The sequence below is a fragment of the Caloenas nicobarica genome, chromosome 6, assembly GCF_036013445.1.
Source record: "Caloenas nicobarica isolate bCalNic1 chromosome 6, bCalNic1.hap1, whole genome shotgun sequence".
Lineage (NCBI taxonomy): Eukaryota > Metazoa > Chordata > Aves > Columbiformes > Columbidae > Caloenas > Caloenas nicobarica.
Genome location: NC_088250.1, coordinates 26,986,229 through 27,130,407, shown reverse-complemented (window position 1 = coordinate 27,130,407; position 144,179 = coordinate 26,986,229). Strand labels below are relative to the sequence as shown.

General features: G+C 44.8%; 1 protein-coding gene across 6 annotated transcripts; it reads right to left on the bottom strand.

The window, feature by feature from the left end:
* Positions 1 to 43,707: 43,707 nt before the first annotated feature.
* BIN1 (bridging integrator 1) lies at positions 43,708 to 141,842 on the bottom strand. Of its 6 annotated transcripts, XM_065637567.1 has the most exons (19): positions 141,656 to 141,842; positions 97,361 to 97,441; positions 90,422 to 90,476; positions 89,872 to 89,966; positions 87,899 to 87,994; positions 83,484 to 83,591; positions 80,667 to 80,759; positions 75,424 to 75,509; positions 73,498 to 73,573; positions 71,376 to 71,458; positions 68,588 to 68,638; positions 64,037 to 64,187; positions 59,836 to 59,964; positions 56,966 to 57,073; positions 55,146 to 55,169; positions 51,471 to 51,563; positions 50,585 to 50,695; positions 49,129 to 49,230; positions 43,708 to 45,697 (listed from the first exon to the last, which is right to left on the bottom strand). In XM_065637567.1, the coding sequence occupies exons 1-19, from the start codon at positions 141,737 to 141,739 to the stop codon at positions 45,590 to 45,592; spliced, it is 1,734 nt and encodes a 577-aa protein (XP_065493639.1). In that variant the 5' UTR covers positions 141,740 to 141,842; the 3' UTR covers positions 43,708 to 45,589. The 6 variants fall into 6 exon arrangements, with proteins under 6 accessions (XP_065493639.1, XP_065493635.1, XP_065493640.1 ...); XM_065637563.1 differs by lacking the exons at positions 55,146 to 55,169; positions 56,966 to 57,073; positions 59,836 to 59,964; positions 80,667 to 80,759 and adding an exon at positions 47,874 to 47,924; XM_065637568.1 differs by lacking the exons at positions 55,146 to 55,169; positions 56,966 to 57,073; positions 80,667 to 80,759 and having other exon boundaries at positions 68,594 to 68,638.
* Positions 141,843 to 144,179: the final 2,337 nt, after the last annotated feature.

Below are 144,179 nucleotides of genomic sequence, written 5' to 3'. Positions count from 1 at the left end.
ATTAGTTGATCCAGGATCTTTCCTCCAGTGCTGCTCAACACCAGCTATTTTAGGAAACTTATTAGAACAGGACAAGGATCCAATTATGCTTCTCCAAGTATTTTTCCGGCCTCCAGGCAATCCTGTTAAAGGTTTCCCCAAGCCGAAGAGGACAGCCATCAAAGGGTTTTTTTTTTTCCTATGAATTTATCCACTTATGTTTTACATCCGTGTAGATTTCTAGCATCTACAGCATCTGCGGCAAGGAACTCCACAGCCTAAGGGTATGTATTGTGAAGACAACTTGCTTTTGTTTCCTCTAAGAATGCATCATGACAGTTTCATGCCCCCATGCTGGAAAAAGATATGGGGCTGTATTTCGTAAGACAAAAAATCTCACCACACCACACCACACGCCCCAGTCAGTACAAGAAAGCATCTGGCCTGCAGGATGCTCCAGAGGCCAACATCAGAGCCTCATTAGGCATGCTAGATGTTCAAATACACATAAATCTGAAGGTTGCTGCTGCTTGGTTTACCCATGCCCCATGTCAAGAGCTCTGAAAAAATTCTGAGATCCAAACAAGGAAAAGTAAGGGAATGGAAGTTTTCAGTCTGAACTCCTTTTCTTTCTACAAGTTATCCATCACATTTTGAAACATCATATAGTTGATTCTGGCTTTGGAGGCTTTCGTAAGCTCTTTTACTACATAAATAGCTGGGCCATCTTCTCTATGTATGATATATTAATTATCATCCAGTGACTACTGGAATCAATGAAAGCCCTCCAGGTCAGCTAAAAATAGTTAATCAGTCTCCAAAAACTGATCTTTACTAATCTGCTTCAAAAATCTAAAAATCAAGAGGGTTTTTTTTTCTGTTGAGGCTTCTCTACATCTTGAACTACTCAATCAGACCCTCACAGTAGATTATTTATTAAACTGCTCTGAAAACCTAAAATAGAGAAAAAAATAAGATTATCAATGTCTTGAAGATTGATGAAGGTGATTTTCACTGACTCTATGGAGGAAAACTTAGAGTTGCTAATACTGAATATGAGTCAATAAATCATTCTAGTAAGAGTGACCTAATTAACACTCAAGCCCTAATTTGAATGCATGAAGCTCATTATCTTGACACAAGGTTCACTCTTACAGAAAAAAAAAAATCTTGGAAAACTTTGAGGGAGGAAAGTTTCTGGACAAGATGGAAAGCAGCTATCTCCTGTGCAAATGTTGCTGCTGGTTTCCCAGTCCTAGATTCTTCCTGAACAAGAGGGGACATAGTAAGAAACACTTTCAAATAGTCTGATACAGCAGAGAGGTGGAAAGAGTCATCATTAAATGCACAGGTGGTTGTTATACTCCAGCACCAGAGACATGTTGGTGTTATCCAGGAGGAACTACAACCTTCTTTGGTTTGGCACTCGTTGGTGATGACTGCCTTTGTAAAAGCACCCACTGCCTGGTGGAAAGGATCCCCAGAGTGCACAGAACACCAGCGCACACAGAGGTCGTTGCAGTACCAGATAGCATCTCTGCAGTGACCTATGGCCATGGAATGCAGAAGCACACGCCTGACAAGCAGTCCTACAGACCTCAGAGACTTTGTCTGGAAGAATCAAGTCCATTGCTTTGCTCCCTCTGAGAGGCTGAGGGCAAAAGTCATGATCACCCAGGTACCTAAGCACAAAAATTGTTCCCTAAATTACCATAATGGCCCAAGGCTAAATTTACATAGTTTCCTTTTATAAACCCTTCCTTCCCAACTCCAGTCAGCTGAAATAAATATTTTCTCCTTGATTTTGTACTAGAAGATGAACAGTGAACAAGGGAATATACTATGGCAGATAAACAGAGTTGTATTTTTCTTGAATATCACAAGTAAATTCAGAAAGAGTTATACCTGATAGCGACCAGAGCGTGCTCTTTGAGAGACAAGGTGGATTGTCTCAGTGATACAAATGCCCACCATTGTATCCCCAAGAAAGCATCAGATATAAGGGAAGATACCTCCGCTACAGACACTCAGCATTTGAAAGAATGAAACACAAGGTAGTTTAGCCATAGTTAATCTAGAAACGACAAAATTATTTCTAGAACAAGAAAAGTAGAGATGAGTGGTTTTAAAGCTGAAGCTTGATTATATGACAGAGATTACATAGTGTAAGGCATACGTTTCTGCAGTGGAGTAGAGCTCTTCTGTGTCCTGTAGCCCCGCCTTTACAAAATACAGCTGTGAGGCTATACACAAATACAAACTCATGTACATGGTACTTTTACAGTCTTTGGGGAAGGTGTATGAAATTTGCAAATTGAATCCATTTATCTCATTAACTGAAAAAACCCAAAGTGGAATCTTGTTCCATACAGCTCACTTGACTTAATTAACTAACAGCTGAATCAGTGTTCATTTGCAAAGTCTGCCATTCTAAACCAGGAGCCATAACCAGCAATTGTTCTTTTTCTGTTACAGTAATTGAGGAGGGTGCCATTTGATTAGCCTATGGCTTTATTGATTAATTTATCATTTCTTTACATGCATTTGATTTTGATAGATTTTCTGTGCTCTTTGCAAATGAGCAGGTTGTCATGAATACAAAAGCACTTCACGCACCCAACCACTACCACAGCTCATTCGTCTGTTGTTTACCTGATGTCTTCTTCACTGAAAACTGCCTCCTTTTGCTGTCCACCAGCTTCCACTCACAGCAGCTGTGGGCTGAACTAATAAGTGCACCTGGGCTGCAGCTTGCGAAAAAAGCACAGTGTCCTTACTAGTGACACAACAGGACAGAACAGCGTGGAGTCACAGTGCTCCTTTGGTGTGAAATTAGGGTCTATTTAGACACAAGTCTCAGTGCAGCATGACACTGGATTTCTACAGACCTATGACATTTGTAGAAATCTCTGCTGATACACAGTAGTATATATTTTAGAAAGGAAACAGAGATATGGTGGTATTTTAAGGCAACACCATACGCATGTGGTGGCACCAGCTTGTCCTGTTAGGTTTTGCAATGAGCAGAGACACACACCATTGCTAAAGAAACCTTATTCCATTTTAACATAGCTAGATGATACCATGATCTCCTTGGGAAGGTTGCAATGCAGTATTATAAAGCGGACTTCTCATGGCTGGATTAGCAAGGTGTATCAGCAAACTCTGAGATGGTCTTAGAGGACTGGGAAGTCTACTGTTCAAGCTCTGAGGAGTCTTGCACAGCATTTCTCGATCAACTTTCTTAAGCCTTTCTGTTACTCAGGATATGACTGGTTCCTGGGAGCATGGAAAGGTGAACTAGAATTTAGGACTTAGCCCTGATTTTTATAAGGGCTGATCCAAACATCTCATTTAAGCCTTTCCCATAAGGCACAGAGCGCACAAAGTGAGCATGCTGTGCTCCAAGAGCAGCGGCAAGCAGATGCACTCCACCTAGTGAACAGCCAGTTTTGCAGAGCAGCCTTCCCTGGTGAGGAGGCTGCCTAAGATTGTGTTACAGCCCCTCCATGCATTCCTACCTCTCCTCCTGGTCACCATCGCTGATCATGGACCCATTGGTAAGCTTCTTGTGTTGACACAGCTAAATTTGTTAATAACCAACCCAACCAGTAGGACGGCTTGCAATTGTACTGAGCTTGGGGCTCACAGCCCTTTAGTGCATATCAGCTGTTCCATGACAACTTGTTGAGCTGTGGTGGTCCAGCACCACTGTCACCTGGGCCTGATCTTCTTCAGTCACGACCAAACACACCTTGCTTGTGCACTGCCACTTTCTTACGAAGCCAGAGGAAGAAAGTATACATGTTCTTCCAGAAAACTGACAGAAAGCCCAGCATCGGCTGTGAAGGGTAGTGATTGTAATACAAAATAGAAATCAAGCAAAAAGGGAAGGAAGTGCTCCAGACTGTCAGTTCACCACAGAGTTTGGGTTTGTTTGTTTTCCAGTAAGACAGTGATGAATTACAGCTTAGACTAATGAAGGGAAAGGGGTCTTTGGGAGCTGAAACCAGCAGCCCTGAAATCTTTTGGTGTTCAATGAACAGAATAGCTCGAAATTTAAAGCAGCATAGAAACAATATCAAAATATCCATGTTTTGTATCCTGCTTGAGGACTGAGATTTGTAGGCAGAGCTGTTCACTTTTCCACTTGGATTTTTAAATCTCTAGGAAACCATTTAGTTTCTTTGTGCCGAAATTTCTCCTGTAAAATAGATTATCTCATTGCCTGATTTTAGCTGGGCTTGTGAGGAAGAAGCATCCAATATGCTCAGTGACTGGGCTTGGATGAGTGGACGGATAAGGAGAGAGTAAAACAGAGTAGTAATAATCACATTACACTAGGTAGAACTTAACTTACATTTGTTGCTTTGGTTAGGTTTGATTCTGCCAGCTCATTGTAGAAAGTCACAGCCACAAGCTGATTAGAGCTGTCTGAATGGTTTTATTAAAAAAAAAAAATAAGTCTAATAAAACAAAAGGCTGCATGCAGTTTGTTAGTCTCTTCATATTGACAGCCTTCTTAGGCTAGAAGGCTAGCTGTTGTTATTTAAAAAATCTCATACGAAAGAAATCCCAAAAAAAACACTTCTCACATATGCCCTTTTAGATCTTAAACTAACTAGTTTCCATATAGCACAAGTTAATTATATATGTATATGAAGGTTCTTCATGCAGTCATTAAAAATTAATCTACATTAACAGCACTTCTACAATTTTTAGTATCATTAAGGTCACAATACTTTTAAAAATGTTTTCCCGAACCTTTTATAGCTATTTGGTCTATTCATATCTTATCAAAACCTCAAGTGTCTGAACACCTAGACTCCTGATCATCTTATCAAGGTTTTCTGATCACCTGATATGAAAGCAGCCTTGCCATCCTCTAAACCCATTTGATTTGAACAAATTAACAGCATACATGAATCTAAAGCCTTGGATATGGAAGAAAACATGTGTTGAGAAAAGTAATTGGCTAAAAGTTGCTCATTCCTAATTCTGTAATGCCAAACACCAAAGTTCCTAACCAGATAGAACCTTTAGAAGTTGAATTTCCTCCTGATTACTGTTACCAAAAGATATTACCCCAACATTATAGGCAGCAGTACCAGATGGGCATACAAACAGGAAGACGGAGGATCTGTTAAATTCAAATATACAATACATGAGTTACTGAAAGGAATTTGGTCTTATGGTTAGAAGTTCAGCAGTCAAGAGACCTAGGTTTGACTTGTGACTCTTCCTTATCTGTCATTAGGAAGTCAATTCATAGTTCTGTGCATTCATTTATCACGAGCAAAAACAGATATACTCTCACCTCTTGGGAGAAGTTGTCTCGAAGATAAATACCTTAATGCTATGAAGTGTTCAGATACTGCATGGACCTATTGTCTGGCAGTTTATGCAGATATCAGTACTTTGTGCTCAGTTTCCTGAACAAGCAAGTGTTCTTTAATTACCATTCCTTCCACAACATTGCAAGAAATTAAATCCCGAGTGAGAATAGCTATTCTTTTGTTATCTCATGCTGCATTATTGGAAAAATCAGAGGGGCTGTGCTAAAAGAAAATGAACTGACTGTTAACAAGAAACGAACTTGAACTGTGAAGACCAATTAGGAAAAAATATTTTAAAAATCAGGGAAAGGGGGGGAAACTGCAGAAACAACCACTGTGCATTCAACCCTGTGGCAGAAGCAGTGTCCTTTAGAGCAGTGCCATTAGAAACAGAAGATGGGAATCATGATTTTGTGTATATGTGTCTTTGTCTATGTACTTACGTATATATGGTTATGTATTTATTCACATTTGTACATTAGTATCTCTTTAACTGGCAGGTGTGTGCTCTTTATCCATCTCTTGAACATAGTTCTCTGAAACTGGGTGTATCATAATACAGTGTCTTACTAGTAATGGGTTTAAAATATAGAACAACAGCCAGCTTGAGGCGGTCCCTCAATTCACCTGTGATGGAAAGCAGAACAAAGACAATAGGGTTCAGGCTAGAGAGAGAGAAGCCATAAATGTGGAGCAGATCAAGAGTCTGAACCTTTTTCCATTTACCTCAATAGAAGTTCCATATTGAACCAAAAGGATTACACTGAATTTTTAACAGCATGCCATAGCATTATTCTAATGTCACTTCACTCAAACCTAAGAGTAAACAAGCCAGGGAGATACAGAGAGGCTCAACCCAGGTCTTCAGGGAATTAGAATCTCACCCATTAATTTAATGAGGTAATTATCAAAAGCCTTTGGAGTGTCATAAAAAGCACAAAAGCTACTGAGAAGTTAGGTATACAGATACCATCTTGTAATATTTGTTGCTTGATAGGTTGCTGATGTACCCAGGATGATTCTTAAAAGCCAGATGAGTAACCCTACTAGCTTTTTCAATAAAAGACTATACAGCAATGAGTGAAGCTAAACTAATTTTCATTAAATTTAAGGTTGGTGGAGAAATTGAGAAAGTGTGATACTCTCCTTTTCATCTCATGAAAGAAACTATGATTATAACAATTCTGCAATATCTATCTGTGCTGCCTGGCATTAGGGAAACCTCACCAAAAAGTAATTAAATAGCCAAATACCATGCTTCCCTTTTTGCCTGAGGACTAAAATAGCACATTGCTTCCAGCTTTAGATCAGATACACAACAGAAAACGTCAGAAGGTTGGCAAATCTAATTAGATCCAAACCACAGGCAAGCAGATCTTCACTTCAGCCCACATCTCCAAACAGCAGCCAGATGTGAGACCAGATGATCCTTGTTGTCCCTTCTAACCTGGTGTTCGCTGATTCTATGATTGCTCCCCTTTCACCTCCACTCCAACTGCAACATCTCATCCCAGCCATTAACACCTTCCAGGCTGGAGAGAGGGCAGCAGCTGCCTCTGCCCTGTTGCTTGGCTGTTAATAACAAAAGGCATTGGATGGGAAGCCTGCAGACTCCCTGGTGCTAAAACGAAAGATAGTTGGAGAACCTCAGACTTATGACCTTATCATTTATATTTCCTGCACAAGCTGCTGAGGGAACAAGGCTGGTTTAACCCCTCTCAGCAGGCAGCACTCTCTGAAGCATGAATGACCCCTTGGAAGCACCTCTCTCCCCACTCACCTCTAAGGGAGTCCATGTGGACAGTTTGGTGTAGGTGTCTGCCTTGCAGGTGGCTAAATTAGCCAGATGAGTGCCAGAGACTGCAACATGAAGAAAGAAATAAAAAATAATTTTAAAAAAAGCAGCAACAGCAACAAAACCAAACAAAAGCCCCGAACAAACAAACAAAAAAAAACCCACCAAACACACAAACTGTTTGGGATTAATCTCTGGAGACCATTATAGTGCTGATTCCACTGGTCTTTACTGCAAGGCTTTATCACAAGCCATTTTAAAAAGAGGGGAAGGGAGTAAAAGGACTATTTTTGCTTTAATTACCTTACCTAGTTGATCAGCTATTTGAGATTAAATGGAGCAAATGTCAAGGAGAGGGAGTGTCTAGATGCAGAAGGGAATCTTCTGCCTTGAGAATTAATCAAACCTCCGTAGAAGTTCAGAAACTTTCCAAAAGCTTTTTCCAGTTTTTTGATCACTGCAGAGATCTTGTTTACAGAAATACACTGGAAGTCTGATCTTTAGAGTGGATTGGTATACAGACTTTTCAGTGCCTCAAAACAAAGATACAAACCTGTAACAATCTGCAATGTACTCAATGTAAAATAGCTGAGTGTTAGCAGAAGAACTCGCTCTGCGAGTGCAGATCCTTTCGGGAACTTGTGGAACCACCTGAACCATTAGTAAACTGGGGCAGTCTGACAAAACACAAATTCACAAATGTTACTAAGATGTTTTATCACAGTTTTCTTTTGAATGTTTTATAAGCTCAACACACCCATTAGCATGGAAATTGAAGTCATTCACATCTGCCCGAAAGCAAGCTGGGGCCAAATTAAAAAGTCATCCTGTGCATAACATCTCCGCTTGGAAACCATGGTTTATTGGTAGTGGAAAAGTCCATTTTGCAGAAGGCAAAAACTGTGAAAAGAAAAATTCTCTGCAGCATTTGCTAACCTCAGAGTCCCTGCAGAGCCTCTGCCAGTTGCACACACAGGAACCCCTTCACAGGTCAAAGAACAAGTTCATACCTTCTCCCACAAATCATCTGCAATGCCCAAGAAAGGTAGGGGTTAGTTAACATTCCCTTCTCTCTCCCACAACTTTTTTACAATTACTATAATAAAATCAGAATTGGAAATTTAACAAATATTTCTTCTCAACCAGAGCAGAAATTTGACAACATTGTCAAAGTCTGCATATACATTCAATAAATCCCTTAACTTTTAGTAGGATTATTTATGTGCTGCACGTACATATGTATCAGCACACTTGAGACATGGGGCCTCGCACTTGAATATAATAGCTTTAAAGTGATTTGCCATACGACCTGGCAGCAAAAAACTTTATTGCTATGGCAATTTAGACACTCTGTCCTTATTCTTACAAGGACTTAATTCCTTACTTCTTCCTAAGAAGAAAACACATCACACAGATGTTAGTCTGATGCCCAGGACGTGGGGGTTTCCAATGCCTCTGAAATGGCCACGGCCCCAGGAAGGTGGGGAAAGAGAACAGAGACTCATTCTGCTATCATTAAATTGCAGCCTCAAGGCCTTGGCACACAGCGTGCTCAGATCCTCTGAGATGGGATGTAGTGCTACCTGGGCATTAGAGGAAGGCTGTATGTTTGTGGGGAGGGCTTTGAAATATGGGCGAGAAGCCCCACTGCATTACCAGCGTCAAGTCATGCACTATTCTCAGCACACAGGTAATGAGATCACACCACATTGAAAGTCAATTAAGACTTGAAGCTCTGAATTCACAAGGACCATACTAATTCTTACATTTTTTGCCTTCCCTGAGCTAGCATTTCTGGCAGGCACCTGAAAAGAAATGCTAACTAGACGTAGAGTAAATACAAACAATTACTGTGTTTTACCCATGTGTTATCCCAGCGGTACTTGGCATTTTAAGAGTTTAAAGTTTAATTACATTTTTGCTTTTGGTACATTGGATAGCCATTCACCTATGAAAAAAAGCGTCTGAGAGGGTTTCAAGCTCATTTAAAACACTCAGAAGCAAAAATTGCTGAAGCGTGTGAGGCTGGCTCTGTATTTTGTTGTGCTATAGAGTAATGTATGGAATTATTTATACATTCGCTAAGTGGTGTGTTTTCATTGTGCTTTCAGCTAACTTGCAAACTCCACTGGCCCCATCTCAGGAAACCTTTCTCTCCACACTTGCTAACGTTTCCAGTAGTACACTGAATTTTTCCTTGCCCTATCACACTGTTGTGTGCGAGGAGATATTTGAAAGTCTGCCCAGGCTGCAGATGTTACAAGAAAGGGGCAAAGAGATGATCGAGAACATTTCAGTCACTCCACTGCTCACAGAATTGCTTATTTATTCCGATTTTCCACTCCCAGCTTCCTCCGATCACCTGTTTCTGATGCCTTTCCTGCCGCTCCTCAAAGAGACAGGAGCTGGGGACCCTTCACCTCGAAATTCTCTGAATGCGTTCATTAACAAAGAACCCTCATTACAACTTTAGGCGCCAAAGGTCATGTCCACAAGGTCATAGCACGCGCCCTACAAGCAGTCTGTCATGGCAGGCTGTGTTGAGGGGACATCCTGAGCCCTCTGCCCACATGTCACTTGCCTCCTCCATCCCTCTCTTGCCACCCTGAGCGCTCGCGAGCTGCCGCGGGCACGGAGCCCCCGCCGTGCTCAGCCTCCACCAGCCTGCGCTCCGGAGTGGGTGAATTGATTTCGCTAACACACAGCTACGAACACAGTTTTTTCTGCTGTGGTAAATCAACACAGCTCCACAGGATCAGAGCAATAAAACACGAAGCAAGCAGGGGGTCTATTTCCTCTGCCTGAAGGGTGCTCCATCACGCCGACCTACGCTTACTACAGCCCCACGCCAGCACTCTCTTCCATTTCTCAGGTCCAGTCTCGGTAGTGGGGTGTAGGAGCACGTGGATGTTTGTTTCAATCTGATCACCATTTATTTTCAGTTATCCAGGGAAAAGAGAAAATCTTTCACACACACACACACACGAAGCCTTGATTTCTTTTCTTCTGGCTGTGAGTGGGTTGGTTACAGAAAGACAGGGCCTGGCCAAAACAGGTTCTGATTTGGGGAGAAGATGGGCAAGAAAAGTATAAAGAAGAGCATAAATAAGAAGAGGGAAGGATATGATCAGAGGGAAATGGTTAAAAAAAAAGTCTAAGATTTCTTATACATACATGACTACATTTATATATGTAAAGTCGCTGTGGACCTATGTATAAAGGTATGCATATATGTATAGAAAAATGCCTCATTCACCACAGCTCATTAGGAAAGCCATTATTTTCTTTCTTATCTGTGAGGGAAATACACAGCCTGGTATGATTTTTCAAAAAAAGCAGGGGGAGCATCTGAAGATGCTGACTCCTGTATCGCCTTCTCTCGCTTTCAGCAAGGCTTTTTTCCCCACTCAGAGCTGTCCAAAGGATTCACACCCGCACACACACACAGAGATGCTTATCATTTTGCTCAGATGCTTGAAAGGCTGTCCTGGCCAGCAGCTCTATCTTCTAAGTCACAGGGAAAGCTTGTCTTGTAGCAGCAAACTTTGTGAGAGACCTCTGGACTTCCTAACTGTTGTTTCAGGTTTTGTTACTTTTTCTTATTTAGCTGCAGAAAATGTTTAAAGATAAGAACTCCACCTCCTCAAGATGCCTTTCAAAAGCATTTCAAACGTACCCCACTGGGATGGGATAGCTGCTTTTCACTTCTTAGCAGGGGGAAAAAATAAAATTAAAATCCTTTTTTCCCACCCTATAGACTCTCCTTTAAAAAGCCACATTTTCACTTCTGACTGAAGTTTCGTGGCAGAAAGGCAGCATCTCCCCCATTGCCAGCTGCCTGAAAGCCCCACTGTTCCTCAGGGAAAGGCTATGGAGCTTAAGGTATTACTTCTGTTTCTCTGGGGCAAATCCCAGTGTAGCATCACACCACATTACTTCTTGTCACTGGAAAAAGAGATTATGAGTTCTCTTTCATTTCAAGGTCACAAGATCAAAAGTATCGTGCATTATGACCAGCTACAATTGATTCTTTGGAAACCTATCTGAAAAAAGCATGGTGGTTGGGCTCCTAATCCAAACATCCTAATCCATACCACGACTACATGTGCTCTTGCAAACATGCTCCAGAGAAACATGTAGGTTTGAGTAAGCACAGTGACTGTCTGCAGTCCTGAGATGGACAGTCCTACCAGTCCTGCCTGAGGGACACATCAGGTATCAACATGAAGTTTCTCACAGATTTGCAGAAGAAATGAGGTTATTTGCAAGACCAAGTCGTGTGCAGGCCACTGGATCCTGGACTGGATTTGATTGTGGCAACTTCTCAGGCTGCAGAATCCAAAACCATATAGAGAACCAGGAATCCATTAGTTTACACAGGGCTGTCAGGCTGCTGAGCAGTCTGTCTTGCTGTTATCAAGCTTTATTGTTTGCAGACTCACTTCTCATCACTGGCATGGGATGTCCCCAGTTCACACCAGAGAAACACTCACTAATTATGGTTTTGTGTTTAACCCTTCAGACTTCAGTCCTAATGGGGCTGCTCCTGACATCAAGAAAAGGGATAAGGGGTCTTGTGGAATCAGCTCTTTCTAAACCAAGGGCCATATGAGTGAAATTTTAAGGCATTGAAAAGTTATATCAAAAATGATTTATCATCATAGCTGTTTCAGAGCAGCTCCAAATAAAAAAAACCCAAAACCTTCTTTGACAGAACTACAACTACAAAATAACCTTTCTGAGGCACTAGCATTCCCATGTAAGAGCCTGAAACCAAATCTAGACTGCAAAGAAATAGTTTTCTGAAAAACCATGCCACAGTCCATTGGCTGGGTCATGCATGTGAACTGAACTGTGACTCTTGGCTCTAAAGGCATCAGTCACTCCTGTCAGAGCAGCTTTAGTCGTTGTGAAGCAGGAACCAGGATCTGATCCCCGCAAGGGGACACAGGCAAGTTGGGTCAATACATTATTTGCTGTGTCTACACTGACAGGTGGATTGGATCCAAGCCCCCTGGCCACCCTCTGATTTACCGAAGCCTTTTAACAATCACATCTCTGCTTTAGCACAGTGGTGCACCAGAATCACCAAGCCCTGCTGAGATCCCCAAAGAAGGGTTGGAGCAGGTCAGGGCAGCAGTAGCCATGGGGAGAAAATGGCAGGTTTCTGTCAGCGTCTAGTTAGAGGGATTATGGCAGCTCTGTGGGAACCCTTTCCTAAGACAAGCTAGGTAAAGATGTCATGCCTCTAAGGCCGATTGAGCGCCTGTCTGAGGATGCTGTCACTTGCAATTGGATGTAAATAGTTACAAAGACAAGTTTTGTAGCTGAATTAAGATGCTTTCCTCTTGCCAGCAGTGGCTGTTAGCTTTCTCATCTTCTCAGAGTAACTCCTGGATTTCCAAAGGACTGACATTGTGTTCAGCTACAGTGTCACTGCAGAGACCTATCTTGGTTCATTATGTCAAAGTCACCCTGGCCCTGCTGCAGGCTCTCACATCCCACATTCTGAAAAAGGACTGCACAGAGTCATGGCAGCAAGAAGAAAGATACTTCATGGAAAGCCCCCACAAGCTTAACTAAAATACTGCAAGCTGTGAGCCCATCCAAAGGACACTGAAACTGAATCACATTCAAAGCTTAGGCTCAAAATCAAGTCGGAGCAGAACATCAAGTTGCTGATCAGTACATTATTACACAGCAGCTGAGCTACAGTAATTGCCCTCCTCCTTAGCCCATGGTAGCATCCCAGGTAATACAGCATGGCTTATCCCTAGGAAAAAAAAAAAAAGTTACATCGTGCTGCACCAGTTGCAGAGTAAAAGCATTTGAACAGAGGGTCAGTCACCAGTGCCCAGCTGCATCCCAATAACACATTGAGCTGCTTTAATTTGGAAAACTGTCTAAGCCTTGTATTTTGTAGTGTCTCTTTTAGTATGCATGCCGGAGGCTGTTTCTGATGTTAGGCTGTGTAGCTTAGGGCTCTTCTGTGGTCTCTTATGGACCACAGTTTATTAAGTTTCCTGACAGCACACTGTGCAGGTGCTGGGGAGGATCACAGGCATTACCCTCCACGCCAACAAGACATGCACCACTCCTCTCAGGCCATCTTGCCAGCCTCTCCAATTGTACAGGAGTGATCCCTGTGCTGTTTTATCCATTTTAAAGTCCCATTAAGGCTGACACTTATGCAAATCTAAGTGTCTCATCCTTATTAAAAAGGATGTTTAACTCTGAGCTCCTAAAAGAAGAATACATGTGTGCTGTAGCCACCAGGGAGCCTCTCACTTACCTTTTGCCTGCTGAGACAAATGGGTCATTTCCACCAGCCACCCTTCTTCTCTGTCAGACCACAGGCTGCCTGTGCAAGGGGCTGAGGAAAGCCAGAGACATATTGATGCCGACTGACTTGTTCTGTGCCTGCACCAAGGAAGGATGGGCAGACATTTTAATCTTCATTAGCATCTGAAAGGGAAAAATTGAACACTAGGAAAGAAGCCTGAAGAATGAACACAGGGCAACCTTCCCACCCCTTTCTTGTCGTATGAGGAAAGGATACTCTGATCAGGACTGTAAACGGAGTGCCGCTTTTTTGGGAGTCATTGAGATGAGCATTTTTTCCCCTGTGCTTTGTCTCTCACAGATGCCACTAAATGACAGTAATGGAGAACTAAGCTGCCATCCCTTTCCCAAAGTGATTTCCAGTTATTTGCCTGTATGGCTGGTTTTGGTCGCATCGCATGCTTTGTTAAGTGAGCTCAAAAACCTTTCCGAAAGGTGACTCCTAGCACTGATACAGAGAGGGGGAACTGAGGCACATCATGGTGAGGGACCTTCCCTGTGGTCTCAGGGATTAGGAATAACAGGAGCTGGTTTTGCAGCCACAGAGTAATTCAGGCTACATAGACCAGGCTGGTGCTGGGTAGCTGCTGACACTGTCAGCTTTTGTTCCTGCAAAGAAACAATTCTTTGATCAAGATATTTCTCATACACATATATCTGGCATATACACATGGAATTAATTACAATTACCTCCAATCTAAGCCACATGAAGTCATTAAAATTCATTCCAATTAATGGCAATGAGCCGAAAACAAATGCAACACCTGCAAACCAGAAAGAAATCAGCAGTTACAATACTTTACATACGCCACCCCACCTTGGAAATTTTGCCGGAGCTTTAGTGTGCAGGATGTGAACTGAAAATGAGGATTTCTCTGTTCAGACAGATATTTACAGCTAAGGAGTCAAGGAGCTCAGAGAAACCAGCACCCAGTTGACCTCATTGTGGTACACTGCAGAAGGACCTGCCTGGGGGAGTTTGGAAACATTTCCCTCATCTTACAGCTGAGGAGAGTGAAGTGCAGAAGGAAAGGCATGATGGCACTAGAAGTGGTCTCTTCTGAGTCCCACCTTGAGGAAGGACATGCACACAGTTGTTTACCTGATCACGGTTGGACAAGCAGGCAGAGTCTGCATTTCCAATAGACCACGCTGCTTCGTCAGGGAACTGGGAGACAGGAATAAACAAGAAACCTGGCTGCCATAAGCAGACACATGCTGGTGGTGAGAACAGCCCAACAAGCTGCTGAGGTCCAGCTGCAGCTGCAAACCTCTGCTCAAGACATCTGTCCACCGACTATGGCCCTCTGGGTAGGGAAGAGACCCTGAAAGCAGGAGCACACACAGGTTTTTTTGCAACAGCCCACAAAGCAGTAGCCTCTTCCAGCTCTGCACCAGCCCCTGATCTAGAGGGGGTAGAGCTGAGTCCCTTTCACACAACCATCACCCTAGCCAGGGTGCTCCCCAGCTCTGGAGAGGTTAACTCACAAGGACTTCACTTTGTTCTCACCCACTGAAATATGTAAACTGCAATAAAAATACCATTGCTTTGTGTCACTCCATCACTCATAATCTGGGCTGATGGGGCTTTTGAGGAGAGAGGCAGGAAAAAAAAAAGATAGAAACTTCTGAAATTCATGGGAACTATTTCCTGTGCTTTTGTAACACACTAGTGCTTCAGAGACAGTGTACATTGTGTTCATTCCCTCTCCTATCTGCAGCACTGATATTTGCTTTAATGATCTCTTTTCATTTCTTTTCTGGGCGTTCAGTAGGAATCATTGCATCTCTGTTTCCCTACCAGGAGTGAATGAACCACGAGTGCGTTTTGTATTCAACTTAACAGACTGATTGACTTTAGACTAAGTTTCACTATTTTCCATCTGACTTTCATTACCTAGAATAAGATGGTAAGTCAACCTGAACTGAAAGTAATTAAGGCAGCTTTGGAAGCAGGGGGGTGAGAAGAAAAAAAGAAAAAAGCATTCTCTCTTCAAACACATAATGGTACGAAAATAACACAAAATGCAAATGGCTTATAGATGCACCAATCTGGCTCTTTTATTGTCAATTTGATGGCACTAACTACAAAGGGCTAATATTTGTATTCTGCCAACACAGTAGTACTGCTAAAGTATGTTATTTAGCATCTTCCAGAAAGACCTCCTGGGTTTGTCTAAAAGTATCTGAAGGAAGCTTAGAAACCCTTTCTGATTCAGATGTTCCCCCAAAACAAAGAATCAGGCAGGGTGCAGAACAGACTTACATGGTTTAACACTGCCCCCACATCTTGGATTTCACACAAAGCCAAGTACAACCCCTTTGTCAGAGTGACTGGCTGCAAGATCAAAGGGATGTGGATTTAAGGGCTGTGTTCAAGGCTAAAATATCTTAAATGTACCCCCTCCAAACTTAGGGAGGTTTATGGATTGGAAGGCATCAGCTAGATGTTAAAGACTGCTTAGGTAATGGGTAGATGGATGGACAGACAGATGTCTCTTCCTGTTTTACTTTTTTTACTGTTAGTGATGGGGAATACTGTAGAAGAAAATAGGTACCTTCTAATCTTAAAGACAAGATGTCACAGACATTTGGTACCATCACAGCAAGATCTACTTCTGGAACTACACTTGGCAGCCAGGATTTGTTATGTAGCTACGATCAGCAGCAGGAGCTACCAGCACTATGAGATGATAAAGATGAAATCCCAGAGAGATGTAAGGGACATCACAGAATCATGTTGGGTATTATTTAAGCATATTCCATTTTGGTTTGGAAAAAAAGCCAGACTCGTGGGGGTAACATGTGCTGAAGAGTCTGGTGATGTCAGCCTGCAGCACTACCTGCTTCATCCCGTACTTGTAAAAGCCCATTATCAGCAGGTTCCATTAAAACTCTGGTATTTGAGGGTAAATCAGGAATCATTTTGCTTCAGCAGCAGTTCTACCCAGCAGGGAGAAGGCAGAAGACAAGGCACAGTACACTCTGCCTCTACTCCAATATAAATTGCGCTCCTTCAAAAAATCACCTAATGACAATTTCAACCTAGACATCATGTTGCTTGAACCACAAGGTCTTCAGGAAGAAATAATATGCTCCATACATGGCCCATCATTCACATTAACAATGAGAGATTAAGCAGAAAAGACAAGGAATAGTGAGAGCAAATCTCCAGGAACGGGTCAAGGACCAGCTTTGCAGGAGGAAGAATAGATGACACCAGCTTCTTTGAGTCCTTACCTCAAACAGCTGATAAACTCTTGCCATTGAATCAGCTTTTGTCACTCATCTAAACACCACTCCCCCTAAAGCAGAAGGCTTCAGCAAGACAGGAAGAACTAAGCTCTGATGTTAAAGCCTTCCTCCATCTCAGCAGCATGGCAAAATGGACTAAAGATAGAATTTGGTCAGGGCTTTACTTCAGGTCAAGACAAAAACACAAAGCACACAGATTGTCCTTCCTCCAAAATACATGGAGTAAACAGCTGCGTGGCTTCTGTAGCTGCTGTGAGATGTCCATGAAAGCAATTGATTTCTGGCCACTATGTTTTGCTCACAATGCATGAACCGGAACCACACATTGGATGTGTGTCCCTAGCCTTTGGGGGCTTGCTTTTGGATAACATGAAAAAACATTTTCTGTCTTGTTTCCAGGAAGTGTGCACTGCTAGGGATTTATCCTCTAAACAATCTGCTCTGTCACATTAAAAACAGTCAAACCTCTTATATCTTATTACAAAGAAGAATGTATCTTCAGATAGTGTCTTTAAGCATCTAGCATAATGAAAGAGGATAATTTATACATCAAATAAGAAGCTGCCACTTCACTCTGTGATGGTGAACAGTGTGAAATTAATCACTTGTAATACCTTCCAGCAGAAACTGTAGGGAACATGGATGGGAGCAGAGTGCCCTGGGTAGCAGGAGCCTGTAAACCAGCATCCCCACCAGGCTGTGAGACTTCAGCATGTACTTTGGAGATTTACAAGCAAAAATTTACATATATGAGAAACAGGCAGGGGATACAAGTGTAGGATTGTCTGCTCACCTGGTTTGTTTGTAGGCTCTTGGTCTGTGTTTGTTGCTGATACCTACATGGCTTCCTGTCAGGTGAGAAACTGCATGAACCTCTCTCACGTCGCATCTTTCATCTGTGCTTAAGAAGGAAATATATTCAATGTCTTGCTTGGTCAGGAATGTGTTTTCTTCTGAGTTTTATCAGGAGAGCAAGATTTAGTTTATCAAAGCTGCTGCAAGGCACCATGGTGGTAAGAACACATCATCCTCATAGTGCATCTGGCTTCCAGTGGTATAAAGCCATTTCTGGAAATCGAGTCTCTCACAATTACATGGAGAGCCATTATTCTTCAAATCTAACAAAGCAAATAGTAACAGTCCATTCTAAAGCATACCCGTAGGTACCAAATATACGTGTTTCTCCACCACCCACCATGAAATGTCCTCCAGTCCTCAGGGTGTCTCCCTCTCCATGTCAGATCTTGGGCTCTATCTTCTATGACAAACAGTCTTTGGACAGTATGCCCTTGGTACAACACTGCTTGTCCTATGTGGCATGGCAGTAGCCAGCCAGTCCTTTCCCACTTTCTGCTAGTTTCTAGTGATGCCAGATGCAAAATGGACATCAGGTATTCAGAGCATCAGTTCTGGAAGCAGTGGGGCCATGGGTTGAATTTTTTAGCAGTGACTGCCCTTTCCTCTTACCTGTACAGTTACCCAGTGACCTAATAGAAAAAGCTTAAAGGATAATTTTTTTCGTGAGTTATTTCTGAATTCACCCAGTTGCCTGACCCTGTTCACAGCACCTTTGCACAAGCAGTGGTTGGCTGCGCAGCAAAGATAAGACCAGGAACAAACAGCAATGGGACCGGAGAGACTGAATACCTGACTCAGTATCATCATGAAAGTTTGTCTTGGGAAATCAAACCTGAATGTTCCCACCTGCTTCTGAGATTTTAACAACCCTTTCCTCTCTAATTGTTTAGCTGATTCATGTAATTAAATCAAAGTAGGACAATTGTCCCTAATGTTTATTTACCTGGAAGTTTGCTGCATCTGTTTCAGACCCAAAGAAAGGCTACTGTGCCCACAAGATCCTTCAATTTTTCTTTTTCTAACTATGTCTCTTGATCTAATAATAAAAGATATTCCTGTCTGTCAATCTTGTCTTGAGTATTTACAGCGATTATGCTACTAGGGGCTGTGGAGTTACTTTTTTTGTCGATATTTGCTCACTAATTTATTTGTTCGTAAATTTTTTTCTTAATTTACCTGCAAGGCTGGTTTTTTCCTCCTTCTTTATTTCTATTAAGCAATAGATCTTCCTTTATGACAATGATCAAAACCACTAGAAGCAGGAGAGAGGGCTCACATCATGAAAGGCCCTAGTTTTGGCTGCCTTCATGATGCAGGGCCAGAAGATAAACGGGGCGTTTCTTTTGTCTATTCTAGTATGGTAGTTCTTTTAGTTTTGTGCTCTGCTTTCCATTGCATCCCTGTGCCCACAGTGTTCACTGACTGCTGTACCTACCCGCAGCTTTCACTGGGCACTCCCCTATCAGGAAATTTGACTTCTTCAGGATTTCAACTTAAAACACTTAGCAAAGGCTGGTTAAACTTGAACTAGATCTAGAGAAGCCAGGTTTGGTGCAGAAACACAGATACCTCCTCCCTCACATCCTCCCTGAATTGTGTGTGTAATTACAAGCACACAACAGCTATGGAACTACATTTATACAGCTGGTCTCACATCCCAGTTGATGCCTTTAGGTGTCTGATACCTTCAGAAAGCTGTCCCCAAGTCCAGCAGCTGGGAGAAATCCCACTGCAGATCATCCACTAAACAGAAGGACAGACACAGCCAGCAACAACAGTGGTTTCCTCATAGAGAAGTTATCTTCATAAAGAACAACTTCAAAGCAATTTCAGGCTAAATAATAGGAAAAAAACATGCCAAAAGCACAGCTGAGTTTGAAGGCAAAGGTAAAATGAGAATCTTACAGGAATCTGGTGGAGACAAACACAAAGCTTTTGGGATGACTTTGGAGGCTTTGTTAGATTTTTTCCCAGATCTGTCAGGAACCTCTCATTTGACAACAGGCAAATCTTGTACAGTAAAATTCTAAAAAATCAGGTCTATGAAGGTTTAGTCAAAAGACCTTTCTTCTCTTTCATACCTTAGTGCTCTCTATGTCATACAAGGAACTCATGGGACTTTCATAGGTCCTATTCAGGCTTGAGCAGACCCTCTGGGTGAAGTCTTATTGATGAGAAAATGTGGGAGGGAGGAGGATATCATCCTTTCAGTTTGCCTCAATTGTATTCAGTGCAGGCAAACTCCTCTCAGCTCCAGGGAGTTTCATCTTCCATTCAGCTCCTTCACATTCCTGGGGAGGTGATCGCCGTTCCTCCACTCATCCTGCTTTCAGCCTGATGATCACTTTGGTCATTTGGGGCATTTTTCAGCACCTTTCCAGGTCCTTCCAGCTGAGACAAGAGAGAGAGAGAGAGAGAGAGAGACTTTTAGACAAAACCAGCTCAGTGGAAACACTAACTTCTTTATCTTTTCAAGCACAAAAGCCTTCAAAACCTTTAATTTGTATTCACTTTCAGAGGACATTTGCTTGTCTGCAAATCGCTGCCTGAACGCCAGGGCTGAGAATGAATCAGTTGGGCAATTAACCAACTGCTAATTTCGGAAAACAGAGCAGCATCTGATCTGAAATGCACTGTAAGGACAGAAGCCACCAACCACTTCTGGCAAGCGTCAGAGCTGTTGTTCGTTTAACGTGACAGGAGCCGTTTTATCTCCGCACCCCAGCAGCAAGCGAAGCGGAGGAGCCGTGTCAAATGCGAAATAAAAATGAGCAATGCCTATAAAAGAGAGATATCAAAAGAATCTGCCACTTGGGAATAATGAAAAGCTCGGGCAGGTTGCGCTGATTGTGCAACCTACCAGCAGCCTGTCAGCTTTGATAACAATGGCAGCCATCAATTCCTGTAAAAATGGCAACAGCGTGAATTAGAAATTGTGAAGCACCATTTAGGGTCGAAATGAGATTTTCTTCAGAATGCATTTGTCAGTGTGTTCCCACTCCCTTGAAAAGCTCTGGACAGATCAGAAGGAACACGAAGTAGCCAAGGTTGGGAGCTTTTTTAATTTTTTTTTTTTTTTATTCCTCCTCCTTTTCCTTCTTACAAAGCAGTTTTAAATGCCAAGAGCTTTTACGAAACAACAGTGGTTTCAAATCTGCCAAAGGGCAATTTGAAAGTGAAAGGTATTCTCTTCAAATTACCTCGGAAAATGATACATATTATGAAAAGGGCTTACTTTTTGGAGTGTTAAAGAGATACCAAAAATCGAATTTTATTGTCAGATTACAGAGGCAGGCAGTAGGGAGGGAAAGAGCTGTGTAAAATTGCCCAAGCTCCTCTTTAGTCTCCACAGATGTCTACTTGCCTTTCACAGACACTTAAAACAAGGTATCAGGACTGAAAGAGACAAAAATGTTGTGACTGTTTGGAAAATCTTTTTTGTTAGAATATTTTTAAAAAAACGAAGTCGAAACTTCCATAGATAGTATGTGTTAATAGTAGGGAAAGCACACAACTTGAGAAAATGCTGGTCAAACTTCCTGAAGAGACAGGAGTTACAAGACATTTTTGTATTGGCTAAAGGCAGGCTGAGCCACAAGAAAAAAATAAGTCTGCGACCACCTTTGTCAGCTCTAGATTACAGTATTTAGGATGCGTATTTTTTAAAGTGGTTTTCTCCCCGCACCCTTTGGTGCATGGAAAGGTTTGGGTTTTTTCTGATTTTTCTGAACACCATGACATCTATTATTCCCCAAGGGAAAGAGCAAATCAAGTCAGCCTCTCAAATGTACATTTTCTAACTGTAAGAGTGACCATATAGAAAATAATAGCACAGGCCTTAGAAAAAGGAAGAAAAATTGAGTCTGGAATCTGAATAGGATGAACATAATTGCTGTGTTCACTGCAGAGAAGGCAGCAAACCTCAGGACTGAATTTTCTCCGAAGATGAACAGTGAAATGTAAACCAGGGAATGGGTTCAGACCTGATACACAATAGAGTTTTTTTGCTTATAAGTTCCAGGTCTGTTTTCCCTCTTTTCCGTGTTCTTTAATTGCTTTTGATCTTTCAGAAAAACTGGCAAAAAGAGGCCACTTTTTGAACAGCCCAGCACACTTAGTGTCCAGCCAGTAGAAGTTTCTCCCTCTGAAAACGCGGAAGATTTCTCCTGTCTCTTGCAGGCCAGACTGGCCAGTGACAGCGTTGTGCCTGTGGCCAGATATGACACCCACCCATCCAAATATGACAGTAATGGGTGATGCCCTCAGTTTCAAGCTGAAGCCTGTGACTGCATAAAATTTGTTTCAAGAAGCACTAGTACTTGCTTTGTGTAACAGGCAGGGAGCCACAACCTTAGGTAGTGCTCACAATGAGCTCTGTGCAAGGAGAGACTGAAAGCATACTTACCTCTAACGTTTCCCTCCACCTGTGACCCCTAAAAGCACATCTGCCAGAAGGGAGAAAAGTTGGCTTTGTGATTTCTTCAAGCTCCAAGACCTGCCTTTGAGGGAGAGAGCCTGCAGCGTGACCCTGGGTGAAACACCCTGTATTCGTACAATCTCGTATATTGCAAATAATCATTTTGAATGAAACAAGCTCCGGACGCCAATTCACTGCATTGCTTTTAGCTTGTCCTTTCCTTGCCAGCCTAGGTTTATACAAATGCACTTGGATTGACTGGAGAATTTCTTTATGAATTAGAAAGGCTAAAAGAAAAAAAAGGAAAAAAAAAATTATGCGTCCTATTGCTGCTTGCTTTCTTCGTTATTTGAGCTACAAACTTCTTTCATCAAGCAGGCTGCAGATCTGTGTTTTCTGAAGATGAAGTGGACATAGGCACATACACACACACACTCACGAAGCATCAATCCGTTGCATCTTGTCAGCCGCAGCGGGCTCTTTCCTACTGCGGGTTTTGGAGAAGGTTGGGGACTGGGCTCCCCAGCCCACACTAAAGTAAACAGTGATGTCACTGAGATAACAGATGCAGTCTGAGAGGGGCTGAAAACTTCTTTGGTAATTTGTCACATTAGAAAGATACATTAAAAGAAAGTTTACAAAGTCAAACATGCCCAAATCAGGCATTAGGTCCTTTTGGAAAACAAAACCTAGTTTGTTTGAAAGTAACATCTGTGCATATATGTATGCACATGAATATCCTCCCACCACCAGAAGCTCTGACCCTACCTCCTCATTGAAAGCCAAAGTTTGTTACTTCACAACTGCAAGGGAAGTTTCCAAGGAGAAACACAGCTCGCTGCAAGAAAACGGCATTTATGATTCACATTATTGGCAAAATTGTTTCAGCTTGAAGAGGTGAGGGCATGGAGGGCTCATTTCATCAGGTGGGATATTAAAAAGAAAGATATTTGACATTTGTGGCAAGCATGGTTTGCCAAGGACATCACCCAGCAAGGCACTGAGGGCTGTTGTTCCTCAGGCCAGCTCTCAGCCTCCCTGATTACAGACCGCTCCCCACCAGCAGCTGCCACCGAAGCAAATTTTTTCCCTTCATAGTTTACCCTCAGACGCTGGCTTTTCAGTCTTACCACCTGTAGGCAACAGATGCTTCTCTTTGCAGTGAAGAACACGTTTGGCAGGTGGAGAGGGCAGCCTGAGGGAAAAAGCAGCTCCTTTTCCAACCAGAGCCCTCAGGGAGCATTTGGGGCAGGCTGGAGCCTTGAGTACCCACCCTATGGGAAAGCCCAGAGAGACCCAAATGGTAGAGCTGGATCTTAGTGATATACGCAAGTAAACAGCATTGGGCTGTCAGTGTAGCAGATGTGGTGAGACATTTGCAAGAGCCAGGGGTGCGTGCTCATGGCTCTCTGGTAGTAGCTGCAAACCACAGTCCTTTCCCAACACATCTCTGTATACCCAGGGTAACCCGTGCCATGCTTTGGTTGTCCCTTGGAGTGATGCAGATTCAGCTCCTTTCCTCTGCCAGGGGATTTCTCTTCATTTTTATCAACTCTATAAACCATATTTTGGTGATTCATTCCCACTGGAACCAGAGGGTTTAAGCCTCCCTCCCGCCTTTGCTTCCTCATCCATCACGCTGTGGTGGCACAGTGATCATGAATGCATTAGAGACTGGGAGATGTTCACACATTAGTACGATGCAGGAGAAGGCTGGCACAGGCTTATTTTGGCCAGCTGGGAAAGAAAAATCTTGCAAACAGCTTGAGGCTCAGTGTGTGCTTCCAGAACAGCAAGGGCATGTGGTACAATATTCACCCATCTTTGATTTTCCACTTCCATCATTGTCACAAAGAAGTAATCAATTAAAAATTAATACCCCGGCTCTGAGGTAGCAGTATTATTTCCTAATAAGTTTCTTGCCAGCCACTGCAGGGCAGTAAATCTGACCTGACATAGTCATAAGAGGAAAAATATTGAATTTCTCCCTTTTTTTTTTTAACGTCTATTCAAAATTCACCTCCATGCTTGCAGAAGTTTCCAGGTGCAGGGAAACTTGCTCTTCCATTTTAATCAATGTAAGGAGAAGTAGCAAATAACAGCTAATTGTAATATTTGACTTGTTGAAGCCTTTTGCAGTGTTTGGCAACACCCTCATCATTAGAGACCCTTCTTTTGCTTAGGGTGCCTAAGTCTATTCATCACATCACCATCTACCCACTGCCTGACAATTACTTTTGCATTAACTCCTGGCAGCCTTGGAAGTTAAAAAGGTCTCATACCTTGATTTACTAGTCGGACCTCCAACCATGCACTCTTCTTTAAAATTTCTTGCCCAGAACATTCATAACACATAACACAGAATTACATCCCCTTATTTCTCCTCCTTAAGGTCTCATCCTTTCCACAGCAAAAGGGATGCTGGGAGCTGATATGTTCTTGCCCCAAAAACCTGGTGTTAACAACTAGAGCAGGACGTTTGTCTCTTACTAACCCTGTACCTCCCCAAATCTAGCTGCCATAGCACTCAGACTAAGTTACTTACCTGTTGTGGCCCCAGTGCCTCAGTGCTCAGCATCCTTAGGCCATTTGCTAGGCACAAGCAGAGTCTGTTCGAAGTAGGGCATTTCTAGGCAGAGAGGGGATTTAACAATCAAAGGAAAAAAGAGCAGCAGTCAAAAGAAAAAAATATTAAACTTGTTCTTTGTGAGCTGAAAACTCTAATAATAACCAATAAAGTCCTTCTACTCCCCAGCCTAAAAATCTCTGCTTTTCAGAATTAACTCATAGCTACTCAGGCTTCTTGCCTTCATCCCTTTACTGTTTAACACAAAATATTAAAGCAGAAAACAATGCCCTCGGCTCTTTTTCAGGAAGCAGTATGAAGTAAAGTATATAATAATCTGCCTCTTTATCTTTTCTCCAAGGGAAGCTTTGTTCTACCTTCATAAACCTTCCTGGTAAACTGGTACTGTTTATTATCTCCTGCTCTCTGTTGCACCAGCTGTGCCATTTGCTTCCATTTAATTATCTTCTCAACATGGCCTTTTTGCTCTTAGGGTCAGTCCCCAAATTCACAACAACTCAGCTGCAGAGCACTTTGATTTTGGACTGGGCACATTGTGTGCAACCTCTTTCTGAAGACAAGTGCTGGAGACCTTCACTCAGCTCCAACCTTTGGACAGAGAGTGAGATGGGAGAGGAGGAACCGCGTGAGGGGAGAGATCTGACCCTTGCACAAACGTGTACACACACATGTGGTGAACTCCTTCATCCAACAGCCTGAGCTCTTCCTGGTGTTGCTGGCCTCTGACTGTGCCTGACAACCCCAGAAGAAACCAGTTCCCGTTTTACACTGGAAAGTGGCAGAGACGGCCAAGGGCAGAGCGAGCATCCAGCCGCGCAGGCGACAGCCGGGCTGCGGCACAGCAGCACGCGGAGCCCGGAGCCCCTGTCTCTCAGCCCTCTGCCTAAACCACAGGGCTATTAAGCTAATAGGCATTAGTGTATGATTTTTCCCACAGGAGCATTTATTTCCCTGTGTGGTTAACAGCTCTGTCTTGTATTTCTCACTGCCATTGCTGTGTTGGCGTTCTGCAAACCCCCTGATTTGCTCTTCTTTGCCCTTCTCTCTTGGGTTTCTGTCTGCAGTGGGATTGAGGCATATTTCATCTTGCCCGCTGTAGTAATGATGTTTGCTATGAGAGAAAGGGTTTGATTAGGGAGAAGGAGGGAGGGAATTTAGAAGGAGAAAAGCAGTGAAAAAAACATGAAGGGAAAGCAACTCAGGCAGAGAGAAGAGATTGAAAATTTTGATTTGACATCTGATGCGTCTGAGAAATTCTTGGCCATGTCTACTAAACGGGAGTCTTTGTGCTCCCTTTCTAGCAGCAGCAGGAGCAGCACAGCAGCAGAGACTCATGCTGCAGAGAGTCAACGGACTCTCTCATCCTCCAAAAAAGCAAATGCTAGAAAACTGTGTTTGGCTCCATTTTACACATTGCTACTTCTCTTTATTCTCTGTGTTTCGCCTGACCTTTTATTCCAAGCCAAAGAAACTACAAAGCCTTGGAAAAATAACCCTGCTCTTTTATGCTTAGAGGAAGTGAAGGCAGGAACAGAAAGTGAATCTTCTCTCTGATGGAGCCCCTTCTCCTCGGGCAACACCAGGTTTGACTCCACATAGCCATAGGGTGGTACAAATCTGGAAATAAGTGGAGATGGTCATCCACCACCACAACCAGCTCTCCCTAAACACTGCTGACATTCTGCTTTATAAGCACAATAATTAACCCCCCTTATGGCTCAGGGTTATTACTTCACTGCACAAAGAGCAGATCCAAAGCACAGCCAGTGAAAAGGAGCTGGCAAGAGAAGCCTCTGGCTGGGCGAGGAGCAGAAGCCATGATTGAAAAGCCAGGTAAACACCCTGGGCATTACCAAAGCTCAGGGGAAGCCCATCACAATGCTGCCTAGAAGAAATGGAGATGCTTTTCTACCCAAATCAACAATGCTACAAGGCTATGTCAGTCCTTTTATCTGCCACTGCACCAAGATAGGATGTCACCTCTGAGGCTGAAATAATTCTGAGTGATACAGAGAGGAAGGACACAGCTGTATATATGTACTTGCTTATACGCCATGTCCCACAGCAGGATGCCTGCGACAGGACACCTTCCTACAAGGGCTCCTGAAATTCTGCACCACAAAATTGACAGTCACTGTAAATGGGGGGTGTTTAAATTTATGATTCATATATAGATACATAAATATATTCCTAGATCTCTTTATACATCTTAGGGCTGCCTTATTTCTGTCTAGGAGCCCCCGGACAAATATACATGCTTTTAGGCACATGAGCCACAGGTTCCACATAAACAGCACAGAGCATCCACAAAGCAGTTCTGTTGTTCAGGGGAAAAGTAACTATACAGCATAGGTACCTTAAGTCAGACTACACTGGAAATCCAGGAGAAGAGGAAAAAACAAAACAAACAAACAAACAAAAAAATTCTTAGAATCAACCTGAAAACCTGAATTCTTAGAATCAGCCTTCTGAGTGGATAAAGTGGACACGCCTAGGAAAAATGTGATGTCCTATTGCCTTCATCTCTATTTATACATAGATAATATATTGCACAGGAAAATAAATGAAACCTATTTAGTAGGCAGATTTCGCAACAGTATATCAGCTGCTTGAAGTTTTTGAAACACATGAAACACTGACAGTTGTCCCCAGGAGACGGGTCAATGCCGAGAGTACAAGTGGAACAGCAACCAGCGCAGCACAAGGCTGTGTCCATAGCAGACACCTGTGCCACTGCTACCTCCCAGCCAGGCGATGTGGAGATGAAGTGCTCTCCTTCAAAGGCTACACTTTCCTTTAGGACCAGACAGCGCTAACGATCAGTGGTGTGGCATTTTACATTGCTCCTTTCCGACACTTCCTACAGCAGTTACACATTTTTTTTTCTTTCTACCAGTTGTAGCAGAAATTTGTGTTTGGCACATGTAGTCACTTGAAACACAGAAAATAAAAATAACCTTCTCTTCCTACAGGGCAGTGATTTAATATTGCCAGATGCGAGCCCAAACTCTTTTTTCGCATAAAGCCACTTGAATTCCAACACAGCATGGTTGCAGAGAGGTGTTACCAAACAGGGACTTTTTCAGCATGCCCTTAATTAAACCCAGCATGGTGGGACACAGATTTCTGCAGTTTGCATCTGTGTTTTTTTCATATGAAACCCCTGATGCTCACTCTGGGGATAAAACTCCCTCTGTGTGTCAGCAAGATACAGAAATCAACCCAGGGAATGGCTCAAACCACAAGGCAGCACTGCCACCCTGAGCTGTTCCTGTGGATATGCAGACCAGCAAGGCAGAGCAAGTTCAGCTGCGTAAGGCAACAGGATCTTTGTGTTGCCTGGTTCAGGCAGCAGTTTCGGCAGCTGTAAAGGAAGCTGTCAAACTTCTGGCTTCAGGAAGTCCCTTTCCTCTCTGCATCACCTTTGGGTTGCACCGCAGAAGCCCCAGATGGTGTGGGACCCTGGGAACGACACTCCAGTCCCCACATACTTGCAGTGGTATAGGTATACTCAATGGTCCCAGTCTGGCTACTCACGATTTGCAGATTCTCAGACACCTGTGTCTACAGACTGGATTGGTTCAGAAGCCTGATCAGGGATCATGCCCCTCTGGGTATGCCCCACTTGTTCAAAGCCATCGCAATGCCACACATTCAGCATCCACATGGCTGATCTGCCCTCTGAGGGTACTTGTGTCTGACTGACCACTCAAACATGGGGACTTAGATTAGATTTCGGCTCAGTATCAACAAGTGCTGGTCTTGCATCAAGTGGCTGAACTGGAGCATGAACAGGATTATTACAAGTCACCTGTCTCCAATGATACCCACAGGACTGAAGGGAAAACAGATCTAAATTGGTTTAGATCTGAATAAACTTGACATGCCTGGCTTCTGCTTTGGCCATACGTCCACAAAGGTAGTATGACTGCTTTCCTGCTCTGTGGGAGTGCCTGTACTTAAGGAAGGTGTGGAGATGGTGGCTGAACATGGGAAACTTCTGTCCTCCTTTATGCTCATGGAACAACTCAAACCATTTATGTCCACACATGGTGCAATTCAGCTCCCCACACCTAACCCAGGCCACCTTGCTGGTGTGATCTGTATCTGAGCTAGCTGGTGCAACTCCTATTCAGCCAATTGGGACAACTTTGGTCTGCATTAGGCTCTATAACCTATAGGTGCCTTTCCTTTCCCCTCCTGGACACTGGACTGCTAGCTTAGCTGTAGACATCTTCTATAATAAGTTTCCAAGGTGGATTAGATGTACTTCATTCCTAAAGTCCAAGTAATATGTCAGCAAGACATTGCACCCATATTTGTGCTGTCTAGGTAAAAGCGTGTCAAGTGTCAACTGTAACATTAGTCCATCAATCCAGAATCCCTGATTGTTCTGCATAGAGAGAAAGATGAAATTTAATAGATATATTGTTGAACCTCCCAGTCTTCCTCAAGGGGAGAAATTCTGCAGCTCCAAAACAGATGAAGCATGAAGTGTTTAAGGGAAAGAGACTTTGTTTGAGACCACAACATAAAGGTCCTTGCCCACACCTGGGCATTTAACTATAAGCTGTGGCTGTGTCTCACCCTTGGCTGTGAGACCTCCTTTCCCTCCCCACAGCGTGCTGTTCCCATTCTGCCAGGGCCACCCTTCATGCATCCTTCTCCACTCACAACCTGCCTCCTGCAGCTTTCCTATGCTGCTCGCAGGGGACCTGGCCACCACTCATGGACTGTTTTGACTCCTCACAGGGACTGCAGCATTTTGAAGGAAGAAATATGCCCTTGCACAAGTGTGTCAGTAGCACACACAGGTTCCCTGAAGGGTGGTTCATGTAGATACCCTGTTTGCAACGTCCTGTGCAACACTCAGCACACTGGCTCTTTAAGCTGAATTCAGGAGCAAAAAGAATTATATTCTTTAAATCGTACAGGTCAGTGCTATAAATCTGTCCTTCTATAAGTGCCTGGTGTGATCAGATCTTTTGCTACCTTTCAGCGTGGCCATAACCAGTCCTGTGGCTTTCACTCACCGCAGGTTGTTGCAAATGGACTTTGGTCCAGCAGCCGAGGCACATTCACACCACCAAAATTTGTTTTGTCACAGAGTCCATTAAGGGTAAATGGCACAACACTGAAAAGCAACTCTTTTGTACCCCTGTAAAATCATATAAATCTACCAGTCTCACTGCTGGAAGCAACTGCAAAGAGGCTGAGGAACTTCTGCGGGAAGCCAGAGCTATTAAGTGCTACCAACTGGACTTTAAAACACAGGGTGCTCGCAGTTGTTTTAAACTCCGTGCTAATGACTGTAACATACGCTCCCCAGCTCCTCATCTCTGTTTTTCATTGGAAAAGGTGACCTCATCTTTTTTTTTTTTTTTTTCCTGAAAAACCCACCCAGCTGTCATTATCCTCTGCCCTTCTCCATCTGATAGCCAGACCACACTCCTGGGTGTGATTCAGCCTCAGACAACAAAACTTTTACCCTCTGAGGAGCGGGCAACACGACTCCCCTCCCCATAGTAAGAAAGCAGAAAAGACATTAGAAAACTGGCAGCTGTAAGACTTTATCCTAATTACAGAGTTCTTTTCCCCAGCTGAGATAAGGCCTGTTAGCTTTCCTCCATCCCATGCCATGGACCAGTGACACCTGCAAGACAATTTCCAGCCACAGCATGAGGCTGGATGTGGGGAGCATGCCTCTTGCTGGAGCTCTACAGCCTCCCTCCTGCTCCAGTTTTCCCCCTCCAAACACAGAGCCAGGCTGAGACACTGCAGAGCTGACATCTATATGAGAAGTTTCTGCTGAATGAAGGCAACTCCAACATGGCGGCAGCAGCAGGATCATAGCAAAAGCCCCAAATGCCATAGCAGCAAGTCCTACAAGAGCTATAAAGGAACTGTTTGCAAGCAAGAACTCAGCCCTGTCAAAGCCCAGCTCCTGAGCCAGCCACGACCCTGCTTGTAGCAAGAGGAGAGCAAGATCTTAATGTCCTAAGGAAGAATCAAGTCTGAAAGAAGCCAGGAGGGCACCACTTGTTCTCTGTGTCTGACAGCTGAAGATGGCCTGCTGCCCTGTAACCTCATGTCTGAAGAAGCAAAGTCATATGGTGCTGTTTCTGGTAATGCTGAAAGACACTTCATCCCTTCTGCAATGGCATTTACAAGAGAAATATGTTTCTTCCAGCCTGTCCTGAAAGGAAGATGAACCCCTAGGAGACACACATCTCCTAGAACGATACTGGGCTTTTTATGACAGGTTTCCTGATGAGAAAACATGAATAGTATCACTTCTGGACATGAGAAGAAGCCCATCTCATCCCACAGTGCCAGCCAGCACAGAGTAACCATCACCCTCAGCCCACACCCACAGCAGAAGGTGCCAGCATAGGGAAAACCCAGTCCACCTCAATGCAAAACCTTTGAATGTAAGAGATGCCACATGCAGCCACTTCCTACACAGGGCTGTTGTGCAGGTACGTGGCCTTTGAGGGTTGGTTTTGCACATGCAAAATGGCTCCTGAAGCTCCTCAGTCGGGCTGGGCCCAGGCATGGGGCTGGGCTTGCACCTGCAGACCAGGGAAATGGGACAGATAAGATCTGCTGTGACAGAAAACTACATTTTACCGAAATATCTGAAGACCAATGTGTTAGTAACTCTTGATGGAAATCGGATAGACTGGCCATCAAAAAACCTATTCAGGGACTAAACAGGACTTGAGGTGGGAAACCTCTAAACCAGCCTCAGCTGCTATGTTCTCAAGAGTCTGGGCCGCCAGGACCTCCTGTGATCACACAGCAGGTCTGGGGCTGGGCAAAGACCAGAGCCAGCTCTCCTGAAGCCTGCTCTGGCTGAACTTTCTTTCCTGACTCATCTATTCTTCCTTGTAGATGATCTCTAATATTTCAAATCCTTTCAAATCCCTGATCCAAATCCATTTTCAAAGACAAGGGCATACAGTTATGCATTTATCTTGTTTATTCTGTCTTGGCATTGGGTGTTTTTGTAGCTGCCACCTCTCCATAACACAAAGTATTTTACCAACATTTCCTCTTACAAACAGGACTTTCCAGAAGCATCTCAGCAGCTCTGATGCCAAAACACACACGATTTCAGTAAGGTTTAGGCAAAGAGTCTTCTCAGGCATTGTTGATCCCCACAGGCACTTATCTGAATCTTCCAGCACCTAAACACCTTTGAAAATTCAGCCCAAACATCGCGCTGTAGCCTCCCACTAGGATGTCTGAATCATTTCATAATTGGCACGAAAACCCAGCACCTTCCATGCAATTATCCAGCTGACAGCTGCTTCCACTACAGCAGCGCTAACATTTGTATGAATGAGTGTCAAAGTGGGACAGCTTTTGTACATCAGCATAGGAATATTTGGCCAGAAGACAACTAAGCAGCCTATCAAAGCTGATGTGTGTAACAACACAGGCAACAGAAGATGGTTTCCAAGTACAACACAAGGTATTCATTCACCCTTTTTACCACTGTTTTCTTTGCCTTTTTTTTTTTTTTTTTACTCAAGCAATGGCCTAGTGACTGTCTCACACCTGCAGGCAAGCAAAGCAGAGGTGCTTTAGGACCGACATTGCTGTGAGACACCCCATGGCTGTTTGCAGCAGTGGCGTGTCACAAAGGCTTGCCCTGACTGTCAGTCCTGCAAGGAACAGATGCTGAAAAATTGCTCTCTTTGGTACTGTTGTGCCAGTGTGTCCCTTCACCTGTAGCCATGGAGAACATAATTTTGTTTTCTGCAGCTCAAGATCTTTCTGCACAGCAAGTGGGATGGTTGGTACCAGCCCCGACCATAAAACCAACCTCTCAGTTTTAAAAACTAGGCTGAGGTCCGTCCTTCCTGTAAGGCCAGCAATGGCTTGTTGAAACATCCATGTTCCTGGTCATACAGGACAGATGTGAAAAGTGCTGGGTTGTAAAATAAACAGTAATATGCACAGGCCTAGGGAGAGCAGAGGCAGGAATGACTTTAGTGCTGTAGGTGTATGGTGTATCACACATACACACACACACACACAAAGCATTTCAGTTGCTGCAGCCTCCATACAGAATGATGCAGACACGATAACTAACACCTTAAGAGGTTGTGTCTTCTTCAGGCTATGCTCAATCCTTTCAGTGGCAGCATCATTTATACACCCATGCATTAATAAAAAGGGAATACTCGAAGAACCATTCCTCTCCTTGTGTAAATGCTTTGATGGAACCTAAATGAGGCCTTGCACGAGTTAAGGAGCACCAGAACAGTAGAAAGTTCAAGTGGAAATGAAGAAAAGTCATTACAGATTTAACCAGCTGTGTAAAACCCCCAAAGCTTAGAATTAAAAGCTTTTAAAAAGCCTTGGCTAGACTCACTGAGTCATCAAAATTTAAAGGCAGAATTATTCCAAAGGAGATGTTAACCAGACCTTTAACTCAATGATGAAGAAAGAAGTGGGGCAGGAGAGGATTTTAAAAAATAAAGAAAAAAAATCCTTTCAAAGCCACTGATAGACTTGGGGCAGTCAAGCTACTGATAGCAGTACTTCTGAGTGGCTGTAAATCCCATGCTTAATCTGTAGTGTGGAGTATGAGATAAATAGCACAACTGGAAAATGTACAGGCAGTTGTTGCAAAAGGCTTGGGTGTGCTGGGTCACTCACACATTCCAAGCAAATCACCCCCCAAGGGCCTGCAGCCAGCAAGCCTGAGGGGGTAGCAGTCCCGTGAGGTCTTTAATTCAAAGACCAACGGCAGCAGTGGACATTCAGTGATGAGAAGGTCTGCCTGGGATTTGTGCTTCCTATGCTGTATCCACAGCTGTATCCAGGAGCCACAGCGACCAACAGGATTGGTGCTGCTTGTGACTCTGAACATTGGCTTTCATCGGTTTTCCCCTGCTCTTTCGTGCTCTTTAGACTAACAAATATAGAGACTGTTGCATTTCAGAGCTGGCTACACGCTTCTTGAGACTCAGAAACAGGTCTCAGAGAGAAACAGAGGTACAGACAGCACCAATTTCAACACCTGAAAAGTCTCCATAGGAGTCTTTTGGGCATCCCAATTCATATTGAAAAGCTTGAGGTTTAGCCTTATCTTTTTCTGGCTATTTTAATATGATCACATATAACAGAGCGGACAATCGCACTTTCTTTCCCCTCGGGTTTCTTAAAACACACTAAGCCCTATGGGATTCCCACCTGCTGATGGAGGTGAAAATGGTGCAAGCCTGGGGTTGTTCTCCTGAGGAGTACTCCTTCTAGAAGCCAAAAAAAAAAGGTGGTCAGCATTCCTCCAGCTGCACCACCTTATGTCAAAAAATGTTGATTTAACAGAATCATAATGTTAAGCAGAACTTCACTACCTTTGCTGAGAATATTCATAGTAAAAATATTATGGTCTAATGTTTGGGGTTTGATAGTATAGTTTTCACTTCCACAATAGCATCATGTAATTAAAATCAGGAAACAGATGTTTCTAATAAAATTGAAAACTTGAAACAGGAAAACACAGAAAATAGGAGTTGTTTGTTTGGCAGAATTATATTTTGCATCAGCTCATTGAAACTGAATTTTAATTTTTCAACTCAATTTGCTTTTAAGGCAAATTTGGAAGTCTCAGGCTTGCCCACAAGTAGCAGATCAAACTTTTGTGTCAGCTCCAATCTACATTCATCCCTGCACCACCTTCATCATCCAGAATTTATTTGATCAGGAAAATAATGGCAGAGGAAGACCCTATTTTTGGCTTTGCCCAAACTTCCAGCATTAACAGGCAATCCCTGTGGACTGAGAAAGCTGGAATTCCTGCAAAGGGACTTGGAAAATGCACAAAGAGCTCTTGAAGTCTGCTGCTATGGCCTCTTCATGCAGTTCAAGTTCTTTGGATTGCAGTTAACCCTGTTGCAGATCCCATGAAAAGCCCATGTAAGATAATGCTACCTATAAAAAAGCTTGAGCATCAAAAGGAATCGCGATCAAGTAAAACGCCACAGGAATGGCACCCAAAGTTAGGAACCCAACAACGCGGTCTAGTTTCAGGCAGAGAAGACCTTCCTGGCTGTCTCACACACATGAGGAAACCATTTGCTTATATATTACGATTATTTATGATAAATGGAGTGTGCCATAAAGCCAAGGCCAGAAGAAGCTGTGCACCTGGAATAAGATGCTCCTCAGATGGCTGCTCTGGGGAGACTGAAATGTTTTTGCAGAGCTAATTGCCTCATAAATTGGTTTTATTCTCCTAGCTGAGGCTAATGTCTTCTTTTAAAGTTAATAAAAAGAACTCAATTTGCTGATTGTTCTGGACTGGTACTAGCACAAAGAGCTGCTCAGGGACTCTGGAGGAGCCTGGACAATTCCTCAAAGCCACTGCAGCTTGGATACTAAGTGGTGACAAGCAAGGTGTTCTCAGCCTGCTATTTAATCTGTTTTCCAGTGATGCTGTCATGCTGGGTGCCTCGGGTACCCCATAAATGTCTGAGGGAGAGAGATTGCAATTGACAGCCTCCTGTAGCAGACCCCAGGGCTTGGGGATTGAGAGAACAGAGCACACGTTTATGCCAAAAAAAAAAAAAAGCACATTATCAGCAGGCATGTACAGCATGACAACAGCGCTCAAAATCCAGCCTAGCCTCACACAGTTTGGTGCACAGTATCATGGGCTCCTCGTACCCACCCATGTCATGGGGCAGTGCTATCAGCTAATTAGCACAACGCTTCAGTAAAAAGTGCATCCCTCTGGTGACCCAAGCCTGAGCAAAGGTTTGTCAAGTGGGGTCCGTAATATTACATATAAAACTGATGCTCGTTGACAAAACCCCATGGCCAGGCAGGTATTATGGTCTGTCCCACCAGTCCCAGCTCTCGTCCATGGCTGGAGCCTGGGCACAAGTGGAAGAGGACTAGCATGCACTTTTTTGCCTTGGTCAGGTAAGATACAAACTACTCCCAGCTGCTAATCCTTACATCGCCATCCAGAATGAAGTGTGAGCCCCACACAACACGAACTCCCTGCCTTTCTAGTCAGGAAGAAAATAAACTCCTTACCCAACACTTATCCGAAACTCCCAGTGAGATGACATGATCCAGGTTTAAAAATCTGTGAACCTCCTTTTGACTTATTTTCAGTATTCTTCTTTTCTGGTGAAAAAAAACTTGTCTTCACTGGGGGAAAAACAGTGCTAAAACCCTCTGCGTACTGGTGCTCTGAGCACGATCATGAACTGGTTCAGAGTGGGCTTGCCTTCTGAGGGGACACCAGGTCAATCACCAGTACTACCATGGCTTTCACTCTTGCTTTAGACACAAACAATTTACCCAAATGCTAGTGTGGATAGTAGGGAATGGTGGTTAACTGTAAAATTAACTTAAGGTTAAGTTAAAGTGGTTAAGATAAGACATTAACAGCAGGTTAGATTGGTTCAGCAATACGACACGAGAGCTTTCAACAGGTATCTGTGAGACTCCTACCACTGGAAACCCTCAGTGTCTTTACCCAGGGATGCTATGCAGAGAGTCATCTGCATGACGCTAAATTTGCCAGTGACCTTGTAGCAGAATATCTGTGGGGCCAGAAAGACTTGGAGGCAAAGGCAAGAGCAGCAAACCCACCATGTATTCTTGCTGGAGCGGTGGCTGGATGGTCCACGCAATCACTGCAGCATCCTTACACCAGCTGGAGCCACCATGCACAGGGGAGCTCTTTGATAATCTGAGACAATCGGGAAGGTGTCAAAACTACAGCTTCCTCCATGGACACAAATTTCTCTGGAGTTAAACAGGAACTGACTCACGGAAGGAAACCTTAGCAGAAATCCAAGGAGACTGCTTAATATTTGGGCCCCTTTCTCCTCCCTCTGAGCATTGAAAGGGTAAAGTCCTCTTCTAGCGCTGAGTACAGGGAATTCAGCTCTGATGCTGAGCTTAATTAAATAGAAATATGAAGTAAGAAAGAAAGGCTAATTAGATAGAAATGTAGAGTTACAGGATGTGAATGCTGATTAACCTAATAATAGACAATAATGCTGTTGAGGGAAGTTAAATGGTTTGTTTAATGGATGGAATGATCTATAGTATATAATATATAAAGTACTTAACAGTAAACATTTAATTACCAGCTTTAGTTGCATTTTTCTTCACTGTGCAGAGGAATAGTGTTTCATAAAAGACTTACTGGTTGGGAGTAATTTACGCTCTTCCAAAAACATCTGTATCATATGGGAAAGAGCAACAACGTCTGCTTCGCAGAACAGCAGAAAGCCTGAGCCACAGTGAGCAATGCTGCAAGCTTCCAGATAGGGGAAGGAAAAGCAAGGTAAAATACGTGTCCTCCTGCTCTGGCACATCACTACTGCTGTGGCACAGGACATACAGCCTTCCCTGACGTGCCTGCCCATGGGAAGGAAAGCTTGGGAGGCAGAAAATAAGCAGGAGACTTCACAAGACGGCACCAGGAGCAACTTTCTGAAGATTTATCAAGGTGGTTGCTTGTCACAGAGGAGCAAAGCCAGCCTCTGGAGTAGGTTACAGGGAAAGCTCTTAGAGGACTGAAGGCATCTGTGGCTAATGTGACCCTTCATGTGAGCAGCCCACCATGGCCCAGCCGCTAAAACCCCCACCTGCTCCAACATGACACTCTCAGCAAGAGCTTTCCTCCGATTTCCTTAGAGAGGCCAGAAGTCCAGCACATGCAGGGAGTTCATCAGACGTTTGAGATGTTTTGCACTGAGGTAAGGCACTCACAGATTTCACAAGTGCCTCTGCATGGCTGGATCGCTGCACACCTAACCACAGCATCACCTCCAACAGCAGATACAGCCCATTCTGCAAAATCAATAGCCAGGTCTCTCCTGCCAGCCTCAGAGGTGTACAGTAGCAATCCTGGACAAGAGAGGAGAAGTCACTCCAGGAGGCTCTCATGGGTCTCTGAATTGGAGAGACGAGAAATTACAGTCTGCAGCACAGGGGTGTCCGAACATGCTTGACTTCTGCCATAATAGCCAATGTTGTGGTAGTCACTGAAGGTGCCCTAAGGGGGAACATGATCCCCCTTAGGACACAGGACACCAGGCCTGCACTGGTCCTCTCACTTGCACAGCAGCCACCCCAGTCCCATCACATTCATTTCACACATTGGGCTGTGTCACGCTGACCAAATGAGTAAATGTGGGCAATTTAATTTTAATACCTTGCACTCCTGCTAGAGCTCTCCTCTCTCCTACCTTAGTGCAAAGCAGCTGGGATGGAGGCTGTGGAGCAGCTCATTTCATCCCACTTAGATTTCAAAAAACAGCCTTGCTTGCGTGTCCTCAGTACTGCACAGCTCTGCCACCCCTCCATGCCTGACGCAGCACGGTGGTACCTGAAATTCTATATTTTAATTCACAAGAAAGTGCTGAGGCAAGCAGAGTAAATGTGAAGAACACGCTCAGCCTCAGTAAGGAGCACTCCCAAATGCAGGCAAGACATGAGATAACGCCACTGCTTGGAAAAGCAAAGCTGACTGACATTAGATTGGGACCCTGCCAGAGACTTGGGTACCTGGCTCTGATAACTAACGAATCCCCTTACAGATCTATCCCCCCAGCATCTGAGAAAACAGTTTCACCAAATACCTATCAGCCGTGCATCAAAACAGCTTCGAATTCTGTCCATCGCTTCTCGCAGAGGGCTGCTCCTTGCCCAGTGAGAAGTGATGCGTACTCCATTACCTGCACCATGGGGCCAAGGAGAGCAGCCTGGCCATTAACTGCCCGTGATGGGCTAATTAATCATGGGCACTTGCTGGATTCCTGTTCCGGCACTGTTATTAATGCCTTTGTGGATTGGGCCATGCAGCAGACGCTCCTCCACCTGCTGAAGCAGCAGTCCCACTCTGCAAAGGGCACTGGCTTCACCCAGCCAGCAAACAGGAGAAATTGCCGAGAGCTGCCCCAAACTCCCATCTTCTCCTCGGGCTTGCAGAGTGACTCCCAGCGCTGCTCTGGGGTGCAAACTCCCTGCCACAGGGTCTCCTCAGGCAGTATGCGCTCCCATTGAAGGACAGCCCTGGTACCAACTTCTCTTTTCATGTAGGGATGTCATGGAGTGACTGGCACCAGTCAATACCAGTCCTCTACAGCATGTAATGCCCTGGCCTCCGCCCTGCCCACTCCCAGGCACCCCGATGCTCCCCTGGAGCCATGTGTGCCTCCTCCATCTGTAGGGGCTTCTTTCTGTGTCTGTGCTCCCAAAGCTGTGAAGCCCAGCTCTCCCTGCATCATGGTGAGGGCTCTCAGGGCTGGACCCAGGGGATTGCCAGCCTGTTCCTGCTCCAAATGCACTGCCAAGGCTCACGTAGCCACAGCCCACACATGGCCAATGAGCCCAAGCACCACTTGTCTGGAGCAAGAAGCCATCACTGAAAATGAATAATACAGCTGAGCAGAGGTGGCTGACAATGAATTATGCACACTGCTCCCCCTCGTCTGCCTTCTCCTCTCCCCCGTTTTCTTTATATTTCTGGGGGATGGGAATGAAACAGCATGAAACAGCAAACAGAAGCCTTGCATAGAACCCCCATGCCTTACGGTTTCACTCCTGCCCTGCAAGCTCCCAGCCCCAACAGAGCTGGCCTGGCTCAGCCTGGCAGGAGACACGACACCAAGCTGAGCCCCAGTCACCAAGTGCAGCCATAGTTTCAGGGACACAGCCTTCCTGTTCCCCTCCCTCTACCACAGGATTTGATTCAGGTCCATCCAAGAGCCAAAGAGGCAAGAGCCTAAAAGGCGCTAAACTGTCTGAGCTGTCTGAAAACGAAGGAACTGTGCGAGCACAGCCTGGCCAGCTCCCCGTGCTGGCTCTGAGGCTTGCACACCCGCATGCTAAAGCGGAGGAACTTTGGCAGTCCATTCATCAAAGTGCTAATTGGCACTGATTTGCATCAGATCATACTCCAACCTTTGGCCAGCACTTGCTATTCACACACCGTGTCCCATGTGCAGCGGCGCCGAGCCTGTCTGGAATGAGGTATCTGAAGGAGTGGCCACAAAAGACAGCTGTGAACTGTGAATCTCTCTAACCCCTTCCCTCCAGGATCCCAAAGCACGCTGGCGGAGGGCAGAAACACCCCTTTTCTACAGGTGAAAGAAACACTCCATTAAAGACACCTCAAAGCCAGCCTGGAAACTAAGACCTCACCCAGGTGTGCCGACAGGCTGAAGGGAGCTGGGAGATGTTTGCCCAGATGGGGTAGGGTGCCCATGCAGTGTCATACTCCCATGAACAAGCTTGCCTTAGAGGATGAAGATCACATCACCCTGGGGTTAGTAGCTGTTAAAAGGCAAAGGTCTCAAATCCTTACATACATTGCATTTGTTTGGTGTCACGTCCTCACAACAGACCAGAACTGAGATGGCTGCTGGCAATGTTTATTCGGCTGTTGTACTCATGTAGGGAAGGACCAGCATTGCCCTCTCCAGCCCATGTGTTTGGAAGAACCCCCAGTGTTAATGGTGCCTGGGCAAACCAAGCTTCTTTGAAGCTACTCACCTCTTTGAAGAGAAAGAAGTCCAGAGCTGTTTCAGCTTCTTAACATAAAGGGAGGAAAAAATAAGAGAGAGACACAAAAACTGACACGGGACTTAGGATGACACAAATTATATTTCTGAACATTGCCAAGAAACAAAATGGGACAAATCCATCTAGTACTTGTCACTGGAACTGGGTGTCACAGCTCTGAATACAATGGGAATTGTTCAGCTTTGTTTAAACGAAACAAAAATTAAAATAATTTAAAAAACCACTCAAACCCCAAACATTTCTCAGGTCATTGTGGTTAAACTCAGAGACTGAATTAACAGAAGGAATAGAGATTGCCAATATATCGCCAAAGTCATTGCCACTTGATTCAGTTAAAGAGAAGCAATAAGCCCAGGACTGCATCTGGCAAATTTCAATAGGGACCATCTATGTGAAATGCAGACTAGGGGCAGGATTAGCAGAATACACTGTAAAAGCAGGTGAAGGAATTATAGCCACAAGACACATCAAAATACAAGGGAATTTCTGAAATGGCTTTCTAATTCTCAGCTCCTGTGCACCAGCGACAGACCCCACGCTTTGCAAGGGCTGGTGCACAGTCCAGCTCTGGGCACCACACAGGTCCCCTTTCTGTCAAGAGTTTGCTGCTCAGAAATGTCTAAACCAAAGAGGTGTCTGCACCAGTGCCAGGTGCAATGGTACCTGTGTGGCAAGGAATCTCCCCCCTTTGGCAGCTCAGAGAAGGAAAGCTGCTGCTTGTTTTCGTGATATCAGCATTACCAAGCTGCACTGTGGAGGATTTGCTGATGGATGCAAGTTAGCGCATCTTATAGCTTGGCACTTCAGGCGTGCGAGAGCTTGGGAAGCAGGAGGAGCTGTAGAGTGGGGCCAGATGCTGAAAGACACCAAGGCTACTGAAATCAGAGGCTACTGTGTTACAAGCACACATGTCTTGTCTGTGGAAGATCAGTAGCTCTTCCAAGAAAGGGCTGAGACACCTCTGCATCCTCCAGCAAAGGACTGCGCAGCATCCAAAACATCTACAATAGAGGCAGAGAGCATTCAATCCATCTGGCACAGATGAAACATGAAGTGTTTAAGGGAAAGAGACACTTATGACCATATTGATCATGCACATCCTGACCACTCACATTTTGTTGTCAGCCCTAAATAAAGAGGTTCTGGACTTTTCTGGAACCCAGAAGTGAGGCAATCAGTGCATCATCCCAAAAAGAAAAAGATAATGTATCATCCCTCCATCCTCCCCCAGCATCTCCTTAGCCTTGGGCCTTTTCCCTTGAAGAGGCTGTTGCAAAACTTAACTGAGCTGACACCCCAATTCCAGGCAGAATAAGGAGCCCTTATGCCTGTTCCAGGTCACAAAAGAGAGACCTGCTTTGACCTGGTGGTGTTTGCCTTGGCCATGGTCTTTGGATAGTGGGACAAGAAAGGGTTCTGCAACTGTGAACAAGGCTTCAAGGATTGTGGCCAACAGATTGCAAAGCAGAACTAGCTCTGAGCAGCTGGAATGAAGCCTGCATAACCCCTTCTACTGCACCTCCTTCACAGCCAAGAAACACAAAGGTGGTAAAAGCAGACAGCTGAGGAATGCCCATGGAAAGCAGCACAGAGCATGCAGGATTCTGCCTGGAACAACACATTCATGTTTACCAGGGGACCTTTCCCTAATTCTATTTAATAAAGATATATTACTGACATTGCTAAGATAGAAAGAGGGAGGAAAAGCCATGCCTTATTTCTTACTTATCAGTTCGGCAAATGGTAATTCCCACTGAACGATGGGATTAGGCTCAAACTGGAGTAACATCATAAATCTGTAGTCATAAATCTGAGATCAAGCTGAGACCGACAGAGCAAGAATGTCTTTCTAAGCCGGGCTACAAAACCAGTCCATGGCATGGGATGAGAGATGCTTTTATTATTCACCCAGTAAAATAATCAAGTGGAAGGTTATTAAATGGGGAAACAGCAGCTTTGCTGGGCCAGATACCAGGTAATCCCTGAAATGTGTCCAGTGCACCTGTCAGTGGAACAGAACTGGGCAATAGGCTTCTCTGGGTTCTCTTCAGTGGATAATATATTCACCAAAAAACGCAGTTTTAGGTTAACTGAAACCAGTCATCAGATTAAGAAAAAATGGCAAAGGCAAAAAAGACTATTAACATTAAAACATCTTCTTTCAGCATTTTCAAAACAGAAGGTTTCACATTTTTGCTTCAAAACAACTTGTTATAGCGCAAGTCATAAGATTTTTTAAAAAGTGAAAAAGCAACCCTACAAATTAAATGCTTTGTTTTGGTTTGAAAGATTTTTTTTTTTTCATGTTTTGATTTTTCCCTTTTTCATGTCACTGAGAAAATGAAAAAAAAAAATTGTCTCAGGTCACCCTTACAACTTTTTTCCCCAGATTTTTCAGTTCAGCCTGCAAACTGAAAAACCACCGTGGGCACAGCCTACTCGGGAGTTTACTGTCCTTTCTACTTCAATCGGTCCTAAGCCAAAGAAAATGGGAAATTCATTTCACCAGGTTATACCAACCAGAATCAAGGTATTTAGCAGATGCAAAAACACTGAAAATGCACAGAGTTGTGGCTGTTTACAAGGGGCTGAACACGACCCAGGAGAGAAGATCTCCTAGCTCCAAACAACATCGCCATCCACAGGTTTCCTGCTGTGCCACCCTCCTGTCACATAAGGCAATTTATAAAGTGTGGGCCCACTCCCACGTTTGAGATGTGCTGACACTACTTATTTGTGAGCAACACAGGATCCAGGTAACCCACCCTACCTGCTCTAAGCAAGGGAGGCTGGGGACTGCGATTTTTGGGTTGGGGGGAAGCAAATGCAGAGACACGCAACATCCTCCCCACTAGCAATATTAGAGCATCACTCATGTGACCTGAAAACAACATCCCTTTTTTGCAGAGTGCTACCACTTCTGCAGGGACAATACAGTACTGGATAGTTGCTTTGCAAGCTCAATAAAATGAAAAGGCCTTACCAGGATTTTTGTTGGGACAGTCATCTGGTTCAAACACAGCAGAAGACAACAAGAAAAACAGCAAAAACCCCACAATAAATTAGATATCAGCACAGCTTTCTAAATGGTCTAGAACAATTACTTGCAAGACAAAAAAAAAAAAAAAAAAGAAAATCACAGCTCTGGTACTTAGAATCTTGTCTTTTTTTAAAAAAAAACACAACAATAATCCACAGGTTTTGCATAAAAATAAAATTTTAAGCTGAGAGCATTATGTTAATTGGATCAACCCGCTTTTTAATATAGATATATTTCTATGTATATTTAAAGGTATATTTTTTCTATGAATATTCTTTAAAGGAGTAATGGGAGTCACAAATGCATAAAAATAGATATTTTGGAAAAAATGAGTAATAATAAAGACAAACCTGGTGAAAAAGAAAAAAAAAAAATCAAACCAGGCAGTATTCTAAAGCAATGGCTCACCATACTATAACTTGTGGAGTCCAGTCCTTCTGTATTGTGAGCAGTTACTCCTAAATACTATTGGATTTTCTAACAGTGACGTAAAATATAAATTCCTGCATGTTTATTTAAAAAAAAAAAAAAAAAAAGAGAGAGAGAGAGAGAGAAAAGGGATTTGGATATATAGGACAGATTTTGATGTCTGTTACATTGCTGTAAATAACTAGCATGAATCATCTCCCAAGCTGTAAGCAGGAGGAACTCCGGCAATTCTTGCATTTATGAGACTACATTTTCTAATCTTTTCTGCCTCTCTGAACTCAAATTAAAAAAAAAAAAATCCACTTTTGCCCTACAATGTTTTTTTCTGTTGTCCTACAAATAATCAAAACAGATTGGAAAAGCTGGGAAGCTGGGATTTTCAGTAGTGTGTGTCAGCATTCTGTGCATCTTTGACAAAAGCCAGCTCCTAACAGTTAGGAAGATTATTTCAGAGAGTGATCCTCTCCCTTTACGGCAGGAGGTAACCTCACTGTTAAAAATCCCTTCAAGGCAGCAACACCATGGGTATGTGAAGCCATAAAAAAAATGGTAATAGCCCGACCTGCTTGACAGCTGCATCAGTATTCAAGTAAAGTTTAAAGTACCTTTGTGGGACTTTAGAGTCTTGGAGGGCCAGACCAGCTTTTTTTAACAAGTGTAAAATGCACTTCGAAACAGCCTTGTCATCTGCTTGTTTAAACTAAAGAAACAAAACTCAAAAACAAACAGGAGCAAAGGAAAGGTCTCAGCATCAGCATTAGACTGCAGAATGTCTTCTTGACACTGACACTTTGATATTCTTGCCTTCCTTTCTAATGCATTAAAATACCATGAAGTCATGCAGCCATTTTAAATGAGTATTTCAAGAGTCCAGTTTTCGTAGAGGTTAACTTCATCACCAGCACAGCACTGGAGAAAGCTGATCTAACAATATTTCACTTACAGAACTCTCTAAAGGAAAATAAGAAATACAATTCCACAAATAACAATGCCAATTAAAAACACAGAAAGCAATATTTTTTTTCTTAGACATTCTTTCAGAAGAAAATTTTTCTTATCTTTTTCTTTAAAAGCAAATCTTCTAACCAGCCAGATCTGAGACCTCTCTTCTACCTACATGAATCTAAGCTTTCCTGAAACCACCTAGGGGGTCTTGGGGGTCTCTCCTAAATTTCAGAGCTATCTCAATGGCATCTGCTTGTTTTGTCTTACTTCCCTTCTTCAATTTGTCCATTCCCCTTAGCATTTCACAGGCCAATACTACTGCAAGAATTTGGGTATCTGCATTTGAAAGAACTTTGGACTGAGCACAGCTTCACACATTTCATCTTCTCCATGCCCCTTCCATGTAGTTTTTTCTGTCTTTACACATACAAAATCACAGTTTGTGTAACATTGTTTTAAAGGAAGAAAATAAAATATACACACACACACATACATTGTATTGGTGAACACTATACACTAAATATTTTTTTTCAACAGCATAACAGAAAGTTTGGCCTACTGAAGGTTGAACATGTAGGGAAGGCTGAATTTTTATGGTTGCCATGCAAGCCACCTTCAAGATAAAACAGATGAGCCCACCCAAGAGCAAACGCAGCTTCTGCTCTCAAGCCATTAGACAAATACTGCCTCTCCAGGGGTCAGACCGACATCGCGCCAATTCAGCCAATGCAGTATTTAAAGAACCACACTGATTTGCTTCTGCATCAGTCCTCTGAATCCAAATGCTGTTAAAACCAAAGGGGGAAAGGGTATTTGACTTGCCTTATTATAATTAATATGTATATATTTTGATAACACTTTGAATTTCAATTTACTTCTGAAACCTTGCCCTTTAAGAAGAACACACCCTTAGAGTTGACATTTTTTTCAGGCTTCTGTTCTTTTAAAATTCTCTTCTTTTCTTTCCGCTGTTCTTTATCAATTTTGAGAAAACTTGCTTTCTTCCAGCAGAAATGCAGCTGGTGTGCTTGGGCTTTCACTGCACCCGCTCGGTGAAATTCTCTGGGAAAACTCCTCGGCATTGGTCAAGTTCCTTATGCTGGATCCAGTCAGACTCCTTCACACCCATCAGCCACCCTTCATCCTGGAGGAGAAGACAGAGATCAGGTGCTGAGGGATAGATGTGAGTGGGGATTTTTCTTACCAAGTGCAGGCCAAGGAAGGAGGTGTCAAGGCATATCAAAGCCATGCTTGTAGTTGGCTTGGAGACAACCCAGGAAGAAGACAAGGGAGAAGTAAAAAAAATGCTTTCGTTCCCTTTTAAACACTGAAAAGGCTCCATCCCAAAAGAGTGGGTACCAAAACTCCTGTCTGACCCAGAATGTTTAGAGACAGTGGAATTGTAAGCCATTAGCAAGTGTACAAATCATAATTTGCACCCACTGAAGCAGGAGAAATTATACCAAAGAAAGTCTCTAGAACTACAAGACGGAAACCACCAACCCCACCTTTCATTATCTAAATATGAGAGGTCTAGTGTTCTCCATAGTCAGAGAAGAAATGGACATCTCCACAGTGTAATTCACCCATTCATTCGGGGTGCTGGCCTTTGGAAAAGATTAATCATTCCTTGGGGGTGCTTATCCCCTGGGCTGGTCACAGCACCTGAGTGATCAGCATTTTAGAGAGCTTATAGAGGCAAAATAAGTCTTGCTTGCTGTGCTGAAAATCCAGACTATGAGAACTGAGAGCTGAGGAGTTGAAGCCATCTTCCCAAAACCCAACAGGCTGTTGTGCTTGATGCATGACGTGATTGACAAAAAACTCCCCAACCTGTGCTACACATGATTTAAGACTCAAGGTCTCTCACAAGGGTCCTCTCTAGCCACCAAACATATAGATAGATAAACAGGGATGCCTGTCTGGTAGAACCTGTTCAGGAGGAGAACCAGACTTCCTACCCTCTTCCCTGCTCTCTGCAGGCTGTCCAGCACCAAGATTTCTGCTCCATCTGAAGCACAAAAGGGAGACAAGATATTCAAGGTAGGAAAGCTGCACTTCTTGCAGCTCAGATGTGCAGCTACTCTAATCGCTGCACACCTTGGAGCTGCCACCATGGAAGCACCCCTTCAACGTGCAAACGTGGGGAAACCTATGCATTAAGATTGCAGCATGAGGCAATGGAATTGCACAGGGTACCACCACCTCCAAACTTGACAGCTTGCTCTGCATCCACCCTCTGGATGAGCATACGTCAGGCTCGTCTAGAGATACGTCATCACATCCAGCTACGTAACTTGCCAGGCAAAAATGCTCAGGCAACCAGATGCTCTAAGCCATGGGGAACTGGGGCATGTGCGTGTGCAGTTCACACAGTTGTTCTGACACTTCTCCTTTCCTGGAACTGGCAGGAGTTACCTGGCATTTTATCCAAGGTCCAGCAATACCTCGTTTGAAACTCATTCTTTAAAAACATACCTGCACAGTGCAGGGGTGATGTGGCCCTCACCAGGGGTGATCCACGGGGCACATATTGCTTTCCACTGACATTTTGCAGCTTCTGCCCTCTTGTCCTGTTTTCTGCACATTTCATGTGGCAGCAGCTCAGACCAGCCACTGTACCTGAGTCCCCTGCTCCTTGCAGGCTCTACTGGGTGCCTGCAGGCCGTCAGCCCTTGCTGCTGCCTTAGATTTGAGCATTCAGGAGATGTCATGGGAATAGCATGAGACGGGAGCCCATCTGCAGCAGCCATCTGCAGGGGCTGAGGAAGGACTGACATGCCATAAATCAGGAAGACAAATGACTAAGTGGAAGACGCTGGGCCCAAGTGTCTGGAAAGCAGCTTCCAGCTCACAGCACGGCAAGCACAAAAGCTCATCCATTTGCACACAGCGTCTGTGCAACACAGCATGCATCACTCCCACGGCATCCTGCTCTGAAGGGTCTCCTTGGCTGTAGGGATTAGACACCAAGACCCACTGGACTGACTCTTCCCGGTTTTGAACAACATCATCTGAAGTGCCAGCTTAGAAGTGCTGCTGCCCTCAACCCCTTCTTCTGTCTAAGAGAGATGAATCCAAGCCTGGCTGATGTACCCACAAACTGACACCTAAGCTGCAAGATGGGGACATGGATCACAGTCCGTTATCCTAAGTTTCCTCCACTCACGTGCACAGTTCATGCCCATGTTAACAGCCAGTGTTTTCTGGCTGGGTGTGGTCAGGGTTAGGGAAACAAGCTGTAGCACAGCATACACTGCAGGAGGGTTAGAGGGCTTCAGTGCAGCTACAGCGTCATGTTAGCAACACTCAGAGCTCACCCTCTGCAGCTTGGAGAGTCTCGAGTTCATGGCTGTTGCACCCACATCCAGCTAGAGTGCAAACATATGGCATTGAAAAACTCTACTCCACAAATGCCATCTCCTACCACAGAAACTAGGGGAGCTGCCACTCATTTCTCATGCAGAAAGCGTTCTGAGAAAGAAACGGTCACAAGTGCTTGTGCAGGGCAGTCCCACCCAGAGTCCTGTCTCCAGAAGGAACTGCTGCCTCTTCTCCACACAACCCTTCCCTCCAGAGCACCCAGCTCTGCGGGAACTGCTGGCACATTATAGCTGCCATTTCACAACCAGCAGCAAGATCTGCCTCACCAACAGCTGAGCCACAAAGAAGATCCACATCTTCTGTGGCCAGTGAACTACAGCACCTTCCCTTTACCCCTTGTGGAATCCAGATCTTGTCTGAGCTTGGCCAAACCCAAATTCAGTGACTACTGAATCAAGCTGGAGAATTCCCTTTTCCAAACAAAAACCTGGAGACGTGAGCATGAATTTTATAAAATCACCACCTCCCTCAGCCAAAGCTGTAAAACTGCTGCAGACTTTATCAGCTGGAAGCCCTCAAAAACAGCAAGCCAGGAGGATTTACTCAAGGCTTCTAGAAATAGCTCAGATTAAAGAAAAACACTGCCAGTTAAATTCACGTTGGAGAGGGGCAGTAAGACTGCGCTCTGAGGCTGAGCATCCTGCTCCAGCCTTTGGTTCTGCTGCCATCTCCTGACCAAACACTGTCTTTTGGAAATAGGCATTGCTATGTTGAAGTGCAAGACATCATCCATGGCAAGCTGCTTTCCCAGAGCTCCAGCGTTTCTCAAAAGGGGAGAAAACATCGTAAGCTGTGGGTCACTCATGCCAATGCCACAGTCTGCATTGCAGTGGTCACAGGGAATGTGCATCAAGTTTAGGAGCAGTGAGGAGGCAAAGTATAGGCTCTGTTGGCCTCCCTGATCAAGGAAGCCACTGCATTGGCTCAAATGCCCTGATAGGGACAGGAAGCCACAGCTAGTTCACATGCTTTATGCAGGATAATGTCTCTACCTTCCCAACACAAGCAGAGTCCTTCTCTGTTGCAGGAAGCCAACCCCAAGCTCAAGGACAACTGGCTCTCCCACCAGTTCCCAGCCACAAACTGACGGCTCTGCACCCAGCCAGCCGACTGTTAGTGGAAGAAGAAGCAGCTCTGGAAGTCCTCTTGGCTTTTCCCAGCCCAGGTTGACAGCCTGTCTTCTCCACTCACCTGCTCCTCAGGGTTCTCAAATGGAATCACAAGCACCACATCCCCAGCCTTCAGCTGCAGCTCATCACTGTCAGTGGCCGTGTAATCATGCATGGCCTGGACCTATGGAGAGAGGAGAGCTTGGATGAGCCCAGCCTTCTCTCACCCAGCTCTGTAACGGATGACAAGGCTTTCCGTCACGTTGATTCACTGGATGATTCAGGCTGGAAGGCACCTTTGGAGGCCATCTGATCCAACCTGCTGCTCAAGGCAGCACAAACTTGGGTCACAAATGCCACATCTAGAGGAATAACCACTTCCCTTCATCTAATGGCTACGTGCTCGTTCTGGCACGCAGCCCACCTTTGCCACAAGGGCAACCTGGTGAGTCTCATTCAACTTGTTATGCACCAACACCTCCCCATCCCTTCCTTAGGAGGGCTGAATTCCCACAGTATGGGCCTAAAAACCTCCCAAGGTAGAAAGCCTGTATTCACTCAGATGGTGCCCTGTATTATTTTTGCAGCTGAACTGCAAGACTACTAGAGATTATAGCCTCCAATCTCTGCCACAGCAAGAAGAGAGAAGAAACATAGGATAGCGTATCAGTTTGGATCTTCAAATGATTGTATCCTGCCATGTTTTCTCTTTGGTATTGATCCTAATTCCTATCAACATCTGCATTACAACTTTTCTATTTCATACCACAGCTCTCCACTTCAAGCACCACAGTCTATAATGCTGCTTGTAACAAGTCAAAACATGACGTGTCTGCTATTGCTCTTCAGAGTTTTGTCATTCTTCTGCTTTTGGTAGATCTCCCAGATTAAAAAAAAAAGGACACATGGACATGACTGAAGCAGAAGAAAAGCATTCCTATAGCAGGTTAAACAAATAAAAAAGGAGACTGTCATTTCTCACTTTCAGGGCACAACGCATCTGTGCTGTCTTGCTACCGTATTCCATTATGCATGTTAAATTTGTGGCCTGTCCTCACCCAGAATCACTCCTTCCTCCATACCTTTGAAACAAGTTGCAAATAATCTTTGGCATATTCAGGATACCCACCATACTTCCCTGTCTAATCCTATATTTTTCTGTTCATCCTGGCTTTCTAATTTCCCCAAACACAAAGTCATCTGACCCTAGTGGTGTTTCCAAGTCTTCTTCATTTGCCACTTGCATCAAACCTTTCCAGTTTGGAGCACAACTTCTTATGTACTACCCAGAGTCTGTGGCTGAGAAGCAGAGAGAAGGAGGGGTTTTGCTGTACAGCACAGCCAGACATTTAGATACCGATGCTCTTATACAGTCCTTCGAAGCATCTGGAACTGCATGAAGCTGGGCTGCTGGAGAGGAAGGTGTATCTCTCCTTCAGTTGCCTTTCTCCCTTTCTCTGAGGCATAGCCCACGGCCAGTCATTTCATTACAGGAAAAAAATCACCAGGAGCTCGGTGCCCCACCAGCAAGCACTCACCTTGAACAGAAATCCTGGGGGCATGTCAGCTCTTTCGGATGAAGCGCCTCCTTCCACAGTGCCATTGACAGTAGCAGGGAAAGTTTCCACAACAACAGCAGGCAGAGAGCTCTGGGGGCAGCAGCCAGGGAAGGAAAAAAGCCATTGAGATACGAAAATCCAAAATTGCAGCTCCAAGTCCACCCTGGAGGATCCACATCCCAACCCTACCCATGACTGCAGTGGGTTTTCCCAGCCCACAAAACAGTGACAAAAACGCCCCAAAGGACAGCAGAGGCAGCAGTGATAAGACAGGAGAGGTGACCACCACCTTCCTTTGCTTAAGGCTGCAGAAGGGCAGAGAAGATTTAATGTTTTTCTGGGACCATAATTCCCAGCATTTCCCACCCACTGCAGTAATGACAGTTCTCGTAGAGCCCTCGTGGAACAGACAACTCGAATGTGACAGCCAGGTGGCCATAAGATGGGACCTACTCCAGTCCCCTAAAAAGGTGGCAGTGTCAGGAAAATGAGAGGAACTCTGGATATTCAGGGGACACAGGTGGAGCCCAGAGGACAGGGTAGGTAAAAGTAAATGGTGAGCAAGGAAGAATCCAGCAGACAACACAAGCTTAGTACAGCATGGGCTGTGGGGTGGCTTCACAATGTGGGTGAAGGGACAGTCCCTTGTGCAGATCTTCCAGCAGAGCTTCTCCCTAAGCATTACACAGATAAGAGGCAACAGCCAAGTCTGGCCTCTGAATTAAAGCACTGTAACTGCTGGGGTGGCAGGGATGTGTTTTTCCAAGCAGTCACACATCTCTTTTCCCAGCCCAGCCTCTCACATCTGCTGTATGACAAACGGATCTGCTGGAGAGGAGGGACTGCTGTCCCTCAAGGGGCTTACCGATCCTGAATCAGCTTCAGTTTTAGATGTGTCAGCTCCAGCTGCTGCTTCTGATCCAGCTGCTTCAGCTCCTGCATGGGCTGCTTCTGCAGGCTGCAATACAAAACCCACCCAGGTGGAAAGTTATGCTCATTACAGATACATGTGTGTGCAGAAAGTGCAGCTCAGTCTGTCCAAGTGCTGTTGACTGCTGCCATCTGCTGACAAATAGGTGGGGTACCTCAGGGTCTTGCTAGGTTTGTGTCTCCCTCCTTCCCTGCAACCCAGTGAAATCACAGTAAAGCCTCCATTCCCTCACTCCAGCCACGCAGCAGGCAATTCTCCAGAGGAAATCAATGCAACATAAAAAAAATCCTGTGCACCTCTTTCTTTTCACTATCTAAATCACAGACCTACTTTAGACATGCACGGTATCTGTGATTATGGATGGATTGCCTACCCGTGTGTGAATACAAGTCTGCTTGCATGCCAAGGGACAAGGGTCTCCCAATAGGTTGCTTCCAAGGATCAACAATTAAGGAATATTTAAACCTTTGCCTACTCCCAGAAACAGAAGAGCATGATAATGTGTCCGGACATGGAACTGGACTCAGCATCTACATGACATTAGCACTGAATGAAACTGAACTGAAAACTGCAAATGTTCACACAAATTTTATTTTGGACAGGCCCAAAGAGTAACAAATTTGGATTCTGCTGTGAATATTCTATTACAAAGAATTTCCTATGAATATTTTGCATGGTGTGTGCACACATTTGTGTTAGTGGAGAGGGGAGTTTCTAATGCACAAAAGCTGCCACCACCAGGCAGAGACTGTTCTAGATAGCCCAGGGACAGGGATTTCTGTGCACAACAAAAGACCAACCAAACACCTCTGATACACTTCCAGTGGTTCAAGTTTTTTTCACCCCTTCTTGAAGTCAGCCTAACTCTGGTTTAACACAAAATTAAAGATACCCATTTGCCCCTCCCAGAAACTGCAGCAACATGGGAAATAAGTTGGATTTGGTAGCACCATTGCTGCCAATCAGCCCTTTGGGAGACTGGCCAGCCAGCATCTGGGAAGACTCCTGACAAGAATCTCAGGGGTCTGATTTGCAGCCCAAATATCTTCATGGTCAGTCTATATCCATTTGTTCTCTATACTAGGTAGTACATGCACCTCTTTGCAGAATCTAACCAGATACCCACTCTATACTTGCACAATAGAGATCGCTACACAGAGATTTCCCATTTTTAATACAGGTGCATAAGCCAGCTTTAACATGCCTCCATGCCTCATACATTCAGTAAACATAAGTACTCCTGAATACAACCACATTCAAAACAAGGCATTGTCCAGAACCTCTTAATATTGCAATTCTCATAGTCCCAACCCTACAAAAGCCCTGTGTAAACCAACAGCCATGGTAACCCTCAACTCTGCACCCATCTGGCTACTAGCCATGCACTGGCACAATACTCCAAGCAGTTTTCTAATAACAGCAGCAATAACAAAGAAAAAATCCTTGATTTAACAAAGAGCCATTACTTTACCTTCAGCTGCTCCAATGCTGCCATTTAACACATGCTTTCCTCTCCTATCATATCCTTCCATCCTATCACCATGTCCACAGGCCTACGTTGCCAAAGGATATCATAAACAGCAGAGCTGTTCCCATCCTGCAGAGGATTCCCACAGCAGCTTTGGCCGTGCTAAGGTAAGCGTATGCGTATGAAGTGCTACAAAGGCTTCTCCCATTTAATTAGATTCACTCCCAGGTTGCTTTTTATTTGGATTCATTGAAACTGGAACTGGGAGATATGCCAACCCAACTCTATCTGGCCAAGCAAGGGTTTTATGTGGATAAGTTGAAAGGAGCTCAACGTGAGCTCCTTTTTTAAAAGCAGCTAATTTGCAAGAACAGTATTTAATAACCAGAGAAACTGAATCTAAATTAATCCTCTGGATTTCAACAAAGGGCATTCTCATGTCAGCTACTTATTTTTCTATTTCATGTACCTATGGAAAACCCAAGGCATAGAAAAACATTTACAGCCACGGAAAGATACTACAGGGAGAAGAGGAAGAATTGCTCACTGCTGTTGCCAGGTTTGAAAGCTTTGCTCATTCCAACAGCAGCATCATACACACCAAATGCAATTTTCCTAGTCTGCAGAACCAAGAAAGTTCTGCTGCATCAAATTTCCTATGCAGTTGTTAAACCCATGGCACACGGGACTATGTAACCACTCAACAAGTCTCCTCTCATCAACAGCTAAGAATAATGTCAGAGCAAAACCACTTCAGAAGACTTGAAGAGCAAGGGGAGGATTCCCCAGCTACTGCGAGTTCTGCTCTTTAGCCATGTATGGCATACCAAGGTGAGAATTGGCATGGTGAGAACATCTTGTCTAATAGCACTCCCTGGTTGATTAAATTGTCCTTTGGGTGAAATCAGTTTCCAGGAGGGGAGAGATGGCCCAAAATACTTTTCACACCCCAGACTGTATGTACAGCTCATACAGAGTTATACCCCACCCCTGTCCATCCACTTGAAAGGCACAAGACCTTTTCTTGTGAAAACACAGACTTCTTTTCTTTCTTGCCAAGACAGACTGACAATGCACATACAGGGAGATGACAGATGTTAAACACTGATGGCTGATAAAACACACAGGGGAAATGTATTTCTCAACATGACCCAAGCCCATGGGAAGGAGAGCACTGGCCACAGTGAGTCCTTGGGCCAGGCTCTCATCAAGGGTTAAGCCGTGTCCTCCCAAGTACTGACTCTAGGTGGTGATGTGGCCCTTGAGAATGGAAAGGTTGGCAGGACTCAATTCCCCAGCGTAAGCCAAGGACATGTCCTTACACCTACACCATGGGATACAGCCAGCTCAAGCAGCAGGCTGGAGTACTCAGACCAAGCGTCTTCTGTCTACACTGCTGGCTGTTGTCCAGAGGGGCTCAAAAGCAGTTGTGCTTGAAATATCCCCCAGTGGACTAATCTGCAGCAATTTGATACCTTCCCAGGCCCAACAGATCTCGAGGGCATAAATGAGGGTTTGACTTTGGCTCAGATGCAGAGCATGCGCAGGGTCTCCCCTGTCAGCAAGCTCCCAAGCTGAGGTTGAGGCAGATGCCGGGTAAGCCTTGGGCTGAGCTATGTCACATCAACCTTTCTGGCAACAATGGTCAGTGAACAGCAAACACCACAGGTAATTCCAAACATGTATGTATACCCAATGGTACACGCAGTAAGGACGAGGGGCAGCTGCGACATTTGGCATCACACACAAAACCAACAGGATGTACAGAGTTTAGGAAATAGCGGAGAGTGGAGGGTGAGGATGATGCCACAGTGGAATTAAGTTTGAGGAGAATGTCACAGCATCATGCCGAAGGAAAGATGGGTGAGTTAGCAGGGAAAGGCAATGGGGTTGTGCGCTGGTGTTTTGGAGTGTCAGACGTGACTTGCAAACATGTGGCTGCCCCTGGGGCTTCACAGAAGGTGCAAAAGTGGGTTCAGCAGCACATGGAACAACTTTGGTTTGGGGAGTGCAGAAATGAAAAGCAAACAGGGAAAGGAGACAGGTATGCACATAGAGATGGAACTGGTACATGCACATAGAGATGGAACTGGTACATGCACAGCACATGGTGAGAGATGAAAGCCACATGAAGTTCTTACCTCCCATAAATCCCAAGGTAAAGACTAAGCATGTCAAAGAGCAACAAAAATAAGAGACATTTATACATGATAATTTCAGTGAGTACAAACATTACAGATGCTGATCAGACTGAAGCAGACATACACATTCAACAGCACTTCTCTCTGCTTATTTTTTTAGTACCTGAATTCATACACCCCTCCCCACCGCATATTCAAATTTAAGTACCAAGGCATTTGAGTGAGGGTTTTTTGTACCTCTGGTAAGGAGATAGCCAAGCCACATTCAGTTATCAGCGGCAGACCATGAAGCCAGAAAAAAAACTCAGGAGTTTGTGGTCCATCAGGGTTAAATACGCTCCCCATGTATCCACATCCAAGAGAGTTAGCATGATTTCAGAACAAAACTTCAGCTGGTGTCTTTGGATCAGTAGTGAAATATCTTAACTTCTTTGCCATAGTGCCTACCCGATAAGAAATAAATTTGACTGCTTTGAAAACTAGGTGGTTTTTGCTAGGTTTTGTACTGTGGATACCATTAGAAAGTATTGATTTCAGACTCTTTCTTCTAATTCTTTCTGAAGCTAATAATAAATACATTAGAACACCAAATACGCTATTGCTGAGCAGTTTTGAAAAACCCACTCAGTGCAACATTTGTTGCTTGATGGAAGGGTAACAAATAATTCCATTTTAAGTCAAACTTGTAGCCTACACCAGTATACCAAATTATCCAAGTTATAACTGGTGATTCAGAAAAAAACCATGCCATTAAGTAAATAGATAACTTATCCTGGCATGCAGCTTATTCTGTCAGGCAAGCAGACACGAAATGTTAATCTGCTCACTTAAAGTTCCACAAAGTGGTAGCTCGCCATATTGGTGTCCATCAAACTATGACAATAATTAGTATTTTGCAGAAACAGTATTTTATTTCAGAAGACTCAAAAGTCTAATGTTTGATCTCTCTAATAAGAGAGGTTTTATCACTACAAAAATCTGTGTCATACAGGCCTACTTGACATGATGATACTGGATACTATAAACATCCCAATTATGTTTATTACCAATTTTAATGGCAACCACAGACAAAAAAAATAACCATTTCATACATATGAAGTGGAAAGTCTCTGTGAGGACAACAGCCAAACTCAGGATGCACTTCAAAGCCTCCAGCCATCTAGACATAAATTGATGTGTAGTCCATCTGCCTCTGACAGTGGACAGGACCAGGTCCAGGCCAGACCACAATTAGACATGTTCCTTTTTGATCCTGCACTGTGCAACACTACACTCAGGGATGAAGCTATTCCTTAACTATGAAGAGAGGCTGCGTTATACCCAGAAAAAGAAGGGCTTCATATCACTTGAATATATGTCTACAGATTTATTCACCTTAAGCAACTGCAGATTATCAGAGTGTCCTGTTTATTATTAAAAATCCCTTTGAGAGGGATTTATAGCTAGACAACAGAACTGAGGCTGAATTCCCATCCACAGAGTAATAGTTTAAATCCACACAGCATACTGAGGATGCTCATCTAAGGAGGGACATACATTAAGCTGAACAAGTTGTGAATCAGTAGATCATTAGAGCAAGACAAAAGCATCCCGCAAACACCTCGTGCCAGACTGTGGCCAGGCTAATAGTCACCTGATTCCCACTGGACCTAAACATCCAGCAGAGAAGACCAAGGTGCTCATCTGCAAGGCACAGGTCTGGGCACCCAGCTCAGCCACCTACAGCTCAGGTCCACATCATCATTTACATGGGTGCAGGTGACGCCACACTTGGCAACAAGTCAGTTATGAAGGGAGAAGGAATGGCGATAAGAACCAACCTGGGAGGCAGGTGTGGGGGTCTTCCCTACAGTGGCATCTGGTTTAATGGGATCAAAATCCAGATCCAACAGGCTTGCTCCCTCCTGGAAGGGCCCAGGGGCATCAAACTTGGCAGCAGTGAGGAAGAAAAGCAGTACGAGCATTAGACATACGCACGCACGGTAGAGGGAGGGTATGTGAGAGCCAGGAGCTAAGGCCGCAAGCGCAGAAGACATGGTGGCAATGCAAACACCTGATGTGACTCCTGACTGCGTGGTAACTCTAATCACAGGCAGTTTGCACGGGTGCCACTGTAAACCAACCCTGAACCTGTTCCACAGGACTTATGCATCTTCCCACCTGGCCAAATGAGCTGACGTGGTGTAAGCACCTGACCTGCTGTGGTCAAAAGGATCACTGCCACTGATGCCTCAGAAGGGCTTTTCTTCTATTTATGGCTGTTCCTCATAGTACATCCAGCTGCCTTTGTACGGAAGGCCCAGGACAGACTCCCTCAGCCACATACAGAAGAACTGCCATCCATACAACTTATCTCAGGAACATGGATCCAGGCAGAAAAGCACTCAAGCTGCTGGAAGGCATGTCTGAGAGACCTCAGATTTAACTCACAAAGGTCTTCATTCCCTCCTGCATTCTGAGGCAGAAACACAGAATATGGCAGCTCATCTTAGCTAAGGGATTTGAATCATTCCCCAGTCCAAAAATGTTTTCAGTGCTTTCCATTTCTGGACATCCCAGAAACATGCACACACAAGCCTTCTAACAAAGCATAAATTTGAGCAGCTTTGCTACTCTCTTCAAAGTCAGCAGAATAACTCCCTTTGACTGACTAACACTCTAGCTAAAGACAATGATGGCATATTCACTGATTAACATGAATAAAACAGCCACTACAAAGGATATGAGTGACTAGTATGCAAAACTGAACTATCACTTTTGGGTTTTAGATTTAACCTAACCACTACAAGACACTCCTTTCCTCTCAGCTTCAGAGGAGGCTGCTCTCTCCAGGAAATCCAGGAAGATTTGCCCCCGTTTCCACTGACCTCCCAGCTCACTAGCCCTACTGCTTCAGCAGCCTTTCCAACAACACACAAAGCATGGCAGGTTAATCTCCACAGTTACCTCATAGCCCCACAACTGAAAAACTCCTGGAAAGTAGCAAGAGACACCATTTCAGATGAAGTCCTCTGAATAAAACCCACACCACCATCATTTTGACTTCCTCTCATTTCACGTTACTCCAATTCTGTTACAGATTTTTCTCTCACTTGTTAACATCTTTTTTTGAGATCCACAGAGAACAAGGAATCAACCTCTCCCACCTCACAATAATAAACCCTGACCAGCATGCAAAAAACAACCAGTATTCTACTATGCTCCTCCAGCACATCCAGGCCACCCATCAGAGAGGCTCCAACCCCAATCTTTAGCATTGTTTGGTAGTGAGACACCAAAGGTTCCAGTCATGGAATAATCTTACCTGCCATTCAAGACTTACATGCAAGAGCTAGCACCCCTTGCCTCTACCCAGATCTCCCACAAAACAGCTCATTGGAGCTAAGACATCTCACAGGAATGGCCCCAGACAACACACTGAACACCAGGGGCTGTTGGGTGCTTCAGTGAGGATTGTTCTGGCAACCAGAGTCCTTCCTCAGAACTCCCATCTGATTGAAAGTCACAGCAGATCCCATCCTGGGTCAGAGAACTGATCAGGTGCAGAAGACGATGTCTGACTAAGGGCTGGCATTCACATGGAAATACATGATACAAACCATGGGGCAGACAGAGCCGCCCATTATGATACAGGAGAAGGAAGCACAGAAAATGATAGAGTAGCTCAGCTGACTGTGGTCTCCACCTTCCAACACTGTTGTCAAATCATCTCTCTGCTCTGCAAGATTTATCTATTGCAATGCAAAATCTGACATGGACATCCTTCCCTTCCCACTCCACCTCTGCTCCTCAGCAGCTGGGTGGAAGGTGGCAAACCAGAGGCAATGGAGCAGCATGATGCAAGGAAAAGTTAGAGAACGAGTCACAGATGAGCACTGATAGAGACATTACTTGTGCTTTAACAAGCATTTAGGGGAAAAAATATATATACGTGTATATATATATTTAAAAAAAAAAAGTATATGCAGGTATCTCACGATACAACCAGAAATCTGGTCAGGCTTCTACATACATAAGGACTGCCATTCTCCTAGATCTAACACAAAATTCCCCACCTGGGCATCCTCTCTTGCAGTAATGTAAATCAATAGGAAAGTGAAGAAGAAAATACATAATTTGAAGCAGACACAGTCTTGCCCATCTAAACTGGAGGCATTTATTGTCTGCAAAGAGAACTTCATGCAATTCCTGTTGGCCTTTCTTGTGCAGGTGTGGGCTTTAAACCACAAAGCCTGTGTGTGAACACACAGAGAGCACAAAATTGCCTTCTCCCAGAATGGGCAAGGTCAGCACTTGGGGATGTACAAGAGCAGAAAACACATGCTTCATCCACACCCAGGACCAGTGGGCCTGGAGGGAGCACACCATGGGCTATGAGGGGAGCCATAACCCGTGTGCATTGCTGCTGAGCTAATGCAGCCATTACTTCGTGGCATCTTCACCAGTTGCATTTCTTCTGTTTCTGACATGAATGACAGCCCTCAAAGGGCAACATGTTAGTCAAAGCTGCCTTCTAGCCACCCTTCTAAGGTAGGCTCCTAGCTAACCCTTTGCCTTCTGAGGTCCAATGCTGAGCTTGCTTTCCTCCTTCACCTGACCAGATTTCATGGCTTGACACCTCTAAAGAGAAGAAAAGTCAGAAGGAAAAGTTCAGAGGCAGACAAATATAAGGCAGGGCATAGCAGCTAACCTGCGAAGGGGTTGTCACACTTATCTCAGGGACAAAATTGTCATCAAACAGACTGATGATGTTCTCCTGCTTGATCTCCTTGGAGGGGGTGACTTTTGGAGGCGGAGGCACCGGAGGCCCTTTCCTCAACTGCATGCAAGTGAGCACACGGCCACAGCACAGACGGCGACACCCAAAAAAACCAGAGACAGGAACCGGGTTAGCCACAAAAACTGAAGGTGGGGGAAATCACAGTCACAGGAACAGAGCAGGGTCCAGTCAACTCCATCTGAAGAGAGAGCGAGGGAAGGTGAAGGGCTGAATTGAAACAAACCAAAAAAAAACCCCAAAAAAACCCACACGCCTCCAGAGAAGGTTTGGCATCATTAGTTACACTTCAGCCGTGGGCAAGGTTCCCTCTGCAGAGGAGAAGCGTAACACAATTAATATGCATTGACAGGACATGCATACATAATTAAAGCATGTGCAACCTTCAAAAGAACCACCGGGAAGGGAGCAGATCAATTACTGAGAACACAATTCAATAGACCAAGGCAGCACTGCCTCCCTTTGACATACTTACCATACCTAAGGGAATGTGAGATAAGACTCAATTTGTCCTATTATAGGCAGGTGACCATAAGGACAAACTCTGATCTCCCCATACTGGTTCCTTGGTGCACTGGTTATCAGTGTACAATGAAAAAGGTCTGAAGGAGCTCTTGATGGTGTCTTACCACTTCTCAGCTTCAGGCAAGAACAATTCAAACTCCTGAGAAGCCAGGACTGCTGTGGGCCCAACTCTGCTCTCAGTTTCACCAATGAGCATTGACACTAATGAAGTCATGTTTCCCAAATGGATATTCCGGAGGACACATAAAGTCTGACCCTGTAACTCTAACCCATCCTAATATCCACAATCATGTTAAAAGATTCAGCCTGACACTGCATCCACAACCCCATGGGAAGCTGTGGTAGACCCCTCCCCTAGATTGACCCATGCACATCCTTTCCATGTTTTCCTGTGCACAAGGCTCAGTGATCATTTCTAGATGAAATCGAACTTTGAGGAGCTGCAGCTGTGTTGGAACAAAGCAGCCATACACATTCCCAGCACCACAGTAATGCTGAGCAATGACAATGCTTTCCATTTACTGTGATATTTTACAGTTACTTGATCTTCTCATCATACCTGGGATCCCAAGGCAGCAAGACTCAGAGACCTGACAACGAGCACCCAGTATATCAGTGTCAGGTTCAGATCTGAAACACAGCAGTTCCCAACTCCTAGTCCTGTGTTCACACTCCTCCAGTGTGCAACTGAGCTCTACAAGGCGTTTATTCAGATTGCTAAAGATATGCCCAGTTTTCTACTGGGTTATCCTACTTTAGAGACTGTGAGTATGCAAACACATTTTCCACTGAATAGCTGGCTAGAGGAAATAATGAAAATAGTGTGTTCGCTTCTAATTTTTACCGTTTGCAGAAGGTGGTGTGCCCATATTCCCTGAGAACAATGCCTTCCTGAAAATTCCCTGCTTTCCAGTTGCAAGAAGGGACCACAAATTTCAGGGAAAAGCTATTCTCAGAACAGAGCCATCACCTGCAGAAATGGGAGGCTCCAATTACAAACTCTTAAGCCAAAAATATCCCAACTCTTCTGCTATTAACTTCTCTAAAATAGTCAGTCTCCTTCCTTCCAGTGCATTAGTGTCTCAGAGACCATCACTTCCACAGTGTCCAGTATTACCTCCAACAGCAGTCTAAAGTCACATTTCAAAGACAACAGGGTTGCATATTCATGTTGGCTTATACCTGGAAATTCATCAAGCATGAACGACTTTGCTGCCTAGAATAAAACAAACCCTCTAAAATTTTTCTGCTGACTTGGATCCCACAGAGATTTACTTAAGTTCAACCTAGTTGCACTGATTTCAAAAGTGTCATTACATTGTTTCAGTGGTGTAACTGAGAGCAAAAGTCTGACCTTTGAAATTTCACAGACACCTGAAGTCCTGTGTCACCATCAAATTACTCAGTGCAGAGAGCTGATCGCAGTCGCTTCCTCCAAAAGAAAGAAATAAGCTGGTTTTGAGAATTAAGATGTAAAAGAGCTACTTTTTTTTTTTTTATGGAGAACAGTTTGAAATTTAGTTAGTATTTTTTGGGTCTCTCCTGTTTCACTGTCTTTCTCTCCAAAGCCTTTGCTTATAGTTTGCATTTGTACTTCAGACAGGAAGAGGCCAGAGAATTGTACTTGCTTGTTGCTTTTTGCTCCATCCTCCCCCAGAAGACAAGGTCCCAGCCTCCCTAGGAGGATCCTAGAAAAAATCACCTACCCACATGTCAAAGTGATGACACCTGTGAAGCTTTCACTATTAAAATTATTCAGCACTGTTGAGAGAGCAGACACTTTTGTCTTCCAGCAGGCTGGCAAGCTGACACGCAGTTTCTAGACTTTATCCCCACAGGCGCCAGGCTTGGCTCCAAGTATGAAACCCCTGTCCTTGTCTTCCTTCCCTCTGGAGCCAGCTCCATCTCTTAGCACCTAGTACGAATACAGAGCGGAGCTCTTGTTCTTCACTGTAGTGAGGGCCCAGAATGCACTAAATACAGATTGGAAGAAGCTGCCAGGCGGTGGCAGCATTGGGCTGCAGGCGAGACTGAAACTGTGCTTGCAGTCAACCTGAGGTTCCAGCCAGTGAATATTCCAGCTGGAATATTCTGCTGGATCGACAAGGGGTGCCTCCAGCTCCATTCCTGTGGGCAGGAAGGCAGCAAGTGAATGAGCGAGCACTTGCAGCCTGCCAAAAACAAGGCTGATGTGCGCTATTTAAAGGAAAGGGAAGCCGCCAAACTCAGCATGACAAGTCCACAGGCAGGTTCAGTGAAATCTGCAGTGAACCGCTCAATAGATCTGTACAATTTCTTGTTCCAAGTTTAAATCAAGTTATGGCAATCTCTGAAAAAACAGGATGGCAATTCTGGATAGATATGAACTATCCTCTCTGCCCCATACACATACCCTACTCCAAGGTCCTAGCCTAGACGTTGGCAAAGCTGCTCTAGGCTGTGCAGAGACCCTGGAGAAGTTCTGAAAAGACACTGCCAGGTATCCACACATCTCAAAGGGCTGGAAAAGACCCTTTTACCAATGTACAATTGTCCCTTTTTGTCCCTAGACAATCCTGGAAATCAAGAATGCAGTGGAGGGGAAAATATTCTGAGACGCTATCCAGAAACAGGAGAGAGCCTACACCACAGGCCTGGATTTGGAATGACACTGCTATGTGTGACAAGGAAGTTCTGGGTTGCATCCATCTCTTTTTAGAAGTGATAGGTTTTCTCTTACCAGTTTGGTCAGAACCCCTCTCAGCTTTAATTCTTCCTGGAAGACTCCTCCCTGGTGTCCTACTTACTGAAATGCAAGGACTGGTACCAGACATAAATTTGGCCTAATTACTAGTTTTCCCTATTAAGCTTTTCTGCCACTCAGCAATGGAGGAATGGGAAGAGGAAGCAAATGTTTTGTTTTCCTTAAAACCCAAAGTAAAACATGATTTGATCTGCTGAGAAGCCGGAGCTACATCTGCTATTTTAAACATGCTGCTGACTGTCTCATGTAAGGAAAGGACTAACAAAGGCCATATGGAAGGTTTCAGACTCCATATAATGTACAGTCTTCTTCCTGGTACTCATCTAATTTCTTCACAGCATAAGAATATAATGCCTTTATTTTTAGCATAATATTTTATCTTGCAATTAAAGTAAAACATCATGCAAATGTACAGATGTTCTCTTTATCGACATTAAACTTTTTCATTAAACCTTCCTCAGTTACAGAAGTTCTTGGGAAGAAACTGGACCATTGGATTCCACAGGTTAATTCAAATGTAAAGAACAAAGTTCCTTGCCTAGCTACAACTCCATCATCCCTGGATCTCCTTGGCCATCCTCCTGGACAGTAAAACATATTAATGGCCTTCCTCCTGTAGAGGCATCCAGAGACAGTTTAGTTCTTCCCTATATGATATAGAGATGACCAATGAGCAACTTGCATTCCCAGGAACCAGTGGAAGAGAACAATTGTCATGTCATATTCTCGGTGCTCAGTAGTAGGAAGAGGTCCAAAAAAAGAAACTCATGGATGTCTTTGACTCATGGACATGGTGCCATCAACAGTCATACTGCAAAGACATGGTCAATGTCATGGGGACGCTACCTGAGATGGTGACTTTGGGATGCTTGCCCCAGGTGCTTCCAAAGTGGATGGTTCCAGCTCATGGTTGACAGTCTTGGTCTCAGGGCTGGTGATGGGAGATCCATCTGGTGGAGGCGAAGGGCTTTTATTTGCTTTCGCTGGGGTGCTGTCACTAAAGGAAGGGGAGAGAGAAAGGGAGAGAGGGGGGAGGAGAGAAAGAAAAAGAAGTCTGAGCTAGGCCTAGGAGGAGTTATGCTAAGCAGCACAGATCAGTGGCCTCCATTATCTCTTTGCTTCACTGCCCACACATGTGATAAAGACATTTGAAGCCTCTACAAGCTTCTAAGCAGCATCTTTGCTGAGTCACTTGCAGTGAGCATTACTGTGTAGCAGGCTACTAAATTCCTACTGCACTGATATACTTCACCTTAGATCCAGAAAAACAAACCAAAAAAACCAACCAGGCATCCTTAATTCTGCTAGATTCTAATTTAAGTGCCCAACATTAAGTCACAGTCTTTTAATACTGAGGAAGCAGATGGGGGGAGTTCTGTGAAGCTCATTCAGTTTTCAGTTCTACAAATAATAATTTTTCAGTGTGGTGATGTACTGACACCTGCATGTGTTACGACTAATAAATTCACAACACCTGAAGTAAGGCTGTAATCGTATAATATCATATTCCTCTGTGTGGTACAATCAGCTAAGCTGGGCAAAGTAGCCAGAGGTTTCACAGGTCATTCCAGACCACAAAAAACCAGTGAGATTCTGGCTACTAATAAAGATTTCTCTATTATGGAAACTCTCCCCAGCCTTGTTTTCAATGACAAACTCCTTCTGCCCTTGCCTTTCAAGTTGGTCCTCATTCCAGGACTGTTTCTGACATACAGTCAAGAGGGATTCTTCTGGCGATTAAGATGCAAGGAGCATGTGCCAATGGCATTTACTGGTTCATAACTTGGCCAGATTTGGACAGATTTTTCAAAGGAATGGCAAGAGGCACACACCTTTCCTCAAGGCATGCCCTGGCCAAGTGTTAAGCCTGTGCTTCGAAGTACAGATCCATGAAAGAAATAGGAAAAAAAATGGTTACCGGAGAATTTCAAGAGGGATAAAGGTAAAATCATTTTCCCAGCCTAAATCTCCAGAACAGCTGAATCATCTTGGCTGAAACTCAGCTCCCCAAAAAGTAACTAATCAATTATCTCAAGTCATGCAGAAGCACAGCCACTGGTAGGGGATATTTTAGCAGAAGTGGTTACAGTTTGGCAAAACTATACACAGTTGAAAACAAAATATTGCAAAAGGGCTGTGCAACCTCATCTACAGGGAGTGATGTTTGCCTCCACTTAGAAAGTTACAGTTCTTGTGAAGTTAGAGGCCTTGAGAGAAGGCTGAAAGGAACAGATCCTTTCCTACAACTTGAGACAATAAATCCTGGTGCAGAGACAGGACCAGAGCACTGCAGACCTGATTCTGCTGGGACATCAAGTAGTTTATTTCTTTGCTCTGTCTCAAGAGAGCCTGGAGCTCTGGACATGTACATCCACTCACACTGGGGTACCCGAGGTGTGGTGGTCACTGATAATATGCATGATGGCCTCATTCCTAAGTACTCACGAGTAGGGGGACAGCAAGAAGAGGAAGGTACAGCAAGGCATTTCAACAAACCTCCCCTTCCAAGCAAGCACCTCCCCCTGCTCAGCATTCCAGCTTTCAAGCTCCCCACCCCATTCCCTCTTCATTCATTTCACTCTCACTCATTCCCCCCCAGCCATTTCCACACCCCCCACACACATTTCCCCACAAAGCGCTTGCTCTCAGGTCCACATGCAGGTCGGACATTTCTGATGACACTGATGCCAGCAGCACACCAACACAATGCAACAAACCCAGTGAAGTTCTCTGCCAACAGCCCTCACCCAGGGGCACACGCGCCAAGGGGAAAAAGGAAGAAAGGAAGAGGAAAAAGGCAAGAGGAGGGACTAAAGAACATGTATGCCAACCCTGCAGCTCTTCAGTCTGACTGGATATGCCTACATTGACCTTCTTCAGAGGTCCCCAAATATCACTTCAGTGCCTTGGGTTGTAGGAAGGATTCTGCAACATTGCCAAAGGTGTGCTAGAGATTAAAAGAAGTAATGGTCGGAGGGTGAAAGTAAGGAAGTCCTGCTCTAAATGGGAGTCACCAGGGAACAGCAGGCTCCACACAACTCATTCACAGCATGGAAACCCAGAAATTATTTCAGGAGAAGCACATCTTGCTACTATTCCCATGGCAAGGCTCTTCTGGCATCATCTGAGGCTGCACCAATGACCTTGTTGAGCCCAGTCCCACTGAAGACCCAGGCCTGAACCTCAGTAACCACCTCTAGGATCTCAGAGTGGAGTCCTACAACACCACCTTATCCCAATAAGGGCTGCTGCAGAAGGATGAGAATGGTAGAGATGGATCATCCAAGACTCCCTGTGATCAGTGCTGGGAGGTGTCTCAAGAAAGCTGGGAGTGCGTGTACAAGGACTCAAATACAGGGGAAAAAAAATCAAGGCTTTAAAGCTGGGAAAACACAGGGAGGAATGAGGCAAGATTTTGCTTACAAAGATGTAAAGAAAATGCCTCCAGGTGCCACTGTCAGAGAGAAAATACATTACTTTCCCTAGAGCTGAAAGCACTTTGGGGAAGATGGGGGACACAGTGACTCACAGCTGGACTGCCAGGACTCCTCAAATGCCCAGACTACAATTGGGGTATTGGGAGTACTGGCTACCAGCTGGCCCAAAAAAACGGTTGACTTCTCCTAGGGACCTGAAGAGGCCATTTCTCCTGGTAAGAAAGGAGGTCAGGCTTATTTTCTAAAGGCCATGAAACAGCTTTTTAGTGCCTTGTTTCTGGTGCCTGCCAGAGACTTGATTTGGAGATATGTTGGTAAAAGCCTCCCCTATGAGACGCAGCCCCATTTCTTCTCATCTTGCAAGGGCTGAGAGGGCCCCACACTAAAGCCCTCATAAAGTCACTGCTATTTACAGCTTGTTTGATGTATTGGCTGATCCCCCTAGGAAAATGCCAGTGCTAATTTTGGCTGAGCCTTTTCCAGCCCCCCAAAGCAGCACCTTCATTCCTGCACTTGCTGTTTTGCACGCATTTAGCCAGTGCAACCAGCATTGAGTGAGCCTGTCACCTGGATCCTCCAGCTTTTATGGGTCCCTGGGGAGCACAGAAGGAGCAAAGTCCTGTCTCCAAAGGGTCTGCTTCCTCTGGGAAACACAGGGAAAAGCAAGAGTGTGGGGACTGTGCCTACTGACCAAACAGGAGTACCAGAGTAAAAGCAAGTCAAAACAACAAGGTCATTGCTCTCTTTTTTTCCTTCCCATAAGCAGTTGGGAAGCAATGTCAAATCCAGGAATATCAGGCAGGGAAGGGAGTGTCACCTTTCTTCTGCAAATAGAGAGCTGGGAGCAGGATCTGATGCAGTTACTGCAGCTGAAGGAAAAGCCAAAATCCCCCAGCTTGTTTTAGTACTGCTGTGCTCCCAGACTCCTCATGGGGTTACCTCATCTGTTCTGGAAAAGCCAAGTAACACCTGCGGATGGGGATCCTGTGTGCTTGTAACAATCTTGCATGAGAGGATGAAATCTACTTTCCAACACAGTAAAAACAGACCAGTCACCTCCTGCCAAGTTCTCAAAAAGAAAAAAAGGTTGGCATCTCAGCTAAGGCTCTAAGGGGACCTTTTAACCAAAAGCAATTTTTTTTTAGGACCCCATGTGTACCAACACAAAGACTAAGAAAAATAAAAATTAGAGGAAGTTTCCATGCCATTATGCAGCAATTCCCACTTTGCTCCAGAGCACGTTCTTGTCAAATTCTTCGACCTTGGCTATGGTAATTTGAGGCATTGTAGCAGTCCAGTTATTCAATGCCATCACTGTCTTGAAAGGCAAGCTGCTGACATTAATCTTTATACAAGATAACAGGCTTCCCTTTCCTTCAGCCCTGCACGACATTTTAAATAGATGAAGCCAGACAGGGAGGACCCTCAAGAACAGCAAGTAAGAACAAAGCTGCAAGTGTCCTGCTCCCACCTCATCATCCTCCCACTGCAACAGGTAAGCAAGACAGGACTTTTGAGTGTGAAAGACCTGCCTCATGGTCCTCCCTGGCCAGGCAGGGAATGAAAATGCAGCATTTTAGACCTGTTTAAAAGGGCAAGCCCCACTAGGTAAAACTAGAACTTGTTAATCACCAAAATTGCTCGTATTTCCCATGGAAAACCCAGCACCGCACTTTTAGTCACACAAAAACAAGTCAACAGACAATGCCTGAGCTTTCAGTGATGCCTTCTTAGATAGGAAAAGAAGCAAGGATTCAAACCAGGCACACAAGCAGTTAATGGGATTATCCAAACACAGAGATATCTCAGCAGGACCCAGCAGGCCATGAACACATCGTATCATGCAAAGGACCCTTCTCCCATCACAGGGTTAACACGTGCCAGGCTGTTAGAGTCCAGCAACAGCCTCTCCAGTTTTAGGAACTACATCAAACACGTATTGAAATGCTGCTCTCCGTACCGGTACCTGCTCATCTTTTTCCTCAGTCTGGCGAACAGTTTATTTTTCTTTCTGTTGAGGATGGCACGTAAATCATTTCCGTTACAGGATGGCACAGTCAAACCAGGGAAGAAAAGTTAAGCTCCCGAGTACCCATTCACCTGATGCCACAAAACTCACTGTAATCAAGACGACAAGCTCTCCTCTCTCTCTCACACACACAAACACACAGATGTACAGAAACATGTACACACTTCCCTTGGCTCCCAGAAAGCTATGGCCTGGTTTGGAAAGGATGGGAGAGGGCTTTTTGTGCCTGTCAAAGATTTGCATACATGTGAGCAAACTAGTGTTTTCCCTGCTCTTTGGAATATACTGCCAGGGTGCACATGGATAAGAAAAAAAAAAAGAAAGGAAATTGTGTAGACCAGTAGAGAACTGTAAATGTCCTTTTTAGGTAATCACAGCTCCTCACTCTCCCCTCTAAATATCAATTCACAGGAAACAAGCTGCCCATTCTCCTTTACTTACACAATCTGTGTGCAGTCTTATATGTGGAATCTAATCAGCAGCTTTCCTACTATGTCTTTTTCCAGTCTGTCTGATTGTACTAGGAAAATGCTACAGATCTCCTAGGTCTAAATGTTCAAACTCCTTTAGAAACAAATCCCAAACGTATGTCAGAGGCTCCCAGAAATACATCAGCTTCTCTGTGCCACTGTGCTACATAGCCAGCACAGATTTGTCAGCCACAGTAATATTTTTGTAGGGCCTCGCATGAATGCTATAACGATGTACACGGATAATTGCCTCTCTTCTCACACCTCCTCCTTCATTTCCTGCAATTGTACCCACCTCCAATCCCCTTCCCAGTAGAGAAGGGCTAGGGAAGCATCTGCTCCTACTGCAGACCACAATGGGCAATCAGATCAGCGAGGGCTGTTTCCTCCTGCACATTCTCACTCCCGCCCTGTGCCACAATGATAGGCCAGATGTGGAGGAGAGACAGAAGTGGCTCACAGCATTTCCTGGCCACTGCAGAACATATTTATTATCCTGGCAAACCTTTGCTCCATCCTCCCACAACACCCTGTTCCACTGTGCTCAGGGAGAAGAGAGTTGCACTGTGGCAGGCCTGGCACCTCAGCCGAGATGCAGCGAGCAAGTGATGAAGCAGCAGCACCCAGACTGCTGCCTGCATGGAGACCTCTGTGTGTACACTCCTTTTTGGTTTTTAAGTCCCTGTGGTCTCCTAGCCAAAGAGCACAGAACGGCAGCTGAGATACTCATTATAGCCCCAGATGAAGCTAGCGCTTTAGCGGCGGGGGGGGATTATGAGGACAGGTAATTTATTCATTGGAAGCTCTTTCAGGCCAGAAACTTCATGACACAACACAGCAAACATGTCTGGGCCTGGCTGTCACTACAGTCTGCAATCACTTCCTTGAGAAAGAAAGGAAGGAGGAGGAAGGAGCTCAACAAAGCAATGGCTACAGCCTTCACCTGTCCTGTTACCTCATCCGCTTCCAAGGGCCCGAGCTGCTTCTATCAGAGACAACACAACACATGGCAGCAAGAGGATTGGCACCACAGCCCCCTCACAAGGCTTCAGTCTTGTTGGGTTCTGATGATCAACAGATCCCACATCCTAACTTGGGAAGAAGGTATTTTCACAAGAAGCATTTCTACAGGCATCTTGGAAATTTGGTGTTAACAATCCAAAATTCAGGGACCAAATTTTACTCAAATGTCCTCTTTCTTTAAAGCTGGCAAACACCACGCATATTGCTGCAAGAAGACACACAAGTCATCTGTGCACGACTGCAACAGGAGGTTAAACTGGGAGGAGAGACAAGGGAGCACAGAGGTCTCAACAGCTGATATAGCCCTTCCGATTCGATGCGCTCAGACCGCAGCTTGCCCTTACTTCATGCTTACTTCACCTCCTCCCTCCATCAATACACCAATTGAGGATGTGGGCTGTGCTCCTGCTCACCCGGCAAGTGGGAGTAGCAGCAGCTGGAAGCCAGAGCCCGACAGTTTCATCACTCACACATTTGGATGGGAGCCAGACGCAGCCTCATCCAGAGCCCGACCTCTCCCTCCCCTCTCAGTACTAGAAAATGTGCAGACTTGCACTTAACTAAACAGGACTGGACCCAGCTGAGGAAAGAAAACTAAAGACCTGGGGGACACTCACTCCTTGCATACATGCAGATTGGAAGTGGTCTGAAATCAGGAGGCCTCATATTAGTGAGGTTGCAACTACTTCCACAACACAGATGGAGAAACACATCCCAGCTGGGTACAAAGGAGGGGCACAAGGCTTTAGCAAACAGGAGGTTCCAAGTTTGGAGGGCCAAAGAGGAGGCTGAGGGAAAAACAGGATCTGGGCGCTCAAGCTCACAAGTTGCAGGTACGTGGTGGAAGCTTTTGAGGGAAAGAACAGGATGGGTGCTGGTCAGTTGGACCCAGAAGGAAGGGCAGCTTGGTATTACACATTGGTACATGGAATCTGACTTTAAAAAGGCAGAGCTGAGAGTCAGTTGGCTAAATATCAGCACCCAGTGAAAGTTTATGCCTCCAGATGCTACGCTAGAAAGGGGTAAGAGCTATTGCATTGTATCTGCTAACCCCAAGTGCAATCTTGGACATGCTATAGAGAGTCTCAGGAGGGCATTGGCTGGCTATGTGTAGGTAGTCAAATCATTCCCCAACAGACAACATGAAGGTTTCAATACCCCCGGTAGAGGCATCCCTATCCCTCCTCCCCTGCTGAGGCACAGACACTACCCCCACAGTTACTGACCTGGGCTGTGCTTTCACTGGCAAGGCGTTGCCTGAGTACTGCTTGTCTAGACCCAGCAGGATATCATGGAGGTTTTGGTTCAACTGCAAAATACAAAAACAAGACAGAAAAAGAATGAGAAAAGAGCCCCCAGTGCCAGAAGAGAGTCTGGGCTGGCCTGCAGTGGCTGACCAAACACAGGCTTGTGCCGGGACATGTGCACATAATCAGCTATCCCGAGAGAGGACAGCCCTACATCTGTTTCCACTCCTCCATGGGTATGAAATGCTACAGCACTCAAACTGTTGAAAAGCTGATGGTGTCTCGTGGGAATGCTCTGCCTCCCTTACACATCAGCCTCTTTGCTTCCCTACCACCTGTCCCCACTGCTGTGCTGCCAGGTACCATTGCAGAAGCAGGCAGTGTTTACCTGAGGGTCTATGTGCTGGAACTGAAGCCTCTCTCTGGATTTGTACCCAAAGCTTTTCCTCAGATCTGCTCATAAAATTCAGGATATGTCCACGTGAACTGCAGAGCTAAAGGCAGCTGGACTTCCAGTCAACAGCAAGCATTGCCTTTGCAGGCTGCCTGGGCCACAAAGGTTTGGGCAGGACCTGGATATCTTTGCAGAAATGCAATATTAGGGGTTAAACTCTCCCTGGCACCAAAGGCTGCAATACTCACTCCCAAAACTCCTATTCTGAAACAGCTCTTTCACAAACAAGATGAGATGCCAGATTTATCACTGGGAGGAGAAGGGATCCAGCGCAATCAGTGCTGGAGGCATTGTGCCGGCAACACCAGCAGTTAATTGGATGCTATAGCAGTAATAAGAAACAGATGGTTCTTATGGAATAAAGCAAAAACCCTGTTCTCATACGCAAGTCCTCAGGAAAGAAAAATCCTAGACATGATACAAGAGGAGAATTCCTGTCTAACAAGCATCTTTCCCATGTTTTGCTGAATGTAAGTGAAGAGCAACAAACTGATAATTATAACAATCTTCTCTACTATTAACAATCAGTTCATCCCTCAGTGGAGAAGAACAGGCTATTAACTGGAAAGGTCCCCACGAAACGTCAGTGGGGCTCAAAATTGATGCATTACACTGAGGCAGAGGGCCCCTGACTGCTGGGAATTGAAGGCCTATAATGTTGCTTGTTGCTTAGCGGCTGTCTTGTTGTCAAGATGACATTGGGAAGGGGAGGGAATGCAAGAGTTTTCCAGCTGGGCTCTCAGTTGCTCGTCAAAATTAGTGCAACATTTACAGAGGACGTGCAACTCTTAGTAGCAGCGTACAGACCTAAGGAATTACAAGACTTCGCCAGTTTTTAAGTGAATGAACAACAAGAACATACTTGTAACTGAAAGTGGCAATGGGGGGGCTTTCCCACAGACTGTTCCTGAGGTCTCTGCTGGGTGCTGGCACACAGCACCAGGATCCAGGCTGCCACCACCAGGCTACAATACTGTTTGCTGCTGTGGCACCCAACTTGTGGCCAACTGGCAGTCCATGCAAGGGCCATGCTAAGCACTCAAATGCCTTCTCTTGGGTCACAGGGCAGGAAAGAAGCCAAAGCAGGGAGGTACTGCTGAGAACTACCTTGAGGTATCAGTGAGGCCAGTCTCGGTCAGCTGACTTGCAGATTGGCAGATTCAACTGCTGGTTTCATCCCCGCAGCCAGACAGATGAGAGTTCACAACAATTTGCTGCCAGGTAGCAGAGGAGGGGGCAAACAGATACCAGGCTCAGAGTGCCCAAGTTATAGGTTACAGATTCATAGTGTAGATGAACTAAAACAAGACAGCAAGAGATTGGCCTGGAAGTGGCTTCCCTTCCCTCTGCAGTTCTGCAAATGAGCCCTGCCAAGTGCCACAAACTCCCCACTGCTGCATGGCCTTGTGGTCTCTTCCCTGTGCTCCATCCCTTTATATTACTGTCTCAGACAGACTTTCCCCTAAGCAGCTCAGAAAAAACTACGGGTTAACATTTTCATCTGACATAGGGCAAATGCTCTGTTTTCTCCAGCCTTTTTTTTCAGGGTTTTTTGTTTGGGTTTGTTTTGGGTTTTTTTGTTTTTTGGTTTTTTTAGCAACAAAGAGGAGACGTTGTATTCATAGGATAAGCTGTTAGTTGCCTTACCTTGCTCATTTCTTTATGGAAGTTCTCTTCTAGGCCTGCTATACTCTGGAATGTGTTGACGTAGAAACCAACACGACTGCCAAATGAAAAATGAGACAGAATAACTCAATGGATACAATGCTCTCCCAAAAACTTTCAGTTCTGTCCCTTCTACTACCTCCCACTCACCATTCCCATTCAAACTCAACTCTGTCAGGTCTGGTACATGCTGGAAGAGACGAGCAGCAGAGAAGCACAAAGGGGGTGATGGAGCAAAGGTCAGGCATGGGGCAAACGTGTCCGAGGTGAGGAGGAGGCCAGGTGGGATAGGATCTGAATTTGTGCTGGCTAAAGGGAGGTTGCAGGGCAGGGTGGGGAAGAAATAAAAAAAGAAGAAAAAAAAAAAAAAAACACACCAAAACAGGGACAGTGGTAGAGTAACAGAAAGGAAAAGGATGGAGACTGTGATGCAGATGGAGTGTGGGGAAAGCTCAGAGAACTGGCAGAAGGACAGACATTAATTCACTCTGAAGTCCCTCAGCACCCGGGGAAGCAAAAAAGCATGAACCGTTTGCTTCAGGAGCAGAAGAGTAAGAAAGCACGGGATAGGCATGGAGAAAAACAGGAACACAGAAGGATCAGCTGGATAGCAGGAGCTTGTCAACAACCTGTGACACCTTAAAATCCCAGCAGCTGCCGGCCGCCCTCCTTCCTCTAGCCAGCCTGCCAGCTGCCAAAGGCGAGTGCTGCACCAGCACCCAGCTGGAGGAGCACAGGAGGGAGATGCTCTTTAAGGCCAGCGGCATCACCATTCTGCGCATGGAACCACCCAGATGCCTGTATCCCTCCCAGCTCCTTCCTCCGCCAGGCCTGCACGCTGCTGTGAGCAAAGAGTCCTGACCCAGCCTGGAAAGGGAAATGAAGGCAGACATCTGCACTTTGCTCTCCCACCCTGCTGCCGCCCACCCTCCATCCCCCACGGACCAGCGTTGCCAACCCAGATGTGATCACGGCATTTAAAAATAAGAAATTGGGACACTCCTAGGAGGATTTTGCCTGCTTTCCACTGTGCTGTCCCCATGCATCAGCTTCTACTGCCCTCCAGTTCATCCACCAAACTAGATGTTGGTCTGTTTCTTTTTCCTCCCTTTTCATCACCATAATCACAGGTATGGCAAATCCATGGTTTCTCAAGTCTTCCTATTCTCCTATTTTCCTCTGCCCAGGCTATGTTTTGTTAAATAGAGCACAACAGACAGTTATAACCACTAGTTTCTCACTGGGTCCTGTGTCACATAGCCAGGAGCACATAGAGGGGCAAGAGAAGGCAGCCACACCTCGTCTTTGTTCACCCAACTGCCCAAACTCGAAAGTGGCATTCAAAGCAGAGCAACCTGTCCTCTCAGCCTCTCTTTTTTGTTAAACCTGTTGTTTTAGTGTGTGCTCATTAGCTCACATGGTGAGACACAGTGATCAAGGCATCCCCTCTCAGCTCTCTCCAACCCCAGTGACTGTATAAACCCCTCTGACATCTCATCTTCCCTTGGTCAGGTAGCTGACATACCCACTCAGCTGCAGATATTCCTTCCAACAAGCTCACTCCACACTCAGAACCTTAGTGACCCTGGCTGCTCTGTCTGCTGTCCATGGCAGAAGCTGGACCATTGCCCAGGAAAGCTGGGCAGAGTTGGTGGGGCAAAGGGATTAATCAGACAAAACATAGAAACGGTTCCTCTTTGTGGTAAATTTGAGATTTTCATGAGGATCATGAAGCAAAGCACAGAAAGCCCAGGAGGAACCTGGCTGGGGGGAATCCTAGGATAGACTCTCTGAGATGACCCAGAAAACAAGAGCAGACACCCAGCCCAAGCTAAGGAGAACAGTGATACAAGAGCTTGGGTCTTCGCTTCATTCCAACCAGCCCTTGGGAAAACTTCCAGCACTCACCTATTCCATAGTGAAGGCAGCTCCTCCTGAAGATCAACATTCATCTCTTCGAACACCTTCTGAGCCTTTACTAACTCTTCTTCAGCCTTAACAGCAGAGAAGGGAGATTGTCAGCTCCAGTGCAGACAAATACCCTGCAGGGCTGTGACAACTGTGACTCTTTCGACTTCCTTGGGAGACCAGGCAAAATTCTGGCATGGGGTAATCCTCATCCCAAATGAGTCCCCCGGAAGACCTGATGCCCCTTCAGGCTTTCTCTCAATTGATTTCTCTGTTTGGATACTCAAGAAGCAATTCAAACATCCACTAATGTGTTGTAAGTGCTATACATTTCCCTGGCTTCGAAAACAGAATGGAGCTGGTCAGGCAGTTCAGCCTCCAGCTTGGTACAGATGAAGATAATAGTGGCCCCTATCCCTTGCCAGGTCTCTGAAAGAGTTGAAATCCATCGTAAATGGCACTGAAGAAGAGTCCTCCTTTGTGGGGACTCTTTGTTCAAGCAAGGTCATGCCAAAGCCCCAGCTCGTCTGAGGAAGGGAGGAGATCTGCATGGCTGGCTGATTCAGCTCTCACAAAGCTGACTGGAGAAGCAAGGAAGGGTATGCAAAGCATGAGTTGTGCCAGCAGGAGGCCAGGCTGGAGCGCTTGAGCAACAGGTCTTGGTTTCAGTGGTCTCACATACACTCATCGGTGAGGATCTAATACAAGAGCAATCCCTGGCTGGCTGTTGGCCCCCAACACCAAAGGAAATGTGCCTTGTACAGGACCTCTTTCTCCTGGTTGAGAGTTTAAATTTGATCTGTTCATTTGACCTAGACACTGACAGACCCCAACACTGATACATTAATTCTGATGGGTTTCAGTAACAAAAAGGATGATCCTGGTTTCTGCTGCTGACAGCAGACATCAGCAACCAGCACATTCCCCTTCTTTTATTTGTTGTGACATCTTCCTTTTTCCAGCGCCCTGACTTAAAACTCAAAGCTTGCCAATTAAAACGTTTCTATTCTGTAATTCGCAACAGCACAGCATTCTCCCATAACCCTGTGCAGTGGCATGCAGGATGGCCAATTCCTGCATGAGCAACTTGTCAACACATCTTCATATGAAGGTCAGTACCTACTTACACGTGTGACAACAGCAGGAATGTCGTGACGCCACAGGGCTCTGCAAAGAGCCTGCAAGCCACTGGGGAACTGGATCTCTCTACGAGCCCACAGTCAGATTCCTACCCCTTCTATAAAATGGGAGTTTAATCTTCTTTGTGCCAGCTCAATTCAGCTTACTGCTCCTTAGTGATGGGTATATGGCAAAAAACAGGATCCATGGGAGAAAGGACTTAAAAATATTTTGAAGTTCAAAGTCCTGTTCCTCACAGTGTTGTTTACGACCCTCACACCCTCCATTTCTCTCCTGACTGATGCCGCAGAAGCTCCTACTTTCCAGCTAGCTCTACCTTACAGAGGGTTGCTCTTTGCTGCAAAAGGCAAGGATAAGACTGTGTACTCAAGATCAGCGGAGAAAGCTTCCCCCAGAAAAAGACAAAACTGAGAGGTATTCAAAAGTTAAGCAGACCTTGTGAGGGACAGGCAGAGGGGGAAGGGGATATGATGCTTCCACCCAGAAACCCCTGTATTTCACTGCTACACTCACTGAAAAACCTAGCATTTCAAGAGAGTTTGCACAAAACAAGGAGCCCATTTTAACAGAGACATAGTTTATGCTGGATCAGAAATTATCATCACAAAGACTCATTCTGCCTTACAATCCCTTTAAGAATGAATGTTTCTAATGTAAGCATTTTAAAGGAAGTAAAAAAAAAATTACAGTCCATCCCCTGGCTTTATATTATTCTAATTTCCAAACTAGACTGGAACCAAAATCAACCCAGGAGATGATGCATCATCAAATGCTGTTAGTTTTTCAGATACAGTGAATATTAATAACAGTCTTTCCCTCTCTCGTTTACCTGTTCAGAAGGTCAGAGAACCTAGAAAGCAATGTATGAATATTGTGACATCCCGAGGCAAAGGCAAAATCAGCAACAGGCAACGTTCACTCTAGAGTAGCTGTAGGAATCAAGGACCCAACTAGTGCTCTCATTCCCAAGTATAGCATTGGATTCATTCTTCACTCCTTTTTAAGCCCAGGGATCTTCTCACCAGTGGGATTTATTTTGCTTGGAAGCAAGGGTCCTGATGCTGGATAGCCCTGACTGCTTCCATCCAGAGCCAAAGACAGATAAGAACTTGGTCATGAGCCCTGCTAGAGGGAAATCCAGCTCATGCAATAAGGTGGGGAAAGGAAGAAAGACACAGGTATCAGGGGCAGAGTCCATTGCTACTGTATCTGTGCACCTTCTATCTCAGCTGTCATCCCTGTCAACCTGATGGAGAACAGAGGCAGAAGACTGTAAGGCCAGGTCCATGAAATGTGATCTCAGAAAATTCTTCCTCTCCTCTCCCTGCCTGAAAGAGGGAAGGTTTGAGCAGGAGCTGAACACAAATGGTTTCCTGACCTTCTACAGAGCCAAGGCGCAGAGTGACAAGCACAACCAGTTCAGGTGTGACAGGGGAGCAATTATTCCACATTATGTTTCCTACCATCATGCATCCCAGCACTCATAAGTGTCTGGCAACATCCAGCGTGGTGCTTTCAGGCAATCTGGTGACAATTTATCTTCAAATATTGTGCTGTGAAGTGTGGTAATTACGCACAGCTCAAAAAATAGTTTAGAAATCCATAAGGCAGGGGCAAAGAGGAGAGCTGGGCATCCCAGCCCAGGCCAGAGCTCCCAGCAGCGCCAGCCAGACCTGCCTCTCAGACGGCAGCACAGCCCAGGGCTCAACTTGCTGGCTTTCTCCTACAGAGACACTGTTCTGCTATTATTCCAGCACCAAGGATGTGGCTTTTCACTCTGTATTCAGCATTTCAGTGGAGCTTAGCAAAAATGCAAGAATTTGCTGTTCTAAGGCATTTTTCCCCTTTGTTTCAAACAGCACAGTCACTAAGATTTGTAACTGAGAATGTGCAACAGCAACCCCCTCCAGGAGACTTTACAGAAAACACCCACTGTATTGTTTTTGTTAGTATCTGCTAACAGCCTAAAAAGCCAGTGGTTTGTACATTGGAGGGAGGGACTTGGCTTTACAGCAGAAATAATAAGTATCACTGACCCCATTTTTGCTTGGAGGTTGTAAAATTATCAGGCAAGAAGAGACACCAACACAGCTGCTGGTAAGAGGAAAGACTTTTTTTTTTTAGGCTTATCATTCTGAAGCTCTTCAATAAATGCAGTGTCATCAGCTCTCTGACTTTTATCAAGAGCTTAATGAGATTCAGGGTTGTCATTAACACCTTCAGTCTCAGAGTCACACAAACATAAAAACTGAAGGTATTTTTTTTCCTGCCTGCTCATGTTTGTGGAGAAAAGCTAGAAAACCTACAGGTTCAGAATACAAACTCATCTTTATTGAGATTATTTTTGCTCGTCCTCATTCAAAATAAAAATTAAACAAACAAACATTAAAAACTTGTCCACCTAAATATTTTGTTTCTAATTGTGCAATAGTATTATTTAGTTCAAGAATGAAAGGAAAAACTTAAAGGAGGACTTGATTTGAAAATATCTGGGGTGACTGAAAACATTAATGCCACTTAGCAGGTGAACACCCCTGCAACACAGCGAGTGGGAAGTTACATAACCCTTGTGACACACTTTAGGGCAAAGTCACCCAGTGAGTGAAATGATGGAATGACTCTCGGACGCCTGTCCCAGTGCTTCCAGTGCAATGGAAGAGGGAGCACTCCTAGGCACCATTTCCACAGGCAATTTGGAGTAATCCCAGTGTCACAAGTCTCCTCAGCCAGTCTGAAAAGATGAAAAGTGCCCAAGAGCTGATTTATTTATTTGTGGCTTGAGAAACTTCCCATACCTGCTTTCTAGTCCTCTAGAAATACCACCAACCAAACAGACCAGTCAAGAACCACAGCCCTGCAGATCGTTCCCAGCAGGGCTGAGGCACGGGGGCTCGGGTAGCCTGCCAGATGTGCTTCTCCCTGCTATCAGGAATGAACACATATTTCTTCCCTTTGCTATGCATCTTAAGGAGGACTGCTCACAGCTTTTCTTTCCCCGAGCTTTACTGATGTGGTAATCTAGTATCTTCCCAGATCTGCAGTCATAAACTGACTGTGAAAAACCCAGGTGCTTTATAAAGGTGAGAGTGCCTTAGTGTTTCTAAACTCCAGTACATTCACTGACAAAGAATGTGACAGTAGAAACATTTGAATGAGAACAGATGAGCTCACCAGAACTTGTGAGCAGGTAACTGGCGCTGGCAGTTTGGGTAATGATTTACTATCCCTTGCCTATTGAAAGCATTTTCTTCTCACTGGCTGTTTTCTGTCAGCTCCCTCTTATCCCTCAAGCAGCTCCAAGGTAAATATCGAGGGAGGTTTCATCAGGAAGCCATGCTTCTCCTATGCAAATAGGATAGACATTCTTAGTCCCTGCAGTTTCTCTGAGCTGCTCTCATGTCCCTCAAGACACTATAACCTTAATGTTTGGCAAAGTTCTGCCAAATGACGCAACCATGACTTCAACCTGGAGCCGTTCAAATATATTTGGGGTGGAAATTCCCTGGTCTGGCCATACTGCTTCTCCTACACAGACTGAACCTCTGTACACCTGGAAACAGCTCGTTTAGACCACAAGAGCCAGGACAGCGCCTGTTTTGGAAATTGGGATTTTACCATGGGAGAATGTTGAGACTTAACTCAGCCACCACAGAAATTGCTTTTGAAGCAATGTGGGCTTTTTTCTGGTTTTACTCACCAATAGAAATGCAGAAGCAATTTTTTCCAATGTTTTCTTTTTTTTTTTAACAGCAACAATAAAAATTGACTGCTTCTCTTAGAAGAAAAAGGAATAACTGGAGGAGCTACACTACATTACCCCTTGCCTTGGTGCTATTCGGAGGGCTTCCTTCCTCCTCATTTCATTTTAGGGGGAGAAAACAATAGTCCAGTATTAGCACACCTGATTAGAAATCCATAGGACATGCAGACACTCATTCACTGGTCAGTAACTTCCACGTATCCACTGTGGCTCAGGACACTGTCCCAAGGACACGCTTAACAGAGAGGACTAGAGTGAACGTTACCTAGAGATTAGTTGCATGGTACAATCTAGAGCCCAAAATAGCGCATGCAGGGTTAAAGCCAGGTAGATCAGCAGTCACCTGATTTCGGAGCAGATTAGTTTGCGCAACGAGGTGAGCTTGTAGCTTCCCTTGACACCACTGAGGCGCGGCTTTCTCAAGCAGCGAAACAGGCTGGGGGGAGGGAGCATGTTTGAGTGAAAAGAGAAAAAAAATAAACAGAGAACAAGAGAGACTCGAACATGTATCTTTCAGGATAAAAAAAAATAAAATCACAACAGAGAGTGTATTTAGAGGCTGGGCCAAACCAGTATCACCAAGGTGAAAGAAAAAACAAACATCCTGGGACGGATCAGTTGCGAATCCTTTGAAGCATGCCAAGTTTAGCAGTAATTAATGCTCCAGTGTGGGCTGGGACACTGCAGACCAGCCAGGCAGCTGCAAAGAGCAACAGATACAGTTGTTAGTGACCCAGCGCACAGACAACCCTACTCCGAGTCATGGCTGTGAAGTGGGAGCTCCTTAAAGAGAGGTCTGGATTAATTAACCATGGTAATTATTTACATGCAACAGCTGAAAGTCCACAGTGCTTTATTTTAATGGCAGGTTGTGAGTTTAGCAATAAGTGGCAGGAGTCCTGAGCGGGAAAAGAACATTGATATATTAGAGAAGAAAAAAGAGACCGTATAGCTCCAAAACGTATTTTCATCGCTGTTATCGCTGTTTCTGTTATTATACCATGAAACATCAATCAAGTCAGTTCCCATTTTGTATGCTGTATCATAAACAAGATTTCTCTTTCCTAGGAGCCTGTCATATTCCAAAGTACCTTACACCACAAAAAACCCTACTTCAGAGGTCACATGAGCAAAATTGCAGTCACAGAAACAGAGAGGTGAATGTCCTACCCCAGCGTAGTGCACGCTGAGCCCTGGCTGCTGCCCACAGCCCTGCAGAGCTGTATGACCGCAAGTGTGGGATCACTGGCTGGGCTATGAAACCCGCCGCTTTGGAAAGAGCATACAGACAAGAACTTTCGGGGACTCACTGCTCCCATCTTTACAGGATCAGGATGGTGCGGTGTGTCATGTATTATCCTGTGCATGAACTTATGGCCTAAAGCACAGAGGGTGGAAAGACCTGATTCAGTGCACATTTTGGCTAACGAGAAGAGTCCAATCAAGTACTAAGAGACAGTTCACACAGGCTGAATCAGAAACAGAGCACCAACTCCTAAATCTCAACATTTCACTCTTCAAACTGCGTTGTTCTTCATACTTTAACAAAAGAGTAAACAACGATCCCTGTTATTAACATCTTAGGTGAGCATTTGGGGCAACATGAGCAAGTGCAGCAACGACAAAGGTGGCCAGCCTCTGGGGCAGATCACCAGGTACCAACCTGAGTAGATGAATTCCTATAAAAAACATTTCCACTGCGGCAAAGATCCTGCAGGCACATACCATGAGTAATACCATGCCCCAGGAAACTCTGCTCCCCAAACAAAATGAAGTACTGCTTTGAACAGAAGGCACAACCAGCTGGACCTCATGCCTTGCATACAGAACCAAGACTTGCTTTGCCACACAAACGATGCAAAGACACCTGAGCGATCAATCTCTCTTCCCTTTGTCTGTCAAGGTTAATCACAGTGCATGCACTGAGTGAGCAGATCACTTGCAGATTAAAAATAAAAGTGCTGTCAGTTGGCCATTAAATGCAGATCTTTCACTTGGTGAACAGATGTATCTTTATTTCTTCCATGCAGGAGAAACACTAGTCTTTCTCACATAGCCCATATTTCCCCCTACCAGAAATAACTCCAAGCAAAGGACAACAACTCTTCTCAGCCTGGTTAAAAGATACAGATCGAGGCTCTTTCTTTCCTGCACTGCTTCTAGCCTGAAGAGTCCTGATGTGCCATGGCCCTCATTCAAGAAAATTAAAGATGTCTCCCCAGCCCTGGACTATTCTGTTGCGTCAAGACTTGTCCTGTGGAGTGGGGCATGTGGGTTCCAATCCACTCAGGGTACAGGAGTAATCCACAGCTCATTTTCTGGGCAGGTATTTGAACCACGCGCCTCCTCTAGAATAAGGTTAGCACTATCACCTTTCTTCAGCTACGTTTAACAGAAAATCTAAAATTTTTAATGACATTTATTTTAATTAAAAATTAAATCCTTCACTTGCGTGTTGAGCATGCTCTGCAGTTAATCCTGGATCAAGCTTTTTACAGGCATGCAAAAAGCCATTTCCTGACAAGAGAAAACTCTTGTTTTAATGCCTTCACAGCCATATTTATGATCCAGTTATTGTTACCAATAGACAACAGAACACAGTCATCAAGTGTGTATAGGGTGCCTTTCTACCAATGAACTTCTAACTCACACTCCTAAGCGTCTCTGTCCTAGAATATCAGAGGACTTCACAAACATAACCAACTTCAAGCAACATTCAAACACACTCACCGCTGTTCTAAGATTGGGACACAGAGGCCCAAGAAGCAGACAAACTGGAAAATTTTTCTGGAGCATTGCAAGGTTTTGCTTCCCTCAGAGGCACCCAGGCTTTTCTGACAGACGTCACTGGTACTGCGGCATCTGAGGAAATGCATGCCTAGGCTTTGGCCACTGAGAGATGCAGACTGATGATGGTGGGTCTGAACCAACACAGAGACCATCCTGCCTTCTAGGAGAACTAAACAGATGAGAAGAAAATGTCTGGCAAAACCTTACCAGTTCACGACATCTCGATGATCTTAAAGGTCCTTCCCAACCCAAATGATTCTATGAAAACAGACCCAGTGAAGAGGTACAGGTGCACGTAAAACCTGCTCAGTAGACAAAGACAGACCTCCCAAAACAAAAGAATGGCTGCACATCCTTCTGCTTGCTTTACCTTTGCAATTTTGGTTTCGTCCTTCTTCTTTGCAGTTTGCAGGGCTTCAAAGTGGTGTCTGGCACTGTCGTAATCCACAAGCTTCCTTCCTCGCTTCGCTATACGAGACTAAGAAAGATTGAGAAAAGAGTTGTGACAATCTTCCCCAGCACCCAAAAGCACAAAGCTTCTCAGAAAATGCCCCCTCCTCTTCACCCAACTTCCAGAGCACCCCATGCTCTGCCCACACAAGGACACTCACTGGATACTCCACACAGGCTGCCCAGAGAGGTGGCCCTGGGAGCCACCTGAGACAACCACCATTCTAGAGGGAGCTCCTCAGGAGAGCAGACCCAGCCAGGGAAAGCAAACGGATCCAACCAACAACAGGCCCCACCTCTGGATGACATTAATGTTTTCAGAATTGTAGCTCTGGTGATTCCTAAGCCTCCCCATGCACCTGCATCCTTCAGGCACCTGCTTTACAATTTCCAGAGCCTCTCGAGGGCTGCAGCCAGACTCTAACTAACCAGCTCACAGCTCTAGTTCCTGTGAAAGCTCAAAAGATTAAGTTCAACAAAAGAAAGCATTTTTGTTGCCAGCACAGCAAAAGCACTCATCCACATGCTCAGGATACACCTAGGACAGCATTTTGGACCCTGCAACAGGAGCTCCAGACAGAAGCAACCGCAGCCACAGGCAGTGGTCCGTTGTAACCAGCTATTAGGCGAGAAGCGTGAGGGAAAAACTGTAGCACTGTGTCACTGACAGGCAAGACACACTCAGGCCGTAGCAAATGCAAGGAGGGAGCCAACTGCGTACCAGACTCGTGTTCAGGAATGGAGTCCTGACAAGTCCAAGAGTGAGAATCCAGAATAGACAAGTCAGGCCCGTGGCCTGATCCTCCATTACTCTTCTTCATCTGAGGTGCCTCAGGCTTTGTCCCCCAGCAGAGTTTCACTTTGGTGAGGCCCAGGCCCACCAGGCTGCCCTGTTTTAAGAACCAACCAGCCATCCCCCTTAGACTCTACAAACTTCCCAGACTATTTGGGCTGGAGCACAGGTATCCCAGCCTGACGCTAGCACCCCAAAGCTCAGAGAGCCTGGTCCAGCATCAGTGATCAGCAGTCTAGAGATAGGGTGCAGAATTGGAGTGAAAAGGCATGGCAAGGAGTCAGGAGCATTTCTAATTAAGCACAGCACCCAGAGAAATTGAAAGTGCAAGATGAAGAATTGGCACTGGGATTTACTTGCAACAGCAAAATCTCCCCCTGCACTGCACTTGGCAGCGAGATGTGGTCTCCTCTCCCCAGGCTCCTGCAGATAAGCTGCAAAACCGCACGCAGGGCTGATCTTTCTGCCAGACTGGCTGGGACCAGTTCGCACGTCTCCCACACATGCTCCTCTGCGCTTTCAGCAAACGCCGGTGCAGCTCTGCGTGAGTCACGGCCGATCTGCGGGATCTCAGCCACACACACACGCTAAGTGATTTCAAAGCACTCAGCTCAGTCCAAGAGAGGAATCGCGACGAAGCTGAGCCACCTCAGTCACATCTCCCTGACATCACGCTGCCAGTCACAGACGAAGACAGGATGTCAGGGGGGCTTCCAGCAGTGCGACAATCTCTGAGATGTTAGCTAATGCATCTAACACACACACCAGATAAAACATACAGCCAGATTATGGTTTTATGAGATAAAATTTCTCCCCCACGTCAGACTGGTAGAGATAGCTGGAGTTTTGCCCACATCTGTGATGTGGCAAACAGCCACATCTAGGTTTCCCCACCACGCCCACCAGGGAGTTTGATTCAATATCACCCATTTAGTTTGACTCAAAGTCACCCATCTCCCATCAAGGTCACTCCTGCCATTTTTTGCAGCCCCCAATCTTCTAACTGCCACCCTCACATTTCTACTAGAGTACATGGAAATACCGCAAGGTGCAGATACACAGCGAGTCCTCCTGGAGTAGTCACTGACCACAACCACAATAATGGGACTCAGCCCAGTCCCAGAAGGCTGCAGGGCAGCTTCCCTGGATGACTCCAGGATAGCTGCAGCTGCCCACCACTATCTCCAATAGAGTTTACTGCTTTGCAATAAATCCATCTTAATTTAAGTCTCCTTTAAAAAACGAACAAACAAAAAAACCGTGCTCCCCTTGCCCTCACTGACACCAGTTTCAGGGCAAGACAGAAAATCACCAATTCCACAGCTATGCGGAACATGGGTTATGGTTTATCTTCTCTGCAGAGACCTGTACTATTGTTGTGTACTCTGCAACCTCAACCAAAAACTCAGAAGTAATTATAGGTGATGCAAGAATCCTACTCTAAGAAGCTATAGATACTGCCCTGCAAAGAAAGGATAAAGTATTATTTGGATTCCCATTTTTCAAGTTAGAGAAGACAGAGAGGTTTTGCTCATCCCTCCCCATACAACAGTTAAAAACTATTCCATTTAACTTAGAAAAAATCCTTAGAAACTTTCCTTTAGAAACTATGTTTTCACATTCCTGCTGTGGATCCCATTGGAAGCCAAAAAAAAAAAATCAAGGGAGTTTTTCCAGCTCCTCAAGTGAAGGAGATTTCAGAATATGTTAGAATTTAACAAAAAATAATGCATGCATAATCTAACTCATCACACATTACCGGGCCATTAATGAAAAACAGGTCTTCATATAACTAAATTAAAATCATCTTCTTTCCATAAATCATCTTTCATTATCACAGTAATGCCAGAATCCCAGGAAAGGCAGAAAATTTGCTTTGTGGAAAACACAAAACAGAAAACTATTACCACAACAACCAAAACCAACTGAAATAGTCTGTAAATTATGTAATACTGGGAGGGGTTTGCCTGCCACCCTCATGAACCCTAATTCCTTATGTGAAGCCAAACTACACTTTTGTACAACTGTAGCAACCTTCAACAACGGTACTTTTATAAGAGTTTCTATCAGTCACAGAAACCAGCCTTGATTTGAGCACTTGTCACTGCCTCAGGGGAAGGACAATGATGCATTCAGCTGAACTACCAATAAAAACTTATTGACCTTTTTAAATTCATATCACTGAAAGTCCATTAAACAAATAGCCAACTCTGTGAAATATATTGATATCTTATTGTAGGAACCAACAGAAATCCAAATTCTCATCCATTTTAGGAAGGGAACTACAAACAAGTAATGCTCTCTTTAAAGCACTGCTTAAATCATGCATAAAATTGGTTTAATGTCCAATTTTCTAGAGCGTCATCTGAAGACTGAGAAAGGGACATTAGTAATAAACACCTTCGTGGCCCATTTGAAAGACAGAAAAGATCTGTGGGAGCTCAGTAACTAACACCTTGAGTTTTGGTGGAATATGGTCAGTCCCAATCTTGTGCTCCTCTTAAAAATCTCACCATAAAACCTCAGCAAGACCTCAGCAGAATTAAGATACTAAGCATGGAAGAAACATGATACGCCAAGGTGACTCAGTGCACAGCCAACGAGGCTGGTAAAATGTGATCTGGACTGAAGCAGTGCAGAAGTTTGAGTCTACAGCAAGCCTGAAATAGCAGGGACAGAAGAGGCTAGAAAAATGAAGCAAAACCAACCAAGAAGCCCCAGGAAGCAACAACACCACTGTTGAAGGTTCATACTGCGAGCCTGTGACCTGCCCCTCTCTGATACAGCATGATCCTCCTGAAGCAACAAATATTGACAAACATTTTAGGAAACGTGTGGTGGGGAAAGGGTTGTTTTCATTGGGAGGAAGCCTAGCTGATATTTCCCACATGGCAATATCATTACTAGCACTTCCATATGGTGAAGACATTTCCAGCATAACCTTCTGAAAATGAGCAGAGAAGATAACTGTGGGGGAAGCGACAGGACATCATTCAGACCTAGGTCCCAGGATACGATCTCCCCAAAAAGACACTTATCCAGCATTCTCTCTTCTCTGCAAAAAGCTGGTTATATGCACAGCACAATTTTAGGGAACACACAGACCTGTCTTTCATACCAGCCTCTACCTATAAAGTCCATTTGCCACTTATTACTTCCTAAGTGCTTTGTACTTACAAAGAAGTTAAAAAAAAAAAAAAAAAAATCAAAGAACTTAAGACTGAGAGCTTGTGAGCTATTGCTGACGCTGCCCTCCTGTGCTGTGATACAATAGGAAATTTTACAGATCCTCCTGTTTCACACTTATGTTTTCTCTTCAGCATCTTTCCCCTGGATTCTTCACCCTCATTTCAAGCCCCAAAAGAGAACATCACATTTTCACATGACCCAGAGCTGCAAAGATCTTGGCTGCTCTAAAAGGAGAGCTTGCAGCAGCACTGCACACACATCCTCCTAAAGAAGACAGGGATGCAAGAAATCTATTCTTACGAGGTTTCATCTTCTGTGACTCTCTAGATCAAAAGGTTTAAAGAGAATCTTACTTTAATGTCTGGAAATTGGCCGAGGTATGTATCCATGGTCAGCAGTGCCTGATCCACAAGCTTCTGATGGAAATCCATCCAGAGGAGATCATTGTTCTGAAAAACAAAAGTGATGAGCTAACTACTAAAGAACACAGAGCTCTGCATTTCTCCATGATGCTACAGTCAACAATTTCAGTCTCCCAGAGAACTTAAGAAACAGTAATTTCTTTGGAAAAACTAAGGAGCAGAGAAATTAGTCGAAAACAGGTGGTCATGCCAGAAACGTAGAACCAGAGGAGAAAGCCTGATGCTGCTAATTCAGGTGACCTCTCTAAGGACCTTCCTCTGAGTGCCCGTCTTCCTCCACAGTGCTAGCTCAAGTCCATACAAGGGAAGGGGAGATGAAGGTCAGGTTGGCTTTGCCTCTTTTTCCCAGCAGCCACAAAAATGAGACACCTGACACCACTAGGCGCCATTTTCTGCTTTTCATTACAACACTGCTTTCTGGAGAACAATGAACAATAATAGAAAGCTATTCTGGATGTCTTCGGCCCTTACCCTGCCTGCCTGCCTCCACAGCCCAGTGGAGGTCACATCCGAGGTGTGCACCCTCACCTGTGCACACCATACTCTTGATCTTATCTCAGGCACAGTAAACTCATATCAACACCTTGAATTAGGTGGAAATTGCCACTCTCTCCTGGTTTTCCACTTGAACAAAGGATTTTGCCTAAAATATTCAGGAAAAATGCCCACTTTATATTGGATTTTTTTTTTTTTTGGCAGGTATAGCACTGTTTTCCTGCCTGTCTTTTACTGAAAGACAGAAATATAAACAAAGGCATGAAATGGGGAGGTGGAGAGCTGGAAATATTCCTGCAGAGACTCAGCATAGCTACAGGTAGTTCTCTGTACTCTTGCTCCCCTTTGAGCTCTCTGGCTCTAATTCTCTGAAGGGACAGTCTCCCAGGAGGCACTGCAGCAGCTCAGGAAGAAACAAGGCCAACAGAGAACATAAGCCAAACAGCTGAATTACAATTCCATTATTTACCACAACAGCACTTCCTAATGGAAAGTTTCCATGTTAATGCAAGAACTGACCTGGAAACGTTCAGCTTTTGTTTGATTTATCTGCTTTGAAGTCAGTATTTCCTGGGCAAGATGCAGATGTTATTTCAAGTGAGATTTTCTGCAGGGGAAAGCAAAGGAAGGGAAGAACCCCTCTCCTGCTCTCCTCTCCATTCCTTCCCCACTGCTCCAACGCCACAAACAGCTGCAGATAAAAGCCCAGTCCTGCAGCCCCATGGCAGATGGATCCTCAGAGCTGAACTGCCACAGCTGCTGCCCAGAACAGCTGAGCAAGAGAGCAGAGGGCACCTGCCCTCAGCTGGACCCACCGCACACACGTGCCAAGGGGAGCCAAGCTGTCAAACGACAGGCTGTGCCCTAAGCTCCACAGAAAACACCTGGGCAAGCTGGACAGGCGTCATCTCACCAAGGGATGAGAAGAACAGCAGCCTGGGGTGACACATGGCTCAGCCAAACAAGGTGGCAATCAAAATATGGCAGCTGGTGGTACTGCTGCAAGTGGGACGTGGTTGCAGCTACATAATGGTTGCTCTGACAGTGCTTTGGCCATAGATTTAGCCTCCCTTTCTCTTGCACAGAGCTTAAGAAATACACCCAGCTGACCCTATTGACTCTCTTTTGGCATTCTCTGTCCCTGTTTAGCCACTGTTAGGGGAACAAATTGCTTATGGGCATAAGCACACTGCTCTGTGTAGCATTCAAGCATCTGGGGACAGTGTTCTACACAGACAAAAATACAGGCCACATCCCTTCATTTTTCCCTTCTTCCCAATGCTGAGTTTGTCTCTCCAGTTCTTTTCCAGAGTCATATGCCTGAAGAAATGTGGTGCACAGACACAGCTTCAAAGCTCATCTCCACTGACCAACCAAGCCTGGTGACCCAGGCTCCTGGACAGTCTTACCTCTGCTATTTTATTTGTGTCATCTCTCCCAGGCCAGTCTGGCTCATACACTTCCTGCAAACACTCCGTCAGCTTCCTGGAGGCCTCGTGCATGGCTAGGAAAGAAGAAGGAACTGCTTCAGAGAGAAGAAAATAGCATGTTCCTCACAGCTTAACCTTCATCCTCAGGAATAGGGACACAGGAGGGTTATAAGAAATGCTAAGCTCTTCATTACAGAATATCTGACTCTTGATAACACAAAGATGGAAGGTAACCAGTGGGAGAAAGGAACTGAGGATGCGGTCACATCAAAGCCTTTGTGTTTGTCCTACCTTAGCAGATGACATGAGAGTCTGTCTCCTAAGACTGCATCACCTGTTTGGCATCAAAGCACAACCCTATTCTATCCCAGCTGGTCCCCAAGGATTCGGAAAGATCCCCCACTCAGTCAAGGCTGACCGTCCCTACAACTCACAGCTGAGGAAACACCAGGAAGGGGGTGGCTGCAGAACCCTCACCGCATAGGTAAGCGCTAGAGGGGAAACGATCCTCTCCTTATGCAGACCTTACCTTTGATGGAAGCCAAGTAGGTTCGGAGGTCCTTCTGCAGCCTCGTGCCTTCAGACTGTGAATGTAAGGAGAAGACCATCAGTTATTCTCTTATACAAAGAGCATAAGAAGGAGTTGTCAAGCATTTCTAAATAAAGAAAAATGGTCTTGCAGATAGGTTACACACCAGCCTGATGACAACATGAAACATTAAGTAACAGTGAGACCACACAGTCCTCTGACTTGGTAAGTCCACAGCCAGTGACCTGCAGGCATGTTTGGCCAACAATACTACCAAGGTACCAAGTAACTTGATGTGAGTAAAGCTGCAATTTGCTCTTACCAGCAGAGCCAGCTTTAGTGTTTTGATTTCATACAAGCAACTAGAGAGGGTTCTAAGGGCAACAATTAGTTTATAAGCCAAGGTCTAGTGGATCTGTGCAACATATGTAACTCAAGGGAGTCCATAGGGCATAGAAGACAGACGGAATTGATTGATTTTGTACTGGTTTGGGAGCAGGTCAGTTCACCACCATTTCCTGCCACATTGCAAACTAAAACCCCTGTGCAAAGTAGGTACAAGGGACCTCTGACCCGCTCAGACATTCTGTCTAAATTGTCCTGTGCAGCAGAGCTTGCAAATATGGAGTTAATCATCTTTTTCTTTAGCTTCACTGTGGAGGTGGCCTGTCAGAGCAGATCTCACTCACTAGGAAACAAAGGATTCATACCAGAAGCTGGGCCAAGTTTTGCCAGTTTAAGCATTCAGATGACACAGGTAAGTGTAGTACAAGAATCCAGACTAGAAAGCGTCACGGAGACTTTTACAGCAAAGTTGGTTCAGACATGCACATGTACATGCACTCCCCATGCAGCTGCTCTCCTGCACCAGGATAAGCACCTCCCCTTCACCCTGCCATGTGCCATTGACAGTGGTGCAAGGCTGACAGGGAAACACTCCCAAATCCATACAGTGACATTATACAAACAGAAACAAAAGGAAAAGGAAGGCTTGAGAAGTTGACCAACACCACCACAGAGCATGTCAAAGCAAGGGAAGGAGCAGACATTGAGGATAACTGTGCAGACAACCTCTGGAGTATGCAAGAAGTCCAGAAAAAGTTCGACAGGCAAAGATCTCAGTTATAAAAGGGTTTTTTTCCCTTACCCTGCGGGATCTCACTGGATCCTCACTATCCCCCAAAGTAGCTGCAAAAACAAGAACGGAGGAAAGCAACAACTACACCTCACACTTCCCTCATAGCCTGCTGCCATTCCTCCTCTTCTTCCCCTGGTTGTGTCCCATTGCAGGGGGGGGGCAGGGAGCCCAGCATAATGAATTTTGACAGCTGAAGACAACTCCAGGGACAGGGAGCTCCCAGGACATCTCTGACAGCTGCCTCAGAGCTACCAGCTTCAAAAGCAGATGTTTCCCAACAGCGCTCCCCAGCACTCAGGCATCTCTTGGCTCAACTGAGCTCATGCTGTGATCCCTTGTGCTCTCAGTGCAGCTGTGCTCTCTAAGCAGAGGCTACATCTGCCCAGCTGTTGAAGTGGCAGTGTTAGCATGGCTTTGTGGAGAAATCCATCTACTTCTAACACTATGGCCCAATTTGTTTTCCTTGCCTCGAAAGTTCTGGATAAGTTCACACTTATGCTTTTCCTACTGCCATCAACAAAGGAAATGAGGGATGGGAAAGAGCTGGCTGCTTTTATAAAAGAAATTCAGACTGCTAGTCTGGAGAAGCATTGGGAACTGACCCAAAGAGAGTACAAGAGGAAAGGAATAAAGACCACATCTGCTGCAAAAGTCCTAGGAGTTCTTAAAACACAGAGCAAACAAATGTAGAGCTTTTTACTGGCTTAATGTGAGCGTGGAAACCTGGGCAATGAGACCTTCCTAGCAGTGCAACCAGAAAGCACCAGAGAAGAGGTACCAGAATAATCAAAGGGCACACGCACAGAGGACCATCAGGGAGGCTGAGCTGACAAGCAGCAGTTCAGTCACTCTGTAATATGTGTTTGCTTGTACTGGACACAGGAAGCAAGACAGGCTTAGAGGAAAGCAGCTCTGCCTCCTGGAATTGGTCCATGCTAGAAATCACAGACTGGAATGGGCAAAATCAGATGTCAGAACACAAGAAGAAATGGCACCGAAGAAATTATCATGCAAAATTCCTCACATGGATATACTGTCATCCTGCAGCTGTATAATTTTTAAAAATTACTAAATTTGAACACACATCTTTGAGGTTATCAGAAACTAATGGACAGGGAAGGTCCTCTGCAGAACTTGCCTAACATACTTGGGCACTGCAATGTCTAGAACCGTAACTCTCAGAATTATAGCATCTAAAAATCAGAAACCACCTCTAAAATTGAGCCTATACTTGCCTGAGTCCTGCTAAAGCAGCACATGACAGAACCCAGACTCATGCACTCTTCAAGTTTTGATACCCAGTCCCAAACTCATGAGGACAAAAGTATCCTCTGATGCACATTGGCATCACAATTAAACATCAAATCAAGATTCTTAGGTAGAACACCAGAAAAACCTGCAAGTCGTGACCCAAATATTGGAGTGTGCAATTGCAGCAATGCACAACTAGCTGCTGCATCCTCCAGGCATCCTTGACACCACTTGTCTCACCGTGATGTGCAGTCACCATTATGCAGTGCTGCATCCTGCAACTGGAGTGGTCTTTCCTAGTCACCCCTTGCTGATGTTTAAAGTCAGAGTTACAGCTGATCCCCACGACTATGCAGCTCCTTAAGCCTCTTAAAAGTACCAAGCCTGACAGGGAGAGTGAACAGACTTTACAGCCTGTAAGATCTGCAGGAAGAAAGATTTTCAAAGAGTGGCTCAGTTTTGCCATGAATCCCATTTCCCCAGCTCCCCTGAGCACCTGGAGTTCCTACCCAAGTCCCTCTTTGGCATTTCCATTGTGCTATTTCCTGTGCATGAGTAAAGCAGCTCCCTCACTTGCTACAAGGGTTTATTTTTATTATTTTAAGCATTAATGCTTTCCCAAGAAACTCTGGCAATTGCTTTCTCTCTGTGCATGCAGCGCTTGCTTTCTTCAAGCAGGCTACAGCAAGCTGTCAAGTACAGACACAATTCTGCATAAACACCTCTCGCAACGCAGTTAGACACTGTCAAGTACTGTATAGAACAGCAGCTTTCAACACCCTTGAGTGCACATTTAAAAGATGCTTTCTAAACTCAGAGGTAAAAAAGGCAGGGAAGAGGGTTAAACTGGAATCTGGAAAATTAATATATTCCCCAGTTATCAAAGAGCAATACGTCTAAAGGTGTGCAGAAGGAAGTTGTAGAGGTATGGTTAAATCTAAAGATGTTCAAAAATCTAGTAGTATAGTATTTTTTAATCACAAGAATGTAAAAAAACAAAACAAAAACAAAAAGGAGAAATAGTATGCATGTGCATATGTGTGTATATATGTATCTATCTCAGAGTTACAAAACTCCACAAAAGGAAAGTAAAACTAGGACGAAAATAGCAGATCAGTGCTGATCCTGAACCCCATATTCATTTCACCACTGCACTAACAAACTGACTTAAAACCTTCATGCAGGGACAATGACACTGTGTCTTGATGTAGAAGTGACCAAAATAAGTGGTTCTACTCAAACACACAAGTTTTGTGTTGAGCAGATTTTGCCATACTTGTAATTATGGTGTAATTCAACTCTGTGAGCCTATAACACAACCAGGCGTAATATGCAGGACAGTATGTACAAGAAGGTGCATATTTAAAAATAGAAGTGCTATACTTGGGAGGCTGGAAGAGCTTTCACTCCAAAGACCTAAGGAACCACTTATTACATATAGCTTTTCTCAATTAAAAAACAAGAGCGGTTTGGTTTCCTTTTGCACTTTCTTGCTTTGTTGAGGGGTTGTTATTTACGATACCTTTCACTGAGCACTAGCTAAGCATGTGATTTTTCCATAGAGCTGTTTCTTCGTGGAAGACAGGTTTCCTAAAACCCTTTTTTATCCAATCTTCAAAAGAAATTATTTCATCCTAACATTAAACTCCAACCCCTTCTTTACATAACCTCCCTTGTTTTGAAGTTCCCATAGGAAGGATTTTTATTATCAACAGGAATGTTCTACACCCGAGACAGACAGGCAATGTCCCGTTCCAGAACTACACCGCAAGAGCAAAGGTTAAGTCACCGCTGCCCACCCTGCAGGCTGAGGCTGTGCCGAACACCATGGGGTATGGGCAGAGATGGATGCAGCCCGTGCCAGCAGCAGCTTGTCTCTTGTGTTTGCTGTGAAACACCGTATGTAAACCAACCCATAACTTCCACACAAGCAACAGCTCACAAAGGGTCTTACAACGCAGCCGCTCTGCCAGGCAGAAACACAACGTGGTGCCAGGTGTAAGGGCTGCCACCAGCCCCGCCACTCTCTCTCTCCAGCAAGTATTTCAAATGCAGGGGAAGAGAAGCCAGAGCCTGGCACACCTCGGGATGGGGCTGTGTGGCACCTTTGCAGCCAGCCTCTTGCTCTCCCAGGTCTGCGAGGACAATTTCCAGGACAGACTTTGTGCCGATGCCTGAACACAAGTGACACTGGGAAAGGGAAGGAGGGGGGAGCCTTCGAATGAACTTTTTGGGAGGTTAATTGCCAAAGATAACCTGTCATGAGGGAGTAATATAATAGCCAGTTGTGCTGCTTGTCAAGCCTTCAAGAGACACAGGCGAGATCTCTAGAAGTGTAGTTATGTCCAGCTCATTTGTCATGCAGCAAATCCACCTGTCTGAGCTAATAAGCTCCTACCATTCAGAGATCTCAGAGCAGTGCTCTTATACAAACCTGAATGGACAGGGAGCTAGGAAGTGCAATGCTTTCCCCTTTATCCACTCAACCACATTTGAGAGACCCACAAGACGCCTTGGTTGAAAACGAACAAGTAAATTTTAGACCTGCTCTCCATTCATCGACAGCCCACATATGGAACATGTGTTATAGTGGCCCAACACAGTCATTAGAGTCAGAGGAGCCTCTAATCAAGCAGCAAGCAAGGCCACTGCCTGGTCACAGCCCCACCAGTTCCACAGGACAGCGGTTCTGTCACAAGCCTGCAGCACATTCAGCTTCCCTCCAGACTCCATTCCCCACTGGAGCAGACTTGGTAAGGGAAGGGCATAGAAATCTCACATGTAGCTATACTACACACACATATCATACATGTAAAAATAAAAATGAGTGTGTACACATGCACATAGAGTTGAAGTTTTTTTCCCCAGTCTGCTTGGCATCATAACAACCTCTCAGACCTGGATATCCCAACAATCCAGCTAACGCATATTTACGGTGTGCCCTGTAAACCGGCATTGTTATTTTAGTAATAGGGAAACTGAGGGCCAAAGCAAAACCAACAGAGCCCAAGCAGCAAAGGCAGAGCAGCGTTCAGCTCCTTTGATCAATTATTTGGAGAATTCAGTTCATGGCCTGCCCCTACAAAATGAGAAAAGAAATTCAGCTGTAAGGGGTACAAAGGCAGTGGTTCTTTAACAGGCTTCTCAGTGCACCACTGGAACTTGTGGCTTTGGAAATTGAAAAGCCATTCCAGACAGCCAGATCAAGAAGTTTGGATTTGAGTTTTTCAGTATTTTTCCTTTTAAAAGGCTGTTTCCTGATTGCTGATACTTAAAAATGATACAGAGAAGTCACACCTGGTAATGTCATGTCATCAGAAAGAAGCCAGATTGGATTCCTTTTTGTACAAGACAATTGGTCAACATGCTATAGAGATGTTACATGAACTTCTGTAGCAACTGCTACTATTGCTGCCAAGAAAATGGGCATCAGTCTCCAGGAATCTCCATGCAGCTGCAGTTAGACATAAGTCGAAGTCAGACTGAAAGATTTTAATTATATTCTGCTGTGGCGAATCCCTTCTCAGCTGGTTTTGCGACACATAAGCACATCTGCTGAGCCTTAACAGACACGATGCAGCTGCCGCTAACAGCTCCAGAAAAAAGTCCTAAATATGTCAGGGCACAAAGGGGCTAGAAGATTTCTTCAGCACCACCTGAGCTCTGGTGTGGCATGCATTTCCTGACGTGAAACATAAACACTACTTTCCTCAACACCAAGCACTCCAGTGCAAATCCCCTGGGGTAACTGATGTTTTCCTCTCCTCTGAGTGGCTGAAAGCTCCAGATTTAAAAAAAACAAAAACAACAAACAAAATAAACCCCACACAACAACAACACAAAAACAAACAAACAACAACTACAAAAAAAAACCCCACACACAACACACACACCCAGTTCAAGATATAAACCGGCTGTTGTTTAAGCAGGAGGGTGGGGGAAAATTGCTCCACTGTTCAAATATTTTTGTGCGCTAAAACATACAGTTGAAGCAGACACGCGAAAGAACAGTGACTCAGGCCTGACCCAGTGAATGAGCGAGGATGGGGAGGAAGTCAGATTTAGGTCTTAGCCACAGAAGGATGTTCCCTTTTCACTATCTGCTTTCTTTGTCCCTTTTGCCCTCCGCTGCCCTTGGGGAACCGAATCTGCCTTGTTCCATTTTCTTTTTGATCTCTAATCTGTTTCTCATCCTATCCAACTTTCAGAGATACAACGTTGTTCTTATGTCTCTGCTTCCAGCACAGCATTGAAAAATTACATTACAAAGCAGCTTCTAGCTGAAGGAAGTGTTCTGGTTGAGCTATTTCTTTTCCTAAACTTGGGTCTAGACAATTATTATTTTTCAGCATATACTCTCACTGACTCCATGACAGGGACACTGGAAGACACAGTGTAATTTCTCATAAGTAAACAGCTATGAGTTGTGGGTCACTTCAATAGCTCTTTGGCATCATTTAATTTAATAGGCTTTAATTGCATATTGCAGCAGATGACTGGAAGCTAATACTGAAAGCCAGGGTGTAATTACAGATTGCAAATTATCTTACCAGCTGTTTGTTGAAGTTCTGCACGCACTGTTCGAACTGTTCATCTTTTGTTTCATCTGCTTTCCCAAGCTTCTGAAGGACCTGCAGAAAGAGAGGAGAAATACAGGAGACTTCAAACAGAGAAAGCAAAGCAGAGACAAAGAAACAGTTGCAAGTTTTTGCTCACTAGGCTGAAAGAACGAAGTTTAGAAATCTCCATTATTCTTGCACTCAGAATTTTCAGAATATTTCATAGTCATAGTTTGAAAAACAACTTAGAGATGGATCAGAATGAACTCAGACCTTTTATACTTCGCTGTATCCAAGAGCGTGACTGAGGTTTGTCCTTCACTGGCCTTATGCTTTTTGCAGACAAGGCAATAGCAACCCAGTTGTTTATATCCTGGACCAGCAAGAAACAGACCACATCCCTAATATGCCTTGTGCTGTGTGGTTACACTTAACACTAGTCTCTGGTCCACACAGGGTGGGGGTTTTTGCCTCCAGAACAGCTGGACTGCCCTCACAGAGAGCCATGCAGAGACCTCCTTAGACAGAGAAGGTGGCTGGAGCAGTGAAAGTCCCACCTTCTTTCCACCTTTTCTCACTGTGCTCATGTTTGGCAGGAGCTGGCTGTTGAGAGCAACGGGGGACCTCACACCATGAATCTACGTGGCACTCAATCTGTGTGTGACGTCTGAGAGTGCCAGCAGCCAGCCCGGTTCCTCTCACCCCCTCCCTGCTCAGCACAGCTCCCAACAGCCTGTATAAAAATCCTTATCAGACTACTTCCCTTATCTCACTTCTCTCTTAATGACCTCTCCATGCAGCTAAGTGGACTGTTCCCAAGCTTTGATCAAGAGCATTTCATTTTCTGGGTAGGAAGGTAGGTCTACCAGAAGAGGGCTGAGCAAACTGCAGCTGTGGAGGAGGGCAGCAGTTACTCGTCATGCCCCAGGCAACTCCAGCAGCAGGGAGATAAGGATGTAAAACTATAGCTGGTTAAGCTTGATTACAACACCTTGGTTAATGGAAAATAAAGCCTAACCATGAAAAAAATGGGGGGGAGGAAAAAAAAAGCGCGCCTTGTCTCACAGGACTAGTAAAACAGAGAAAGGCCCACCCCGTCCTCAGTCACAGGAGGTTTTGGAGAGCCAGAGGTGGGCTACAAAGGGTGCTGAGGAAACATCTTGAAAAGCAAAGGAGTCCTGGGTGGCAAGAGCATGACTGCCCAAGAGGCAGAAAGCACTGGAAAGCTGTAAGTCTTGTAAGTCTCTTGCTCTGCTGAGCACATCAGTCCTTCAGCCACAGGTCTTGGCCATCATGTTGAGCCTGTCTTGGAGAGAAGAGGGTCAAGAAGCAAAAGCAGGTGCATGTTACTGCTATCAGGTCTACAGAAAGGCCACTAGTAAGTGTCTCCAGACCAGCTGCTCTGAGGAACCGCCTGGTAGCCATTACAGCCACCCGAACCAGCTTCTTCCAGCTCCCTTTGCTACTCACAGATCTTCTCAGAGGATTTTTCCCCTGCAGGGCAGAGATCAGACTTTCATGTTCGGTCTCCAAAATAGCATTGAGAAGGTCCATGCAACATGATGTAAAATAAAATAGAATATTTTCAGTCGGAAGGGACCTACAACGATCATCTAGCCCAGCTGCCAATGCACCTAGTGGCCCACTCATCTTTTTACACAGCCAAGGTGGAGGACACTTATGTTATGTTTATTTGGCTCATCTCTGTTCCCCTCTCCCCCATATACACACACATATTCCCAGTTCACTCCTGACCGCAAAAACTGACTCTAGCCCTAGACATGATAAATTAGTGCCAGCATTCAGCACCCGGCTCGTAAGTCCCCTTATTTAGACTGGGATTTAATGTCTATGAAGGAATCACTGTTTTTCATTCTCCCTCTGTTCAACGGTCTCTCTTCACTGCCAGTAATCGCTGAGGTATCCAAGCATCAGCAAAAGCAGGGGAAAGGACACATACAGATAAACACTGATCTCTTTGTGACCAAGGGCTGAACCAAAAACCTCCAGAGTGAGAAGCATAACTTTCTACAGCACAACCAACAGCAGCAAACACTGCAGCTACAAGCACCCAAAGTGCTTCGTAAACCTGTCTATGCAGCAGGACATAGAGAACATGAATATTCTCTTCTTCCTCTCAAAGCCTTGGCACAGAAGAGCTTGTTGGAGAGCAGAAGCAGCAACACTGGTTGGACAGGCAGAGTCCTGTACACCAGCCACTGGTGCCTCCTTTGCTCATGTTCTCCAGTGAAGGGGAACACACGCCACAGCAATGCTGCTGCTGTGGCTGCACATTTCTCTGCCACGGCAGCAGGAGAGAAGGATTCAGTATGGCCTCATCTTTCTCATCAGGTGGAAAAGTGATGCTCTTCCAGAAAGGATGCTGCTCAAAGGCCCTGTGTTCCGCTGTACTCCCCTAGGCTACTAGGTCTATGGAGCACAGATTTCCCACCTGCTGGGTGACTTCCTAGATGTCCAAAGAGCCATAAGGCCAATAGCACCCATCACAATAAATAACAATCAAGTATGCAAGCTGCAAATTCCAAAGCAGAATGATGCTCCCAATGTGCAGATCAATAGAATTGTTGGGGACACAAAGGAGCTTTTTATGGGGCAATGCATCTGTCTGGCTAGTCAGAAGATGAAATGCTTTCAGGCCTGGAGGGGAGGGAAGGAGACTGTTTAACTGGGAGGAATCTGGAGTATGTTGTCAGGGTCAAAGGTTTAGAACAGCCTCAGAGCTTCCTGGTGTAAAACACTGAGCAGCACCCACAGACTATTCATTGTGGTGGCTGCACGCCTGCTTCCCACATGTCCAAGAACCTAATCTGCAGTTGCACTGCTCCTTTGGGGACAAGCATACAGAGTCTGGGGTCATCCATCCAGCTGGGAAGATGATGAGGTGCTCTGCACAAGTCCTGCAAAACGCTGGGCACTGGAAAGGGCTCTAACTCACAGCCTGCCTCTAAGGAAAAAATTCCTGCTGCAACAGCGATGTCCAGCTGAGGAGCAGCTCTGAGTGAGGGGGGGGAAATAATAAGAAACCCTGCACTTTTCCACAGCAGTGACATGGGGCGGGTGAAACAGGATTCGAGGATACCAGCAGAGGAACAAGACAAGGAAAACAAAACTAGTTATGAGAGGCTGTGAGAAGTGAATCCCTGGCTACATCGAAAGACCTGCTCTTGCTTCGTACACTCTTCCCCCATCTGGTAGATGATGGCTTGTGCCCCACGTCTGCTGGCCCTATAGGCGAGTCCCAGCCATACAGCCCACTCTGATCCCTTCATTACTCAATATAACACAGCAGAGAGACAACAGCCCTGGGCTGCAGCTGGGCAGAGGTTATCTTCTCATACCACTCTCCCTCAAAAACAGATCTGCCCCATGTAAACAGCCCAGCAGTCAAACCCTAAGGTCATATGAACAGCGTTAAATGATGGCTCCACAAGGCTGGCCCTCAAGCCCACTCCCATCAAACAGCCATGTAGGCAAGTTGTACTAACAAATCCCTCTGGACCCCCTAAGTCAACCCGGGATGGAGCAGATGGCCCTGGGTGTGCTGCTGACCGCAGGCATGTCTGTGTTCACTGCTAATAACCCGTGAGCTCACAGGACAAGTCCCCTCCCCGGGCTGGTACGTGCCGTCATAGGTCAGGCTATTCCGGGTGAACCACGGCTGCTCCCTCCCTTCCCCTGCAATGGTCTTTAATCCTTCAGCTTGCTGCAAAGCCAGATAAAGTTTGGATGGAAACTTCAGGCTCTTTGATAGCTATTAATGGAGCAGATTGACCAGGGTAAGAGTCAGGACTCCACTGCAGCTCCCAAATCTCAGGGCGGATCAGAGATGGTGTGATCTGTCAGCTGCTGTCTGGAGGCAAACCACACCAGGCAGAGGGCATGGATCTGGCATTTAAAAGATTAAGAAGCAACTATGGCTAGGCTCCTTGATCTGCCCTTGACCTGAGAAGTCCTGGCCCTGCATAAGGAGAGGGACCATTTCAAGAGGGTGCAAGCTAGGCTGAAGGAGGGAATAATTTTGTATGAATCCCACAAAACACCTTGTGGGATGGATTTCAGCGGGGGCTTCAATGGGTGTCAGCCTTGGCTTACTACGGATCCACTATGACAAGATGGGGATCTCATCACAGCCAATGTTTTTGGCCTCAGGCACCAGACACATTTGGACACTTAAACACCATTTTCCAGTGTTGCTCAGAAACGAGGTCTCTTCCAACAATTAGCCAGATCTGCAGGTACTCTGCGTTTCTCATAAACTAGAATCACAGGCACCTGACCAACTACTGCAGCATCTCCAAACAGAGCTGAAGTCCACCCATGGAGCCCCGGTTTTACTTGCATTTGAATAAAAGCAACAAGAAACAAGGAGATTCAGACTGAAGTTTTAAAAGCACTTTAAGATGCTAGGAGGCAAGATACTATTAACAAATAAGTAAAAGATCATATTCCTCTCATATCATGGATGCATTTGTCTTCTGCTGTTGCAGGCAGAACTATATGCAGGAAGTTTTGAAATTATATACTTTGAGAAGTGAGATAACACAGAATAAGTGACAGAGAAATCTGGAAATCCTCTGTATCAGAGATCTGGCATTCTGCTAGCACTGGTCAGACAAGTAAAGGCATGAAATAGCCTTTCAAACCAACATCTTTTCCCATCAGTGGGGGAAGCTTACTTAGGGAAATCCAATTTGCAGGTTTTTCTCAATAGCAAGACTAAGATTCACAGGATAACTGAGCATTTAGGTAACCACCACTGTTTTGTAGGGCTCAAAAGGAAGCATCTCATCTGGCTGCAGTCTACCCTCTTTTTTCCAGGTGTCCAGGAGGAAGCATTCCCACAGGGCAAACCCCTGTACTGCTTAGCACAGCATCTCCCATGCTCTTCTCCTTTGAGCACCAGACATGAAGGAAATGAAGATCTGGAGATCAGCCCTGTGACCACCAAGCTCTCTGATGTGGAACAGAAATCACCATTAAGGACAAACACTTGCCAGCAGAACAGCAGCAGCAGGCATCAAGCAGCAATATCAGACCAACTAAAACGCAGTTGTTCTTTGCTCTAAAAAGCAACCACAAAAATCCATTATGTGAACCAGTAACCTAATAAAACTCTAGTTTTCATGGCATGGGTCACTGAGGCCAAAGACCAGTTTAGAGCATGCAGGTGATGAGTAGGAAAGCAGAAAATAAATGCAGCTGTGGATCCCAAAGAGAGCTAAATCTGCATGTGAAACATTGAATTTAGGGTGGTTCAGCGCTGATGAATGGAGAGTCATTAAGCCCACAGCCAGAGCAGATACAGCTTGAGCCCTGCAGGTCCACTTCTTACTCCCCACTCTATCAGAGAAGGGGTTGGGGTTACATCTTATGATATGGGCCTCATGCTCCTAAATCACTCCATATCCTGGCCCCTCCACCCCTCACAAACGATGCCTCTGACTTTCGCTGTATCTGCCAACTCCAGCGCATTATCTCCAACTACCAACTGGGCACAAAGCCAGTAAATACTGTGACTAATTTCGAATTGCAACAAATTGGCATGTGCCAGTGGGTCAACTAGCAAGAGAACAAATAGATCTTTGATCTCAGGTGGCTGCCTATTTGTCCGTGGAGCACATTATAATCGGAAGAGGGAGAGAGAAAAGTGTCCAAGTCAGATGGAAAGCACGAAGCCACGTAACTTAATGAGGTACAAACAAAGGAAGTTTCATAGGCTTTTTTAAGCCTGGTTTATTTTCTGCCCAAATGAAATGTGACTTGCTCAGCGAAGTAGATTTGTACTCATGGAATAATTTGGTTTTTGCACTCAGACTCAGGGAGAAAAGCAAGACCAGCAGTGGGAGTCCTGCTCCCCCTCCAGCCCTCCCCGCAGCAGGGCACGTCCTCCTGCCCTCCACCCCTGCCTCTAGGCTGGTTTTGGGGCCAGCCTGGCTTTTCTCAGGCAAGCTTAGCACAATTAAGTCTTTCTTTGAAACAATTAGACAAAAGAGGATGGGGGTGGAAAGGGATAAACACCAAACATGTTAATACTTCATTTCAAGTTGAGAAAATTGTTCCCGTGGCTGAGCAATCAGCAAGACCAAGACCAAGACCACTGGAATATGGGAAAGGGCAATTTCACACTTGGCGCAGACAGAGTGGTTCTTGTTTGCTTCTTACTTGCTGACAAGGTTCAATAGATTCTGCAAAGACAGGGCTAATCACCAAGCTAAGAGTTGGGAAATCAGGGTTCAGTACTGCATTTTACTAGACACTTCCTGAATGACCTGGAAAATCCATGTCCAATGTCAGATCCATCCAGCTGTGAAGAGGAGTGTTTGTTCAGCATGTCGCAGAGTCACCCAATTTATCCCTGGCATCCCCAGCTGGCAAACAGGAAAGAGAGGTGCAGGGAGGTGAGGTGACCAGTTTTGAGTGCTCAGCTCAAGACACATTGAGTTTGATTTTCACAGGTGTCCCTCTAATTAAAGTCTGTGAGAGTTTGCATGCTTAGCCATATTCTAAAACCCAGTCTGACTAGGGAAAAAAACCCAAACAACTAAAAATACAATTTTCTGGTCATATTGTGGTATTGAAGTTTCAGAACATCCCCCAACAATATGGTAACAATGAAGAATTTAAATCATTAGAATAGATTCATAGAGATCCTTTGCTGATTAAAGACTTTTTAATAAGTTAAATAAGCATCTCAGGTGTGATTTAAGCTGGACTGATCCCACTCCACATAGGGGATGGACCTTGTAAGGCCCTTCCAAAGCCAGTCTTCCCAAATGCTGAAGATGGCAGCAACAGGTCAATCATTTTGTCTCTGAACAAATACCCTCTCTCAATAGACCTCATTCCTTCCTCCATATCAGTCTGAAGTGTAACATATATCCAAGCATGACTAGATAATAATGGCATATAGAGCCTATCATCAAAGAAGCACATCACTGCCACCTTGCCTAACTTGCACTATATTACAAAACTTCTGTAGAAGCAAGAGTCACAATGCATTGCCTTGAAGGCTCAACTAAAATATGTGCCTCTGGCAGCTACTAAAGAGCAGCCTCACCGTGACCTGCACCTTCAGGACAAGTCTTGAGCTTATTGTGACTTGGTGTGGTCACATTGGTTCATCCTTCTTCCTCACTCTGTAGTCAATAGGGAAAGAAACAGGAGCTCCACTTTCTCATTCTGAATTATTTTCTGGAGAAAACTGCTTCCCCATAATTGACTCAGAGGGAGTTCAAGGCAACAAGTTTCACCAGGCTGTAATTAGCATCTTAAGAATATACCCTGTTTCTGATCATGCCAGGTATAAGACAAGATGTAGAAACAAGCACAGCAAGTGCAGGACGTTTTTCAAGTCTGGAGGCTTGGAGCAATGGCCACCTTATCCTTAAGGCTGAGGCATAAGTAGTGAATAATATCCCCAAGAAGGGGGTGCACAAAGGACCCGTCACACTTTTGAAGCTCCATGTTGCACCATGCCCATCTAAGAATGCCTGCCTTATTTCAGCATTTTCCTTTGAGGACACTGCTGAAGATTCCTCTTTTTCTGTGAAGCACAAAAGGAGGATTGTTTGGCTGCAGCAGATTAATCTATAGCAGTTGCCATCCTGGATCCAAACTCAGAGGCCTTTCTTGAAGCAACTGCAGGGTACAAGCCTGTAGCAATGGCCCTATGGGGACAAGCTGTTTGTAACTGCACCACGTGCTTCACATCCAAGACCTCAAGCAAATCAAAGTTGCTTTGCTCAGTTTCTCCCCATGGGGTCAGGCAGCAAGTATCCACCAGAAATGGATACAAACACACAGCTTCTGCACTGAAACGTCTCAAAAACATTTAAAAACTTGTTAATCAATACTACTACAGGGAGAATAACACTTTAGTATTTGTATTCTCTGTTCTGTAAAAGTACTTATATTATTTCAGGATATTAATTATGAAGACTAATTGGAGAAAGGTTGTGAAATCTTTCACTCTGAAGACTTTTTCTCCTGTGCTTGGCTCCCTTCAGGGAAACTTTTCTCAAGCTACAGACTATCGAACAAGGGATTCACATCAGTCATAGTACTGGTCATCAAACAGCACATCATTATACACAGTACATCATTAGCGGGTGTCCTAACACCACAGGTAAATGCAATGAGAAGAATTGGGCGTAACCCTCAGATTTGTTGAGCCCAGGACAGCCAGCAAGGGGAGGGAGAAGGCTGTGGGTACTTCAGCTCTGCATGTCGGTTGGTCTCCCGTGTCCACCCCACAGCCTGAAGATAAGGAATGGAGCTGTAGTGCAACAGAGGGGTGGCAAAATTGCAAAGTGTGCCCAAGGTCCAGAGACTCACATTCCTCCCACACTATGAGTCTTGCAGATCTCAGGCTGTTCCTGCACCTGGAGCTCCAGAAGCTGGTTCCCATGCTCTGCTAGGAGAACTTCTGTCTTGCTTTGCAAGTCAGAATTGCCATGCCCATGGGCAGAGCCCTGTCCTCAAGGTAAACAGCCTTTTTGAGCACACAGCCAGAACCCAAATTCATCTTCTGCAGTAGGAAAAAGGCCAGGGTGATTGTCATTACCAAGGTTACCTCTTCCTCTATTTCTACTACTCTCAGCATCTGCAATAATATCTGCTGACTCCACTCCCTGTCTCAGCAAGACCTACATCTCTGAGGACCAGGATAAAGAGCCTTTTGTTTCTAGAGTAGAACCTGCAGCAGGTTCCCCCTCAGCCCCTTCCCACCCTACTGACAGTACTCACTCCGTTCTGAGGGAGGTACTAAGCACTTCGCTTTCAATTTTCACCCTGTGATCAAATTACCTTTCTAAATTGGGCTTTGACATTTCCCTGCCTTAATGCCACTCACTCTGGGAAGCCTTCACTACCAGGATCCGCTAACACTGTCTCTAACTATAGTATATTGTCAACAAGTAAACTTAAGGAAGAAAGTAGGAAGGAAAGAAAAGGAGCAGCACAATGGGACAGGCTAAAAGCTCCATACCTGGCTGGCACAAATTTCTCTGCAAAAGCCCTCCCTCTTAGAGGAAGGAGCCTGTTGAGGGCCACCACCTCCTGAGCAGAGCATTTTCCTCCAAAAGTTGAAATTTCCTTATTCAAAGAGGTGAAGTATGAGGACTTCAGAGGATGGAAAGAGTAACTTTGCCAGCCTCATTCTGCTTCCTAGTCCTCCAAGTCAGGAGAGTAATTCCAGAAACCTCATTCTTGGATACTTATCCAGGTCAGAGGTTTCTCCTCCACCACCAAAAACTATGACATTCTGCCTACATAGCCTTCCCACGTGTTGCCTACAGGACGGATGAAATGCTTTTTTGCAAGCTCAGGTCACATTGTTCAGACAATAAAGTGTAACTGCTCCAAACATCAAAGACAGAAGCCATGGTTCTGTGTGTATTCTCCTCTCCTGTCTGAAGGCAAAAACCTGTGTGCTACAAGAGCTGGTTACTGTGTGGGTGCCCATGTAACTCAAGTCTTCTAAACACACCTATATTTACCCATAAAATATTCACATCTACAATACTTGTATATTTCTGTATGACACGCCAAGACTTTAGGGCTAATCTGAATGACTGTAGGTGACGGGCTACAGAAGATGCTGAAGAAACAGTCTGGAGACCTGGAGTAACTCACTCATATGCATACTATCGTATGAATTTAGTCTGTCCACAGGCTATACCAGCTGCGTTGAAGAAGGCTTGTCAGCATTCATTAACACGCTGATGAACCCATGAAAGGTGATGCAAACTGTTATCAAAGGCCAAGCCATAATATTCCAGCACATTATACAGAATAATTCTGACTTCACATCCAAAGTATTTCTACTTATATATTTTATTCAGCCAGTTTACAGGTTTCAGAAAGACAAATCCTCTAAAAGAAGGCAGAACCTGGCAAATCCTTATGATCTAGAAATAAGCAGTCATATATTTAAAACAGTAAGTTAAAAACGCACTGAGAAAGCTAAAATCTCCAGTTTCCAAATGCCTTAACGTTACTTGTTTCTTCTCTTGCATGTAACTATGGGTTGCTACTTATGGAAAGCCTGAGAGCCCACTTGTCTACAGCTCTAAGCACTGGGAATCAACTGTCCAAGGCTTGTGCACTGAAAAATCAAAACCAAGACACGGCTGCAATTTGCATTTTAGCTAGTACTCACTAGAGAACTGGGTTTCTGTCAGTAATTAGGGTGGTTCCAAAACAGCTGTCTGCTGACCTAGGTGTAGGCTTGAGTACTCCTTTGTTTCTTTAATCTACCACACTGCCTGGAGCACTCAAGCAACAAGCCAGCAGGTTCTATCTCGCTTTTATCCAAAAACTTCATGCTTACAGCAGGAGTATCCCTCAGGCTACTACAAGACAGTTGTTTTTAGCCTCCCATCTTAGACTGTACAAGTACCTCACACCCAATGCCATTTGGCGAGCATCACCCAAGGAGGCAGGAAACCCAGGTGAAACCTGTCGCCCACCCATCCTGCCTCCAGTGGCCTCTGCTCCCTGCTACTACTTCATGAGCAGTTTTGTATTCTACATGAGAAGTATCTGATCTGTGAAAACATGCATAATGCACAGAGACTTCTGAAATTTGCCTTTACAATAAATATGGGTTAAAGGAGCAGTCTAGTGTTCAGTATTTTGGGAGTATTTTTTTGCTTCGATACAGAAAGGTCATTTATTGACCTAGTCCTCTTCTTTTCAGTACATTCTCCTAGTTCCCAGGATATCACCAGGAACCCGATCTAACAGATAATTTATTCTGTACCTCTTATATAGGCTTCACAGCATGCTGGCATCCAGATAGTTTAATGAGTGCAATACAGATAGCCAGCCAGTACAGAGATGCTTTAAAAAGCGTACATAGTCCTTTACCTTCTCCCAAAGGCTCACTGCTACTTCCCACGCAACTGGGCTACAATATCTGAATCTCGGCAAGTTTGATGGGTTGATTCTTGGCTTTCCACAAAACAGCAATAGGACTTGTTCTGCAAATCAGGGTTCTGAAACCAAAGGGCACAGGAAGTGCCATGCAGCTACTCTGGGCTAATTCCAGCCTCAAACAAACTCATTAAGGAAAGAGATAAAGATGACATTCAAGCGTACACAAAGCCCAGGGGCTCAGTCAATTTTTTGTGGCATCAGCTTTGGCAAAGAGCCTATAATTAACAAGATCTTTGAAGAAACAGGCAAGCTGTATATGCACTCCCTTGCTTTTACTCCAGATAGCACTTTAAGTGAAAAACCCCCCTTGTTCATAGTACTTTTGAATGGATCCAGCTGAGTTTTAAAGAGAAAAAAACCAAAACAAAACAAACATCAATACAAAACCAAAACCCTCAAAACCCCAAGCTCAGTTCTTCCTAATATCACCAGGATATATATAAAAGCTACACCACATGCACAATGTTCCACCTAAAATGTTACATAAAGTCATTTAAAAAAAAAAAAAATCACAAATAGAATTGCTCCCCTAACAGTAGTAAGCCCAGTACTTTTATTAGCTGTCCTAGGAAAAGTCCAAAATGTGCTTGCAAGAACTGTTAAAACTCATAATCTGGAAGCCTTCATTTATGAGAGACCCTACAGTAACATCCTCTCAGTGGCCAACAAGGAAGAGACACTTCTGAAAAAAATCAGTGGTTTCAGTCATACCACCAGTCCCAAGATTTTCTTAAGAGCTTAAGAACAGGTTGCCAAGCACAAGTCCTCTCCTTCCAGCAACTACCATGAACACATCCACATCAGGCAGGTTTGCTCTATTAGCTACCAGCAAGGTGGACACTGAACTTGGAGATCTTTAGATCTTTAGATCCAGAACCTGGCTGGCCTGGCAGCAAATACTTCCATCGCTCCAAAGGTCAGATCCAGAATGCTTCACACTGTTCTCCCAAAAACACAAATCAAAGGTGAAGGGCACAAGGACACCTGACATACCTGTATCAGGTACGCTACAAATAACACCATTGCTTGATATGGCCATTTGTGGAAAGCAGGACCTTTTCACACTTCACCACCTGCCTACATCAGGCACGGATTTACTGGCAGTGTGAAAGGGGCTGCAATCCCCATGTTACCAGTCATGTCTGTGTGCCCACAGCAGGCAGTGACATGAGCTCAGCTGCCCCCTCTTCCCAGCTGATCACGACTGTGTCCTCTACACAGCGCTGTGCAGACCTCTCAAGTGTCTTTTTCTTATGTGGCAGAAGATGCAAAGGCCAACCCAGAGAGCCCAGCGCAACTGAGGACATCTCCACAGGGCAGAGAGGGTGCTGTGCTACAGCTCTGGCACACTCACATCAGACAACAGGGTTTTATGAGCATCAGGATCTGTGAGTTTGACATATGAAGCCATACAGTGGGAGAGGCATCTCAGGGTGCTTTTCTTTTTTTTCTTTTTTCTTAAGGCAAAAGGAACAGAAGAGAGAGGGTTCCTTCATTTGCCAGAGCAGCAGCACTAAGTTTGCTAAATCCTTAAACTGGGCACGGGACACAGCAAGTCAAGGAAAGTAGGTTTTCAAACTCATCCTCTCTTAAACCTTCATATGAAGATCTCCCAACCAAGGCAAAACATTAAGTGCTCCTAATTATCAGCTCAGTCGCTTCTGTCCTTCATTCAGTTTCCAGTTCTCAGATAACAAGACCTGATTCAAGCTCAGCAGCTTTTATTTTTGACAGCAGTCTCAGAGCTCAGTTACCAGCTTTGGACAAGAAGGTTGGGTCTCTGCTTAACTCCAGGCTGGGAGAGTGTTGACAGATGTTGAATATATTACAAACAAGTGGACATGAGCTGTCACTCCCAAAGGAGAAGGAAAAGGCACACTGAGGAAATTTTGTCACTGTAAATAAATTGGAGGGGGGTCCATTAAAAGACCTTCAGACTGCTTTTATTCCTGCTATGGACCATACATTCAACAACATTAAAAGCAGGGCATGAAACAATACAGGGGCAATTGTTTAGAACTGCTGCAAAAGATTTCAAGGAGAGCATTAGGGAGGCACATGGCTACTATGAAATAGCTCAAAAAAATCTCTTTAATCTGATGAGGCGTGAAAAGTAAAAAAAAATTCCCATTCCACCCTCTTCCAAGAAAGGCAGTATCAATCTCCCACTCCTATCTTTATAGATGTCACATGGAATACCTAGAAATCTTGGTACTATCCCATAATTAGTTACTGAAATAGTAAGATTTGTCAGACCAGGAGAGCTCTGCACCTTTAATTCACAGGAGTGCTGACGGACCAACTCCTCCCTGTCACCCACACCTCTATGTCATGCCGCAGAAAATCCCAAACGCGGGCAGCCCGGATTGCTGATAATAGCACCAATGCAGCTGCAAGCTTGGTCTGCTCTGCATCAACCCTACTGTGTGCAACCTCAAGGCAAGAGGACTTTCTTGTTCCACATCGGTTTGATTACAGTGGGATCCTGACCCTGGAGTTTTCCCCTTCAGAACTGGTGCAGTACTAATGCATTATCGCACTAACAAGAATGAATCTGGACCACGTGTCTGGCTTAGCAAAGGGCAGAAGGGTTGCAAAGCACTTGGAACTGAAAATCCCCAAGTCTCCTGCAGACAAAAGCGGCAGCTCGCTGGACAAATACCAAGTGACAGTGTAAAACACTGCTAGCACTGCTTATGTAAGTGTACTTTTGCAAACTTTGGGAGCAGGGAGAGAAGGAAGAAGAAACAGAGAAGAAAAGGAATGGTAAAATAAAACTTCCCAGCAAATCTTTTCCCACCCATCACAGGTAGCCAATTGTTCAAGGTAAGGTGGATGCAAAGACGTGGACTGCTGACATCATGGAGCAGTTCTGAAGGGGTTGATGCAATCAAGTTCTCTGCTCTGATCATACATTTGCACCTTCATTTCAGACAAAAAAGGAGAAACACGTGGCCAATAAGTTGCACATGACGTTCATGAAGGGTCAAGTTCCACCAGTTTTCATAGCCCATTTTTCATTGTCATGCCAGGGGAACATAGGTGCAAATCCTCCACGCATCTAGGGCAAGATACAGAGCATCTATGTCCAGCTTTCAGCGCCAACTCTAAAAGGCGGTTCTTTCTATTTGGCTTACATGACCTGCTGCCAGACCAGGCCTTGGAGAAGACAGTATCAGAAGAAAGTCATGTTTCCAAAAGAGTGAAGGCTTAGCAAAGGTCTGTAATAGGAGACAAACCCATTCCCCTTTAGGTCATCCACCTGAAATAGGCTTCCAAGTGATAGCGACCAAAAGCTGTTCCCACTCAACAACCACTGCGGCATAAAGTTATGCAGAAGCTCAGGACACCTTTTGCTCAGCCTGCACTAGAAAGGATCTGCTCTCTCATTCGCACTGTGATTCAGCACCGCAGGCTTGAGGATCTAATGGAGCAGCAATAGGCTTCCCTGACACTGCTCATCCCTTAAGGCAAGGCTGAGAAGGATGTTGCTAGCTCTGTTCTCCTGGGCTTGTCTGCTGTGGGAGGGAGGAGGATTTCTCTCTTGCAGGGGGCATTCATTAACAGGAGGAGAAGCTTTTGAAAGAGTAACATGGACGCATGGCAAGAAATTAAGTCTCAGCAGGCAGCTAAGATCACATGCTATTTCCAGATGGCTTATGGACATACATACACCCACCACAGGACATGTCATTAGCTGTACACAGGTGGGGCTAAGGTTACCAGCCAATTCCAAGTGCAACTTGCCCCCAAAAAAAAAAACCCAAAACACCCCATCAAACAGACAGCCTCATAGTTATGAATATTTACCACATATTTCATGACAGCAAACCAAAAGTGCCAAAGTAGGTAATAACCCTCCAACATTCAGATACCTTGAACAAGGAACCACAGCGACTAGACCATGAAAATCCACGCAGGTTGAATGCCTCCCTCATTCATTCAGCCATGGTTTGAAATCCCTGCTCCATTTTTACTGGCAGAAGCCCTCTCCTGCTTTTTTATCTTATTAAGCATACACATGCAGACAAACACAAAAGTCACCATCTAAACTTAGACTGGAGAAGTAGCCCTGCTGTAAATGTCACCAGGTTTAAACCATGGCTGGGAGGAGAGCAAGTTTGTGTCACTGTCAGTCAAAAGTCAGGCAGAGACATATTGCTGTATTAAACACCATTGTCAGCTGTCTCTAAAGCAAATGCAGAGTCTATTCTCAGAACCTGCAAGCCCTTGCTGTGGCCATTAATAACCACAGGAACTGTCAGCAACCTGCAGCTCTCCTAAAGCCCTGCTCCACGCACCACCACTTCGTGCTACAGTCTCACTCTGAAAGGCTTGAAATTGTGAGCAGATCTGCATCACTCATGGAAAACAAAAATGTTTTATATATGAATCGACGTGCCTGCCTCTGGTCTGCAGAACAGCACACATGAGTAGACCCACGCTGGGCACAGGCTCAGCTCAGCTGCGTCATCACCCAGGTGTGTGCTGCAAAGAACCAGGATTTGCTTTTCACTGTCCCATTCCCCCAGTCACATCCCATTACAGAGTGAGAGGACGGCAGCCTTTCACCTCTCAAAAGGAGTCTCTGACAATATAAGATTCTATGGGAAATAGATGGATTCTCAGTGACCTGAGATCAAACCCCATTGCTTTTGGCTGAATGATTTGAGGTTTGTGGCAGTGCTTGTGGACAACACTGAGCCCACTCACTTCCGTTTGCACCTCAGACATGAAAGGGTGCAGAGAAAAGGACGTCTTGTTATACATTACAGATTTCGTATTTCCAATGCAGACCTTTTAAAGCAGAGCAGAAACAATCCTTAGAGTAAAAGCAGAGTAACCGAAAAGCAGACGTGATTTTTGGCTTTCTGCATGGAGCAGTTGGCGGTACCTAAAGGAGGGGAGGTATAACCCACATCCTGGGATGTGAGCGCTCCTTGCCCACCACATTACTAATCACCTTTCTGTTTACCCAATATTTGAAGTTCACCCACTAAAAAGCACCTGCATGTCTACAGACATCATAGTCATTCCTTCAATCCTTCTCTGTCATTGTAAGACTGATACAAGTGTCAGCTGGAATCATAAAGGTTGATAAGTTATCCAAGCGCTTAAGCAATGTCACCGAGTTCCTCTGTCCTGGCCTCCCTCTGGCTCAGTGATCTCACACTTTTATTACACACCCGGTGCACTGCAACAGTGCCACAGTTGTAAGTGGTCTCATCTACAAGAACTCAAGAACACAGTTCTCACCATTCCTGCACGGCTGACTTTGCCCTCAGCATATTTTCAGAAGTGGATCAAGGGGCCTCTTGGAAACTCAGGGATCAGAGTCTGGGCTTCTCTGTTCCCTCCTGCAAAAGTCGTGTAAATCAAAGTCCTTTTTAAACCTCCTGAGCTGTTATAACACAGAACCATAAACTTATCGCAGCCAGATAATAAACAAGAAGGGAGAAATGTAAAGTCACAAGGAGGATAAGTTACCTTGCCAGAAATTATTAACTCCAGTCATATTTTCATTAACAAGCCGGAATCTCCACTTTTAAAATAAACTCCCTTTCCCATCCCATCACACCACTTGATAAGTTAAAGCCACCTGGTATTTACATAGGTTAATGTTTCTCATTAATAAAAAAACTGGATTAGCTTCACTTCAACATAAGGAAAACTCCAGAACATTTTCAAGATGACATATAAACTGGTATTTGCAGGGTGGCTCTGATGGTATTCCTTTGACTGTGCCATATGCGTTGTCTACAGGAAGCTTGAGATGAAGACAAAATAAATATATTTTAGTCTGAATCCTACCCTGCTCCTACAATGGAAGCAAACTCTGCTGTGCCTTCTGTACTTGTGGCATAAAGGCCAGCCATGAGCACACAAGCAGTTAAGGGGAATGTCTGTGTTGTAACGCACACTCTTTGTTTAGCATAGATTTCATTTACTATGGAGATTCACCTGCTTATTAATACTATGAACACTAAGTCCTCATGCTGCAGCAATTGTTATCAGCTTGCAACATGTAAGTAAATGAGTGGGGACAGACCAGGAGTCAGAAAAGAACTTGTCCCCCAGAAGAAAATTTGGTATAACTTAGAGCTTCAGCTGTGATGTCCATTGCCCCCTCATTTGAGAAGTTCAGGACCGCCTCTGGGTTCACCACAGAGCTAAGGAGAAAGCACTGCTTTTTCTCTCACCAAAAACTTCAATAACAAAATCCTTTTCCTGGGTTTTTTGAGGGAATGTTCATCTTCTTGGGTTTTGTTTGTTTCTTTAAAAAACCACACAAACCAAACAAAAAATAAAAAACAAACCACAACCACACCCTTTCAATGTTTAGTTTCGATTAAAGTTGAAAGTTCACAAAGAATTAACACTTGTCACTGAAAACCTGATTTTGTCAAAGTTTTCAGCCATATTCTGTCATGATAATGAAAATACCTTCATTCCAACCCAGTTACAGAAGATTAAAAGACCACCTGACTTATTCTGTGAGTCATTTGGTGCTAATCTTGTTATACAGGCTAACAATAAAATCAGACGTCTGTCCGGAGCCTGAAGGCCTCACTGACCTTCTGTGGTCAAAGCACACTTGTTTCTATAGCTGGCAGCACTCGGGGAAAAGGCCAGAACTGCAGCTAGTTGCTTCTATCTCCTCATGGCCAAGAGCTTGTTTGAAAAGGGCAGCCAAGAGTAAGTCCAGGTAAAACTCAAGCTCATCTCTGTTTTAGAGCAAGGTTCTTTAACCACGTCACTGCTGTTTAACAGATGTCATGCCCATTCACTGTTGCCCACCCTTGGTTAAATCACCATCAACTGATTATTACTCTATTACTCAACATGAGCTGTGAAAGCACCACCAGAAAAATATCTTTATCTCCAGTGATGAAATCTGTCTTTGATGCCAAGTTTTCAGTATTTCACAAACTTCTCCTAGATTCCCTTTGCAGTAGGAAGAGCTAATGCCCTGAAATTCCACCTTACATAGCTTAAGTCACATACATTTTAATTGGGCCTGTGTACACTAGTGCAAATAAAGAGATGCAAGGTGGACCCGAGTGCTTCTATCAAACTGTCTGATGCTACATAGCAAGGGTATCAAACTCATTTTCACCGGGGCCACATCAGCCTCGCAGTTGCCTTCAAAGGGCCGAATGTAATTTTAGGACTGTATAAATGCAACAACAGTTACATTCAGCCCTTTGAAGACAACCGCGAGGCTGATGTGGCCCCCGGTGAAAATGAGTTTGACAATCCTGTTATATAGGCTGTAAACCCTCTTTGCTCTGCATTACAGGGGAAAACGATGTTTTCATGATTACAGGCCTTCATGCCAAAGAGGTCACTGTACATTTTCGTCTGGCCCACCAGCTGCAATAAAGCTGTCCCACTGCAGATGAACCAACTTGTTGGACTACCTGAGAGCTGCTGTACATGCATGTTCCTGCCTAGGACACAGACCACAGGAGCTGCCAGCCATAAAACATCATCCAAAACTCTCAAGCACACAAACAGTGCTCAAACCAAAGAAGCCCTCCCCATACCTGAGAGCATTCACAGCTTTTTACATTTCATTTCATATTCAACATGTTAATACTGATGTGCAATAGACACCTTGCACTATGCTGGATGACCAAGAAGGATTCAAGTACACAATCTACCTAAGAAGTCAGACTAAACCTGCTAATACATCTCTAGTCCTGGACTTGCTTCGTAGCGATAGACACTCATGTCCCAGCCACTCACAGAGTCTTGCAGCTCGTTAGCCCTAAGAGGAAGGTTCAGTGCAGGCTGTGCAAGACATGACGGCACTGCACGGAAAACACAAAGACCTGACTGTGTACATTTGAATAAGAGCAAACTTCGTGCAGTATACTTTCTATCTCATATTTGATATATTACAACCATGTCCACTAACCAGTCAAGCTGCGCTCTGATACCAGCTCATCTTCTGTACTGCAAAACAGTTCACCACCACAGTGACAAAAGCACCAAGCTGTGACCTTGAGGTAGATTCACCAGTGGAGCTCTTAAAATGCCAGCACTCCACTCAACTCGCTCTGCTGCACAATCATCGGCACAAAGTTTAATGTGAAATCCAAACAGCAAGAAAGAAACAGACAAGCTTTTGTGCCGCTATCCAACAGGATGAAATAAACGCTTTGTTACAACTAACAGAGGAAGTTATCTATTTTAAAACCTGCCTCATTTAAACATTAACTGTCTCCAGACAGTCACGTACAACTTTGGTTAATAATCAGTCTCCTAAACAGCTTTTTGGAAAGCTTCTGCCTCGGGAGTACCACGTTTGAATCCTTACTACGAAGTCAACACTTTAAGCATTTATTATTCCAGATTACTACATGCATGAGTCCCACACATGAAATACAGCAGGGGCCTTTTCCACTTGCCCAGTTCCTTGCAGTGGATTTGCTCCATTGTTAACCTGAGATTGACTTTTGACAGTCACCCTTATCTTGGTTGTTCCCCATTCTGTTCCTGTTCTTGTTGCCTTAAGTTAGGGAAGAAGCAGAACCAGTAAAAGAAAGGAATGAAGATTTCAATGACTAGAGTAATTTTAAGGTTTTGTTCACCTACTTAAAAAAACTAAATTCCCAGAGAATGAACCCCACAGAGCAGAGTCCAGATCTACGCTGATGGGGAACAGGGGGGCAGTGGTCAAGCACATGAAATAAGGCAGAAACAGCATTAGATAATCTGGCACTGTAGGAAGCAAAAGAAAGTTGCCACAGCTGACACATGGGAGTTCCTGTAGAAGTTAATTACTGCTTCTCTGATTGCCTCTGAAAGCAATTATCAGTCAGGAGGCGAGATGAACCCAGAAAACCTGGAAGGCATAGGCATCCACCAAGCAACCTCCACCATGCATTGCCAAAAAGCATCCTTCTCAGTGGAGACAAGAGGATCAACAAGGGGGTGTTTGGTGCAAAGACACCTCACCACTCTGGCAGCCAGGTCTGAGCAGGCAATTTAGCTCCACTCATGTTTGGATGGGCACAGTGACAAGCTCTCATCACCATACTGTGCTTTTAGTGATTCAACATGGCCTGCATGGAGGTCATCAGGTTTTAACAAAGCAAGTACCTCCAAGAATACAGAGAACACATGAAAAGTACACTGTCAGCATTCGTCTAACATCTTCAGCATCTCTCAGGTTTTAGACCATTGCCACAAACAAATCTGCTAGATCAGGTGCTGATCACTGAGTCAAGAGGATTCCAGACTGAGGAGACCACGTTAGGAACCAAATAAAGGTCTGAGCTCACTTTCCGGCAGTCGTGCTAGGTTTCAGGATGGTGGTTCAACCTTTTCGGTTTGCAACTCCCCTAAAAATATTTTCTCATGAGGGTACAGACCCTCCAGAATTTTCCTGTACATAGGAATTTGTCAGGTGATGAAAAGCAAGTTCACTTGAGCAACAAACAGCACCAAGAGCTTTATGCCTGGACCAAGAAGGCCACACCAAACGGCAACACTTGAGGAAGGAGGCCAAGAGCAGAGCTATTCCCACATGCATCAGCTTCTAAGCTGACACATGCTGCTTACATGTCCTGCTTCATGCGTGCCTTCACCCTGATCTCTGCTCAGCACCCATGGCTCAATCAAGATAGCACCTCTGAGGCACCTTCATCCAGGGAGCAGGCTATTCCACAGAGCTATTTCTGCCAAGAGTCCAAGCCATGTCCAGTTCTATATCCCAAAACCTCCTGCCAATGAGAGGACAGCAAAGCTGACATTTCCATTGCTCTCTCCCTCCTTTTTAGCTGAGCTTAATGGGAATCATTAGGAGGAACGGAGGGTAGAAACATCTTTGGAAAGAATTAAAAAAAAAATGGCAGTGGAAGCAGCAGCAGAAAGAAAGGCTGCCTGTCCTTGAGATCGCCCTGCACAATGAGTAACTAGATATAGTATGTGCTACAGGAGCCATCAAGTGCTGCTGTCCCCAGCCTGACAACGTTTAAGAATCGCTTGTAACACTAACCAAAGCGGGGTAGGGTACCGCTTCCACTGAGTCCTAATCACAAGGTGACAGGCCATCTGGAACAAAGGGAGGTGGGAGAAGAGCAGGGTGAAGGGAAGGAAAAGCTCATATCTACCAGCCAACCTGCACGAATTGGAAGAACAGTTTTGTGCACCGAGAGCTGATCTCAAGATGCAGGCTTGGAGTAGGGAGGGAAGAGAGCTCAGGTGGAGGCACAGAACCAGAGCTATACGCACAGACTTCAGCTTTTAAATTAAATTCCTTTTCAAAAGAGGGAAGTTGAAAAATCTTTGCTCAGAGAAGCAGGCTGAAGACAACTCAAGCACATGTGGAGGGCCTACAGGTGCCTGCCTATGCATTACTATTTGCTTAGAACCTTAAAGTAAAAACAGCACAGGGAGCTAAACCAGACAGCAAGGCCAGAAGACACTGTGTTGAATTTACAGATCTGGTAATAAACATAAGACAACATCGTGTGATTTTCAGCATGCAGTCTGCAGACTTCAAGGAATATGAAGAACTATGAAAAGCAAGCTGTATGTTTGGCATTTACAGAGAAGGCCAAATTCCTGGAAGAGAAAATTAAGGCCCCATGATTCAAGAAAAGGTTTGAAGCCCTGCTCTAGTTCATCTAGAGCACGGATGAGACTGTACTCATGAGGTATAGCCCTCATCATGGTTTTAAGGGAGCCTCCTTCGATGCCACTGACACATCTGCAGACCACTCAGCTAAGGGGATGGAAGAAAAGACTTCACCTTAGACACAGCTCAGTCTGTGAGGTCTAAGCCCTCCAACATCAGCCAGTATCCAGTGTGTCTGACAAAAGAACAAGCACCTCATTAGACTAACACAAGATAACCTACTACTCCCATTACGAATCAAGACTTAAACCTGGAGTGACTGGGGTAAAAGAACCACAGTGACAAGGAGTTTTCTTTCCAAAAACCTTATGAAGGTTTCTCTGTTTTCTCTAATTCCCAGGCAAGAGTCAGGGGAATTGAGCAACATCCCTTTCTTGATCCCCAAACACAGAGCCATGCCAGGTGTGCCAATACAGCTCTTCAAACATGGCACATCCATGTTCTACATCCCGTAACGCTCCTAACCCAGCCACTGACCTTCACGTTCAGTAACACACATGTTGTGACTGCAGCAAACTGCTGCAAGCAGGTGAAGACGTATCTCTCTCCTCAGTATGGAGGGCACCAGTGTGACGCATGCTCACCCACACAGATGTCCTTCCAGTACAGTCACATCAGCCTCCTGGGCAGCTCCTCCACGCTAATTTTGGCTTGGCATGACTTTAGTAAAAATTAATCATGACAGCAACCAGCAAGTGTTCCACAACTGCTGCTATTCACACTAATACCTCAAAAAAACGAACACGACGTGCACACCGCTCTGTGCCTTCAAGCGCCATCACCTAAGTACTCCTATCACCTGCCAGAAAGTGGTGTAGGCATCAAGGCTGCCGTCAACAGTTGCTGCAGCAGCTGCCCAATTCCCCACCACACTGGATAATGCTGCAGCACCTGCTGGGCACGGGAGACAGTGCTTTGTGGATTAAACTTTGTCTTTTGAGATCTCATTGGCAAGAGACGTGCTCTGCTACCTCCATTCCCCACCAGTCATGGACAGAATAAAACCCTCCTGCTGGATCCACTCCTGCCACAGGTTTCGCTTCCTCCTCAAACGGTTCTGTGACCACAGTCAAGCAAGGACAGGAACTGGAGGGCCTCCCACCAAAAGGAACAGAAACCTGAGGAGGGAGGAGAACTTCTGGTACCAGCTGGGAGTTCCCCAGCTCACGCCTCCCATTCCAACCTGCTCCTCCAAATCCTCTCCCCAGCAACCACTGCACTTCAGTATTAGCGCTGTGCAGCCTGCACAGCTTCCAAAGTATCAAACCCTAGTACTGCCTGAACAAAAACAGGTTTTAGAAAGAAGAAAAAAAAAAAAACAAAACACACACACCACACACACAACTGAGCACAACTGAGATTTAGCTGTACAAAGTATCTTTAAGAGTGAAGACAGAAGAGAACAGGGAACAAAGTCTATTTGTCCCTATTGATTCACTGTTTGCTATCTGCACTTGGCTATAAAGCATCACGTTCACTCAATATTTAGCTTCCTCCTGTGCAAACCTCAACCACCACTTTACTCACGCCTTTTCTCTCCTACCTATCCCAGAACGTGACAGCGGGAAACACTCCCTGGTCAGTGCTTCAACACGAAGCTGAGGGACAAGCATCCCAGGAGGCAGCAAAATCCCTGCGTGATACTCCGGGAAGAGGCAAGTGCTGAGAAGCACGTCCATGTGCCTGGTTGCAGCTCCCAACAAAAGGAGCCTTTGTCCCCTGTGGCTTACAGCACAGAATCAGCGCCAGAATCAACAGGGATCGATTCCAGCAGTGCTGGGAAAACAGGATGGGGCAGGAAAGAATAGGCTGGACTGTTCCTACCTTCTGCGCACCTCTGACTTGTATGAGGGGTGCTCCCTGTCAAAGGGACCTGCGCTCTTAAGAAGGGTACCATCCTAAAAACCTTTGAGCACTGGCAAGGAAATGTGGAAGCCATCATCTGTAGACAGCTTATATATACAAAGCGTTCAAAAGTACTGACACCTAATCACTTCCAGGTGAGAGATCTGATGGTCACGGTTTCCAGGGTGAAAGCTCTGCTCTAATTCATCTCCTGCAAGAAACAACTGGACCTTCCTTTGAAGTACATTCTCCAGCACAGATAGAACATCTGCTCCACCTCAGTTCTAGAATGGAACTATCCTGCCTGGGGGATGAAAAGAAAATTTGCCTTGGACTGAGGAATTCTCCAAAGCACAGCACAGTCTTTGGAGACACCATAGCTTTGTGAATACTTAAAGCTTTCCCAACAAGGACACTGGAAAGTCTAATTTCCCACTCTCTCTCCTGACTCTACATCACTGTGTCGCCTTTGTGCCAGCCCAAGCATTTGGGTGGCCGTGTGCTGAACGGGATTGAGAAACAAACCTCAACCAAAGCCAGCAATACAGATCCACATTAAAAGTGAACAATGGTTTCTGATGTCCTAGCCCGGCTCACAAGTGGTGGAAATTATTTTCTCAGCAGCAGTGCCTACTTACATCTTCTTACAAAGTGTTGAGCCATTTTTTTCACTAAGTCACACTGACTGTGAGGGTGGACCTTTGGCTGAAGGACTAGATTCAGTGGCTGGGCAGCTTGAAGAAACTGTGTCCTGTTTTTATCCATGAACTCCCTAGAAAATATCAAGGTTTAGATTTGCCACACTTATATTTCAACAGAACTAAAAAATTCACTGCTACTTCTAAAGAAGGAGAATCACAGCCAAGCTGTTTTCTATTTCAAGATAAGCTGGTGAATTCTGGTCTTGGCATTTCAAAGTTTTTTAAAAAATCTCTTAATTATACAAGAGAGATAGAGACAAGTCAGCCACATTTTCAGGCTCAAACTCATTCAAATTCGAAGTGTTCTACAAACTAGTTTATTTACTGAAAACTTTGGCTTCACTCACCAAGAGTTATTTCCAAACCTCAGTTTTTGCACACTTCCTGTAATACTTCAGGGTCACACTGAGATTCAAATGCCCAAAAAAAGTGGGAATCTCCTGTTCTAAGCCACATACAGTAGGACGCAAAATTGTGGAGATAAGTTTGTAATGGCAAAACTCCAAATCACTTCTGTGTGCCCAACTTCCATTTAACTGCTCCACAGAAACAACATCCAACTCTGGGGGAGACAAAACTCATTGGATTTCCTACCAAAAGGCATCAAATGCTCCCAGGAAAGTGGGAAAACTTACAGGAAGGCAAAATTCAGAATCCAGAGGTTTCACAGGCATCATCAACTCAGTGTGATACCTACCACATGCCTTTCATTTAGGGATATAAGTACCAAGAGTAACAGGTATTACTGAGCACTCCTGAGTATCCTGGGTCTCTAATTCCACAAAACCACTCCAGAGCACAGAGACTACTGTACATTGCCCAGATCTCTAATTAAACTTCTGGATGAAAGAAGAGTCAATGCACCTCGATATGTTATTTCCTCAATAACGACCACAGCCCTATTGTTAAATGAAGGCAGGATCAGAGGCAGCTTCATTTGGATTCTGGTCTGATTGCACAGCTGCCACAGGCAAAGGTTAAAAATGATAGGAAGAGAAAGAAGTACAGCAAGAAGGATCTAGAACAACAACTAAATAGATATTACTGTGGAACAACATGGATCCTGAGAAAGAAATCTTAGCTTGGAAGAGAAAGGTTTGCCTATGTTTTGGATAGCCTAGAATTAGAGGACAGAAAATCCAAAAGAGTTGTTGGATGTGATAGCTTAAGTTTCTCCAAAAGCAAGAAAACACAGTCAAAGCAGAGGCACTTTTTCCTACAGCAAAAAGGAGCTGGGAGCACAGGGACATGATAAAGCTCCCAGGGCTTCCCCCGGATCTCGCTGGGGAAAGCCCTTCTCTCAGTAGCTGGCTGACGAGGGCATCTGGGCCTTGAAGCGCTTGGTTTCCTGCCAAGTACGGTGATGGCTGAAGATTACTGTGTGGGGATTGAAAGGAATTGGTGACTGGAAGGAGAAAATGTAATGATGTGCAGCTGATGCTACCAAGAAGTAAGGTGCTTTGCTAAGCAAAAGAAAGGAGAGAAATGTATGCAGAATCAGAGCTCATCACGAATATCCTGTGAAGCACAAGTTGCAGCTGTTTTTCCACATGCACCTGACAGTGCATGTGAAATGCTCAAACACCTTCTTCCAAAACAAACATAGAACTTTTTCCTGTATCAAAAGAAGCAAGTGCATCACACAAAAGCACTGGTACTGCCCAGGGCACTGCCAGCACAAAACACTTTCTTTCTCATCTCAAACTTCAAAGCAGAGACATAAATAAGCCAAAGATGCTTGCTGAAAGCAGGCAGTCTGTCTGTGACCATCTTCACCACCACAGACAACACAAGCGTAATAAAGTTCTGCTACAGAGAGCGGGGCAGTCTTAGGCACATTTTAAGAGCACTGTCAGGAGGAGAGCAGGCAACGTGCAATGGTTTGTTGCACGTCTGCATGTACTCAAAGATTTTTTTTCATCTCAACACAGAATCACTTCCTTGTTATCATTTGCAGATGGCAGAATGAGACCTCTAGAGAACAAGTAACTTTCTCATTGCTATACAAAGAGTCTGGAAGAGCGCTAAGAAGCAACCCTAAATTACATGTACCTCAATACTAAACATTAACCTTTATTACAGAAGGAATGGAGAAACTGCCACAGTTACCTTCAAAACCAGGAAAAGCCGCACTGAAAAACTGCCTTTGTCATAGATGCTCTGTTTGGTTTTGTACAAATCATGATGCCTTTCCATATTATTACCTTTTCTATCGCAGTGGGGCTAGTATTCTCACATGATAAATATCAAGCACATAATTTCACAACTCCTGAACATTGTTCCTTACCATTGCTGAGACTATCGTGTTATCAATACACGCTGCAAGATAAGATTTCTGACACACAGGCAAGCCCAGGTATTGCCGGAGGAGACAAAGACATTGACTGAGTTTCTGGCCCTTTTTCAGTCTTCCAGGGGTCATGGTGAAGGCAGGATGTAAAACTGCGTATATTTGCAACCTCGAGTCTGCTTTGAACAGGCTGAATCTCAGCTACAGGGGTTCTTTTCCTTCCAAAAAGCAAGGACGGGAACTGCACAGTGAAAGCCAGTCTAAAGGGTTCAAAAGAACATTCCCACATGGTAATTCTCTGACAGAGGCAGACCTACGGCTTGCGAGAGGCGGGATTGAAGCATATAGGATGTGTAGATATTAGTCCCAAGATATACTAACACAGGTAACTACACAACAGTTTCTCCAAGCCTTTTTTTTTTTTGACATCCATATGTTACTAGCTATAACTATTTCTGAAGCCCAAATAAATGAGCTGCATCATTCCAGCATGCCCCACTGATAAAGCAAAGCACAGGGGAACTGACTGATCTCACATCACCTCCTCTCCTCTCCTGCAGACTCTCCCAGAGCAGCCCCAGCTGACTTCAGCAGAGGATATCCTGACTTGCACCTTTTTTTTTTTTTTTTTTTTTAAACACACAAATGGCAAAATCAATCCAAGCCATCCCTGATTGACAGCTAGAAGAAACACTAGAGAGAATGACAGCAACAAACAGAAAGCAGATCAAGGGATTTTAGTAAGGAAGCAGTAGAGCCAGACAGCAGAGGCAGCAGAAAGCATTAAACATGAATTTTCTTCTCAGCCTGCCACCACGAAAACAGATTCTGTTTTCATACATCTTCTCTATGTTTCCAGCCACTTGTTAACATCCCTGCTTATCCTGGCCACAGCTGCAGGATAATACACTAAAAATGTACCCAGGTTGGTACATCCACATGAGGTTAATAGAAGAGCTACCATTACCACTGAGAACAATATTCTATGATTAAAAATATCTTCAGAAGTTTACTACAGTCAGATAAAGGGGTAATGGGTTCAAGCTGGAACACAAGAGGTTCCACTTAAATTTGAGAAGAAACTTCTTCTCAGTGAGGGTGACAGACACTGGAACAGGCTGCCCAGGGGGGTTGTGGAGTCTCCTTCTCTGGACACATTCAAAACCCGCCTGGACACATTCCTGTGTAGCCTCATCTGGGTGTTCCTGCTCCGGAAGGGGAATTGGACTGGATGATCTTTTGAGGTCCCTTCCAATCCCTAACATCCTGTGATTCTGTAATTAATGAAGGTTGCAACGGGGGAAAGAAGTGAAGGAAGAATTTGTTCTCTCACCACAAACACCCTTTCCCATTTTTTAATCTTCATCATCCAGAGCCTTTACAGGTGAGTGCTTAAGAATGGCCCAAGAGCCCACACATCTTTCAGAGCCCAGGTTTCCCCTTCCCACATCTTTCCCAGCTGCTTCACCAGAGAAAAGATCTTATCTTGGAGGAGGGAGAAGAAACAGGAAGGGCTTAGATAGATACTCGCAGCCCAACTCTGATAAGCAACCCTACAATAACAAACCGGAGCAACTGAACGATACACTTTGCCTGAACAGGGTTCCCCCCACACCTCCCCTCTAACTTTTTTTTTTTTAATAGAAAGGGATATTAGTCAAGTCTTTGATTTTACAATGTGCAAGGGAGCTGAGGTTTACATTAAAAAGATAAGTCTTAGTGCCACAGTTCCACTAACAACTCAAACGGGAACAGAGAAGGAAGCTCTGAAGGCAGCAGATTCTGACCATGGCAAATTCACCTCCAAACACAGGTATTTGTTTCATCTGATGAGGAAAAAAAGTGCTTTACTTGTTGTTCTCCACTCCATGAAACAAGGAATTAGTCATCCCTAGAAGAGGACACCTAATTCTTCAGCATCACAAGACTGAAAATGCAAGAATAGCTTTTTTTTTTTTTCTGGCACCTTCAACTCTTGCCCCTACTCATTTGGCTAAGAATATCCATCAACACTTTTGATACCCTTCCACATCTACAGCATGACTGGCTTCGGACCTGTGCCATCCCCAAGCCTGAAGAATGTGCTGCAGGGTGCGTCCCCATCACAGTGGCAGCTGTCCCCCTGCCCCCCGCTGCCCATCACGGGAGGTTGGCAGGAAGCTACGGCAGGCTCTCAAAGTCTTTATTTCCTAGGCCTGCCACTCCACTGTCCCATCCTGGTTTTCATTCACAGCCCCATTCAGGATGCTGAACTTTATCTCACCCAGGAAATCAACTTGTGTTACTGTTACTTTGTTGGACGAGGGGCACACAGATCTGTGTCTCCAGGGCTGTGAGGACAGCCACCGTCAGCACTGCACATGCAACCCCCTGCCAAGGTCAGCAGTGGTGTTATGACTGTCCAAGGGCAGAACTTGGTCCCTGCAAACACGTGTTCCAGGAAGACATGGCAGAACATCACTCTCTAGGTATTTCTTTGGCAATTCCTTTCTTTCCTGTCCCTCTAGAGGAGCATGTTTTTAGCTAAGAACTGGCACTAGCGTCACTTCCCTTGCAGAAAGTCTTGTCTCCTCCTCTGGAAGCCCCTCGCTTCCACCTCCACCCTCAGACTCTCCCCTGTTCTTCATTACCCAGACTGCAGCTGGATCCTGTTCCTGTTCAGTTCTCTAAAACACATTTGTTCCTTCTACACTACCAGATGTTCTCCGGTGACCTGGAGACCATTTCCATTCCTTTCCTCATCAAACAGCTTGTACGTCTCCCAATACACTGCTGTTCGCAGCCACTGGACATCAAAAGGTTTCTGATGGCCAGATCATTCCTGCATTCCCTCCCGCCACATGGCCTCTGTCCACCACGTAGAGGGGCAACTCCTCACCAACCCTGCCCACTTGTGGCTGGTAGATCAGGCTGCTGTGCAACATCTCGCTGTCTCCCATTTGTGACCCCAGTGTCCCACAGGGTAGGGCTCTGCTCCCCTTACACCATGGCTGGAGATTGAAAACACAGAGGCTTTAGAGCAATTCCAACTTAGCTGCCACAATTCCCATTTATTTTTTCCACATTTTATTCCAGAAGACTTTACTGAGTACCTTAAACACAACCACAACTCACTAGTGACAACTTCAACGACCCAACTTCCCACGCAAGCACCTTGCCATCCTCCCCTTCAAGCAATTCAAGGCAGGACGGTTCCCTCAGACCTGTTTCTTTGGTTGACTTTTTCCACAAGCAGACTGCACTGTTCTGCATAACAAGTCTGCCAACTCAAATTCACCTTCCGAGCACCTCTCCCTTGCTCCAATTATCCATCAACTCCCATTAATCCGCCCTCCTGGATAATCAGAGTAATGCTCTTTAAGCACATAACTATGACAGGGCAAAGCCACTCCGGCTGCAAGCTGCATCAGAGGGCATGGTGACCCTGCAGGTAAAGTAATTGGGAATATTATGCTCTGGAGCCTCCAAATAGTCCATTTATGGGAAAGGACACGAACACTGCAGAAAGGACACTTTTGCTGAAAGAGTTTCCTGGCATACTGAGGGATAGCTGGCTGGATAGCAACTTACTGCAGTCCTGAACTGAAGTGTTCCCTCCCCCAAACAACCTAGGCATCTTCTCACCAATTTAAGAGTAACTTTGGATGAATCCTTTATCCCTGTGTAGAAAAAAATAATCTTGAGAAGTGCTAGCAGCATCATTTTCCCTTTCTTCCCCGATAAGTTGTTCAGGTCATTGGCATTCATACTATACTGCAGTTGTCAAAGTCGATACATTGGGATACTGAAGGGGAAGCCACTCAGACTCTTTACCATAACAACAGACCGATCTTCTGCACATCAACCACTCCCTGGCAACACTCACCTTTGAGCAGGAGCTGAAAAACAGGCTTTGGCACCCATTGCAGGAGAAAGCACACTAGTGCAATGTGAACCAGCAGAAAAGGAAAGCTGCTGTTAGCATCCATCAAATACAATTAAATTAAGACAGCAAGGAACCGCAACATCATTTTGCTTTCTCTTTTGTCTCAGAAAGAGAATCAGTTAAGATTTCATTCATCGGTGCAGCCATAGCCTCACTCCGCTTTCCCATTTAGGTGCAGTAAGTCACAGCCAGCTTACCACGCACATGAATGGGCTGGGAAACGGGGGAGCTTTTTCACCCATGTCTGCCAGCCTGAACTCTGAGATTTACCACTAATTCATCCAGGAGTCTGACAATCAAGGGCAAAGGCAAAGTTTTTTCATTTAATAGTAACAACTGATTTTTGCTGCCACTTACATTAAAAATAAAATGAAACAAAATTAAATGGTGGTGATGGGAGAGCCTTATATGTTAAGACACAGCACTAAAATTAAGGATGCAGTTACTTAAATACACATAAACATCCCTCCAGTGAGTTTCAGAAATGAACAAGATATAGCACAAACCTCTTTGAAACTGCTCTCACAACAACAAAAAGGCCAGTACAAGCGGGAGACTGGCCCAACACCACAGCAACAAAAAGCCAGCCATGGAAATGGGTGAATATCAGTTGTTTGATCTAAACTGAAATGATTGGAAGCAGAGATCTGTCTTAAGAAGCTGTATTTCTTGTTGCAAGAGAAAATAAATGCACCTTCTGCATGTATATCAGCCTTCAGAGGGACTGCTTTCCACAAGAAAACAGCCATCAGTTTAGGAAAATCCAGTACATCTCCAGGATGCAAGGGCTATTTTCCTCAAGGTAATTTTACAGCATGTTTACAAAAACACACAAATAAAACCTCAGTTCTCCGGATGTTTTGCAAGCATTGTCTCTCACTACTTTGTACACAGCAAACCAGATAAGCAGAAAGGTTCTCTTACATAAGTAACCACGGGCTCAAACCAACCATCTCCTCTCCACAGAGGGGACTTGGAAGAGAGACAAGTCTCGAGCCAGGGAACTGGCTGGGGCCTCTGGTGTGCATACAGCACTGACCCAAATCCTGATATTCCAGGGTTTTTTCACATGAAGATTTCAGCCCCTTGATTGTTTTCAACATTTTAGGTTGTTTCTCCCTCCCGCTCCACCCACAGTGTTTGCAGTTTAGCTTCTAGCATCATTCAAGTCTAAACTAAGTCACAATACAGCAGGAGTGGTGCTGTGATAGGCAGTATAGAAAAGTAATTTCTGTTGTCACTGACATAAGGTCATGGCTTGGTCTCTGTAGTCACACTGTGTTACACTCACACTCTTGCATGCAGTTCGGTGTCTGTCCAGCCCTAAGCCACCCAAGCACGTTCAAAACCACGTTCCTCCTAAAGGCCCCTCCGACATTAGCTGATTTAGTCTTGGTATGTTACTCCTGTATCTCTCTCATTTCTTTAAGTAATTTTGCATTATGTCTGTCCTGTATGACAGGTACAACCCATGCGCTAAGTTGTACCCTAGTATAAATTCAAGGGTTGGTTTTCGGCTATAACCAACAATATACAAGAAACTAAAACAAGAATTATTTCTTGCTTTTTATTTCCTTAGATACATCCACGTTCCCACTCCCTCACTCACCTCCAGACATTTGACTGATACATCGTCTTCCTTCTAAGTCTAACTCACTATATTATTAAGTGGGCTTGTTTTCCTCCCTTCTATAAATGCATGAGCTTGCCTTGCTTTAGGAAAGTTTATTAGGAAAACATATTGCTTTTTATTTATTTATCTTTTCCTTTGCTTGATAGATTTCAGCAGTTAAAAAGAAAGCACAGATACCTCCCTCTCCTACCCTTTACTCTTCAGCCTCCTGTTTATCTTGAAGAAGAACATGGAAATGTCCAGCTTTTTCGCCACCCAAACTTCTGAGAAAACAAACCCTAGAAAATGTCGTTTAGACTTCACATTCACTTTTTTCCTCATATTTTGTGCCCTTCAGTCAGGGGTTTCAGACAGGCAGAATATAAAGGAAAGAGAATGTAAAGTTAAGTCAGGTGCTAGCTATAAGTCTAGTCAAGCTGAGCTGGGGAAGGGGCCAGTGCCCCAGCTCAGGCACCACTCCGCTGCCCCATGGTCCTGCTCATTCAGCCACACTTGCATGGGGTTGAACTTGGGCTTAATTCCACTTTATCTGTACCTCAGGGTAGATCCTCTCTCGGTCACCCTGGATTGCTGGTCTTTCCCCTGTCCCTGCACTTGTTGCGCAGAACTTACTATCAAATGCGCCTATTTGCGAGGAGAGGCTTGAAACAAAAACAGGTAAAACAGCACAACCAGAGGGATGCTAATGGGGCAGTGGCATCAGAAAGAAGGAGAAAAAAAGCAGCTGGAGATGAGACATCTCGGTGGTAGATGTGGTTTAAGAGTGATGTGAAACTGCTGCCCCAGGGGGAGTAGCTGGGTTGGTTGAAACTGTCGGTCTGACAAAGACAAGATTTTATCTACAGGCGAGGGGATGGAGACTCGCACCAAGTGCTCCAGCAGCAGCGCACAGAGCAAGGAAACAGGGCAGCGGGATGACCATTCAGAAGTGGTGACTTCCTCCACCAGACCAAACTCAGAGGCAGCAGCAGGCACCTACCTCGAGAAGTGTGGGAGATTAAGAATCTTAAGAGCTTAAGCCAGAGTTTTCAGACTTCTAATGCTTCAACTCTGACGCCTTAAGCAGGTGGCCTGATACCAGAGGTGCTGAAAATTCACAGCTTCACCAGAAGACACATAAGCTCTATTGGGGTCATCTTGACCATTCATGCTTGGTTTGTTGAGTGAGTCAGGGGTGTACAAGCTGCACATGTCTACCACTCCACCACATAACTGCCCAAGAGACAGACGACTGAACACACAGCTGTTAGGTGTGCTTGTGCAACCAAGCCATATGTGGTTGTATGCCTAATTCACAACTTTCTGGGCAATTTTTTTCCACTTGGTTTGCTCTTATTCAAAGCAGGAAGGTTAAAACACTGAATTCCCCAGAGTTCTTGCTTTTCAGCAAACCAGAGACTGGGGAGAATATATATCTATTAATACCCTGAAAATAAAGAAGCAGGAAATGCCAAACGGTCTGCAAGAAAGCAGGTAAATTTCCACTCTACCTTCTGTCTGGCCCAGCCTCAAGCAGATCCAAAAAAAGCGGGCACAACTGGATAGTAGCTACATCGTAGTTCCGTAGTTAATAAGGCCAAATGGCATCACCTAATTCAGCTGGCATCAATGTGACATTCCAGGCAACAGGACTTCAGCAACATCAATGTCTGTTACGTGGGCAGGCATCTAACATAGCTTAATTAAACCCTATCTATAGCCAACGGTAATACTAGTAAGAGGAATAGATAGTATAAATAGTGCTGTTTGCACAAATCCCCCTTCTCAAGTCCTCCTTCTCTGCAACACTCATTTTAAATGCTGGTACATTTGCAATAAGTATTTTTATTTTTACACAGCCCCTAATGCAAAATGAAGCAACCAAATCAGGACAGAACATAAAAGACATTTGGGGCCATGCCTGAGCTGGAGAAAGAGATAAAGGAGCAGGTGTGTGCTAGGAGAGGGCCAGAGGAGCTCTTACAAGGCAGAACGATGTGAGAGAAGGACTTCCAGAAGGGACAGGCTGGACACAGAGCCCTTAAGGGGCCAGGAAAGCTCCTGTACATGTTCACAACCACCTTGCTGAACAAGTATGGGAGTTTCTCAAATGCAGGACAGATCTGGAACACGTAACATTCACAACGGGCCGAAGGAAAAAGACACGACATTTGAATCAGCTGTTGTGATGCGCTGAGCCAGAGGGCAATAGCTGCAAGGGATCAGACATGCGGGAAAGATTTAGGAATGGTGCCCTCCACAGCGAGGTTGAGTTACAAGGAGTGGCTTGTCCCATCAAAGTGGGAACATATGGTGCAACACAGCTCTTGTTGGTTCTTCTCAAGTGGCTTTTGAACAGCTCTTCTTCCTTTCTACCCAAGAGGACTGCTTCTACTTCAGAAGAGCTGGAGGATGAGTAACAGCAAATTTGAGAACTGGGCTTGATAGGCCAAGTTCTCCTGCTGTGAATGGGTGTAAACCCTACAGCTTCTTTGCCAGAGTACTTGGTGAGAATCTGGGCCACATTGCCTTTGGAGAGGAAAAGCACCATAATGTGCTCCCCAAAGAGCCTCCTCAAAAATTAAGGCCTCAACTAGAGACTTGAGACTGGCAGCTTAGAAGACATTCCAGCTAAACCAGCCTTGCTCTCAGTCGATCACCTTCATCCAGCACAGCAATACAGCTCTTTTCAAGTACTGTACCCACAGCCTTGTCCTAAGGGCATCCATCCCTGATAACACACGCTTCCTCCCAGAATCACTTATGTTCACCAAGGGTCAGGGAATAAGGAGAGTAAAAGCCTCCAGCTCGGCAAAAAATTCTGGTCTAGCGACTGATTCCGACACCTATTCGCAGACAAGTCCCAGTTTGCGAGCAGTTGGATGGAACTTATCACTACAGGGCTCTACCATCAACTGATCACGTCAGCCCCAGACTTTCTCTACCACACCAGCCAGCCTCCAAACCCTCCCCTCCCAGCCCTGCACATACAGCTGCTCTTCCTCTCCAAAGAAAGCCAATCTCCTTTTCCAATTTCTTCAGCTTATGTATTTTCATAAAAAATTTGCTGTTCAAAAATAGCCTTGTACCCTTGTCTACAAAACCATTCTTACCAAACCTCTGCAAAAATATCTGAAAACCCTTTTAAGTCTTCTGGAATACAGAATTTTACTTAAACAAACCAGAATCTTAACTATCTGAGACTATCCAATATTTACATTGGAATTGTTTCAGGACAAGGAATGGCCTTTTTCTGGCAATATATAATACAAACACACTGCAGACACTAACAAATCATCATACTGCCTGTATGCATGAAGAGGGCAACATTATCAGAGTGGCTACATTCTTTCAACGGCTCAAGTTTATTAACACACAGCTAGGCTTGGCCTTTCACAATGGCTCAGTCTGAACAGACAGAAAACGGAGAAATCCCTAGTATCCTCCTACTGTAGAAATCAGTTCAATACACAGAAGAATAGTCACTTCACTCCTCCACTGAGGAACCTAGACCTTAAGGAGTGTTTTAATGCAGGACCCAATTATATTTCTCCATCTGAAGGAATTTAAACTTTTCCTGAGCACTGTTCCACTCATAGAACCTGCCATCCCTCTCACCAGAATTTTTACAAAATATATTTTCAAAACAACCTTTGAATCATGCTGTCCCCTGCCACAATAACTCAATCCTCTTTTTGGTCTCTTGTGTCAGAATCAACATTTGGACCAGAGGGGTCATGTTCCAGCCACAGATGGAGGGCAGAAGAAAGTATCTCCCCAAGACACCTCTCAACTGTCTGAAAATTCAAAATTAATGAGGTGAACATATCAATTCCAGGAAAGAAATTCCTTGCGTTTTTTAAATATATTACTTTTTCCGCTGATTTTTTTTTTCCTCTTTTTCCCCCACAATGGCTGAGGAAATAGGAATAGAAATAAGGTTGGTTGTTCCACACTCAGAATCCTGGAGCTGCTATGATCAAAAGACTTACTATAACTTACAGGACTGGGTAACATTATCTACAATGGTTGGTACTAGAGAGGGACAGGACCAGCATTTCTGTTAAGGAAAAAGACACGGAGATCTACATTTTTTTCAAATGTCAGTCATACCTTATTCAGTTATGTCAGTTATACCTTATACAGTATATGTTCATGTCTGTCACTAGCACCATTCCAAATAAATCCAATGGGAGATAATTGTTTATTCACTCTGCAAATACCTTCAGCTCTGAGTTGGTTAAATCATGCATTATTGCTTCTGGCCTGATAAAATGTGCAATCAAGTCAAGTAGCATGAAGTAAAAAAAAAAATTAAAAATAAAATAACCACAAACCAAACACACCACACAGCATAAACACTTTCAGTTGTGTTTTCAAACACTGTGGTTACTGTACCATTGAAGTTCCCTGTCTGTCCCTGCTGCCAAACAAGCACTGCAGTTCTGTCTAACACAGTTTCAAAGCAGTGTCAGCAATTACCCAGTGAAAAATGTTTGTATTTCAGCTATATCAACCTCTAATCTCCCTCCTGAAAAGATAACTTCAAAAAGAACAAAGTTTTTTGTTTAACAAAAAGTTCTAAATCTACCTAAAATACACAAACCAAAGATGATCCCATGAAGAATTACCAAAAAATAAATCATTTCAGAACAGGTTACCAGCTTTCTGAATCTGTATGTCAAATCCTTGCAGAGAGGCCAGTACTTCAGATTTCGATATCTGTGTATCATTAACAGATTAAACACGAACCATGGTTTTCAGAGAGGGATTAGTTACTGTTGAGTACTGCTTTCCTCCTTATTGGTAAAGTTTGCACTCTCCATCCTGCCTGGCAGCCTATATTAAGAACGAACTGCCACCCAGACTTCTCCTTTCTTCTAAAGAAAGAGACAAAAATAAAAGTGACGCTGTCCAGCTTTTATGATTCTCCTAACTGCATCCCTCCAGAAATGCTGGCTTTCAAAAACTTTAACCTTCCAACTACAGGTCCGAGCAAAGTTTACTCCAGAACAGCCTAAATAGTATACAAATTGTGTTATACACGTGTACTTGCAGAGGTCTGAGCAAACACATTACCTATTTCTCGTTTCATAAAGCTGCTTCACAGTGATTCTGGGAGACCTCTGCCTAGGCCTGTGTAATGCCCCAAGCACCAGCTTCCACGTCTTCCTCAAAATATAACTAGTGTCCAAACTCTTCCTCAATGCAAGCTCCCACCATAATCAAGAAGAAACTTTAAAAAATAAACGGGGGGGGGGGAATAATTAAACTGTACAATGTATCCAGGTTGGACAGTTTCTATTCTCATTTACCAGGACTGTTCCTTCCAACCACAGAACTACAGATCCGAAGAGAGGTGCTTTCTGAGTATCAGCTAAGAAACAAAACTATGCAAGCAAGTTGGCATAATAAAAACATAGCCTAAACAAAAGATTCATTAATCCTATTTTCTGCTAGTATTAATAACTGTATTATCATTTTTTCTCTAGGAATGAGGGACAGCAGCACTTGCCAGCTTTGTGAAGATCAAGCAGCTTCAGAGGCTACCAAAGCCAGGAGACGTTTCAAGGGAAACCTGAACTGTCTGAGATCCATCAGTCACTTGTGTGCACCTGCTGAAAGACCACCTGCCAAGATTTGTTCATCCCTTGCACTGCTGCCAACAGTTCAGGAGATTCTGCAGAGGTTCTTCACTCCTGTTCTGACAGTCTTAAATAGTCAACTAACACCATATTGAAAATGGATTTTAACTAGCAAGACAAGGTAAATTACTTTCTTCCTTCTTTCAACACCTTCCTGTGCGAGATGCCCCCTTTTAGCTCAGCAATATGAATGGTACAGGTTCACTGGCATTCATGCATTAAATATTGCAGGTGTTGGAGAAAAGCAAATATACAGTCCCTCAAGAGAAGGCTAAAAAACACAGGCTGAAGTCACAATGGACCTTGATGTGCTATTCTACCTGCCAGCAGCTCCCAGAGGAAGCTTTATTCATATTTTAATATTTGTTCCCATCTCACTGTTCTGAGGTGGAAAATGCAGAGTCTACTGGTCACCATTAATCCAGTCTTATCCCACAGAAGGAGCAGCTGGTCTGCACACCCTGGCTTTGCCAGCCCACTCAGAGAGCCCAGCACGCTCAGCTGTGGCCAGCTGAAGAAGACAGGCCTACGAATCTGTTCTGCTCAGGCAAATCCAGCCTATATTCACAACAATGTCAAGTTGCCAGTACAGCACTTTCTGGGAAGAAAGTCTGACCCTTCCATGTACAGGTAGAAAACCAGGACTGTAAGATGATCCTCGGGAAGCTGCAGAGCTCACACAGCGGGCAGCTCAGGTGTCTGATCACCATCACGATGGCAGGAAAAAATAGCCACTCTAATACCTGTCAACCTAAGCTACTCTCCTGTCACTCCAAAACTTTCTAGAACCAGAGCTTTATGCTTTTGATCCCAAGCAACAGTGTCTCATCTCTTTGTCCAAAGAGTCAGGAACAAAGGAAAATTTGCATTATTCCCCAAGACCCCAGTCTGGCTAGGTGCGGAACACATCAGGCTGCACCCAGCTTTCCTGTATGGCTTGGTGAGCCATGTCATTTGCTGGTCACATGCCAAGAGCATTTGTGATGTTGCAAAGAACATTTACATCTGCAAACACAAAACCCCGCTTAACAATCAGCATGCAGGATGGAGAGGACAGATAGGTTTGATGGCAGACCCCTGACAGGTGAGTTCTGTAACACCAACTCTATCCTGCCTAGAGCCTCAAAGGTCTTCACTGAAAAGATATCTTACAGATCCTACAGCATGAACCTGGTCTCTCAAGAACTGCACTGAAGGGGACTGGTGGTAAGACTAAAACTTACAGGGAAGATAAAGTCACCAGGAATGGGTCTGGGCCTTTTCCAGTCAGAAAATGCATGCACCCATGAGATTCTGATTCTTCAAAGAAATCTCTTGTCAACACCCAGACAGAGGGGCACATTCAGCAGGGCACTGTAAGAGCCCTGCCAATTAAACCATTCCATGGGCAAGGAAACATGTGGAGCCTGGTTTCCTATTTCACCTCCTCCCTGCCCCATGCAGTTTATCCAATACCCAGTAATACACGCTGAGCTCATACTGGAATCATCTGTATGTTAGGGGCATTAATTCAGTCTCCCTCCTCTATCCAATACCTATTTTCCAGCAACCTTTAGGCTCAAAGTACCTTTGAGACTTTACCCATTGCCCAAGCTCTGCATTCTTAAGAAAGCAAGCTAACAGATAGAAAGAAAGAAGCACTTTTGTCATCTTCTGGGGAGCTTTCCAGGAAAAAAAAAGAAAAAAAAACCACCACCATAAAGTTCCATGCCAGACCAGCAAGAGAACAACTCCTGTAGCTGTTCAGGCTTTTTGTAATTCACTAGCACAACAATGCAGATTGCTTATGGTAGGATGGTCTTGTGGCAAAGCCAAACAAAAACCACAGAGGCTTTGAAGAGACAGAAGGATCCTGAAGGAAAACCAATAAGGAACTTCCATCCTCTCAAGTAGGTAGATGTGATACTTCCTTCTCAATAAGAGAGATTTCTGCATCTACCATTTTTTACATAAAGCCTCCCTCCCCATCCTTAGAGGTTCTACAGATCAAGCAGCATCCAACAGGTGAACTCTGGAGACAGCTGCATTTAAAATTGGTTTAAAGTTCTTGGGTACTATTCATTGGTATAGACTCCCACCTGCTTCAACAGGGCTGAGATTTCATTCTAGTTGTTATCACCTGCCATGCTCCACCTCTTGAAGCGTATTTTATCAGGGGAAAAAGTTTTATCACGGCAAACTCAAAATGCAAGCCATGCCTTCTGTAAAACCTGTTCCACCCAAATCACCATCTCCTCATGTCCAACAAGGGATAACATGGGGAAAGAAACAAAGCCTAAGGTTCTGTGAAAGGAAAAGATCCTTTCTGCACACAGCCTGTGCTACTACAATTGTTACATGAGACAAATTAACTGGAAAAAGCATTGGCACATGAGGCTACAGCAGCCTAACGAAAGCAGTCCTCTGCTTTCCTTTTCAGGGCCAGTGTCCTTGGTTATCTCTCCTTGCTAGGCTGCAAATTCTTTAGTGAAGACTTTAGTTTACTGGCATATAAATCTTTCTTTGCACCGTAGTGGGCAGAGAATAAGCATCAGCAAGCCTGGCTACCAACACCTACGGTCAGACTAGCCCTGCAAGACCAGGAATACAGCCCAGCGTCCTTGGACTGTGCAGCCAGCGGGGAGCAGAACTTTGCTCTGACAAAAGGTTTAATCAGGGAAAGCTTGCCAAGAAGGACACGGGTGAACATCGGTGGGACAGATGAAGTAAGCCAAGAACAGAAAGCAGAAGTGACATCTCATGGCAACATGGCAAGTCAGTGGCAAAGCCAACAACCTAAATGACACCCCCTAGCGTAAGGGGGTTTGGATGTCCAAACTAAACTTTGTCAGGTCCTGGAAAAAAGCTTTCCCCTTTGGTTAGGGACTGAGAGGGGAAAAAACGAGGATGTCTTGTTTCGTTGGTACATCAGAGTAAAAACATGAAAAAAATATGACTGCCTATTCATGGCACAGGCACAGACTTGTCATTTTGCCTAGCTTTATAATGAACAGAGAGCACCACTCCGACAGGATACGAACTTCCCACATTCAGTATAAGTTTAGAAAGGGAAAAATAAGTTCATCACTTTCTACTCCTCTACGCACAAATAAGCTTGCAAGGAAAAACTTTTCTATCCATTGTCAACTTTATAATTTATGTCCCCAGATGTGCCTGTTAATCTGGATGCAAATTATGTCATCAGTCAGAGCCTGCACAGCCAATACCCACTTTCCACTCTGAATCTCTGTCTCACCTGCGGGAGGAGAGAAGAGAGCTTGATCTTGTGATGAGGACCCTCACAGCTAGCCAAGCAACAAAACCCCAACCCATGTGCTCCCCGAGCTCAGTCCCCTCCGGGAACCTCACACCAGTTACCCTCATGTGAGTTACCCTCACACCAGGATTGCACCACGTCACTGAGACACAGTTTTAATTTGTGCAAAGCAAGAAGTGTTTGTGCATGTGCAGACTGACACATCCAGAAACAGGACACCCTTGAGAACTCAGGAAATCGGGGAGACTTAAAAATTTTGAAAGTATAAGATAAAAATTGATCACATAGCAGAAAGAAAATTTTTAATCAAGATGATGAATCACAGACATAAAGATAAAACTTCAAATCCTTACTGGCAATGTTTAAAAGACCTTGCAAACACTAGGCTCTCTCCAAGACACCATGACATTGAAGGCATTACAATTCTACACCATTTTAAGAAGTTTAGAATTATGAAAGGTTCAGAGCTCAATGTCTCAATCTGAAAATCTTTCAGCTAACTACAGAATGAACAAAACGCAACTTCCAGCCTAAATCTCCTACCTGTTAGTTGCAAGTATGATACATGAGCTAGCAACAGTTGAAAGGGTCCTTTCTGCTTGGTGGGTTACTCTGGACGGAGGCATCAGCTTATTTGATACATTTCACTGGACAATTGGCAAATTATTGCCAAGTGCTGTACTTGAGGCTACCTTTGAGGTTAAAAGGGTGCACAGCCCATTTGCAGACAGCATAGCCAACCATTCTGCCCCATATTTCCTGCGGAACTGAGAAATGCTCTTCCAAAAATAGGCAATAGTTTTGCTGAAAGGCTCAAAACAAACAGTATTTCTGAAGGAATATCTTACATACTTCACATAATAGCCATCTCAGTGGGGAAAAAAAGGATGTGTACAGTGTTTCACTGCAAATTCTGCATTGCACAATAAGACATCATTCTTTGCTTAACACAAGGCTTAAATTCACCATGAAGGAAATCGCTGAAGTCAAAGCCTCAGGGCTCAAGTTGGGAGGGAGATATCACTCTGAAGGGAAGAATTTTTATCCTACGTTCAAATCAAATGAGGATACGTAAGAGGAACACTGTCAGCTTGTTTAAGCCTCAAATTATACTTGCCTCTAAAAGGAAAGTTCAATCCCATTCAGCATTCCTTCACAAAAATCTAATACATTTTTAAGTTCTTGCTCTGTTGCATGCCCAGATCTACCACTGCCCACTTCTGCTTACCTTTTTTTTAAAATTTTTTTAAACACCTGGCCTGTTATCTCTGTATATGTGGTTTACCCTTCCTGCTCAACATAGTATCATGCATCGCAGTTTAAAACAAAATACCACAAGGCTAACACCAGGATAATGCCATAACCACTGGTGCCTTCATCTTCACTTGCATATCCAGCTGCATCTTTCCTCAGGACCTTAAAGTTCACATTCACATGCTTGCCTCAGTGAAAGTCTGTTCCTTAGAGACAGGGTAAAACACCTAACACTCCATGAAAGAGGAACTGTTAGAGATGAAGCTGTAGCAGTATGAAGGGGCCAGTAAGGGATGAAGCAAGCAATGCCGTTTTTTTATATTTTGTGACCCCAGAAAGCAAAGTTTTTTCATGTGTATTAGGAAAACAACAGCCAAAGAGCCTAGAACTTTTGTTAACTTTTTAAGTAAGTGCTTTGGGTTTTGTTTTCCTTTCCTCATTAGAGGGAAAAGGATCTGTGCTTTTTTCCTGTGTAAAGGGACGGACAAACAACTGATTTCAGATTGTGCAAATTACCTGCAATACACAGCTAAACTATCAACTATTATTGTTGTTATTCCTACATCCCCAATCACCATCAGGGAATAAGCAAGGAAGTGAACTGGATCTCCAGTTGAGAGGAATTTGTAGAAAACTCTCTCCCTAGGAAAAGAACCTGTGTGTGTTCAGATAAGAAGCCTGGGAAGGGCCTGGCAGGCCACACTTGGCTCCAAGCTGCAGCAATAAATACAATAGCTTCCTCAGCAGGCCAGGAGCTCAGCCTTTACCACCTACCTTAATATTAACTGAAAATATGGTTGCCATCTGGTGGCTAACTCAGAATGAATTTAGCATCTATGATGAGTTCAGAGTAGACCAGATACCAGCAGACAGATTACCTGTCCCATCCCCTCCTGAAGCCGCAGGAAAGGGTAAAACCACAGATGTGGCCACACTGGCTCTCAGGTAGGGAGCAGAGCCAGGTCCCTGCCGCTGCAGCCAGTTCCATACGGGATGTGCCACTCACTTGGGTTTTCTCCCAAGCGGCCAGGTGAGTACAAAGCACACTTCTAGTCTCTGTAATTGAGCTTAAACCACTGGAAGCTGCATGTGCAAAATTAGGCCCAACAGGTTTGGGTTGCCATTCTGACCCAGCAGCATTTTGTAACAGCGTCAGCAATTGGTACAAGGCTCAGGCCAGCGCTGCAGCCAATCCCAAACCTCCTAGATTAAATCTAGCTGCTAAAGATAACTCCCAGGGAACCAGAGCAGCAGTGGGCAGATCTGTTCACCCTCCCTCCCTCGAAGATGCACCAGTCCTTATTCAGTCAATGTCATCTCACAGCAAATCACTGAAAACCAAGATGAGCATGCCCAAGATAAAAGCAGCTGATCAATGTCCCTGCGTAAAGCGTCCAATAATCCCTACGCAGAGCAGGCAGCTGGCATCAGATGCAGCGTGCCAGAGAGATGAACGTGACAAGTATCCATTGCATATTCCTGGCACCTTTCACTGGCACAGGCGTGGGTGGAGAACAGCGAAAGGGCTCCCGGGATTCAAAAAACACCCCTCCCTCACCAGACACAGGCACAGTGTTCAAACCCAGTATGGTTTTTGCCTTACCACCATTCCAATATCTGGAGCTCAAGGTCAGTAAAGCAAGTCGCGAATATCACGCTATGCTGTTAGAACATAAGGAAGCGCATGTTATCTCCTTTTCCTCACCGCCTTTGAGGCTGCGTGTTTAGCGCTATTGCAAAATACAGTACTGCTCTTGAAACTGCCGCATAAAGCACAATCTAAATACCATAGAAAGAAGGTCTCCTCCTGCCGAAACAATAAGCGTGTTTAAAACAAACGTGCGGCGCTCTGTCCTCCCCGCCTCTCCCAGCCGAAGCCGATGCCATGTTTCTGGTCATCCTGAGCGCGCAGACGGAGGGCAAACCCGCACGGCTCACAGCTGCGGAACGCTGCGTTCTCGGGATGCGAAGGGGCCCTACATCCGCAGGCAGAGAAGGCAGCTGCCAGCCCCTCGGGGGCATCCCAGCTTTGGGGTAGGGGGGCATCCCAGCTTTGGGGTAGGGGGGCATCCCCGGTACCCGCACCGCTCCCCCCCCGCATCCCGGGGAGGCGGTAGCCGCGCACCGCCCCCCCCCCCCACTCTCCCCTACCTTCTCCTGCGCCCGGGTCAGCTTCTTCTGCACGTTGCTGGCGATCTTCCCGGCGGTGACCCCCTTGCTGCCCAGCTCGGCCATCTTGCCTTCTCTTTTTAACGGGCGGCTGCGAACGGCGGGCCGGCAGGAAAGGGGGGGAAAACCCGGCGGGCAGGCGGCGGCCCCGGTCACCGCCGCCTCCCGCCCGCCGCCTTTTAAAGGGACAGTGCGCTCCGCGCCGCCTTAAAGGGACCGCGCCTCGCTCCGGGAGGTGGCAGCAGCGGCACGGCTGGGCATCCCCTCTGTGCTGCTGCTGGAAGGCGGGAGAGAGAAGTGGGGGCAGGTGGTTGCCAGATTTTCCCCACCCTACCTGTCTCCTCTGGGCCAGGCTGCGGCGGGGAACCCGCCGCAGCCTGGCCCAGAGGAGACAGGTAGGGTGGGAAGAGCTGGGAAGCATCGCAAGGAGGGATGCGGGATGGAGGGAGAGATGCTGAGGGGCCTCCTGGTGAAAAGATGTGCCTCCCACAAGCCGCTAATACTTAAACACATCTGAGGAATATTACTTAGAGATGCTGGCTCTGTTAGTCTTTCTTAGTAGTCACGGTCACATAGTGCTGTACAGTAACAAGCGATTAACCTCAGGTAGGGGATGCTACGAGTTTGCTGTTGTCTTTTATCCTGCAGTAAAACAGCATTCTTGCTGGTTCGAAGAGATTTGTATCACTAATTGCTATCACCGAGTGTCCATACTTCTAAATCTATACAGCAAAGGTACTTTTAAAATTATCCCCGGATCTTTACAAACACAAGTAAGAAATTTACGTCATTGGGGAGAAGGTATCTGTAAGTGAATCAAACCCATGATTTTTAAAAGTGAGCTGAAATTTCAGAAGATTTCATCCTTTAATGTACCAACCTATTACGGGACCCAGGTAAATGCCTTCACCTCAGCCCTGTCTCTGAAAACTGGAATAATCAATCGACCAGCTCATCTCACAGTAGCATTAGGATGGCTAATTAATTAATGTTTGTACAGAACTTTGAATGTGCTGTGGTAGCAGCTTTTTACATGTTTTTGGATTTGCACAAGAATTTGGATTCAGCATGGCTGCACATGATGGCTGTTCCAGTTAGGGAGTAATGGTGACAGTGGAGTGGTTTGTGTGTCTCCACTGAAGAAGAAAAACAATCATGACTGCACAGAGCGCTTTATATGCCAAACTTCCCCTGAATTCCTGCTACCTTAGTCTGCATGGTATTGTCCTTCAGCTGTGACTCAACTGCTTTTCAGTGTTGTTGCTCCTGGCCCAAATATGCACCCTGCCCCTTGCCTGGACTTCCCATCTGCCTACACCCCAACAGGGCTTTGGTTGTGTTTTGCTAGACCTACTGTGCAAACGGCTTTCATGAAACTATTCCTCCACAAGACAGGACGAAGTTCTGCTTCCTGGAATACAGGAAGCACCCCAGTGCTGTTTCATATCCCAGTACTCTGCCCCAAAATTTCCGTGAGTTCCACACACTGGGGCTCGGTCAGGTGGTGGGGAAGGTTCCTTCTAGGCCTGCATCTGCACACTTGTCTTACTGCTGCTTTGTGGGAGCTCACATCTGCTCTCTGTGCACGCATCACCCAGCACAGTATCAACCAAACCAATTCTCTGCAGACAATTCAGATATTTAAGGAACTTGCATTTGCCCTTGTTTGAGACTTGCATCTCTTACACCTATTTTAATTGAAAGATGGTACCAAAACCTACCTGTGTTCCAAAAAGATTCCACACAGTCTCTGTTTTGTCAGATGAAGGCTTATCTCCAGAGTTTAACACACATGGGGGTAGTGTAGCACTCACTATTGTGATCTAAAGCAACAGAAAAGTGTTGAAGGTGATTACTTGAGAGCTAGGCCAGATTTGTAGTCTTATATTTCATTTACTGTTTCCCGTTTCTGCTTCAGTACGATTTCTGTTCATTCAGAACATGGAATAAAAACAATTGTCTTGCCAGAGCCCTTAGAAACTGTGGGTAGAGAATATGTCAACACCTCTTTGTGAGGCTTTCTGAGATAGTGCCTCTGCATTTCTTGCCTATTATGACAATGGCTTTTTTTTTAATGACAAAAGCCCTCATTCAGAAACTGGTTTAAATCCCTGCCATACTCCAATTATGTTAGTAGCCATACTATTCACATTTAATAAAATACAACCAAAGCACGTGCCTAGGTATCAGAGAAAAGTACAGTGACATATTCAAACTCAAGCACATGTATACCTGTGGTGCCACACTGTATTGCAAACTGTAATTTTATTCAATTACTTTCTGGCTTTATGTTTAGTATTCATATTTCTGTGTGTTTTTCTGTAGATACACAACTGTGTAATTAACTCAAATGTTTCTCATTTTGCCCATAATTTCAGCCTCACTAGGTATTTTCATATTACTGTTCTTGTCCAGTATCATCTATAATTTTGCAGTATTTCACTGCTCGGTATCTTCTGGAAACATAATTAATATCCATTTGCTTTGTCTCTTACCCCTTCTCTTC

What these genes read in the sequence shown, in the direction of transcription:
- BIN1 (XM_065637567.1), bottom strand. Translation starts at nt 141,739, where the DNA reads ATGGCCGAGCTGGGCAGCAAGGGGGTCACCGCCGGGAAGATCGCCAGC. An exon ending in GCCAATTTCCAGACATTAAA is followed by an intron (nt 83,592 to 87,898) that starts GTAAGATTCTCT and finishes AATCTTTCTTAG; the next exon opens with TCTCGTATAGCGAAGCGAGG. An exon ending in CTGAAGCTGATTCAGGATCG is followed by an intron (nt 50,696 to 51,470) that starts GTAAGCCCCTTG and finishes TGCTGCCCCCAG; the next exon opens with AGCTCTCTGCCTGCTGTTGT.